Below are 144,179 nucleotides of genomic sequence, written 5' to 3'. Positions count from 1 at the left end.
TAGATATCTATCTCTATCGCGCTTGCGTATTGGCGCGACAGAGCCAGCGGCGTATCGCTTTCGTTTGGCGTCGGAGAAATGCCATTCGGCTACGTGGCCTGGATTCGAACCCAGGACCGCGGCTTAGCAGGCAGGGTCACTACCGGCTGAGCCAGACCGGTCGTCAAAGTCGGAGTGTACACGATTATAACTGAAAAACGATTTAAATTTGTAACAGTTAACGACTCAAAATAAAAATAAAACTGACCTGTCCCAATAAAGAAGAACTCTGGTCAAGCCACTTCAAAGGCTAGTTTTGTTACACCTCTGAATCCACCATATTCTTCTTGAAGATGTGCAATTTAAATAACAGTTGAAGTTATTTTTGTTAAAAACACAATTCGAATCAAACACTCTTTCAAAAGTAGGTATTTCAATATAACTGCGTCAGTAGACGTTTGACATTTCATGGAAAAGTATTACGTTTACAAGTTGGTATATCCTATCAAAACGAAACAGTAATAGTCATTTTTATCAAATATGATTTTTTATTTCATCAATATTAGCAGACAGTACATGTATCATACTATGGTGTGTCGATACGCTCGAAATAGGCATATTGACCAGTTATAACTAATACATTAGCTTATCGTATTTTGACGACTACCATTTTTATACGATCGGTTGCACCACTTTATTGCAGAAATCCAACGCATTGTATTTTAAAGGTATGCCCGAATTCATTACGGGTGTTTTTCCTGTGCATTAAAATGCAATTATGTCAGATAATTTTATACACCAGTCATATTTACTTGACATTATATGTTAAGGCAAAACCCACACCTGCAATTCAAACTGTCACTGACGGTGAACTGTACATTAAAAAAATAATGGAAGGGGAAAGTGAGTAATTATATTCTTTGAATTAAACATAATTTATAATAATAGGGTATTTATACTTATGCTTAAAATAAAATACTTAATTCAGCACCAGATAATTAGAAGAACAATGTGGACAGTAGTTATTTTTAAACATAATTCGTATTTAATATATCAGGTAGAAATATATAAGTTAACGAGTTGATCGTGACGTCACTAAGTTAGGTACCATATTAATTCCATAGGAGCAAATCGTTTTGACAGTTCTTAAATAGAAACTGATTTGACTAACTAGCCTATTATTAATCTTAATGCTTTATTTGTTTATACTGGTATTAGGTGAATAATATTTTAATTCCTCTACCTCTACTTTGACTTTGCTGCAACAACATGACTGCAGAAAAGGGTAATATATGACTCATCCTATGAAACTACTTACCAAAATGTATGTTTCTTTTCTGAATTATAAACTAGGTACCAGCTAGCATGTACAATAAATAGGATGATTATACAGAAATCAGGAAAGACAAAAAAAAACAATATCAGACTATTACATTGTTTTAGATGTTCGCGAGCTGCCTGGGTATCTTATGTTCACAGCTCCTAAAAAACTGACTAGTTGTGATACCAGTAAAGATAATCATTGCCAAACAAAGAATAATTCAGATGTCATGATGGCGTTTCCTATGTTCGTTGGGAATAACGAAAAAAATAGACAACATTACCGAAACATATACCCCAAGCAGAAAAAAGGACCATTTGTAACGCGTAGCACACGCTATACAACTACCAGCGAAAATTTCAAGATCTACAAACTAAAACACCATATAGGCATTTTAAAAAAACGTTTACGTCTGCTAACGAAAGAGCTCCGCTGTTGTATGCGGAAACTGGGAAAATCAGCTTGCGATCAACTGTGTGTCCCGAAAACATATTGTTCTGAGGTGAAAGCGCGTTAAAGTGCATTGCATTGGAATGCATTGCAACTTTATTTTATAAGAATGACTTCCCCTGTGCCTTATAAGTTATAAATATTTATAGGCACTACACCTTAAGACAGAAATGAGAGGTTTTCTATTTTGTATTATTTGATGTTAGAAGTAGGTATACGTAAAATTATGATATTACTATGTTGTAATTCTACGTTAAATGTAAAACAGATTTCAAAAATGTTTATGTTATAAGTGCTTATGCATACTCGTACGAGTGTTTGTACGTGAAAAGAAATAAAACTAATATTATAACAAATCATAGTAATAATAGGCCTTTGCATCTGATGACAGATGATTTAATCAGCATCCTTACGTCACTTGCGTTCGTGGCTGTATAGCCCAATTCGAGAGAGGATCCCTCGTCCGCACACACGGCAGGTGTGTTCTCCCCCAGGTGGGCGGGGGTTGGAGGCCTGCTCGTGAAGCCTCATGCGTTTATCATTCAAAAAGGAGAACCAGGCATTGTCATGCTTAGATTGACCATCATGGACGACACGACGCCACGTGGGAATATTCTTTTCTGTACTCTTAAAAGTTGCTTTTGGAGATGACCTACAGGGGATACACCTGTATACAAGAGCCAATGGTCAGATGTACAATATTGCGAGGCTTAAGTCCAAAGTTCTTTTAGTCCAGTTTATTCATATAAATAATATTATAACAAAAGTATTGTAATAGATAATAAGTCATGATTTTCCGCAGGATTAAAACGGCACTTAGAATCGAACGATAAAGATTTGTTTCTGACAAAAATAAGGAATTTGTCAGAGCCAGAAGAATTATTACGAAAAATGTATTATAATATTCTGAATGATAACTCCAAATATGCACCCCATTCAAGGAGAATCAAGAGATATGCCCAAGAACCCTGCCCAAAAATAAATTTTCTGGTACCTTCGTTCATAACCAACAAAAAATTGCAAGAAATGACTGAGTATTTTAAGCAAATAGCTAATAATCGTAAATCAATAAACAACAGGTAATTTTATAACAGAAACCATGACCAGTTAAAAATAAAGGCGTAAATGGATACGATACTTGATAGAAATGTTTTCATAAACCTTTTTGAAACCACTACCACCCCTTTACTAAACTTAACAAAACCAAACTTGGGTTGGGTAATCATCTAATCATTTACCATATCAAAAACATTAATAAATAGACCTAACAATGTTTTAGGAACACTATAATAATACATTAAGATACAAGCGCGTAAAAGAGGAAGTTCTAAACGAGTGGCAATAAATTAAAACACGGCCGAAGAGAGTGTTTTAAATCGACACGAGTTACGAATTTTCGAGTACTAGTTACGAATAGGCTACTTGACCCTTTTTAACCGTCGCCTCATATCTCTCAAGAAGGACGGTTATCAAGTCGTCTGTGTTTTTTTTTTTTTTTTTTTTTTTTTATGTTTGTTCCTCGTTATCTCCGTCGTTACTGGACCGATTTTTTTTTGATTGAATGTATATGTATACAGATTGGTCCCATTTTTCTCAGAACTCAGTTCTGATGATGGGATCCTGGAGAAATCGAGGGAACTCCTCGAATCTGAAAGGCATACATATGGTGATTTTTGTGTTTTTAAAGGAACAGCATGCATTTAGGTACGGAACAGTGACATTTGGAGCAGTGGAACTGCTGATGATGGCCAGAACGGAACTCTTCAAATCTGAACGGCACGCTTGTAGTGACTTTGGTATTTTTATAAGAACAGCATGCACTTTCGTCCAGAATAGTGACATTTGGTGCAGTGGAACTCCTGATGATGGTCAGAACCGAACTCCTCAAATCTGAACGGCACGCTTATAGTGACTTTGGTATTTTTATAAGAACAGTATGCACTTTCGTCCAGAACAGTGACATTTGGTGCAGTGGAACTGCTGATGATGGCCAGAACCAAACTCCTCAAATCTGAACGGCACGCTTATAGTGACTTTGCCATTTTTATAAGAACAGCATGCGCTTACGTCTAGAACAGTGACATTTGGTACAGTGGAACTGCTGATGATGGTCAGAACCGAACTCCTCAAATCTGAACGGCACGCTTATAGTGACTTTGGTATTTTTATAAGAACAGCATGCACTTACGTCCAGAACAGTGACATTTGGTGCAGTGGAACTGCTGATGATAGTCAGAACCGAACTCCTCAAATCTGAACGGCACACTCATAGTGACTTTGGTATTTTTGTAAGAAAAGCATGCATTTAAGTTCAGAACAGTGACATTTATTTAGTTATGTTTGTTAAGCATATTGAGTTTTCAAGTCAAAGTTTGTCAAGCTTCGATTTCTTATAATATAATCGGATTCATGAGGAATTGAGGAAACTCCTCAAACTTTAACGTTATACGTATATTCATTTGTGTTGTCATCTAATAATTAAAGCATTAAAAGCAGTTTTAAAAAATACTTACACATTTCTACATAATCCAACATTCGCAAGTAGCTTTCACCAGAACCCTAAAGGCGACGGTTTTTTTTTCTTAAAAATTATTTAAAGTCTATTTTATATTATTTATTACGGTCCAATTAACCGAAAAAAAATACTACCATATTTTATTACCACTTGAAAACCACAAAAAAAAAAAACATTTTTCTACTCCCGTACTGTTATTCGTGAGTTACAAGGTCGTGCATAGATCTTTAAAACCCTACATAAAAGATGTCAGGACAAGTCTATCTAGTCTATACCCTGAAAACATTTAGTAGCAGTAGCACGAAATAGCTGTTAAAGTTCTATAAAACATTGCTACCAACTTAACAAACCACTCACTTCAGCGTAGAAAATTAAAATAATGTATGAGAACTCGATTCGATGCGGCTCAATTCGTCTTAGTGGCCAGTATTCAGAGAACCATACCATAGACAGTTTTATTTTCATTTTTGCACTCAAACTGCATATTCAAAATGGTAGGTGGTGTGGCTGTGGTCCACTAGATAGCTAAGATGACTGAAAGTAGGTATTTGTTGAATTTATAATTTTCTTTCAAAGTGCTTGGTCGTAGAAAAAGTATTGTATGCAACGGTGTTTAACTGAGTCAAAAAATGCACGTGGCGTCTTTATTAACGCCACTCACCTTTTTTGACCTCTTTTAACCACCAGTTGCATAAAATACTATTATAAATAAAGTTTACTTTAACTTAATTAGGCAAAAACATCATTAGCCATGTTAATCTATAGATTGTCTGCGCATGACGTAAATCGAATTCAGCACAAAGTTTTCTGACATTTAAGTTATGAGGCATAAAGTTCATCATGTCAGTGATTGATTCGGCATGAAGTTAAGTTAGGTTCTATGACGTCACGACACGTCTGACAGCGTTTTCGTTGGCCAAAGTTAAAATAAATATTACACACATTTTTAATCGAAAATACGTAGCCACCATACACTTTTAATACCCAAAATCTATTAAAATTGGTTTCTTATGTCAAATACTACAGGAAACAATCATTTCTTGTGCCAAATTTGATAAGAGTCTAGTAGCTTATTATCAAGTACGACGTACGTCATTGTAATACTTAATTAAAAGCCGTTATTTGTTCATAGTCTTACTAATAACGGCGAAAATGTTATTGTAATTTATTAGTACAATATTTTCCGCGAAGTTAGTACGATTGTGAACTAGGATGACATAATTTATTATTTATTTAGGTAAATTGTGTACTTAGAGTTATGAAACTGTGCATTAAAACCAGTCATGAAGTTTTATAAAACAAAAGATTCGCAAAATTCTGGCCAAGCTGCCCAGTTCTCGAGTCGTGTAAATGGGCCCTTAAAATGGTGCTGGTCAGCACAGAGACATGAAACTTGCTTTACCGCCGTGTCTTGCGTGGGCGACGGTGGCGCGACCGTCGCCGTCGCGTCTCATACTTCCATATCGATAAGGTTTGATTTCGTATGCGTCGCATCGCCGTCGCGCGACCATCGCGCGACCGTCGCCCACGCAAGCTACAGCGTTATCTAATGACACAGAATAGGTAAAAATTGTGTTTTAGGAATATAACAATAATAATTGAACTCTTGAGCATAAGTATATTGACGACACTCTTTTATATTTGGAATCACATAACACGGGTAATATTGTACGTACATATTTATATTGCCAATGCTTTACAGGTCATACTTATTTATGTTTTCAATTTACATATAATTTTATTACTTACCTACTTCGGAAAACTCTTACAATATGCACATTCAAACCGTTTTGTTGTTATGTGGATTATTTTATTACTGCTCTGGTTTTAATATAACGGACTATTTTCTGGCAAAGAACGTAACAGGTCAGTATTTATCATTTATTAAAGAATATTATAAGATTTATAAATCACAACTTTTAGGTATATATTTTATGAATTCTCCTATATTTGGTAAAACAATATGTAACATTATATTTCTAGGGAATAAATGCGCCAAAAAACTACCACTAGTCTTTTTGCCGGTCGTCATAAAAGTGTATCGATGGCCAGAAATTAAATTAAATGAAACCAAACAACGAATTTTAAGGTAAGTTTGTTCATAGCAGCATCATCGATTTAGGTACGAGCACGTACGATTATGCTTCGGAAAACACGACACTGACCACCCAACGTGGTTCACGAATCAGCGCTGATTCGAAAGGTACAGATTCGTACCTACGCTTCACTAAAATGTACTCGTACTAAGAACTCGTTTGTAACTAAGTGATATTGAGGTGGTACAGAAAACTGGTTTTAGGATACCTAACATACAAATCCCTGAAGCAGCGTATCTGAAATGTTATTATTCTATATGGATTAAATATGGATCTTATGCATGAGGTGCAATTGACCCTTTTAATCATAAAATAAAATAACAAAAAACCCTTTATTCATTTGTTTTCATTACAGAAGTTTATATTTTCAGTTTAAGATTAATTATGACATGAATCTCTATGGTGGGTAAAGGCCTCCTCCATGACCCTTTTAATTAAAGAAATGTTAATATTCTTGACACCAGCAGATCAATATGCTGCTAAGGAGACAATCACTTGTACGATTGACATTAACGACATTAACGATTCGGGTTTTATATCTATCTTGTTCGCACTTATGCGATCCCGATAAGAACCGAAGTCGAAGGGTAAAAGCCGAATCGTTAACTGATTTTAATCGCACACAACAACGAAAGGGGTTAAATTGTGGCTTTCACTGCAATGTCACAGTTTCATTTTCTTTCATCCAAGAGTGGCACTGAGGCTTTAGTGAACGATTGGCATTTTATGTATGTTGCGCAACAACGAAAGGCTGGTCAAGCGTAACGATTGGCAACCTGGTCAGGTGTAATGCTAAAATCCGAATATGTAACACATTCTTACGTAATTTGGATTGAAGGGGGCAGGTGACGGAGCCGGGCGGTGCCACCGCAGGCGCGGGCGCGAGCGCGGGCGCGGGCGCAGCCCGGCACGGTCCGCATCAATCGCTTCGAGCCCGAGCCGCAGCCGGCGCCCGGCAACGGCAGCGGCCTGACGCTGCTGTTATGAAACAATTCCTCCACCGCCATCACTAGCACAGAACAAAGCCAACTTACAACACAGATATCAAACATTACTCCAAAAATATGACTGTAAGTATTTTTTATTCAGTCACTTACGACATTCACTGAATATTTTTATGAAGACAGTTTTCAGCTTAGTTTTCTTACATTTACATATATACTAGTTTATCTATTACTTACTAAGTTATTACATAACAATCATCAGAGAAAATTCTATGAAACTTTTCACTAATAATAGTATTTTTCCCCTCACTAGCTCGGAAACACGTGTTTTGTCCTTTAATACCAGCGGGTAAAAACGCATTTTATCCACTAGTGGGTAAAGTAATTTGACCTTGAATAAAGTCAAATTAACTGCTTTAAAATTGATAAAAGTAGGTGAATCTAGTAATAAAGATGGTATGCAACCGTTGTTTAAGGTAGGTAAAAACGACAAATGCCATTAATAACGATTTGAGCCAAAGCCGATAATTGTTAAAAACCACAAGTATTGATATGAAATTATAAATTTAACGAATATTTTTAGTTATCCAGTGGACTACCTACGGAATCTAGCTATTATAATAAAAATGACATTTAACATAAGGTTGGCAACAGTGTACTAGTATACCGTACAATAGCCGTACTGAGTCGAATTGTGAGAATTTAGTTATGTCATTTTAATTTCTACCCCAATTTCAAAGTTTTTGAAAGATTATTTATTATGTATCTTGAGCCTTATTCTTAATTCAGAACAAAGAGGACCACAGATGTCATATAAACCATAGATCAAGCAAACGTATCTACTTAGCGTGTCAAATGAACTCAGTGAAATCCACTGAGTTGTCCGTCTTTAATCGCAGCTTGCAGCTTTCGGGCGTCAATTTTTGTAAGTTGAAGTCAACAAAAACATTAAAAATGCCTCGTTACATGATATTTAATTGCAACAACATAAAACTTATTAACACTCAACGGCCTGAGACATATTTAAAATCACAGGCAAGTAACAACTTCAGTACAAAATCTGACACGCTCGGCCGCCATACAAATAAATGAACTCGTTTCTTCTATCTAAATCTAATTCTGTGAAGAGGACCTTATTGGTGGAATCTTGGAGAGCATGGAGAAACCATGGGCCCTTTCTAAATATTATACTTGGACCCTGTAGTAATTATATGTTACTGCAGTAATTTTGTATTTGAAATGTATTATTTATTCAGGTAGGTAGTCAAACTGTTGCTCACTTTGCACAGTAAATTGCATTAACTAACTTATTTTGCAGTACACATAGTGTTTTTTAGTTATCCAGTGGACTACCTACGGAATCTAGCTATTATAATAAAAATGACACTTAACATAAGGTTGGCAACAGTGTACTAGTATACCGTACAATAGCCGTACTGAGTCAAATTGTGAGAATTTAGTTATGTCATTTTAATTTCTACCCCAATTTCAAAGTTTTTGAAAGATTATTTATTATGTATCTTGTGCCTCATTCTTAATTCAGAACAAAGAGGACCTTATTGGTGGAATCTTGGAGAGCATGGAGAAACCATGGGCCCTTTCTAAATATTATACTTGGACCCTGTAGTAATTATATGTTACTGCAGTAATTTTGTATTTGAAATGTATTATTTATTCAGGTAGGTAGTCAAACTGTTGCTCACTTTGCACAGTAAATTGCATTAACTAACTTATTTTGCAGTACACATAGTGTTTTTTAGTTATCCAGTGGACTACCTACGGAATCTAGCTATTATAATAAAAATGACAGTTTACATAAGGTTGGCAACAGTGTACTAGTATACCGTACAATAGCCGTACTGAGTCGAATTGTGAGAATTTAGTTATGTCATTTTAATTTCTACCCCAATTTCAAAGTTTTTGAAAGATTATTTATTATAGATCTTGTGCCTCATTCTTAATTCAGAACAAAGAGGACCTTATTGGTGGAATCTTAGAGAGCATGGAGAAACCATGGGCCCTTTCTAAATATTATACTTGGACCCTGTAGTAATTATATGTTACTGCAGTAATTTAGTATTTGAAATGTATTATTTATTCAGGTAGGTAGTCAAACTGTTGCTCACTTTGCACAGTAAATTGCATTAACTAACTTATTTAACTTGTTACTGCAGTAATTTTGTATTTGAAATGTATTATTTATTCAGGTAGGTAGTCAAACTGTTGCTCACGTTGCACAGTAAAGCATTAACTAACTTATTTTGCAGTACACATAGTGCTTTTTTCCGCACTTATATTCAAAGTAGTATTTCTCTTGTCATGTCGAAACCTCAAAGGGCCATGTGTAATTTAAAAATAATACACATACGATGAGAGAATTTATAATAACCTGTGTCACTTTGAAACACTCCCTTTGGTTGTGTTTTAATTTATCGCCACTCGTTTCGCGTACTTGTACCAGAAATGTACTAATTAATAGCCTTATAAATCAAATCAAATCAAAAATGTACTAATTATAGCCTTATACACCTACATATATATACACATATATATATATATATATATATATATATATATATATATACCTACATATATATATATATATATATATATATATATATATATACGTGTTACAGTAGCCAACTTGACTTTCAGATCAAATTAATTTTCATCGGCGTTGCGTTAGCTGTGGCTTCGCACGGCGCTGGCGGGTCGGTGGTAGGGGTCACCTACCACGACGACTTCGACTTCGAGCAGCGCTACCGCCGCGTGCACGAGTGCGACCCCTTCTACTGGCACCCCCTACACCTGCCCGAGGAGTGCGCGGACATGTACGAGCAACTCATTCGCAACAGACTCCCTGTACGCATCCCCAAACCACCCGACCGCCTGTACCGACCCAGGCAACTCTCTCCTGTCATACAGAGCTACTCCTACAACCCGGTTTTCCAAACCGTAATCGAAAAGACAGCATCAGAAGAAGAAGAAAATCCTGTCTTCCAAGAGCTAACTCCGTATGAAGAAATGTTAGAATCCGTTCAAAAAGATGTCAACAACTTCCCTAGTGTTCCATCAGTGAGGAACATGCCCAACTTTGGTCCGGTAGCTGTGTATCAACAGCCTATTTCACAAATTAGCGCGGATATGATAAAGAAGGTTGCGATGACTTACATTCATTCAGCCGATGACAAGGATGATAATAAAAAAAAGAAACGCCACCGTAGCAGAAAGAGCGGGGGTAAGTGGAAAGAACTTGTAAGTAAAGTCCGCGCTCATGAACGAAAAGGTTGGAAGAAAATAAACAACGGGGAATTTGTTAGCATTGCAAAACCCTAATAACAGATCGTCTTAAGAGTTCGCCTAAGTTAACTCTTGGAGAGAACCAAGTGGAGAAGTGTCTTTGGTTTTACTATGGTGTTTATGTACTACGGTTGACATTCAGTCATTAAATAGAGTTCTCAGAAACATGGACAGCGTTCGAGGTAGCTACCTTGAAGATCCATGACGATCATGATATACTCGAATACACTGATATGACCAAAGGGCCTAGCGACGATGCCAAGCGAACGAAACGGTAATCTTTCTCTATCGCCCCTTCATTGTAGTAATAGAGAAACATCAGCGTTTACAGCGTGCGATTCGTTACAGACCAAACTATTGACTAGGCATTCAGTCCAACTCAGATGAGACAAGAAATCAATAAAATACTCGGACTCGGTCTCGCCTGTCGAGGGTTCTTAAAAAGTTAAAAGTCCTTGTATAAGTAAATAATAATATAGAAAAGTGACTTATTGGTAAGGAGTTTAACGCTGTTAGGGATTCTTCGACTATTAAAAAACAATATTGAATACGAAAGTAACTGCATACCTATTAAGTTATAAATTGTTATATTAATTTTGTGAGCATAGCCATTTTGTATTAATTTTCACTTTACACATTTATTTTTACTTTATAAGGTTATAATAAAAATATGTATTGTGCTATGTTAAGAAGTAGTATTTTAAGAAAATTATGTCAATGAAATAAACAATATTTTAATTTTGATGATCTTTTGTTTTTATATCGGTTATATTGTTTATAATATTACCTACAAAGGCTACAATAATATTATAGTAAATATAACGAAATAAGAAAACTTCCAAATCGTCATTTTATTAAATTATTTGCTTTATTTAGTTAATGCCTGTTTTACAACAGCGATCACGGTTTTTTTGTCTTACATCATCTCCAAAAATAAAACTTTAATGGAGATGAAGAGAAAATGTAAGAAAATAATTTTTAAGAAAAAAAACCGCCTTCCTTTGGGGTTCTGGTGATAAATACTTTCAAATGTTGGATTATGTTATCAATTCGTCTGTGTATTTTTTAATGTTTGTTATTTGATATCTCCGTCATTTCTGAACCAATTTTGAAATTTGGATGATTCTGAAGTACTTACAGATGAGAATGATTATCAGAACGGAACTCTAACCAGGGGCGGCTCACTTCTTCATCAGCAGTTCCACTGCACCAAATGTCACTGTTCTGGACGTAAGTGCATGCTGTTCTTATAAAAATACCAAAGTCACTATAAGTGTGCCGTTCAGATTTGAGGAGTTCCGTTCTGACCATCATCAGCCGTTCCACTGCACCAAATGTCACTGTTCTGGACGTAAGTGCATGCTGTTCTTATAAAAATACCAAAGTCACTATAAGTGTGCCGTTCAGATTTGAGGAGTTCCATTCTGACCATCATCAGGAGTTCCACTGTACCAAATGTCACTGTTCCGTACGTAAATGCATGCTGTTCCTTTAAAAACACAAAAATCACCATATGTATGCCTTTCAGATTTGAGGAGTTCCCTCAATTTCTCCAGGATCCCATTATCAGAACTGGGTTCTGAGAAAAATGGGACCAATCTGTATGCATATACATTCATAAAAAAAAATTCAAAATCGGTCCAGTAACGACGGAGATATCGAGGAACAAACATTAAAAAAAAATACAGACGAATTGAGAACCCCTTCCCTTGAGATTTGGAAGGCGGTTAAAAATGACATGTGGCTTGTTAACAAGTAACGGTGCAGAGACAGCACGATTCTATAATATTTATCAAATTATCACCCAAAACGTCATTTTTGACACAAATATAATATATACTTAGTGGTACAGTCGCCGGCATAAAGAAGTGATGATTTCTGTATACCTTGTCATATTAACGTCTTGTTTGAAATATCATACGAAATTGTCAAACGATTAAAAGCGACAAGGTACAGAAATCTGACTGTAGTCCTAGTGGAATCAGACCAAATTCAAATTGGAATGGAATCGAAATAATATTATGATAAAATAATCGGTAACAACGGTTTGAATGAATTAGTAAAGTGAATTTAACTTGATTGACTTGTCTGCATCAAATTTCATACGCTCCTTTATTTTGGCGACGACGATGCGACGAATTTAAAACATTGTAAATTACAACGATTATAGAGCTGAATAAAAACGAATACATGCTTTGTTTCCTTTGTTGCATAAGAACCTACTCGTTAGCTTTTTGATTTATGAATTTTGCTTTTCCATTGTTTGAATGATTGCAATAGTATTGTGCAATCTTGTAAATTTAAACATCTTTCTATAATTTGATGCGCTAAAACTGTGCCGGTAACGCCGTGGTTTCGGTGGGCGACGGTCGCGCGATGGTCGCGCGACGGCGATGCGACGCATACGAAATCAAACCTTATCGATATGGAAGTATGAGACGCGACGGGACGGTCGGGCGACGGTCGCGCGACCGTCGCCCACGCAAGACACGGCGTAAGTATGTAGTAGTAGTAGTAGTAGTAGTAGTAAACACTTTATTGTACAGAACAAATTACTTGTACAGAGAATAATTATAACGGTTATGTACAAAGGCGAGCTTATCCCTTTAAGGGATCTCTTCCAGCTAACCTTGTATGTTAGTGCAATGGAACTAAACTAAGTGATGGGAACCTAAGTAGCCGTATGATACACATACATAGTAACTCTCTTACATAGCAACACACTGACGTCAGTTAGAAGGGAAAAATATTTAAAAGGTCGCCTTATTAAAAATGGCTTTGGAGGCAATGGCAATGCCACACGTATTGCGTTGCCGTCCGGTGATTGACTGATATTTGACAGTGGGCATCTTGACAGCGCCATAATAGAACTGACAGTCCTTTCTCCAGCAAACTCATCGTCTGTGGGCGCCTTAAGTAACTGGCGACAGATGATCAGACTGATTATCGAATCATCAAATTCGATGACCGTTCTGCAGGGCGATTATGGCCGCAATTTTATCATTTATCGGCGTCGATAAAGCATCCGTCACGTTCTGGCAAGATGTCAATGTGAGAGTGACAGATTGGCCTTGGTAAGTGCTTAAAGGGTTAGGCACCCTTTTTAATTTGAATATAAGAAAAAGGGGAAACCCTAAGGCCTACGGCCTAAGGTTATTGTTTAGTGTGTTTCAGTATTAATTTTACAAATCCGTAGACACCACATTTTTTTGTAGCCGGAAAAGGTAACAACTTCTCAATATTTCATACATTTTAATCATTCTGTAATTCGTTTCCACAAAACAGCCTGTATAGTGTATATCTTTTAAAAACCAATAAAACAAAGCTTTGGTTACTGTTAAGGATAAAAAAAAATAAGTTGTCGATAGTTTCCAATCCATACTTCCATACTAATATTATAAATTGGAAAGTATGTGTCTGTTTGTTTGTCCTTCTTTCACGGCTTTCACTCTATTTAATAATGCAAACATTGTAAAACGTCAAAAAAATGGACCAGTTACATTTGGCCCTCAGTCGAGTTTTGTCCCGCTGTACCTTACAAAATTCTTGGCAATGCCTAAAGTTGCCTAAAGTAAGACAAAAGGGTTTATGTAACTATTTTGTACGTGTCTGGATATTGCCACTGTAATGGAATAATAGCAGACGCTGGATCGACATTAGTCATAGCTGTCCAATATCCGTATCTTTAAGTAATAAAAGAAACCTCTGTTTTTTAGAGCTACTTCTGTTTTCACTTTGTCCCTCATTCTTCTATTTTAAACGAGAAAACAAACCTACTCGGTCTAAGTGCACTGTGCATGTTTAAAAATAGTGCAAAAAGGGCTACCTTTACTCGTATTGTACTGCAGACGTGTTTTGTGGTGGTAGCGATAGCAATGGACCGTGTTGGCAAGGTGAGAAAATTTAGAAAGTACATGTCCGATAAGTAGCATTAATTAGATACACAACTTGGGGATTACGTATCAGGGAATACTTCGAGCTGCTGGGTAGTTTAAGTATGACTATCATCAAGGTAACTGTATCGAGAATGTCGGAATTCGTCAGCCAATGATTTAGACGTTTCTCTCTGTTTTATTATGTTTTCTGTTTCATAAACACTAAAAAGTTTTAATGTGACGAATTTGGGAAACGTTTTATTATAAAATCTATTCCCGCAACCTATAAATATTGGAAAACTTTCGTGATGACGCTATATGCCAGACAAAACATAATTCAATTCCTATAGTAGTTAAACGAAACTATTATCTACTTAAATATATTATGTATTTTGTTTTAAACGGATAAAATTCCTAAAAAATAAATAAATAAAATAAATAAATATTGGGGACACCTTACACAGATAACCTAGCCCCAAACTAAACAAAGCTTGTACTATGGGTGCTAAGCGACGATATACATACTTACATACATACATACATACAATCACGCCTGTATCCCATGAAGGGGTAGGCAGAGCACATGAAACTACTATTTCAGTGCCACTCTTGGCAAAAGGGGTTGACAGAAAACAAACTGTGACATTGCAGTGACAGGTTGCAGCCTCTCGCCTAACAATTTAACCCATATCCCAAGTCGCCACGGGAAGAAAGGGGTGATAATAACCCGTCACCAATAAAATAAATAATATACATACTTAAATAGATAAATACATACTTATATACATAGAAAACATCCATGACTCAGGAACAAACATAAATATAATACTAATAAAATAAATAATTTTGTTTTCGCAAAAAATACTGCTGATTGAATGTTTAAATGTAGCTCAAAAAGAATCCCGTATATCTTAGTAACTGGTTTTTTCTTTACTATTTTATTTTTTTAGATCGCAATATTCACTGTCTTAGTGGAACTAGTATCTTGTTTCGCTCCACCTGGACTTTCTCGACGCGATGGACTTTCTCCGCCCGGTGGTCTTACTCCACCCATTCCTCCACCTCCTATTCCTGTACCTCCAATGCCGTATTGCATGCCATATTACTGGAGTCCTGGACCAATGCCTCCATACTGCTATCCACCCCCTCCCCCGCCACCGCCGCCGTTACCTCCACCGAACCAAACAAATATGCCTTTTTATCCGGGAGCGTACCATCATCCGCCAATGTTTCCTATGCCAATGCCACTACCTATGCCAATGCCTATGCCAATGCCAATGCCAATGCCTATGCCTATGCCGATGCCTCCGCCTCCACCTCCGCCAATGCCGATTATTTTAACAATGCCGGCACCTCCACCTGTCGCTTTAGCGATGCCAGGGCTGCATCTTCCTCCACCAGCGTTTGTTGCTCCCGCGCCTTTGCCCATGGGACCTCTTGCATACCCAAATTTAATGCCGATGCCGGGACCACCTGTACCCGCAATGCACGGCCTTTTAGGCCCAGGTGAGAATATTATGTTCATGAGTAGTTTTGCTGCAATACAGCTAATTAGATATAAAACTACAAGACGGGAACAAAAGGAGGGATTCTCCCACTTTAGAAGTTGTTTCCTCTTATATTTTTTTACCTACTTAAGTTACGAAGGTACTACAAACCCAATTTCGGGTGTAAATTTTAACTTGAGTGCCGACATGAACAAAGGGGAAAAATGTAAAGAATTTTAACGATGCTCAGTGGTACTAATCAATGAAAGATATCAAAGATATGTAACAACTAACCTAGCTAGTACTCGGCTACATTATTAACACTTGAATTTATCTAAGTTTGTATTACAGCCAGATTGCACTATTTCTTCCGTTGGTTGTGCAGTATTTCATTCAGAAACATATGTTATTACATAACACACTACCTAATTGTGCCAATGCCGATGTATTTGTTCACACTGGTACATCCAGCCATGCCTGTACCGATGCCAGGACCAATGCCTCTTGGCCCGGCGTTCCCTGGACCCCTGCCTTTTCCCATGGGACCTCCTGCATACCCACCGCATTTACTACCGATGCCGGGACCACCAATACCCCCGATCCATGGCGGCTTAGGCCCAGGTGAGCATATTTTCTAAATGTAAACATAGTGCTTTTACTGGTGCAACTTGCGCTTTTGTTGCAAATCGGAACAAAAGAGGGGAAACCACCAATAAGACTAGTTTTTCTTTTTTACATAAGCTACATACTTACCTACAAATATTTTCCTAGTTTATTTTTTGGGTGGGACTACTGTTAAGTAAGTATGTTAATGGGCCGGTCTACATTTTATGTCATTTTTGACATAAATCTCAGTAAAAGGAGGTTTAGCACGTTAAACCACTGCCAGCGGCTACTTTTGTTTTATTAATATTACATTGATTAGGAATACAAAAACCAAACCCATTATGAACTATCCTTGATTGTCATTTATTGGCGTTACCCAGTTCCATACTGCTTACTACAATGGTATAAAGACTATAAAGTCATATACAGAATTGTGATACCTACTCGTACCTACACATGAAAGGCAAACAAGTTTTCATAGGGACATAATTTAAGAGAAAAAGAGCAGGAAGTATTTGCACAAATCGCTGAGTGTGTTTACACTGCTTACCTTACTCCAATAGCACTTATTATAATTTTCTAATAGACTGTTTGACACGATCCAGACTAAAAATTGCATTATTTCTTTTCTTGGTTGTGAAGTTTATGTATAAACTACCTACCTGCATGTACAAACTCAGATGTTTTACCAGTGCCGGGCCCCCCGGCGTTCGCTGCACCAGAGCCGATGCCTTTACCCGCGCCCATGGGCCCCCCGGCATACCCACCGGATATTATGCAGCCACAGGGAATGCAACAACGCTTAGTTCCGAGTGAGACATTTTCATTTTCATTCATAACCCGTTTCTGTTTATTTTACTAAATGAATAAATATTTGCTAAATACTTAGATCCAAATGTGAGTAAAGTAAGGAAAACACCCACTCGATGATATTATTTATATTACTTAATAGACGGTTAAAAGTCTGCAAAATGGGAACAAATGTGGACGAAGGGAAAAAATACCCAATCGCGTTATTTTTTTGTTTGGTAGTGCAGTGTTTTTTATCATAGTACTTATACACCGTGTTTTATTTTGTTTTCCCTTAAATTCGACACTTAGGTTCATCATCAGGAACCACTGTATATCGCTTTTTGTTAAATTCGAAAAAAAAACTTTTTTTTTTTCGTTTCCATACATAACAAATGGAATTGTCAAGTTTTTGACGGCACTTGTCAAAATAGATAACATTATGAAGTGGTAAGGGATGCCACACACGTGTTTACTGTTTAGTAATTTATACTTTTTAAAAAATTCGATAATTTCTTAGAGAAATTGATTATATTTAAACTAAAGAATCTTCCCTTAAATTTAACGGATTTCGATAAAAACAGGGTGTATACAGACAAAAATTGTCGATGTGGCTGGCCGCTTTCGGCCAAGCTAAAGTGGGATTGGGCTGGACACGTCTGCCGCATGCCGAGTGAACTGTGAGCTAAGATCGCCACAGAGTGGCAACCCGGCTTCACGCGAGAAAATTGCAGACCCCGCCGGCGATGGCGGGACGACTTAGATTGCTTCCCTGATAATTGGCCCGAAACTTCCCACGATCGGGAAGAATGGAAAAAGAGGAGGGAGGCCTTTGCCCAACAGTGGGACATAACAAGCTCCCAATAATAAAAAAAATAATAAAAACTAGTATATACCCGATTTTTACCAGTGCCGGGCCCTCCAGCATTTGCTCCACCAATACCAAAATCTGCGCCCAGGCCCATGGGACCTCCAGCATACCCACCGCTTTTACTCCAGCTACAGCAACCAAACCGCGGATTTCAACGCCGCTTAGTTCCAAGTAAGGGTTTTTCATTGCTTTCTAGTTTTTTTATGTAACATCTAGAATTTTTACTAATCGAATAAAACTGCAAAATGGGAGCATATGTGAGAAAAGAGGGGAAAACACCTAATTAATAATATCAGTTACTTACTAAAAGAATAAAAATCTGCAAAACAAAACAAACTTGGACAAATGGGGAAAATACGAAGGTGTGTGATATTTTCTTTGGTTGTGCAGATTTTTTTTTTCACACTAGTATATACCCGATTTTCACCAGTGCCAGGTCCTCCAGCCTTTGCTGCACCAGCACCAGAACCTGCGCCCAGGCCTATGGGACCTCCAGCATACCCACCGCTTTTACTCCAGCTACAGCAACCAAACCGCGGATTTCAACGCCGCTTAGTTCCAAGTAAGGGGTTATCAATGTTATCATTGCTTTCTAGTTTTTTATGTGACATCTAGAATTTCTACTAATCGAATAAAACTGCAAAATGGGAACATATGTGAGAAAAGAGGGAAAAACTCCTAATTGATAATATTACTTCTATTGCTTAGGTACTAAACGAATAAAAATCTGCAAAATGGGAACAAATGTGGACGAAAGGGGAAAATACCCAATTACGTTTTTTTTTGTTTGGTAGTGCAGTTTTTTTATACTAGTATATACCCGGTTTTCACCAGTGCCAGGTCCTCCAGCGTTTGCTGCACCAGCACCAGAACCTGCGCCCAGGCCCATGGAACCTCCAGCATACCCCCCACCGCTTTTACTCCAGCTACAGCAACCAAACCGCGGATTTCAACGCCGCTTAGTTCCAAGTAAGGGGTTATCATTGCTTTCTAGTTTTTAACCGCCTTCCAAATCTCAAAGGAAGGTGTTTTCAATTCGTCTGTATTTTTTTTTAATGTTTGTTCCTCGATATCTCCTTCGTTGGACCGATTTTGAAAAATTTTTTTTTGATTGAATGTATATGCATACAGATTGGTCCCATTTTTCTCAGAACCCATTTCTTTAAACTCATCAAATCTGAAAGGCATACATATCGTGATTTTTGTGTTTTTAAAGGAACAGCATGCATTTACGTACGGAACAGTGACATTTGGTGCAGTGGAACTCCTGATGATGGTCAGAATGGAACTCCTCAAATCTAAACGGCACACTTATAGTGACTTTGGTATTTTTATAAGAACAGCATGCACTTACGTCCAGAACAGTGACATTTGGTGCAGTGGAACTGCTGATGATGGTCAGAACGGAACTCCTCAAATCTGAACGGCACACTTATAGTGACTTTGGTATTTTTATAAGAACAGCATGCACTTACGTCCAGAACAGTGACATTTGGTGCAGTGGAACTGCTGATGAAGAGTGAGCCGCCCCTGGTTAGAGTTCCGTTTTGATAATCATTCTCATCTGTAAGTACTTCAGAATCATCCAGATTTCAAAATTGGTTCAGAAATGACGGAGATATCGAATAACAAACATTAAAAAATATACAGACGAATTGATAACATAATCCAACATTTGAAAGTATTTATCACCAGAACCCCAAAGGCAGGCGGTTTTTTTTTTCTTAAAAATTATTTATGTGACATCTAGAATTTTTACTAATCGAATAAAACTGCAAAATGGGCACATATGTGAGAAAAGAGGGAAAAACTCCTAATTGATAATATTACTTCTATTGCTTAGGTACTAAACGAATAAAAATCTGCAAAATGGGAACAAATGTGGACGAAAGGGGAAAATACCCAATTACGTTTTTTTTTGTTTGGTAGTGCAGTTTTTTTATACTAGTATATACCCGATTTTCACCAGTGCCAGCTCCTCCAGCATTTGCTGCACCAGCACCAGGACCTGCGCCCAGGCCCATGGGACCTCCAGCATACCCCCCACCGCTTTTACTCCAGCTACAGCAACCAAACCGCGGATTTCAACGCCGCTTAGTTCCAAGTAAGGGGTGATCATTGCTTTCTAGTTTTTTTAACCGTCGCCTCATATCTCAAGAAGGACGGTTATCAAGTCGTCTATATGTCTTTTTTTTTATGTTTGTTCCTCGATATCTCCGTCGTTACTGGACCGATTTTGAAAATTTTTTTTTTGATTGAATGTATATGCATACAGATTGGTCCCATTTTTCTCAGAACCCAGTTCTGATGATGGGATCCTGGAGAAATCGAGGGAACTCCTCAAATCTGAAAGGCATACATATGGTGATTTTTGTGTTTTTAAAGGAACAGCATGCATTTAGGTACGGAACAGTGACATTTGGTGCAGTGGAACTGCTGATGATGGCCAGAACGGAACTCTTCAAATCGGAACGGCACGCTTATAGTGACTTTAATATTTTTATAAGAACAACATGCACTTTGGTCCAGAACAGTGACATTTGGTGCAGTGAAATTGCTGATGATGGTCAGAACCGAACTCCTCAAATCTGAACGGCACGTTTATAGTGACTTTGGTGTTTTTATAAGAACAGCATGCACTTTCGTCCAGAACAGTGACATTTGGTGCAGTGGAACAGAACTGCTGATGATGGCCAGAACCAAACTCCTCAAATCTGAACGGCACGCTTATAGTGACTTTGCCATTTTTATAAGAACAGCATGCGCTTACGTCTAGAACAGTGACATTTGGTACAGTGGAACTGCTGATGATGGTCAGAACCGAACTCCTCAAATCTGAACGGCACGCTTATAGTGACTTTGGTATTTTTATAAGAACAGCATGCACTTACGTCCAGAACAGTGACATTTGGTGCAGTGGAACTGCTGATGATAGTCAGAACCGTACTCCTCAAATCTGCACGGCACACTCATAGTAACTTTGGTATTTTTGTAAGAAAAGCATGCATTTAAGTTCAGAACAGTGACATTTATTTAGTTATATTTGTTAAGCATATTGAGTTTTGAAGTCAAAGTTTGTCAAGCTTCGATTTCTTATAACAGTAATATAATCGGATTCATGAGGAAGTGAGGAAACTCCTCAAACCTTAACGTTATACGTATATTCATTTGTGTTGCCATCTAATAATTAAAGCATTAAAAGCAGTTTTAAAAAATACTTACACATTTCTTCATAATCCAACATTCGCAAGTAGCTTTCACCAGAACCCGAAAGGCGACGGTTTTTTTTTCTTAAAAATTATTTTATTAACCGTCGCCTCATATCTCTCAAGAAGGACGGTTATCAAGTCGTCTGTATGTTTTTTTATTTTTTATGTTTGTTCCTCGATATCTCCGTCGTTACTGGACCGATTTTGAAAACATTTTTTTGATGAATGTATATGCATACAGATTGGTCCCATTTTTCTCAGAACCCACTTCTGATGATGGGATCCTGGAGAAATCGAGGGAACTCCTCGAATCTGAAAGGCATACATATGGTGATTTTTGTGTTTTAAAGGAACAGCATGCATTTAGGTACGGAACAGTGACATTTGGTGCAGTGGAACTGCTGATGATGGCCTGAACGGAACTCTTCAAATCTGAACGGCACGCTTATAGTGACTTTGGTATTTTTATACGAACAGCATGCACTTTCGTCCAGAACAGTGACATTTGGTGCAGTGGAATTGCTGATGATGGTCAGAACCGAACTCCTCAAATCTGAACGGCACGCTTATAGTGACTTTGGTATTTTTATAAGAACAGCATGCACTTTCGTCCAGAACAGTGACATTTGGTGCAGTGGAACTGCTGATGATGGCCAGAACCAAACTCCTCAAATCTGAACGGCACGCTTATAGTGACTTTGCCATTTTTATAAGAACAGCATGCGCTTACGTCTAGAACAGTGACATTTGGTACAGTGGAACTGCTGATGATGGTCAGAACCGAACTCCTCAAATCTGAACGGCACGCTTATAGTGACTTTGGTATTTTTATAAAAACAGCATGCACTTACGTCCAGAACAGTGACATTTGGTGCAGTGGAACTGCTGATGATAGTCAGAACCAAACTCCTCAAACCTGAACGGCACACTCATAGTGACTTTGGTATTTTTGTAAGAAAAGCATGCATTTAAGTTCAGAACAGTGACATTTATTTAGTTATATTTGTTAAGCATATTGAGTTTTGAAGTCAAAGTTTGTCAAGCTTCGATTTCTTATAATATAATCGGATTCATGAGGAATTGAGGAAACTCCTCAAACCTTAACGTTATACGTATATTCATTTGTGTTGCCATCTAATAATTAAAGCATTAAAAGCAGTTTTAAAAAAAATACTTACACATTTCTACATAATCTAACATTTGCAAGTAGCTTTCACCAGAACCCGAAAGGCGACGATTTTTTTTCTTAAAAATTATTATGTGACATCTAGAATTTTTATTTCCGTTTAAAATATATAATATACATTTAATTTGTTTTATTTCAAGTATCAAAAGTACTATATTCTAGTACTTTTGATACTTGAAATAAAACAAATTAAATTTATTTTCTAAAAATCGTTTGATTTGTTATGTAGTTAGCTTTTTTATTTTTTTGTTCAATAAGCAATTCCACCTAGTCATTGTGTAATTTTTTGCTTTTATTGCTCATTGAAAATTTGCTTTCATTGAAAATTTTCAAAATAAAAACACATGTGAGAAAAAGGGGGATAAACACTAAACACCCGCTTGAAATTATTTGATATAGGGTGAAAATGTATGAGAAATTCAGGATTTTTAAAATATTAACATAATGTAATAGTTGACTTTTAAATGTATGACTTTTGATTGTGCTAAAAAAATGCAATTGGCTTATGTTACGGGTAACGATAATAATTTACAAATACTTATATACAGAAAAATATCCATATAACAGGCCTTTGCATCTATAACAGATGATTCAAGCAGCATCCTTGCGACACTTACGTTCGTGGCTATATAGCCCAATTCGAGAGAGGATCCCTCGTCCGCACACATGACAGGTGTATGCTCCCATTGCTCCCCCAGATGGGCGGGGGTTATCCATGACTCCGGGACAAATATCTGTGCTCATCACACCGGATTTCGAACCTGGGACCACGGCTTAGCAGGCAGGATCACTACGTGCCGGGTCAGACCGGTCGTCAAATAATATGAACGTTTTATTTCCAGGGTATACTCGTAAATGCGCCAAGAGACTGCCATTAGTCCTGATACCGGCAGCCGGACAAGTCTTTCAGGCACCACCACCGTTACCACCACCATTGCCACCACCATTGCCACTAATGGAACTAAGATTAAAAAACCAACCACCACCTGCAAGGTAGGTGACCACATGAATCACATCACATGATGTCCGGTTTACCAGTGTAGGTTCAACGTAACGAAATTTATTATCAATAGTTGGAATTACCTCGCCGAGGGGTTCCTGCCATCTCATATAAAAATCGCATTTTTCAAGTAAACAGAATCTATGTTTTTTTATAAGACTCAGAAAAAATAAAACCTTAATATCTAATCTACACTGTGAAGGCGATCAATTGTCAGTTTTACCGTTTTAGGCAGTCAAAGTTGTACTTTATATTTAAGTAGTCGGAATTGCTTCGCTTGACCTTGTACCTTTTTCGATGTGAGTAAATTAGTACTTTATACATATAATTATAGACTCGTTGGCAGTATTTGATTATTCATTTAAATAATATATAGTTACGTTTTCTTTCAACCCCTTAATTACTAATTAGGTCTCTAACTCTTGGCTCTTGGCACCGTAACTTGATCAGTTTCATGTGCTTGGTCCTCCTTTTCGGAAAACATACGTGATTTTATGTATGTATGTTTATTATGGTTTAAATGTGTATTATGAAAAATTCTTCACTCGCTTTCAGTGGAAAAAACAAATCCAACATACGACACAGAAGTCGGTCACTCTCAGTACACTCACTACACCAAAAAGAATATGACGGTAAGTATTTTTTTATTTATGCTAATACGACGTGCTCGTACATACTAACCACATACAATAACATTAGAAATTACTATACAAGTACGGAAAAGAGGAAATTCTAAACGAGTGGCAATAAGTTTTAATTCGACACAACTGGCCAATCTCTTCCCACGAATAATTATTTTACGTTTTACAGTACATTATGGCTCATTCAAGTTTTAAGACGATACGGTAGGGGTCGATTCTCCATACAAACGCCTTCGACTATTTCCTCCCTGGTTTTTGAAGATAGAGCAATGATTTTTTCAACACAGATTGTTATTATTTTTATCTGTGTCGGACCGTTTTGATTTTTTTGATATTCAACTTTTTAGAGACTCTAGAGCCAATCAAAAATTTCCAAAAATGGCCTTTTTCATTGTGGCGCAAAAAAAGGTGTGATACTCAAGATTGGTAACAATTAACCAAAAAAGCTAAACGGTCTGACATAGATTATTTCATTGTTATTCAGATTCTCAAATTTCGTTCCGATTGATTAAGTTTTGAAGGAGGAAAGAGTCAAGAGCGGAACCTCGATTTTAAGATTTTTTTTAAATATCTTTTGACTGAGTTGTTCTTAATGGACATTTTTTTTTCGATAAATCTAGTTAATAACAGTTGTATATTTAACTAAAATTCCCAAGTTGAAAGGGGGCTCCTTTCCATTTTAGCATTTTCGCTACCGTATCCTCTTAACGTGGGCAGTTGGGCACATATGTAAATAACTCATTTACGCACTCGTGCACCGTACGTAATGAAGTATTTCTGCCACTTTACTTTATTCATCACTAGTTTTTTAAATCATTTTAAATAGGTATGTAATGCCATTCTTTTACTTTAAAAAGGAAGAGATTCGGGTCTTTTTTGTACGATGACTGGAGCTCAATTGGGTTATTACCCGAAAAGAATTGGTTTTATATTCTTGAATACCTTCAAGCCTTCTTCTTGGAGAAGTCACGGAAATCCTCTAATATACTGTATGTTTTCCCGCTCTCGGAAAGCACTATTTGCTTGCAGTCCAATCTGTATCGGCCCTAATATAGCAACTTTGATTTCAGATTGAATTGAAAGCTCGGTGTGGGATTGAATGGCGCTGGCTCGGTGGTCAGGATCACATACAGACTTGTACTTCGAGCACCGATGAAATAGCGTGCACGGTTGGATAATTGAAGAAGACCGTGAATAGACCTTCCCTGGAGCTATTGCTGTGAAAATAATCCGTTCATAAAGATAATTCCATCAGTAAGAGACGACATACCTAACTTTGGGCCGGCAGACGTCACAAATCAACGCGGATATAAACAGTCATTAATAAATACCAAGGCTAAAAGAAAATGCAACATATCGTAACCTTTACAACACATTACCTCACAAAATTAGTGTGTAAAATATTTTGTTTTTCAAAATGTGTGTTTTTTCCTGCCTGACTACCAATTATGGGTACCAATATAAACCCTTTCCCAACCAAAGAGCCCCCTAACCCACGGGCCGACCTAATGTACTCACTCGTAAAAGTAAGTAAGTAAATAAAAAAAAAACAAGATAGCTACTTATAGCAATAACAACGGTGCAGTTCCAAATCTACTTTGTGAATTTCTGTGTTTGTATGTTATCGCCATGGCCCAAAGAGAGCCCAAAGAAAATGAACATTTTTAACCGTCGCCTCATATCTCTCAAGAAGGACGGTTATCAAGTCGTCTGTATGTTTTTTTTTTTTAATGTTTGTTCCTCGATATCTCCTTCGTTACTGGACCGATTTTGAATTTTTTTTTTTGATTAATTGTATATGCATACAGATTGGTCCCATTTTTCTCAGAACCCAGTTCTGATGATGGGATCCTGGAGAAATCGAGGGAACTCCTCGAATCTGAAAGGCATACATATGGTGATTTTTGTGTTTTCAAAGGAACAGCATGCATTTAGGTACGGAACAGTGACATTTGGTGCAGTGGAACTGCTGATGATCGCCAGAACGGAACTCTTCAAATCTGAACGGCACGCTTATAGTGACTTTGCTATTTTTATAAGAACAGAGTGCACTTTCGTCCAGAACAGTGACATTTGGTGCAGTGGAATTGCTGATGATGGTCAGAACCGAACTCCTCAAATCTGAACGGCACGCTTATACTGACTTTGCTATTTTTATAAGAACAGCATGCACTTACGTCCAGAACAGTGACATTTGGTGCAGTGGAACTGCTGATGATCCAAACTCCTCAAATCTGAACGGCACGCTTATAGTGACTTTGCCATTTTTATAAGAACAGCATGCGCTTACGTCTAGAACAGTGACATTTGGTACAGTGGAACTGCTGATGATAGTCAAATCTGAACCGAACTTCCAGCATGCACTCAAACAGTCTTTGGTGCAGTGGACTGCTGATGATAGTCACCGAACTCAAATCTGAACGTCATAGACTTTGGTATTTTTGTAAGAAAAGCATGCATTTAAGTTCAGAACAGTGACATTTAGTTATGTTTGTTAAGCATATTGAGTTTTCAAGTCAAAGTTTGTCAAGCTTCGATTTCTTATAATATAATCGGATTCATGAGGAATTGAGGAAACTCCTCAAACCTTAACGTTATACGTATATACATTTGTGTTGTCATCTAATAATTAAAGCATTAAAAGCAGTTTTAAAAAATACTTACACATTTCTACATAATCCAACATTCGCAAGTAGCTTTCACCAGAACCCGAAAGGCGACGGTTTTTTTTTCTTAAACATTATATAAAGTTAAATTTTCCTTAAAACGTACCGCAACCCCGTCCTATTCTTACTTAAACAGTTACAATGAGTTTTAACGTTTTAGATTAAGTTTCTACGTTACTCGTTAGCGTAAAACGTTAACACCAAGGAAAGTTTATATAATTTTTAACCGTCGCCTCATATCTCTCAAGAAGGACGGTTATCAAGTCGACTGTATGTTTTTTTTTTATGTTTGTTCCTCGATATATCCGTCGTTACTGGACCGATTTTGAATTTTTTTTTTGATTGAATGTATATGCATACAGATTGGTCCCATTTTTCTCAGAACCCAGTTCTGATGATGGGATCCTGGAGAAATCGAGGGAACTCCTCGAATCTGAAAGGCATACATATGGTGATTTTTGTGTTTTTAAAGGAACAGCATGCATTTAGGTACGGAACAGTGACATTTGGTGCAGTGGAACTGCTGATGAGATGGCCAGAACGGAACTCTTCAAATCTGAACGGCACGCTTATAGTGACTTTGGTGTTTTTATAAGAACAGCATGCACTTTCGTCCAGAACAGTGACATTTGGTGCAGTGGAACTGCTGATGATGGCCAGAACCAAACTCCTCAAATCTGAACGGCACGCTTATAGTGACTTTGCCATTTTTATAAGAACAGCATGCGCTTACGTCTAGAACAGTGACATTTGGTACAGTGCAACTGCTGATGATGGTCAGAACCGAACTCCTCAAATCTGAACGGCACGCTTATAGTGACTTTGGTATTTTTATAAGAAGAGCATGCACTTACGTCCAGAACAGTGACATTTGGTGCAGTGGAACTGCTGATGATAGTCAGAACCGTACTCCTCAAATCTGAAGGGCACACTCATAGTGACTTTGGTATTTTTGTAAGAAAAGCATGCATTTAAGTTCAGAACAGTGACATTTATTTAGTTATGTTTGTTAAGCATATTGAGTTTTCAAGTCAAAGTTTGTCAAGCTTCGATTTCTTATAATATAATCGGATTCATGAGGAATTGAGGAAACTCCTCAAACCTTAACGTTATACGTATACTCATTTGTGTTGCCATCTAATAATTAAAGCATTAAAAGCAGTTTTAAAAAAACTCATTTCTACATAATCCAACATTCGCAAGTAGCTTTCACCAGAACCCGAAAGGCGACGGTTTTTTTTTTCTTAAAAATTATGTAGTAAGTAAGTAACCGTTCGAGTTAAATGTATTCTAAAACGAAGGTAGAAGCTCCGATGTAAGTACTACATAAAGCATAATCTTTTTCTATCGCATTTTTCACGGAAAAGAATGTGTGAAAGATTACAGGCAGGCTCAATACAAAATATACGACGCTCCGTTAATTTCTATGATAAAATATATCTGATGTAGATGCAGTTGTGCAGTTGTCATCGTCAAGCGGTATTGAACATTGAAATAATTTAGAGGTTTTTCTTCCTTTTTTAGGGTTCCGTAGTCAACTAGGAACCCTTATAGTTTCGCCATGTCTGTCTGTCTGTCCGTCCGTCCGTCCGTCCGTCCGTCCGTCCGTCCGTCCGTCCGTCCGTCCGCCGCGGATAATCTCAGTAATGGTTAGCACTAGAAAGCTGAAATTTGGTACCAATATGTACATCAATCACGCCGACAAAGTGCAAAAATAAAAAATGGAAAAAAATGTTTTATTAGGGTACCCCCTACATGTAAAGTGGGGGCTGATATTTTTTTTCATTCCAACCCCAACGTGTGATATATTCTTGGATAGGTATTTAAAAATGAATAAGGGTTTACTAAGATCATATTTTGATATTATTAATATTTTCGGAAATAATCGCTCCTAAAGGAAAAAAAAGTGCGTCCCCCCCCTCTAACTTTTGAACCATATGTTTAAAAAATATGAAAAAAATCACAAAAGTAGAACTTTATAAATACTTTCTAGGAAAATTGTTTTGAACTTGATAGGTCCAGTAGTTTTTGAGAAAAATACGGAAAACTACGGAACCCTACACTGAGCGTGGCCCGACACGCTCTTGGCCGGTTTTTCCTCCTTTTACGAGTTCTACCGTACAATGGCCTGTGCTCTGAAGAACTGTTTTATATGATGCCATACGGAGGAAAAAAATCTTCTAGCAGATCGGTCGGGGTATTTCCGAGGTTCTACGGTTCTGAGTTTTTCAAAAAAGAATTGTACCTAGTTAAAAAATAATTGCAACGCGCAAGTAAATACCTACGGAGTTGAAAGCATCCATAGATTACGGTGACTGCTTATAGTGATTATTGTAAGGGTCCTTATGTGGGCTTCTTTGCCATCGACGTAGATATAGGTAAGTTACATATTGTAAATGTAAAGTGATTTTATATTCTCAAGAAGTTGAGGGTATTGTTGAGAAAATCCAATCCATCTTGTGAGACATTTCCCCGAAGTAGGAAAATATTTTATTTTTGATACATTTGTATTTATTATTGTATATGTGAATATAATATTGAGAAATATTCAATGACACACTACCAATACGAATAAATACCAAGAAATCAGGAACGCTTATTTATTTTGTAATATAAACATAAATAAATGATTTTACGAGGAATCGAATCCGGGCCCTCTTGCTTCGTTGGCAGGCAAGGCGTCATATAACACTCATAACGTCTGGTTTATTCGCCGTTTTCCTCATTCACCCATTTTGTAAAAGAGAAAAGAAACCTTTGTGCCTTCATTACATTGTGTATAGTTACAAAAAGTTAAAAACGAGCCTGCTTCCTTTGTAGTACTGCAGATGTGCTTCGCCGTGGTTTCGCAACAGCCATGGACCGTGCTGGGAAGGTGAGGAAACTTAAATACTATTGTGTCTATTCGAATAGTCATGAGCCTGTATTTCAGGGCCAGTATCGTTTACATATTTTTTGAACAGTGACGATTATTATAAAGTGAAATGGATGAATGACAAAAGCAAGTGTAATTTTATAATAGTCATAATGATTTTAATGATACACAACGTAGGTACGACGTAATTTACAAATTCCTAATTTTTCATACTATGCCTGTTTTATAGTACCTACTACAGTCGATTTAATTTACATCTACTTATAGAAGTCTTCATTTTTGGAATAATACACTGGTACATGCTCACATATAGTATTATACTCGTGTTCAGATATTTTTCTTCGAGTATAAATGTGCAAAAGTGAATGAACTCTAATCTACATTTTATAATTATTTCAATAATAATAATACAAGTACATCATTTTTAGATTGCCGCATTATATGTCCTGGTGAAAGTGGTATCATGTTCCATAGCTGGCTTAACTTACATGGACGCTCTCAATCTGCTTCCATCAAAGCCTTATTTGAAGGGCGAAGATCCCTGCAATCCACTTTACTGGTACCCTAGACATATTCCAGATTACTGTTATACTCCAAAATATACTCCCGCTGCGCCATCGCCAAAGCCCATCCCTGTACCACCCCCAGAGCCAATGCCATTGCCTTTACTACCGGCGCCCGCGCCTCAACCGCCAATGATGCTGCCTATGCCGATGCCCTTACCGGCGCCGCCAATGCCGCTCCCTGTGCCATTGCCGATGTATTTACCGATGCCTGCGGCACCCGCTATGCCTATGCCGATGCCAGGACTAATGCCTCTTCCATCGTACCCAGCACCCGCACCATTCCCCATGGGGCCTCCTGCATACCCACAAAATTATATGCAGGTACCCACGATTCAGAGAGGCTTAGTTCCTGGAGTGAATGGACTAGTGTCTCCTGATGGAGCAATAAACATCCTGCCGTTCTCGGACGTGTATTCAGAGCTACTGGAGAAACACAAACAGAAAATGATAAGGAGACGACTGCAAAAACTTCTCGACGAATACGAGAACAATCCAAAAAAGAAAAGCCCCCGAAAACAAGTCTGGATGGATTATGAGTAATAATAGGTACGGATATACATATTTTAGATTGAGATGATGTCATGTCATTAAAACAAAAATATAATAATTAAACATTTATTACAAGTATCTATTAGTTAATATTGTATAACTAAGTTTGCCTATAATAAAACTTGACTTAAACAAGATATGTATAAATTGTAAACTTACATATCAAGGACCATCAATAGACGTGATTGATCGTCATTAACCTTAATTATTGGACGGATTTCCTGAGGGCTACAAAATGTACAAATTATTATAAACACACAAAAATATGATTATAAATACACTTGTTTAATAAGTAGCTAATAATTACACTATCCTATTTATTTACCCTAAATTACATAAATATAAATAAGTTGCTAAATGTGAAATATATGATATGATATGAAAAATTCGTCGCTTTCTTCGGTGATGATGATCGTGATGTAGATTCAACCACAAAAACAAATTGAAGTATATGTCACTGTACAGTCACGGACTCAATTGTTGATCCATTTCTAGCTCTTATTATACTGGAACGTCATAGCTTAACTATGTGGATCAACAATTACTAAAGTCCGTGACCGTACCTAATTCGTTCGGTTAAAATATTTCAATTGATAATGATATCGTAAACATTGCATTACGAAATAGACTTATTGATATCACGTGTTAATATAAGATGATTTCTTATATTACTTACGGCTACATTATTACCAAAATTTAACTAATTTATTGTAAGTACATATTGCCACAAGAGTACAATGTCGAGTCAAAAATAACTAAACTACAACCGTAATAACATTAATATAACAACAGTTGAACCAAGCAAAACAGTTCCTTGCTTAATAATTAGAGTTATTAGTCAAGTACAAATTGGCAAAAAAGAGTAGAAATTAAAAAAGAGGCAACATTATAGGGTTGCCCCTTTGAAAACAAGAGGTGGGGGTACCACCCAACCCTACAATGTTGCCTCATTTTTGCCAGGCTGTAGACCCATCAGTACCTATGTCAAAAGGTCCTAAACATGTTATTGCCGATTACAAAAGTTGTAAGTTTATGGATAGCGGAATAATCTCATATCCCGGCCAATGCATTTACTGATATTTACTGACTCGCCGAAAGTGTTTTAATATTTTTTTGTGCATTATACCGTACACTATACTTAAAGCTATTCATTGCATGAGCCCTAATTGTAAATATTATACCATCATATATTGACATATCTGAACCAATAACATGAAGCCGAGCTATTTAACATCGAGCGAGGGAACTATCAATTTGTTGCCAAGATTCAACAAGCGGGGCGGGAGCAAAGGATTCGATCGGATTACCAAGTTAGCAAGAGGAAGCTAATAACATCGGCGTCCTATTCAAGAACACATTTAATACATTTATACAGGACATTAATCCGATCTTAATCTAGTACTCGCTTTACAAGATCGTGGGCATACATCATTAAACATGTTTTTAAATCTACAACATGGTTTGCCTAAACTAACTACTACCTACTCTAATGGAATGTAATGTATGGACGGTCCTTATTAAAACTTAAATTGACTACTTTACAAAACAAACACCTTTATAAGGCAACTCTTATAATAACTGTGTGTTGGATACGTCATACAATTAGGTATAAGTAAATGAATTCATACTCATATTACTAAAAACGTTCCATCGTTCAATTTAACACATTACCGGGCAGTTAATTTAATAATATTTATTTTGTGATGTTTTGTAGTTATACCTGAATGTTATTGGATTGTATAACAGTGTTATTGTGTTAACAAAGTAAGTGCAAGTTAAACGAGCTGGGAACAAGAAATGTTTTTAAATAATACATTCATAAAGACTTTTGGCATGCATAGTGAACCGCTCCGTTGCCTAAATGACGGTATTACTCAACCTTCAGTTTGGTGGATGGACCGACATTAAAACCGTCGCTCTGCTCGTTAGTCAAACAAATAGCTCGTGGCGCAGCAGATAGCGGTGGACAGCGTTTTCGTCCTGTGAACGATTTTTGTGACATGTCACTACCAATTTAGGATACGCATTGTTCCGGCGAATCTGGACCTGCCGGATATATAGACGTCGAAATTGCCTGCAATCTCAAATATTGGCACTCCAAACTCTAAATTGACATTTATTGGACCTCGAATAAATTGAATAAATCGTAGTTGTTAATGTTTTTCGCAAATCCTGCTAGACACGATATTCTGTGTCCCGATTTATATACTATTTATATATAACTATATACGATTTAAACACAAAATAAGTACATACATATAAGTATACTATTATAATGCGGCTATTTGAGCTGTGGCAAATGCCGGGATAAATGGAGAATATAATGGATAATGGAGAGTACCTATATACACGGTGTTTCCGGTATCACTCAAAACCTCAGACACCCCAACTGATTTTTATTTTTTTAAACTCATCTAGAGTATTCATCTTTTAATCTGATCGTTACTTTTTTTTAAATTGAATTTTTAATTTTCTGTACAGCTCTACTTGACTTTTAGCTCTACACTCAATAAAATAATTGCTAACTACCATCATAAACCATAAGACTATTTATTTGTGGACGTTACTGCAACGACATAAGGTTTACCAATAGACAGCTAAGATGTCACTGTAAAACACTTTAAAGCTTTGTCACAGTAAACTTCAAATTGGACAGGTAATCGCAGTAAGCAAATAAACTCAATATTCAAAATGACAAGGTTGTAATTAGGTACGAGTTCAATTTGTTATGACTTATGATAAACATTAAGATTAAACTGACAAACAACGTCAAACTAGTAGCGGAAAAAATAATCGTCCAAGTAACCGGCCAGTATTAATACCCCTAAATACTGAAAAAAGGTAAACAACCTCTAGCAATGCGATATACACAATGTTGTATTACGAGTACAATAGAATGGGCACGTAAAAAATAACTAATAATACTAATTTAAATAAAAATATTACCCCCATCAAGATATAGCTCAATCGATTCTACTCTCGATTCTGAACAAAGTGTTTTCAGGTTTTTAGTGTTAAGTGAAACACGGTGTATAGATAATTCTTGGATTATTTGTTAAATCTATAGAGTAATATAATAAACTAGCTTTTGCCCGCGGCTTCACTCGCGTTAGAAAGAGACAAAATGTAGCCTGTCACTTTCCATCCCTTCAACTATCTCCACTTAAAAAATCACGTCAATTCGTCGCTTCGTTTGGCCGTGAAAGACGGACAAACAAACAGACACACACACTTTCCCATTTATAATATCGGTATGAATTATTATACATATATTTAGCTTAGAGCGTCGGCTCGTGTGTTCTAGCCAGTCTGATGTTTCTTCAGGTGTCAAAATAAAATTAACAAAAAGTCTCAACGTCATTGTGTCGTACGTGCGACATTCGTAACTTTTTTTGTTGTAATTTTTCATGACTATTGGTGTAAAAAATGTAGCAGACACTTTCCATTACATAATTTTACAGTCGCAATGCCAAGTTGTCAATCATTATTAAAAATAATACTTTGGTGGTCTATCGGTCTTTTCATTCAACCTTTTTGCAAGAACAGATAGTTTCGTTAATTAAAACAAAATACATCTGAGTTACCTAATGTTTCGTATTTAATTGATTATTGTTTGTGAAAGTTGGGTGTGGGAGAAAAGACATCAAAGTCAAGTGAATGCCGTGGAAATGAGAGCGTTAAGAAGCATGGCTGGTGTGAAGTTGAGTGATAGGATCAGAAATAGCGTGATAAGAGAGAAGTGTGGAGTGGATGTAGATGTGGTGACAAAGATTGAGATGGGTATGTTAAGGTGGTTCGGGCATGTAGAGAGGATGGATGAGAGGAGAGTAACGAAGAAATTATATGAAAAAAGAGTGGAAGGGTCAGTTGGAAGTGGAAGACCTAGGCGAACTTTTCTTGTTCAAATCGGGGAAATATTGCAAAAAGGCCAGGTCAGAAGTACTCGAAACCGACGAGCGTGTATGAGAAACGTTATGAAAGTGTGTGAAGCGAAAGTGCCTACTACTGCCTACCCCTCTGGGAAACAGGCGTGATTGTATGTATGTATGTATGTTTTATTCATCTATAACTATTCAATTACGTACCACCTTTAAGGGAGTTATAATATGATAGGTACCTACCTACATAGATATATAATGAATACAATAAATTGATTATATACATATACGAGTACAATTTGACGCAAAGATAATGTAGTCCTATTCTTATTCCAATATTTACTACGAATCATACGCGTTTGAAAATTACATACATAATATAACTATACGTACTTACATAACTCTACAAATAAGACTGTGTCAGAAATGTTTGCGGCCTAAATTTTGTAGGGTGCATTGGGTTAATTTCGAAAGTCACATAAAAATCACCACTATTTCCATCATATCAAGTTTCTCCTTTCGAAATTACCAAAACAATGCATTATTTCAGATGACTAAGCTGTACATACCACAAGGACTATTACTGTCACGGTATTATTCAAGGATTAGTATTCAAAATTAAATTCATAAACTTGATAGGAAGAAGCAACTACTTATGAATAACGTTCCAACACACACAAACGTAACCCTACGCAAACCAGCCATGCTGAATGTTTAACCCGAGTCGAACTCGATCATACGCATTAAATAAATCAAAATAACTGAAATAGGTATTACAATCGAGAACGTAATTATAATCTGACAAAAAATAATAAAAAATTTAAAGTACCAACACTGTAAAGTCATCCCTTTCAATTCAATACATATATGTATAAAAACGGAGACGACACTACGATGTTGCCACTCTTTTCGTCGTTATTTGCTTAGAATCACTGCCTTACGCACTTTTGTGGAAGTGCCAATAGATTTCGAAGGAGATTTTGTTTAACTAACAGATAAAAGTATGGAATTAAAGTGCCACACTAGGTGCTACTCGTCGTTAACTAGTTACTTCAGAATCTAAAGATAATTCGTTAAGTAATCAGTAGAGTCTATTACTACATATACTACATGTACAAAAAAATATCTGAGAAGCACCATTGCATAATAGCTTTTATGCTGGGAGCGGGAGGGGTCCCCTTACTCTGCAGCTGACTGTACATGCAGACGGAAAATCGCTTTAGGTACCATTCACGGTTCACAATTACAAAGAGTATGAATTAAAAAGACATTTCCTCATTTCTTTTGGAAACGACATGCTTTATCCACCTATAACTCTTAAGTTTATCCCCCTCATCACCGAAGTACCTTATGGTAATAACTTTCTCCCAGAACAACCCGATTTTGAACACCTTAGCTAAATACTCCTGCATTACATTTATTATAATACCAAGATAAGCAATGACTTGAGCAAAGCGCATTCATTCCTAACCATAATACAAAATAACTTTAGGTAGGTAGGTATACATAATATATAAAACAACAATAAGTAGTTGTATAAACATTCTAACATTAAGTATAATGTGATTCTACTAGAGATTTACCGAGAATACTTGTGTTTGTCTAAGTACACAATTTTCCATTTACGATTGATACTAACTTGATTTTAATGCTCTTATATTCATAATTCCATCTGATTTGATCCTACTTATCATGTTTAAAATATTCTGACTGAAGCATTTCCATTTAAGCAGATATTCAAGGTATTTTCAAATTAATTTGACTTCTTCCATAATGATTAAGAATAAAACAAGATATGTAGTCCTCCTTCAGTCAATTATTCATATTTCATTTACTTATTTATCAAAAAAAAACGTTATATTTAATCTCGAAATCAATACTTGAGCTGCACAACGAAGGGCCGAGTACGAACTACGAACTCTTCGACTATTTATATAACTTATATAAATATAGGTGTTCCCTATAATAAATAGTATCTATCTACGCGCTAGATGCAAGTTACAACTATCGAATGAGTCTACGATATAAAGAGATGACTAAAGTCGCTCAGATTCGTGTCGTACGCTGATACAAGGAGATTCTTAATAGTTAGATTAAGTAGTCTTGAATCTGTGGACCGATTTTTGAAATTCGACCACCCATTTTTTCTACTAATAGAATTGAAAACAACTAGTCAATGCCACTAGATTCCCTAGCGCTTTATTTAGAAAATAGCATCTCACTTTGGAATGGTAAAATCGTGCGCTTAAAATTCAAAAAATCTGTCTCCTAGTGGCTACCGCCAGCATTAGAACTTGTGACTAGTGGCGGCGCGCTCAGGAGGAGTGACATTCATGCCCATGTTGTCATAGGAGAAGTCCAGGGTGGTGTCCTCCGCGGGGTGGCGGTTGCTGAGCGCCGTGCTCATCGTCTTGGGGGTCGTCGCCCCCTGGCTCTTGTCGGTGTGCGAGGTCCTGGTCTCCAGGTCCCGCGCGTTTAGCGGCTGCGGCCGCTTCAGTGGTTCGGGGTTCGGTATGTCTATTTTAAGATCGGGTTTCGGTTTCGGCATTTCCGCGTGAGGGTTGTGATGGGTGAGTCCCGTTGCAGGATACTGCTTTACGCGATTCTGAAATAAGTGTATAAATATTCATTAGTTTTGTTAACACCAAGAATTATTTATATAGGACTAGCTTTTGCCCGCGGCTTCGCTCGCGTTAGAAAGAAATAAAAAGTAGCCTATGTCACTCTCCATCCCTTCAATTATCTCCACTTAAAAAATCATGTCAATTCGTCGCCCCGTTTTGCCGCGAAAGATGGACAAACAAACGGACACACACACTTTCCCATTTATAATATTAATATAGATTAGTATAGATTTACATACATACTTCATACTAAGAATCGTACCTCGATTTTTTAGCGCCATCCTATTAAATACTGTCATACCTACTGATGTGATGATTTTTTTTTTCAAAATGTGTATTGACGTGATATCATGATTACAAAAAATTTAATTGGTTCTTATAAAAAATAAAAACACCCAAAAATATTTGGGGAAAATATGATTTTGGACAGTTTCAGGCTGCGAAACAGAGCCATCTAGTTTTAAGCCTAAAAGGCCCATACATTTCATGGGTACGCTTTTTGTGTAGGCTTCATCAGTCCAGTATTAAATCGTTCTTGGTTAACGCGATATAAAAAAAATACATACATACAACTAATATATATCGGAACTATTAATGGAAAATTGTATTACATTCTGCTGCGTATGATATGAGCTGTGCAACAATGCAAGTCGACAACGTACACAAACAAAAACCTACTATAGCATCCGCTTACACGCTCAAAAGAAAGGTAGGTAAATAATAATAATAACACATGGAAAGGTAAACTAGCAATTTACCTTAGTAGGCTGGAACTTCTGTTTGATATACCGCCAGGAGACCTTGGCGCGGCAAAGCAGCACCAGCGCCAGCAGCAGCACGGCCAGCGCCACACCGCTGAGGATCAGCGCCGCGCGCGCCTGACGCTCCACGCCTTCAAATAACATCCGTATATTAATAACGTCCCCGTAATGCCGTCATTTGCCGTGCAGAAGGAGAATTCTTTTTTCAAGTAATTTACCAACTTTTTTAGAATCACTCCGAGATAAGTTGCCAACATTTTTTTCAGTACAGATGGTGTTTTTTTACGCACTACTGCGAGAAGTGGTTCATTATATGCCAGTTGGAAACTTCGGAGGGTCATCTGTACTGAAAAACGTCGTACGACACACGTGCGAAAAGGAAATTCGTAACTCATGTCGATTTAAACGGTCGTGTTTTAATTTATCGCCACTCGTTTCGAACTTCCTCTTTTCCGCACTTGTATCGTAATGTACTATTATAGTCGGTGCAAGTGATATTTAAAAAGTCTTCCATAGAATTATGACGGTTAGGTACTCAACCCTTGCAATCGTTAGGTACCAACTTAAATATCTTGACCTGACTCTAAGCGTAAAAGGAGAATCGACCATGAATAAAAATTGACATAAACGCACATAATATTATATTGCATGTAATTCGCCAGGGCTATTAGGTAATTAAATCCGTATTAATAAATACAGTACACTTTACCTCAGTAGCAAAACAAAATCAATCGATCAATAAAGCTGAGCTGTTTATCATTCGAGTCACTATACAGTGTACCTACACTGTATACTGTGTATAGTGAATTAATATACACTTTCCACCAAATACTTGTATAGAAACAATTTAATAGGTATTTATTATCCAAAAAAATTGTTCCACTAAGTTTCTCTAACACACGGAACACGGCGAGGGATTTTCTATAAATAGCAACAAACCAGAACTTATTTAATAATAAAAATGGGATCATAACAATTTCAGTATGTAGGTAGGTTAATATTTCTTTAATTTCTTATTTACCTTAGCGTACACTTGTTATTTACTATAGTCAAAACAGTAAATACATACTACTAATCACGGTCACACATCATTACTAATTACGGTTGATACCTATTAAGTACTTACTTTGATTTAAATCGTAGGGGATCGCCAAAATTGCAATAACAAACACTACCCAGGTACCCATATACACGGTGTTTCCGGTATCACTCAAAACCTCAGACACCCCAACTGATTTTTATTTTTTTAAACTCATCTAGAGTATTCATCTTTTAATATGATCGTTACTTTTTTTTTAATTGAATTTTTAATTTTCTGTACAGCTCTACTTGACTTTTAGCTCTACACTCAATAAAATTATTGCTAACTACCATCATAAACCATAAGACTATTTATTTGTGTACGTTACTGCAACGACATAAGGTTTACCAATAGACAGCTAAGATGTCACTGTAAAACACTTTAAAGCTTTGTCACAGTAAACTTCAAATTGGACAGGTAATCGCAGTAAGCAAATAAACTCAATATTTAAAATGACAAGATTGTAATTAGGTACGAGTTCAATTTGATAAACATTAAGATTAAACTGACTAACAACGTCAAACTAGTAGCGGTAAAAATAATCGTCGAAGTAACCAGCCAGTATTAATACCCCTAAATACAGAAAAAAGGTAAACAACCTCTAGCAATGCGATATACGTTGTTGTATTACGAGTACAATAGAATGGGCACGTAAAAAATAACTAATATTATAATACTAATTTAAATAAAAATATTACCCCCATCAAGATATAGCTCAATCGATTCTACTCTCGATTCTGAACAAACTGTTTTCAGGTTTTTGTGTTAAGTGAAACACGGTGTATATTAAAACTAGCCTTTGCCCGCGGCTTCGCTCGCGTTAAATTCGAAAATTGCTGAATGCTCCATACAAACTTCCACCCCCCATTCTAAGGAAGTGGGGGATATATACAGAGTGGGGCCTGTAACAAAGGCGAAGAATTGAACTCTAGGCTATTCTCCTTATACTGATCAACATTTGTTCGGCGACTTTTAAAAATAACTTGTATTTTGATTTCTATCACCCTTGAAAGTTTTTTCTAAGAGGTAATGTATTGCGAATTCTGTTAAGTCTAAAGTGTGACAGACAACGTCAATGACAACAATAATGGCGTACATTGAAGCTAATATTATTTTGTATGAAAAATTAAAAATTTAAAGACTTCATAATTTTTAAAAGTCACTGAACAAATGTTGATCAGTATAAGGAGAATAGCCTACAGTTCAATTTTTCGCCTTTGTTACAGGCTCCACTCTGTAGAGACAAAAAGTAGCCTATGTCACTCTCCATCCCTTCAACTATCTCCACTTAAAAAATCACGTCAATACGTCGCTCCGTTTTGCCGTGAATGATGGACAAACAAACAGACACACACACTTTCCCATTTATAATATTAGTATGGATAGTATGAATTTCGCTTTGCGCAGAGAATAATGACAATTTTCCTAAAAAGGCATTGCATATAAATAACAGGGTGCGTAGCCGAATGGCATTTCTCCGACGCCAAACGAAAGCGATACGCCGCTGGCTCTGTCGCGACAATACGCAAGCGCGATAGAGATAGATATCTACTAGCGCTTCGTTTCGTGAGCATTTCGTGAGCGTTTGTGCCATTCGGCTAGCCACCCAGGGCAGACAATTAAAACAAGTAACGGCAAAGCAGCATAGCAATAGCAGTAATAAAAATAAGTTTAATAACTGTTCATCTGATTGGATAATGAAAGTTCACTCAAAAATAACCGATGAGTATTATATTACAAATTACGAAACTTTGCCGTGTTTTTTTTTAACATGGAAAACATACATAATGTATCTGCTGTCAGGTTGTTTGTACATACAATCCTTCCAATTATTACATTTCAATCCGATGCATTTTTGAATTTTATGATGGCAATTGCTAGTAGGTAGGTACCTATATGGCCATTAAAGTCTTACCAGGTCATAACCTGGCACGTGTGTAGAGTCCAAGGAAAGGGTATGTTATTTTAAGTATTTATATTGTAATTTTATGTACACTTACTGCCATAATCTGTAGTTGTCTCTGGCCCCTCAGACCGGCGCATGTACCGTAGATCCAACAGGTAACCTGAAATGAGTGCCAACGTCACTAATAACAATTTCTGTCAAGCTAATTGTAAACACAGTAAAGTGAGTAAAGTAAGACTAATATTTAAGTGGTAACTGATAATTTAGCCCGCGGCTTCGTTAAGTTCTGAAAATATATATATATGTATATAGTATGGATTTGATAACGATCCAGATCCGATATCGGACGTAGGACACATTGAAGCCGCTGTCTTTGATTTTTCCCTTTGAAATCCTTCCGACATCCGATATCGGATCGGATATTGTGAAAACGCACTAACATACAATGCTTACCTGCAAGCGATAAAGATGGAAAAAATAGGGGATGTTTTCAAAAGATACGAGTAAACATTGTCAGGTTAAATTATCAGAGAGCAGGGGGGTTACCATGATGTACTAAAGACGTTCAGTTTAGGTTGAGAGAAAGGACACAGCTATAGCAGTTACATAGCTCCGTCCCTCTCTCTCAACCTAAACTGAACGGCTTTAGCACATCATGGTAACCCCCCCAGTAACAGGTGCGCGGTCAACACCCTCGCGGGTAAGCAGATAACACAAAGCAAATCATATACACGGCATAACATGAGGAACCCGAATGTTTGTAACCGTGCATTCCTGAGGCCCACAGAACGAGACGTCTTAAGACGTCTGGGTAAACTTCTTATAAAATTTCTCAAAGTGAAAAAGATCATGACCTACAGGTTTTTGAACAGAACTACAAACTAATCCACGCCACCGAAGCGGGAAGAACCCGTACAACCGATCATGGGGAAATAAACTATTTACTTGGTCCATTATTAAAGTCAAAGTTGAATAAGTACCTGTTAGTCTAGAGCAGACACGCTTTGAGAGCTTTTATGGGAAAAACTTTGCTCTGTGTAAGGTTTCACAACGTTCGCTAGAGAAAAATGCAATAAGTAACTCAATTTATTTAGAACGAGTATTTTAGCTTGCATACTAGGAAAAAGATTGACAGTACCATATAGGTATAGGTACCTAGTACCGAAGGATTGCGCCAGTACCTACGTGTAACACACATGAATGCCGTGACCGCGTGTGTGTATGTGTGTCACGTGGGCAGGTACCTGTCGCAGTCAACGGGCCGTGACGGCTAGGGCATTGTAACGTTGCACCCTTTTATTACCAATGAAATACTTCTGAATTTGTAACTTGTTGCCGTGTGCGTTGACAATGTTGACATGTTAACTAGATCGGTCGCCCAACTCTTCCATATACTTACTATACGTATTCCAGTGTTACGGTATGAACTGCATTGCATTTTACAAAAATTCGAATTAAGACTCTACGACCAACGAAAGCCCCCAAATAACTGATAAGGTACAGCGGGGCAAATCTCGACTGGGGGGCCATTTTAACTGATCCATTTTTTCCATTATTACACTATGATGTTGAGTTCTACATGTATCCACTGAACACGCCTACCATACATAAACATAACCGGTGGACACTATATTTAATAATGCAAACATTGTAAAACATAAAAAACCGGCCAAGAGCGTGTCGGGCCACGCTCAGTGTAGGGTTCCGTAGTTTTTCGTATTTTTCTCAAAAACTACTGAACCTATCAAGATCAAAATAATTTTACTAGAAAGTGTTTACAAAGTTCTACTTGTGGTTTTTTTCATATTTTTTAAACTTATGGTTCAAAAGTTAGAGGGGGGGGGACGCACTTTTTTTTCCTTTAGGAGCGATTATTTCCGAAAATATTAATATTATCAAAAAACGATCTTAGTAAACCCTTATTCATTTTTAAATACCTATCCAACAATATATCACGCGTTGGGGTTAGAATGAAAAAAAATATCAGCCCCCACTTTACATGTAGGGGGGGTACCCTAATAAAACATTTTTTTCCATTTTTTATTTTTGCACTTTGTTGGCGTGATTGACATACATATTGGTACCAAATTTCAGCTTTCTAGTGCTTACGGTTACTGAGATTATCCGCGGACGGACGGACGGACGGACGGACGGACGGACGGACAGACAGACATGGCGAAACTATAAGGGTTCCTAGTTGACTACGGAACCCTAAAAAGAGACAGTCAAACGATATTTTTGTATGAAACCGGCAAAAAGAAAGTGAAATTTTTAACTTGGTACTCAAACACTTGCATTGTAGTAAAGAAAAAATTACATCATATATTCGATTAAGTATATCGAAAACAGTTCACAGAAGTACAATTCATCCATTGAATTACTATGTACTAACATACTAGAAATTACACCCCAAACAAAGTCTGTGCTCCGGCCGGAAGCGCGCGGCGCATGCGTGGGGAGGTACCGTGTCATAGAGTAAGACTTGACCAATGACCACCTAGACGCGACACTCTTAGTGTAGACCTTTTTTTATACTTTTTGTAAAATACTAACCCCCTTATTCATAAACGCACACTAAAGTTATCAAGCCGATAAAGTTCGTTTGTCCCTTTTCGGCGTATTGGTTTTTTTTTTTTTTTTTTTTATGGGATAGGAGGCAAACGAGCAGACAGGTCGCCTGATGGTAAGCGATCACCGCCGCCCATGGACACCCGAAACACCAGAGGTGTTGGAGGTGCGTTGCCGGCCTTTAAGATGGGTGTACGCTCTTTTCTTGAAGATTTGAAGGTCGTATCGGTCCGGAAATACCGCAGGCGACAATTCATTCCACAGTTTAGCTGTGCGGGGCAGGAAGTTTCTGGAGAAACGCACAGTTGAGGACTGCCAGCCATCTAGATGATGACGATGGAAATGTTGTCGCGTAGGGCGATGGCGGAAAGAAGCGGTAGGGATTAATCCGAACAATTCCTCGGAGCACTCCCCGTTATACATGCGATAGAAAATGCAGAGCGAGGCCACATCTCTACGCAGCGCCAAGGGGTCAAGCCGATCGGAGATATGCTGGCAGTTGACAATTCGAGTCGCTCGTCGTTGGATGCGGTCCAGAGGAGAAGCTGGTACTGAGGTGCCCCTGCCCATAGATGAGAACAGTACTCCATGTGTGGGCGAACCTGCGCCTTATAGAGCTGAAGGCGGTGGGCTGGAGTGAAATACTGTCTCGATCTATTGAGCACACCCAGCTTTTTTGAGGCCAGTTTGGCCTTACCTTCTAAATGACCGCGAAACTGGACTGCACTCGAAATGTCAACGCCTAGAATTCCTATACTGGCTGTGGCAGTGAGGGGAGTGCTCTCAAAAAAGGGTGATGCGACAAACTCTAACTTTTTTGCGGTAAACGCGCAAACCTGTGTCTTGGTAGGGTTAAATCGGACTAAGTTAAGTCGACCCCATTCAGAGACTTCTTTCAAGGAAGTCTCAATTTCAGACACAAGTTTGTTCCGGCTCTCGATGACGTTTTCCCGAGAGATATTGGTGCGGCCGGTGTAAGTAGCATCAACCGTACTATCATCCGCATAACAATGAATGCCGCTGGTTTGCAGCATGTCATTGATATGCAAGAGGAATAGCGTAGGTGATAGCACACAGCCTTGGGGAACACCAGCATTCACAGGCATGGAGTCAGAGCATTTACCGTCAACTAAGACCTTTATGCTTCTGTCTGCCAGGAAGCTACCCACCCAAACACATAATCTCTCGGGAAGCCCGTAGGATGGTAACTTCGAAAGAAGTGCTTTATGCCAAACGCGATCAAACGCTTTCGCGATGTCCAAACTAACGGCCAATGCCTCACCCTTCATCTCGATTGCCTGTGCCCAACGATGTGTCAGGTTAACTAGAAGATCACCAGCCGAGCGGCCTCTACGGAAACCATATTGTTGGTCACTAAGCAGCTGGTGATCCTCTAGGTACCGTAAGAGCTGGCAGTTGATGATGGATTCCATTATCTTCGAGAAGAGGGAAGTTATAGCTATTGGCCTATAGTTGGACGGATTTGAGCGGTCGCCTTTTTTAGTTGGTGTGATAGAAAGGGACAAACGAACTTTATCGGCTTGATAACTTTAGTGAACGTTTATGAATAAGGGGGTAAGTAGTTTAATTTTAGCACTATCATATTACATTGTGCTATGTTTAAGTTCTACTAAGTGAAACAAAAATACATTATTGATTTTTTTCATATACCTACTTTAATTGCCCTTGAAGAAAATCATAGGTTATTATTGTATGAAAATATCGATTACAACTCGTGTTAGAACTGTGTAGTATTCATAAGTATAACGTGAAATAAATTTAACATTTCTCTTTTATATATTACAAACAGAATATAATCACAATTACTATACTTCATTACCTACATGTCAAGTCTGTGCGATTATGATGCGATTAATCTATGATTTCGTTCAACAAAATGGCAGCGATAGCTTCGCGTTTGAGGAGCGCGTCCCTTCATTGAAATAATTACTTTTTCTACTCCCGTGTTGTTATTCGTCATTTACCGTGTCGTGCATAGATCGTTAAAACCCTACATAAAAGATGCCCGCCCCCGGCCGGCGCCCCGCGCACCCACGCATACGATATAGCTCTTACAGCATTGTTAGGTAGCCGTTAAGGGATATAGCGGGCCGCGGGGCGCCGGCCGGGGGCGGGCGGCGGCGCGGGGGAGTGCGAGCGACAGGGTGAGTGCAGAAACATTGCAGAGGACAAGTCAAAATACTTGTAGGAAACAGTGCGGATTTCACGAAAGTTATTCTAGAAAACTATTCAAAAGTAAGTGCATGGTCGTAGAAAAAGTATTGTATGCAACGGTGTTTAACTGAGTCAAAAAATACTCGTGGCGTCTTAATAACAATTTTCGGCTTCGCCTCAAATTGTTACCCACGCCACTCGTCTTTTTTGACCTCCTTTAAACGCCTGTTGCATAAAATACTATAAATAAAGATCGATTAACATAGCGTGTATACTAACCGATGAAATGTGACACGTCAGTTTTATTCGATTTTCTCGTATGGCTTAAACAGCATCTTGTTGCGCAGGAAGGCATTTTTACATTTTATTTGTGTGCAGGCAGAAACATAAGTCCAATGGACTTATGTTTGTAGCGCAAACGTTTTGCTCGCTCTAGTATTACCTCAATGAGTTCATCATTATCTTTAGTGAAGTCAGTCATTTTCCATATCAAGACGCCACCCGCCGTCCGTTGCTATTGTACAAAACGAATACAGACCGTCGCGTGCGGCGTGTGACCTTCGCCCGTCGAACCACCCGCCGCCGGCGACGTTTCAAAGAAACCACCCTCAAACATTTCCGAACAAAACATTCGAACGTCGTCAGTCGCGGACCCGCGTAAAAAACCACAACACATTCTATGAACATTGGTCAAGTGCGAGTCGGTTTTCGACTTTTCCATACAAAGAACTCATGAGCGCCTGAACGACTGTGATGGCAAAGTTAACTTTTCGCACTTTCAAGACTTTACGTATATATCTCGGAAACGATAAGAGATAGAGCAAAATGGACTTCAGATTTGGGCTGTCGTTGGCACAAATTCTATGTTTTCGTCAACAGAGACCTTTTTTTGGACCGATTTGAACAAAATTTTGCTCAGTCCACTTACAAACGGTCTTAAGCGCCTCCTTTTTAGTAGAAACTTAAGTCGTTTTGGCAAATGAAAAAAAAATTGAACAATTTCTAAAAAGAAAAAGACAGAAATGAATTTCTTTCTACCTGTCCATCACGCTTACAAAATTTTAAGACGTTTAGTACTGCTTGCAGCGTCAGTGAGTGAAAATCTTAATTTGAGTTTTTTTCTCGTAAGTCCGACTTACGCTTGACTGTAGATTTCTAATAGGTTTTCCTGTAATCTACAGGTAGAGGGCTATCTCGTGTATTTTTTTGAAAATTTTACGCTAAGTAGTTTCGGAGATAAGGGGGGGGGAATGGTCATTTTTTGTCTATTTTCTTAAATTACTTCTAAAGTACCAAAATTAAAAATAAAATAAAAATGCTCATAAAATGCTCTTTCATTTGATATATAACACAATATAGTTTTAATAACTTCGATTTTTAATTTTTAAGTTTACCCCCCAAAAGTGACCCCTATGATTAAATTTCATTTAATTAAATTACATGTCCGTCTTTGGGCCACAGGTTTACATATGTGTACCAAATTTCAAGTAAATCGGTCCAGTAGTTTCGGAGAAATCGGCTGTAACAGAGGGACAGACAGACACACGAGTGATCCTATAAGGGTTCCGTTTTTCCTCTTTGAGGTACGGAACCCTAAAAATGGACCAGTTACATTTGCCCCCCAGTCGAGATTTGCCCTGCTGTACCTTACTTATTTATTTATTGTTTTGGATTTAATAAACAACAACAAAAAAAAACAATCCGACTCAGCAAGTTCTGTTTTAGTTATTACCAAATTACATATTAACGTTGCATATTAATTATAACATAGATACGAGTATGTGGTCATAGTGTAGCCTGTGCCGGTCATAAAAAGTGTTGAACTTTTTTCTGTCAGGCCAGCCGTTCAACCTGAAACTCCAATATGCGCCAAATGACGCCAAATGAGTGAATGCGACGCGTTGAGTTAGAACAGTACATACAGCAGTAGGCGGGCTGCGGTCACAAACTGGTTCTACGGGTCGTCAACGAGCGACGACAACCAACTTTAAGTCTAGCGCGCTTGAGTCTACCATCTATTGCCTCAGAGCCAGATGGCCCTATTATTATTGTTTGAAGATATTAGTCATCACTACTCGACTCGAGGATTTTCATCGCACACAATAAGTCACCGTGGAAAATGGTATCGTTCTCGGAATTTTGTTTACACCTGACGTTATCTAATTACTCTGCGGCTGACTGACACGCTGATGAGCGTTGATGATTTTGTAAGTAGATAATATAATTATACGATGCATGGTGATTTTCAAAACCTACCTGTTTATTTCGCAAGGATCATACTGAATCGTACCTACTAGATTATGTATCAACAAACTTAGTTTTACTATTAGGATCAACATTCTTATAACCATGGACCTAATATTACTACTCTGTGCTTAAAACAGTAATTTTCTCGACTTTGCTTGATTATGCTACTATGCACACAGATCGTTATTGAAGTGTTCGTGCACCTTGACGGGCTGTCATACAGAATATTTCGCAGTCATAAGTCCATAATGTTTTTTATTACTTCAATCTATACATATATGTGCAACATATCTAATCGGTAAGTATATAAAGATCCTTAGTGGCCCATATATGTAGCATGGACTTGTGGAGCTTGTTTGTTCTGATCCAAATAGGGGCACTGGACTCAACGTATTCAATCAACCTCGCTATTTCATATTTCCAGTGTCTTCAAGATGATCAAGTTCCTATTCAGACATATTTAAGCCGACGGTGACTGCAAGTTCTTGGACCGCTTTGCTAAGTACGTAATACTCCGAATACTCGTAATCTTCTAATTTTAACTAAGAAGATATAGGTACATACGTTTCGAATGGCAGAAAGACAGTCAGCCAAACAATACGCACTGGCGTTATTGCGAATACCACAACACAACATCGTAGGCACATCACATCACCTTGACACTTTCTTGAGTATCCTAGAAACCTAGTCATGTAGGCGGATGAAACTCACCTTGGCACTCCTTGACGCAGAGTCCCGCGTCGTAGTTGTGATGCGTGGTGTTGCAGATGAGGCCGCAGGGCGCGCAGCGGTTGGTCTCGGGCGAGCAGTACTGGTCCTGCTGGCACAGCAGCTGCCCGCAGCGCACGCCGTCCAGGGTAAGCTGCGCGGAGGCGCTCGCCACCACCAGCGCTAGCATCAGCCGCGACATCCTCGCTCGGGGACACCCTGTGTAGTTAGACAGTTTAGTAGATTTCGTAGAGTTCATTCATCAATTATAATATGATCTGCTTAAAACCTCAATCAATTTATTAGTTTTGTCAAGCCGTCGTAACGTCTTGGATAATTTGGTAAGCAATAATTTAAATAATACGTAACGAGCAGCCAACAGTCGTTCATTTCTCGATATGATTGTGACTAATCACAAAAGACAAAAACACAAATGATTATGATGTTAGAATAACATTTAGAAAATGTCAGAATGAATTAAATAATAATAGTATGTTCGCAAAATCACTAACTACAAGTCTAATATTTTCTTCATTGTTTAAAAAAAGTAAGAATTATGATTGTGATTAGACGTCATTAATTTATTATAATTTACAAACTGAATACCTAGGTGTCAATCGTTTTTTAACCGACTTCAAAAAAAGGAGGAGGTTCTCAATTCGCCTGAATTTTTTTTTTGTAAAATGATGCAAATACAGAAAAGCTCCACGTCACATGTTAGTAATCGGTTTAAGTCGAATGCAAGCATCAACCGTATAGTTGTACTGGAGAGTTTACCTAATGAGTGAGACCATGAATAAATAATACTTTCGCTACACGGCACACGGTGACTCATCCCTACCTGCGCGGCGCTGTGCGGATCTAGTGACGGATACCCGGTAAGGGACAATTGCCACCTGTTTCTTTTCTATAAGTATTTCTTGGAACTATTATTTTACTTTTTTGATGAAAAAATTGTCAAAGACAACCGCTTATATGGCAATTGTTGCTTTGTGAAAAGCGGTTAACATGGCTAATAAATGCAATGAATCAATGATATTGAAGGTACTTAGCTGATAGGTTTTAATAATTAATTAAACATCATTTAATAATAAGCAGGTACCTACCTACACGTCCATACTAATATTATAAATGGGAAAGTGTGTGTGTCTTTTTGTTTGTCCGTCTTTCACGGCAAAACGGAGCGACGTATTGACATGATTCTTTAAGTGGAGATAGTTGAAGGGATGGAGAGTGACCCCCCACTTCCCTAAAATAGGTGTTGGAAGTTTGTATGGAGCATTCAGTAATTTTCAAATTTAACGCGAGCGCAGCCGCGGGCAAACGCTAGTAAATAAGTAAGTATGAATTTTAATAAACGACTTGACATTCCAAACTGGCGGTTGTTTTGATTTGATGTTACATTGTTGTTAGTACCTATTTAAAATTTAAAAGTGCTTATTGTAATCCTATTTGTATAAAGAATATTTTGAATTTTAATTTTAATATACTTAAACATTTTTTCCATGATGGACAAAAATTAGCACCTGTAATATTATACATATCAATACTAAATTTTGTTAAGATAAGCCAGTTAATTAATAATTATGTCTGGCCTACTTTACAGGCTCATCCGATACAACTCATTTTATATTTATTCTCTTGGAGTAAGTACTTACCTACTAATTTCTTGAAAATCTCGAAATAAATATAGTCTTTCTTTTTTATTTGATTTTATTACATAAAAACGCGCAGAAAGATCTGCAATTTATGTAAAGAGATGCGATAAGCGCGCTGACGGTCCTGTTTCAAATAAGATTCTTGACAAATATGAGAAAGCAAGTTACCTTGGGATAGCCGAGTCGAGAATCCGATCACATGCCTACACATTGCACTTCTCACGGAGGATATATGGGCTCAAGTATTTCGAACAGTTTAGTCATGGCTGCGACGAGCATTGTACGAGCAAGTACCTTCTGAACGACCGGCTCGGCTCGAGTTGTTGCCAGCGTTGCTAGGAGACCGAATAACTCTACAAACGTTTCTAATTTCGTTTCTGTTTCATTTCAATTGAAATTTTCCTCGAATTGTGAATAAATGAAGAGTTGATTACTTATCTTTATAATATTCAGTTTAATAAATAATTTAATAAAGGTAATTCTGTGGTATACACTGAGATATAATGAAATCCAAATGGAGGACGCCAGCCTCTCGTCGACCTCAGGGCGACCTAGTTTAATTAAGAAGTTAATATTCTTTTATCAAATACCAAGTAAAAATAAGCCAAAATAGGACAGGACTTGCTTATTATTAGAGGCTTTGCGGAGACATAATTCAAAGAATCAAATTAAAAGTTTAAAATTTGATAATAAGAACGGACGCGTGTAAGTAGTTAGATATTAAGTACCTATACTCTGTCAAACAAGTTTGTCAGTAAATAAGAACAAAGAAAAGTATCTATAGGTATCCTTTTCTCTAGCACCCTAAAGAAAAGGATGCATATAGTTTTCTTTGTTCTTATTTACTGACAGACTTGTTTGACAGAGTATAGGATGAAATTACTTTGCCATATTGTCATGGCTGATGGTGTGGCGAAAAATAAAGTCTGTGGTAGAGTTCCATTTTGTCCTTCATGAGTAATAATTACATTTTCTCAAAATAGGTTTTGAAATAAAATGTAGTAAGTAGGGTGCGTCGGGGTCATTTCGAAAGTCACATAAAAGTCACCATTATTTTCATCATATTAAGATTCCCCTTTCGAAATTACCCGAGCATTTCTGTGCTTCAAAATTACCCCACTGCACCGTAATTGCTAACGATTCCTTAAGGATTTCATCATCATATCAGTGATTCAGAACAATCGGAGAAATACGGTTAAGTAGTGCGTTTTCACATTATCCGATCCGATATCGGATGTCGGACCGATATCCTATATATTCACGCTGCCATCTTTGATTTTTTCCTTTAAAATCCTTCCTACATCTGATATCGGATCGGATAATGTAAAAACGCACTTACATGCATATTATATTATGTCGCATAACTTCCATCAAAGATATTTTGTAAATATTTAGGTATAGGTAATTGAGAACACCTTCTCGAAATCTAAAAGTCGGTTAAATATGTCATGGCATCTACAAATGGCACTAAGTAGAAGACAGCTCATTGTTGTAATCAATATAAGATAAAGAAAGAATTAGCCGAAACGTGAGCAAATGCGCGCGCGGTGATCTCAGATCAGGCCTGATCACCTTGAGCGCGCGCAGCCCGCTCACGTAGGGCAAGTGTAGGTAGGTACTGCGCATCCTTATTATTGATCTCACTTCGACAAAACTCATTTAACGTGTATTTTTATTTTATTTTAACACATATATAATGGTTATTACTTATTATTTTATGGTAAAATTAATTACTAAGTCCTTCTTTGTCGGGACAGTCTGTCCCAGGTTGTCTCAGAAGTGACATCAAATTTTATGTCCTTGCTTGGAGGGAAATATTATGGTAGAAATCCATGTTTAGCTGAATGACGACAGGTAGGCTCAGTCAGTAGTGACCCTGCCTGCTGAGCCGCGGTCCTGGGTTCGAATCCCGTTAAGGGCATTTATTTGTGATGAGCACAGATATTTGTTCCTGAGTCATGGATGTTTGTAAGTCTGTATATCGTTGCTTAACACCCATTATAGTACAAGCTTTGCTTAGTTTGGGGCTAAGTTCATCTGTGTAAGGTATTTATTATAATCTCACCATGTCTCCACAACTACTCTGTCAAGATTTTAAGAATGAAATACGAGGAGGATGGCCGCAGGACACCGTGCTCAATAGCCTTGCATTCAAAATTTCATTGATTACGTTACAAACGTTGTCACCTTTACTAAAGTTATCGTTAAAAAATCAAGGAAAGCGCAACCGTCGCAAAAGGCAATGGGAGGAATGACAATTGCATTATATTATTGTCTTTGTACCATTAGTATGCAAGAAAAGTCGTCATGAGTAACTGTGCGCCGAGGTGCCTCGACTCCGCTTCTCTTTAGCCCCCCTCCACCAATACTTTAGGCAAACCAGTGGCCTGTTTCACCAGTCACAATTGAGGAGTGTCTTTTCAAAAGGGCTTATTTCCATTTTTTCTTTTTTAAACTATGAATGCAGTTCTTTTTAGTATGGAAAATTACGTGTTGTTTTGAGATTAAAGCTCAAAAAGTCTCGCTTTGATCTTTAAAAAAAGAGTAACATCAAAGTTTAGAACACATTTTGAAAAATGTGTAATGATTATTTATGTGGATAAACCAATGTATGTAGTACAACAACATTGATATCAACTAACTTAACACAAAATCCAAAAATAAAATAAAACTTTTTTAAAATAATAACATTTACGCTACAAGGCCACAACAAAAGGGCTTAATTCCCAAAAGTTCGCATCAAAAGTGCTTAATTCTCAAAAACATATGGTAATTACATATTTATTTAGGTACACATGTTACGTTTGGTGTAATCATAGCATTAACGTCAACTTACAATATTAAAATTTTGCAAATTAAATATTCATTTCAAAATCAATACCGTTGAATTATATTTTTCTCGATTTCCCAAAAAAAGTACAAAGTGGAAATAAGCCCTTTTGAAAAGACACTCCTCAATTGTCGCCCGTCAGCGACTCCATTGCCTGAGTAATCCATACTTCCATACTAATATTATAAATGGGAAAGTGTGTATGTCTGTTTGTTTGTCCGTCTTTCACGGCAAAACGGAGCGACGAATTGTCGTGATTTTTTAAGTGAATTAAGATAGTTGAAGGGATGGAAAGTGACATAGGCTACTTTTTGTCTCTTTCTAACGCGAGCGAAGCCGCGGGCAAAAGCTAGTAAATAATAATTTTACTTATCAACCCAGAAATAGGCACAGAATTGTCAGTGTCAAGTGTCAAAGTCACTGTGGTGAAATAGCCTACCTGTTAAATGTATCTAGTAGCCAAATAATTCCAGGAACTCACTGACGCCGTGGCTTGCGTGGGCGACGGTCGCGCGATGGTCGCGCGACGGCGATGCGACGCATACGAAATCAAACCTTATCGATATGGAAGTATGAGACGCGACGGCGACGGCGAGAGACGAGTTTGTTCTTTTTATTTATTTTCTCTCTGCGCCAATATTTATAACCCTAGCCTAGCCGATAAATAAATACAAAATTCAGTATATAACCACACCTATATATACGTTTTAACCCTTAAATGCATGAATTTTTCTTTTAACGAGATATTAATATATGTGATGACAATGGTTTTCTGACTCTGGGAAAAATAATAAAAAAAATATTTAAGATCGATTTTTTATACTAAATCAGTGTTAGAAGTTAAATAGGCCAAATCTTATTTATATAAATACAGTATGTAAACTAACGAAAACCATTTACTGTAACCCGTAAATGTCCAGGTGATACTGAGAAACTTTTACTATGGGATCAACCCCGAAATCACGAAAATATCTTCTGACAGTCTCATAGGTAGTTTTATTTTATAGTAAGTATTTCCTATGGGAGAGTAAATTTTTATTTCGCGTTTTGGGTGTTGGTCCCATAGTAAAAGTTTCTCAGTATCACCTGGACATTTACGGGTTACAGTAAATGGTTTTCGTTAGTTTACATACTGTATATCGTAATTGGTAAGTTTTATTTAAAAAAGTTACTACTATTAAAAAGGTACACTATTTGTGAAACCTTTATGATAAAATGTTTAAATATAAACTGATTACTAACTCCGAAAAAATCAGCCTAAATCACATACTAAAAATCGCCATCGTCCTGTTTTTTCACACTTTTCCGCCATTTCATCTTAATCCTTAAATAATAAATAGTAATTCATTATATTATTTAATATATTTACTTGTATATTAAATAATAATAAATAATGAATAATAATTAAGAAATAAATGTGATTTTGGATAGCTACATATCGAGCCACGGGCCATCAAAGATATGATGCATATATACATCACCATGCATTTAAGGGTTAAATTGGTACGTTTTACGTGATTGGGTTATTCACGCTAGTTACCAGTACTATACTACGACCTAGTTGTTAGTAGTGGGAGTCTTACTTTGAAAATTATTCTTAGTAGAGCCTGACAACTTGACAAGTTTTTATTTGACCCTCGCCACGTTGCGGATTTTCAGCTGAACTAATTTCTTTTACTGGCAAGGATTACTATTTGATACCCGTCATCGAAGGTCATCGAATGTCAGTGATGTAAACAAGAAGTAAATATTTTAAATTTTCTAACGGTTTCATCGCAAATATGCCCAAAATTATATTTTAAAAAGTGAAAATAATTATACTTGTCGTGATAAATTACTTACAACAAAAAAGGATGAAGGATTTCACAGCATTTCGATAACTCCGGTACTGACAGTTTATAGTGTGGTTCTCCTGTATTGATTAGTTGGTTTCGATTCAGTTAATATTTTCATTTTTAGGGTTCCGTAGTCAACTAGGAACCCTTATAGTTTCGCCATGTCTGTCTGTCCGTCCGTCCGTCCGTCCGTCCGTCCGTCCGTCCGTCCGTCCGTCCGTCCGTCCGTCCGTCCGTCCGTCCGTCCGCGGATAATCTCAGTAACCGTAAGCACTAGAAAGCTGAAATTTGGTACCAATATGTATATCAATCACGCCAACAAAGTGCAAAAATAAAAAATGGAAAAAAATGTTTTATTAGGGTACCCCCCCTACATGTAAAGTGGGGGCTGATATTTTTTTTCATTCCAACCCCAATGTGTGATATATTGTTGGATAGGTATTTAAAAATGAATAAGGATTTACTAAGATCGTTTTTTGATAATATTAATATTTTCGGAAATAATCGCTCCTAAAGGAAAAAAAAGTGCGTCCCCCCCTCTAACTTTTGAACCATATGTTTAAAAAATATGAAAAAAATCATAAAAGTAGAAATTTATAAAGACTTTCTAGGAAAATTGTTTTGAACTTGATAGGTTCAGTAGTTTTTGAGAAAAATACGAAAAACTACGGAACCCTACACTGAGCGTGGCCCGACACGCTCTTGGCCGGTTTTTTTGTTCTTATTTAAGGTGTCTGTAGCTCTGCCGTCATTGCCACCAGTACGAAACAAGGTCCCACGCAAAAAGAATATAAACATGTACGACTTCAAGGCACAAGATTCATGTATTTTAGGCTGAGCAAAAACAAGTAGCGAGTATCAAAACCTGGCTTATTAAATTTTAATTCTCTAAAACCATGTTTTAATTTTCTACAAATATTAACGCCAAACCAGTACACGCTGTCCCCATTATATGTATATGTTATGGACCAAGTGATTAATAAGGGCATTATGTATAATGCCCGGGCATTATGAATAATGCCTAGCTGGCAAAATTCAGCTATTCGGTACGTTATTATCACTTTGCCCAACAGAGGATGGGCATTATGTATAATGCCCGGGCAAAATTCAGCTATTCGGTGTGGTATTATTACTTTGCCCAACAGAGGATGGGCATTATGTATAATTCCCGGGCAAAATTCAGCTATTCGATATGTTATTATCACTTTGCCCAACAGAGGATGGGCATTATCTATAATGCCCGGACAAAATTCAGCTATTCGATGTGTTATTATTACTTTGCCCAAGAGAGGATGGGCATTATGTATAATGCCCGGGCAATTTAATTATTTGAATAGTTATTATCAAACTGCCCACTCACAATGGGCATTATTCATAATGCCCGGGCATTATGTATAGTGCCCGATTTATCACTTGGTCCATAACATAATATAACGTCCGCACATTATTGCCATTTGAAAGCGGTTTGTAGCGACACTCTTTCAGGGTCAAATAAAATCTTGTCAGGCTATAGTTTTAAACTGCAATTAGGTACTATGTAATTTTCAAAATGTCAAAACCATGAAGGCACCTCACAAGACTAACAAAATTATAGGCATATAGGTGAGTTAGTCCCGGCTAACAAGTTTATACAACGTAGCTGCATGCACGGTCCACTCGCCATTTCACGGGACGTGTACGGAAGCGATCGAGGTACAATGCTGCGCCGGATATTACGTCGACCCAAATCAAATACTATGTCGCACGGTTTTCTCACCTACCGGAAAAGCCATTCCAAAAGAGCCTTTAAATTACTCTAGCGAAATACTCGTGCGAAAAATGCTTCTACAGGTATATTTTGGACGAGGCAGGCGGTCTCTAAAACAAAATAGATTCGACGACCGGTATGGCCTAGCGGGTAGTGACCCTGATCCCGATTCCTGGTTCGGATCCCGATATAATATGCGGCTAATAATAGTATTTTATGCAACTGGTGGTTAAAAGAGGTCAAAAAAGGTGAGTGGCGTGGGTAACAATTTGAGGCGAAGCCGAAAATTGTTAATAAAGACGCCACGAGCATTTTTTGACTCAGTTAAACACCGTTGCATACAATACTTTTTCTACGACCAAGCACTTATTTTGAAAGAAAATTATAAATCAACAAATACCTACTTTCAGTCATCTTAGTTATCTAGTGGACCGCCTACCATTTTTAATATGCAGTTTGAGTGCAAACATGAAAATAAAACTGTCTATGGTATGGTTCTTTGAAGCCTGGCCACTAAGACGAATCGAGCCGAGTTGAATCGAGTTCTCATACATTTGAATGCGATTCGACGCGTCGCCAATGAACGCAGCAGAAAACGAAGGAGTCTCGACTCTGCGAATTGGTTTGTTAAGTTGGTAGCAATGTATTTACTGAACTGTAACAGCTATATCGTGCTACTGCTACTAAATGTTTTCAGGGTATAGACTAGATAGACTTGTCCTGACATCTTTTATGTAGGGTTTTAAAGTTCTATGCACGACCTTGTAACTCACGAATAACAGTACGGGAGTAGAAAAAAGCATTTTTCTCAAAGTATCGCTTTTTGGGCGCAACAACTCGAGATGACTGTAAAGGGATTTCATATTATTTTTTAGGCCTAGGCCTGCAAAGTAACTTTTTTTTATAAAATATTGTCCTTTAGAGCATTTTTTTTTATTTCATTGTATGTTTGAGAAAAGCACTATACATGCCTCGGCGTGAAAACGGATTCCCGGCCTCGTATCCCTATCCCCACCCATATATACCCACTTGGCCGGAAATCCTCATTTTCCCGGCCTCTGATGTAATGTACTATATTTGTGTGATGAGCACAGAAGCCTTCCAAATTTAAGTGGTACTTGCCTTAAAATAAACAAAAATAATTTGCTGTTTAGGTAGAGGGACGGTAAGGTGTCGCGCACCTTCTGGTATTCAAAACACAGCAATGGGATGTTTTAAATGCACTGTCTGTATGTTTTCCCAAAACATCCAGTTAAAGGCGATTACAAAACAATCGTAAGAAAAGACATTTGATCTGACGTTCTCAAGCTAAACGTAAATGAATTGTCTATTGACAAAAGTACGTCTCTTCATACCTACATGGACCCTGTTGGACATCCTTATGATAAAGTAGGTAATTTTGCATGATAGTACCACTAGGCCTTAGCAGGTGGGCAAAAGACTTGACGGGCTGACACTTGCGCCGTGGGAAAAGGGGTCTACTTTTTGGGACGCTACGTGTGTCAGCACTTTTGCCGCCTCGCACATTGCTCGGACAGTCTGGACTGCTGGAGCAGCGACAAGTACTCGGCGATGCTATCGAGAAATTTGTCTGTCCCTTTGGCGGTGGAGACGTCGGAGTGTTGATGTGACAAGGCTAGTCTTCTTGGGCTGGAATTGGGACGGCGACTCAGGGAGACAGGACATGACCTTCGTTCCGAATCTTTTCTGATGCAGAGGCTGTCTATCGCAATTCAGAGTGGGAACGTATCGAGTGTGATGGGCACCTTTTGCATATGGAAGGCCCAGAACGAGTCTTGTACATAGTTTCAGGCTAAGTAAATGAGTAGGTAAAGTGGTCATTAAGATTAGGTAATATTAAGTTAAATTTAATTTAGCCAATTTTACAGAATAGTAAGTACTGATAATTTTCTGTTAACTACTCAAACTCGATGAAGTTCATGAGACATGCGTTGCTAGATGTAACTAAGCAGCTTGAAGTTGCTTTAACTTAATAGGCACTTGCCTGCCCAGTCCTTACCTAGGAGAGTAGCCGTGATAAAGTTACCTACTGGGCATTTAGCGTTTTTATTCAGGAAGTTAAATATGTAGCTTCCTAGCTAAATATGTACTACTGTTTTTACATTTTTCTTGACAAACATTAATATTAGGTACCTATTATATGTAGGTACATGTAAGTATTAGATATAACGATGCATGGTAATTTTGATGTACCTAATTTTAAATTATATGGGACAATTCTATTATATTAATTAAGTTAGTAAATAAATAACATAGGTATCCTATATTGTATGCCCTAACAGGGTATCATGTACCTACTAAGATTTCTGTTGGACCTTTGTACTGATGGACATGATAAGTTGATAACAATGGATTAAATTAATATGAATATGAATATATCCAATGGAAGTTTTTTCACGGGTTCGGGCTTGGCCACATAGACTTTTTTTTACGGTGAGGGAGAAAATACTCATGTATACCGCCGTCCCGTACCGACGGTTATGTCCGAGGTCCGACTCAGCTGGGAATGGTGCCCAGCCCAGCCGCCTACGGACTGGTCACATAGACTCGTACCGTAATATAAGTATCCTGGATGAACATTCATATTCGCGAAAGTATTAGAATAGGTACGGTACAGTCAGCAACAGAAAAAAATTGAGATGGTCAAAATGATCGCTCCGCAGTGTTTATTACCTTGTTTACTAACTAGGTATGTAGTCTCTCACTAAAGCTAGGTTACTAGGTACACGACAAACATACTTTAGGAGTATGAACCCCTCTCGTCCACTTCGCTATATATCCACTACTGACTGTACAAATACGTAAGTGTCATCGAAAATAAGATGTAACTAGTAGTCAACGTAACTTTGACAAGATTATAAACACTAATAACTTAATGGTAAAACTTGTATATTTGCGCATTAACTAAGCACCTATCAGATGAGTCACTTCCGAAGAACGCAAAGAAAAACTTAACTTTTAAAATCACGTGAGATTGACAGCAGCGCGATTAAGTTATAACAGAGTGTCACTGGCAATGAGTACTCCGTAACACACGAATACAGGTGCCTGCATTCGTATCTTAACAGGTGCGTAAATCGTCAGCCACTTAAAATTTAATATCCAACGTAATTTTACTACGATTCAGGACACGATAAGAAAATGGGCTTAATGGTTTTTCCTTCGCGCCGAGGTCACTAAAGATTATTTCTAATTGCTTTAAACAAAACAGTAGTAAATGTTTCCCTTACCTTTATAAATTAGCCATCCCAAAGAGTAACACAATCCACAACGTATAACTGACTTTCTAAATATAAAATTTCAACTTGGAAGGCTTCGTGCCTACGGCCAATCGCGGAGGTGGGCAACGGAATGCGGCTCAACTCCGGCGCAGGTAACAGCGCGCTGTCGTTGTCTGTGTGTATATACGTATATAATACACAAACGCTACTATTGTTGTGCGCGTGTAAAGTCAACTTAACTGGAACCAACATAAACCTTTTGTTACCCGATACGAAGACTGCACTTTATGAGATGCTGTCATTAATTATACTGAAATATCACCTGATTTTATTAGAATAGTTCTTGGACAACTGGACTGGACTCACTTATTACTTAGATGTACATACATAGAGCTATCTATGTAGAGGTTATTTAAAATGAATGGCACCATTTGTGCAAAGCGCCAATGTTTGTTCTCGGGCTTTAACAAGAGAAGACAATATTTGGTCACTGCTTTTGGGCTCGTATCTTGAACATCCATAGGCAATTAACTGTCATTATAGAATAGTAATCTATTTGTAGAATAATATTCTTTGATTTGTACTTTGTCTATAGGTACCTCAATTATTTGCATATTATTTATGCATATTATACTTACCTATTAGAATCTCGTAAATTTAACATAGCGGTTAAAAAATTGAACCTAAGTATTTAAGTATTGATTTATTTTATTCATTTGCGTTAACTTTTAAGGTAAAGTTCTTTACGTCTAATATAATTAATTTCCCTAAGAAACTATCATCTCTTGCTGTAGAGTTATTCTAAAAATAAATTTAATTCTGTAGTCAATTGCAACCTTTTGGTACTTCCTAGCAATGCACGGACGAGAAGTTTCCTTTTTTGCAGAACTCTGATGAGAATTTTCGGTAACTTCTGAGAATGCACATGTTCTCGAGAACGAGAATTTATCATAATACTTAGTAACTTCGTAGTTTATACCATGATTTCGTCGAACTCAGCGAGTCAAGACGTAGTCCCGTGGTAGTGCGCTGGCTTCGTATTCCGATGTTCTCAGGTTCGATCCTGACAGCGATCTTTTTGTTTTTTTTATATATTTTGACATGACCAAAGACAGGCATCAAGAAATAATAGTTCGGTACCTAATTTAAAAAAGTCAGGACTAAAACTGTGAAGTCTGAAAGTCGAAATGTTCCCTGAAGTATAGTGAGAATTTAAGCAACTTATTGGTAACTTATCACTTATCAACAAAATACCTAACTGTAATAGACAATATTATATGTATAATAACATATTATGCCCATTCAAACTTTATTTCAAGTATATTCTCTCGTTTAAACAATCACTTTCATGTTGCAGGAATGTTCTGCGAACATTCTCAAGAATGTTTCCGCTTTTTGGGAATGTTCTGCAATTTCTACATTACTAGTACTTCCTAATAGTGGTATCTTATCTAATTTTACTTATGCCGTCCGATACTTGACACCAACTGTTGTGTTCATCATAAATAACTTCTTAATTTTAGTTTAGTATAAAAAAGAAAGAAATATTTTTCAGTACAGATTTTTTTTACGCACTAGTGCGAGATGTCGTTCATTATATGTCAGGTCGAAACTTCGGAGGGCCATCTGTACTAAAAAACGTCGTACCGTACGATACACGTGCGAAAAAAGGAAGTTCGAAACGAGTGGCGATAAATTAAAACACGACCGAATTTCCCATGGTGATTTTTTTACGCACTAGTGCGAGAAGTGGGTCACTTCTTGTCAGGTCGAAATTTCGAGGGGCATCTGATAGAGATAGAGATATTTCGTCATCATCATCATCATTTCAGCCGTTAATTGCCCACTGGTGAGCATAGGCCTCCCTTCGTGTACGCCACTTATCCCGGTCCTGGGCTTAGACTCGTCCAGGGATATTTATTTGCTTCCAAGTACACATACAATTTACATTAAAATGGTAACATGGATCCTAGTAGGGTACTTCAATGAGTTAAACTAGGTTACAGCATAATTCTAGTTCAGTTAGATGTCGTAACAGTTTGGTCTTATAATACTGTACTGAAAAACGTCGTACGATAAACGTGCGAAAAGGAAATTCTTAGCTTTCCTTTTTTCCGGTTTTTAGGTGGTTCCTGTTAATGAGCCAAACATCGTGTCCAATTTAACGGAAAACAATAATCAGGATGTATAGTTACAAAAACAGGTGTATTAAAGTTACATTGCCAGACTGTTGACGTAAACATCCAATTCAGGCGATCGATCAAATTCCACGTTGTAATTAAACTTGCATGAGAGATCTCGCACTGTGTAAATAAGCCCTGAAGGTGCAAATGCACTGTACTGGTGAAATGTCTGAGCTGTTAGCCCGAAACCCAATTAATTACCTTTTCATCACAGTCGCTCGTAAACGGTGTTATTGCATGCCTGCATTGATACGTAATGAGTTATTTTACCGCCCTAGGGCGGTAAAGTGAATACCTGGGTGGGGCCTTCCACGACCTGTCAAAAATTACAAGATGGCGGACGAATGTTCTAAATGTCAGCGTAGGTATTTCAATTTTAGTTTAAAATTTGGTTATTACTTCGGGAGTGTGATAAAAAACATTACCTATGTATATCACGGGCGGTTGATGGATTACAAACTCGATTACCTTCGCCTTTGGGCTTCGAACAGCCCCTCGTTCGTAATCCTTCACTTTCCGCCCTTAACACACAATGTGCTATTGTGGCTACCATGCCCAACATTATGGAAAATGACATCCATTGTACGGACAAAGTAAACAGACGGTTACTTATTAGAACCAAAAAACAAATACATGTAGGTTTGTACGGTCACGGAGTTCAATTGTTAATCCGCTTCCAGGTCATTTTATACTGGACATTCGTAGTTAAGCTATGAGGTTCCAGTATAAAATGAGCTACACGTGGATCAACAATTAAAGTCCGTGACTGCACATAACGTTTACGCTACTCGTAACCTGCCTGGCCCCGTAGCCGAATGGCATTTCTGCGACGCCAAACGCCGCAGAAATGCAGTCTGGCTCTGTCGCGGCAGTACGCAAGAGCGATATATTGCATTTCTGTGGCGCAGGCGCCGCAGGCTACGGGCCCTGTTATTACAGTAACGTGTTCTAAAATGTCACAACTCATGGACCTCGTCGTACAGGTACTGATTAACACTTTCGCTACCAAGAACCCGACTGTCGGGTACACCGCTCGTAGAAGCGTAGCCGATTACATGGGTTTCCCCGTATGTAGCGAAAATGTCGTAGCGCCGCGTAGAGCCCGGTTTCGAAAGTGTTAAGAGGATCTAGTATTGTAGAGAGTTACTGTCAAAGTAAAATGTGTAGGTACACAGTGCATAGACTGCCATCTCTCGACACAAGCTTTGAACCTCATTAAATTTGTCAAAAAATGCCTACTTTACAGTTACCTACACTATAAAGGCGAAACTTTAAAGGCCATTATGTACTGTAAAACAATATACGTGCGAAACGTGGACCTTAGCTAATCCTTTTGTCCGTAAATTTATTGTTTGTCATGCAGAAACGTTTGTTTTAACTATATGAAAAAAATGGAAAAATTAATTAACTTCGTCAGGACTAGGGTATGCAAACCGGTTAACCGGTTAACCGAAAAACCGGTTAACCGAGACTTTTTAGCCTCGGTTAAAAACCGGTTTTCATAGTCTCTAACCGGTTAATAACCGAAACTATATTTATGTCCCAAAATTACCAAATTAGGCATAAAAAAGGGTCAAAAGTACGTAATTATTCAATGTTTTGTAACAATAAAGATTTATTTATCACTTTTCATTGACAACATTACGCACCTGCACTGAATTTCTTAAAGAAGTCACAGTATAATCATGATTTTATAATCTAACTAAACGTGAAGATTAAACAATAGTCCCGAGTCCATTCAAATATACATTTTATACAGTAGAGTCCGGTTAGTATTACGACTCAGCATATACCTAACGTCCAACCGCTTACAATAACCGACTAACGGAAGCACAGGTATTTTTTTGGTTTTCATATGTGATATTATGAAAGTACATCCGTTAATTACGACTCCGGTTTTAACGACCAACCGCATTTTACGACGTAATTTTACGCAAAATCCGTCCGTCAAGTCCGGTTACAACGACGAGTGACAACGTTTTTACTAGTAAATTGAGGAAACAAAGCTATTTCCGCCCCAAGCATGGCCCCCTGTCTTGCCTACAAGTAGCGAGATGAGATTGTGGCCATGTGACAATTGGTTCGCCTCGGGTCTAATCTATAAGCTAAACAGAACCCACTTTTTATTTTTCGATTGCGTATAAACTATAGTTTTACTTAATAAAAAAATCGATTGTCATATTAATTACGTAAATCGAGGTTCAAGGAATGCGACTATTTATTATTACGATATACGACAGTAATTTGCCGGTGATGAACAAGCACGCATACTAAAAAATGACATATCTTTAAACCGAAATGAAACTCGTTTTGTACGGCGTCCAGTTAGTACGACCAAAGACATATGAAACTCCGTATAGACGGATAAAGTCTAAGAAAAAAACGTACCTCAAAGCCCTAGAAAAAGGTACGGTGGCCTAGATGGCGTTACACCTTTGGGGAACGCTCGGCTAGATAGTGCTAATATTAATATTTGACATTTTAACACATATCAAGCTAACAATATGGGCCAAATTGTCAAAACTGAGGTTCAAAAGTTTTAAGCTTGGGTCCAGAAATGGCAATCTATGCATTATCTGTGATTACACATTTTACTTTGACAGTAACTCTCTATAATACTCGATCCTCTTTGGTACGATGTAATATCAGCGGTCCCTTGGGCGTCGTTATAACCGGACTCTACTGTATATTTCAAATTATATATTTAAAATAAAGGGAAAATGAAGATCTTGGTTTTCTTACGTAATTCCTTGTATTACTAGTGTCTCTGGGAGCTATAGACCTCCGCGACATGCTTAGAAAACGCAGTACAACAAACACAGTAAAGTCACGACAGTTTTAAGCGCCATATACACTATTGGCACTCAAGTCCTTTATGGCAACTTCTGCATTTTACAAAATTTCCAAAAACTGGATAAAAACGATCTTCAATATCTTCATCGTGCAAGTAATACCTGCTACGATATCATAAACAACAGAATTCTTGAAGGCAATGGTAAAATTATTGCGTAGTACGGTAATTTACTAAAAATCCGCAAAACCGGTTAAAAACCGGTTAACCGGTTTTGAAGGTATAGGTTCGGTTATTAACCGGTTTTTAAAGTTAACCGGTTTTTGCAAACCCTAGTCAGGACTTGAACCTGCAAGTCCTGCAACCTTCTGGATTGCCGGTCCACCACAGGTCTGACAAATTGTTATCAGGGGCATACGATAGTACGTACTCTTTATTATACTGTGTCAGGGGGCCGATTTTTGAATCTCGGCCATTCGATTTCGTGAAATTCGTTTAATATCTCCACTACTTACTGGCGATTTATCAGTCATTAGCATTACCACTAAATTAGTTTTAAAATTACTAGCTGTCCTTTTTCAAAAATAGCATTACGTCGTTTTCCACAAACTTTCGAACGGCCCCGTAGCCGAATGGCATTTCTACGACGCCAAACGAAAACGAAACGCCGCGAAAGGTAGTCTGGCTCTGTCGCGCAAATACGCAAGAGCGATAGAGACAGATAGCTACGAAAGAGATATTATCGTGAGCGTTTGTGCATTCGGCTACGCACACTAGCTGGGGCCTATTTCTCGAAAGGTACAAGTCTTGTATTACCAGTGTGTTTCCATGGAATATGATTTGACAGTTCGCGCACTTGTAATACAAGGCTTGTACGTTATGAGAAACGGGCCCCTGGTCTCCGTGGGCTCTGCAGTTGGTTATAGTATATTTATGTAAACAATACGTGTATGACGGACATAGTTTTTACCAATTTATTATTTCAGTATCTTGCATTAAATTGAAAGGATATAACTTCCTTGTTGTATAAGATAAGAGGAAGCTTTTTGTAAACACACATAGACACACACATTAATATACGAGTATAATTTTATAGACGAAGCCTGTGAAAGTATAAATTTCATTAATAACTCGCTTTTGAAAAGATGATTGCTAAAGCCCTACTGCTACCCGACACGCGACATAAACTTCTGCACACATACAGCTTGGCTAAAACAAAAGAGTAATAATAATTTTTAAGAAAAAAAATCCGCCGCCTTTGGGGTTCTGGTGAAAGCTACTTGCGAATGTTGGATTATGTAGAAATGTGTAGGTATTTTTTTAACTGCTTTTAATGCTTTAATCATTTGATGGCAACAAAAATCAATATACGTATACCGTTAAGGTTTAAGGAGTTTCCTCAATTCCTCATGAATCCGATTATAAGAAAACGAAGCTTGACAAAATTTGACTTGAAAAGTCAATATGCTTAACAAATATAACTAAATAAATGTTACTGTTCTGAACTTAAATGCATGCTGTTCTTATAAAAATACCAAAGTCACTATAAGTGTGCCGTTCAGATTTGAGGAGTTGGGTTCTGACCATCATCTGCAGTTCCACTGCACCAAATGTCACTATTCTGGACGTAAGTGCATGCTGTTCTTATAAAAATACCAAAGTCACTATAAGCGTGCCATTCAGATTTGAGGAGTTCCGTTCTGACCATCATCAGGAGTTCCACTGCACCAAATGTCACTGTTCTGGACGTAAGTGCATGCTGTTCTTATAAAAATACCAAAGTCACTATTAAGCGTGCCGTTCAGATTTGAGGAGTTCCGTTCTGACCATCATCAGCAGTTCCACTGCACCAAATGTCACTGTTCCGTACGTAAATACATGCTGTTCCTTTAAAAACACAAAAATCGCCATATGTATGCCTTTCAGATTTGAGGAGTTCCCTCGATTTCTCCAGGATCCCATCATCAGAACTGGGTTCTGAGAAAAATTGGACCAATCTGTATGCATATACATTCAATCAAAAAAAAAATCAAAATCGGTCCAGTAACGACGGAGATATCGAGGAACAAACATTTAAAAAAATACAGACGAATAGAGAACCACCTTCTTTTGAGAGATTTGAGGCGGCGGTAAAAAAATTAAAAGTGGCAAATCGTTAGTGTAGTCTTGTAATGCTTGGCAGAAATCAGGACGACACAACAATGTTGCCCCTTTTTAGTTTCTACTCTTTTTTCCCAGTGTACTTTTACTTTAATTTTAAATATAAACCACGATGCCTAAAATAAATGATATAACCATAGAGACAATTTTACGTGCCAACGTATTGAATAAATCGTGGTGTTCTCGGAAACTTAAGTATGTACTTAAATTGTAAACTACAACAAAATAAAGAATATGAGATTAATGCATTTTATTAATTTTAGACATGTTTCATAGTAAAATTGACTGTTCAAAGTGTTCAAGGACCTACAGTCCTACACGATTGATATCTAAGTACCTATATTTTTCAAAAAGTGCGGGTTCGATTTCCAAGCTGAGGAGTTTCATTTTTTTTGTATTGTATGCATGAATGCAGCTGTTTTTGGCATAAAACCGATGGCATGGATGCTAAGAACAGATTTAGTACTTATGTCTATTAAATAAATAAATATTATAGGACATTCTTACACAGATTGACTGAGTCCCACGGTAAGCTTAAGAAGGCTTGTGTTGTGGGTACTCAGACAACGATGTATATAATATACAAATACTTATATACATAGAAAACATCCTAACTCAGGAACAAATATCTGTGCTCGTCACACAAATAAATGCCCTTACCGGAATTCAAACCCGGGACCGCGGCTTAGCAGGCAGGGTCACTACTCGCTAGGCCAGTAGGCCTAGCACATGATGGCCGCGAGAGTATGTCGCCGCGAGATAGACTACCCGTCCTTATGTCATTAATACAGTTAGAAGAAGACGTGTCATCTATCTCGCGGCGATATACTCTCACGGCCATCATGTGCTAGGCCTACAGACCGGTCGTCTAATAGTTCCGAACTTTCCCATACTTACCGATATAAATGGGTCAACCTGTATATTTACTCACATAGTTAATAGGAGTAGGTACTGTACTTCCTACGAATAAAAGACTGACGTAATTATAGTATTCATTTTTATTTTCAATAACTTACTTAATTATCACTATCAGTGCATAAATCAACTATATTTGATAATAATTTTTTCTTATTTCATTCTCTTGTGCAACATATGTAAGTATACATACGCGAAAGCACAATAAGTAAATAATGAATATACATTGTTCAAAATTAATATTTAATGGAAAAGGTTAAAAACGGAGTAGTGGCAAGTTATCTCTGCCAGTCCCACAGTCAGAGCTTTATTTCAATTACATAATAAGGGCAGAGTTTCGTTCGCACAATAACAACGTAGCGTAAGTTCATAATAACTAACGTAAATAAGGGCACCAGTATTATGGTCATTTCTTTCACCAATCAGATAAAGAAAAAATAATAGAGACGACTTAAGATTATATCGCGTGTAAGTAAAGTGGTGCTTAAATAACGGAATTTAGGCAGTAAACTTGAAAAGCTTTTGTCGTTCAGAAAAAACAGAATAAATGAAGGTAGCTCTGAAATTATACAACAATCATATTTAAATGCCTAGGAATATACCTATAGGAAAGATGAGATTATGTTTGAGTCAAGGATAACCCAACTTACTACGGCATCTATCGCATTTTTTAATTAATTTTTTCTTCATAATACCTTACGTGTTCAAACCCCTGTATAGCAGAATATAAAAATATACCCACACAAATAATTATTTCTATAAATATAGTGATTCATGTATTAGGACTGTTCTTTTAAAAATATACATACATTTACAAATGTTAATTTTTTGGACATATTTCTATGGCACCAAATAGACATTACTATTTCTTATATTACGTCTTCAGTTTCTTGGACCCATCAAAATCCCGACAGATGGCGTGGTCACTTAGAGTAACTTATGACGGGTAACGAACAACCATTTTCATAAACGCACTATGAGCCTCTGTGATATAAATCGTTTGTCTTTTCTTTAAAAAGGTGCTTTTTGCTAATTAACTCTTTCAACGATTTTTGGTTTGATTTTTTTTGAGATATGGCGATGGTTATGTAGGACATACTTAACATTTTTATTTCCTATGGGTTCAACCCTAAAAACGCGAAAAAATCTGCCGTTTCATACATTTTGGAGAATCACATGTAATTTTTGCTTCCTACAGAATTGAACAACAGACTTTTTCGAAATTTGGTAACAAGGGTCAACCTTGCTAAAACTTGTTCAGTATGACCTACATATCCACTCAGAATTATATAATAAAAAAACCCTGTGTAAGAAAAGCTCAAAGCCTATCATTGAGGCTTTTAGTGCGTACAAGATTAGGAGCTACAGGTACTTATTTTAATAAAATATTTTGACTTTTTCGACATTTCTTGGATGGACATATTTTACATCAGTCTTAACAAGTAGGTAGTCATTATAACTAACGTACAAGCTAGAGCTTTACATTGTAGTTATTGTGTCAAGTGTTAATATAGAATAATATAGAACTTTTGTAGGAAAACATAATTCTTTAGTCATATAAAGTCAACAATACACCTAAAGCATTAACATTTACGGACAAAGACCAACAATGGCTTCGAGAAAATTAGAGTTGTTTTTTTTTAACAATCTTAAGCGTACCAAGTATTTGCAACTACAATTACTATGAGGGCTGTCGGAACCTCTCAAACAAGTTACAGTCAGACCAAGCTAAGTTAGCATCGATTATGATAAGCTACACATAAGTAAATCGTCCTAATTCCGTGGGTTGACATTGCATGAGGTCTCATGTTGTAACAGTCGCGATAAAATATCGTGAGTACAGCCGTTTAATTAAATAGTTGAATAACACTTTCTATTCTATCATTTCTGCCCACACAGCTTATTCTGACTATGCCCGATAACCAACTAACGTTCTCGAAATATACACCGTGTTTTTTGTTTTCCGTTACATTCGACACGTAGCAAGGTTCATTATCAGGAACCACCCTGTATATCACTTTTAGTTAAATTCGCAAAAAAAAATTTTCATCATTTTCATACATAATAAATTAATTTATTAGTGTGAGAGACCCTTAAGAATAACATTCAAGTTAGTGTCAAGTGATTGACGGCACATATCAAAACAAATAACATTAGAAATTGGTAAAGGCTGTCACACACGTGTTCAGCAATTATCTTTTCTTTTTTAATAACTCGATAACCGTAAGGTAAGAGTTAAGACGCTAGTTTTTTAGAGAAATTAATTGTACTTGATCTAAAGAACCTTCCCTTAAGGTTACCGGAATCCAATAAAAACAGGTTGTATATTTCTCCTCCAACGCTAAAATGATTGAAATGTCAAAATTCACTGTCCTGTAAACGGTTTTCGAAACATAAGTTAAAAAAATAATAAATACTTTTTGTACTTTGACTGACCATATAGAATAGGGAAGTCGGATTAGTAACACAGAAATAATGAAACAGTGAATACATACTAGTTTTGGTCTATTTACGCAGAGCAGTAATAATAATGACATACAATCAGGGTTGGAGAAAAACCAACCGTGATGGGGTGTGAACCAAGTGAACGGATGTTCATGAATATGTACACCTTAACGCCATAATCATCCAAACGTTAATTACAAATACTTAATCTAAAAGTTTTGCATCAATAGTGAACAAATTTTCCTTATGCCACAGTGCGGATCCGAGCGACGTTCATTTTCCCTTATAGGTACTTTTTTTTTTTATTATAAATGGGCTTACTCTTGACCACAGACTAGCCAAAGGCAAAGACGTGGCCTACGATGGAGTGAGCTCGCCCAGAAGATGCCGTATACAAGATTTTATTGAATACGACAATAGGGCAGCCGTGGCAGGAAACTTTGTATGACAACTTTCAATTATATCGTTCACGTGACGTATTGTGGTTGAATCTCATATTCAATGTCAAAGATGTTGAAAATGGCCTTACAAAGTTCTCTATTTGACATAGAGGAATAAATAAGGGAAGAGTTAACTCCATACATCAGTTAATGCGAGTTATTTGTATAGGCATAGCATAGTTAAGTGATATATAGCGACAATCACGCGTCAACAAGCGTAAATTATCAGTACTGCTACTTGTCAATAGATGTCGTGACGAACGAAGAGTCTAATGCTCATCAATTTTTAGCTAATATTACAATAGTATTAATCAGTATTCTATTTTCAATTCCTTCTGCTTGTAATATAAGTTGTAAACTGTTCTAATATTCCATTTTTGGCAGACGAGACACTGTCGACACCTACTATCGAGTAATGGTACTGATAATTCACGCTATTTGACGCGTGATTGTCGCTAGATGTCACTTAACTATGCCTATACAAATAACTCGCATTTACTGATGTATGAAGTTAATTCTTCCCTTACTTATTCCTTTATGCTATTTGATTAACTGTCCTGATACGGTATACAGAAAAAATGAACGCCGTGTGAACGGTGGCAACGGCACCCGTGTGCTTCGCTAATACTATTTACATTGATATAATCATGTACTTGAACATCAATTTTCACAGCCGTTCGCAGTAACATTATTTTCATCTATGATTACTTTGACAACAATTTTCATTTTTTATATTCAAAATGTATACTTACCATTGTTTCAGCAATTCCCGTCAACTTTGTACAAAAATTAAGGGAAAAGTTAAATTTGTTTTTATTAATTCCTATTTTGTTACCAAGATTTTGTTGATGAATTGAGATTTTATTAAGTTTTATTTCGTCATTAAGGTTCTCTAGTATCTATATTTTCTTAATTATAACAATTATCCTTTATATATCTTACGAAAGTCGAATTATATTACTAAATGTTGGTAACAAAATAGGATCAATTAAAATTTGCTGACGTGGCATTGTACAAAGTTGACGGGAATTGCTGGTTTAATAGTTTTATGTTCTACAACTATATACATTATAAAACTGTACACTATTGTTGTTCTTTTTTTTATTTTTAGAAGTAGGTATTGCGTCAAGATACGATAGAAAAAAGGCGCTTGACATTTTTAACCAAGACCACAGTATAATAAAGAGTGCTATCATACAGTACATAATGTAGTTTTTTTTTAGGTTTGAGCACGTTAGCCATCTCATCTTTTTTGGGTATTACACATTAAAGTAAAAGACGTATTTCCAGTATCGTTATAAAATAATCTTATAGACCCTATTGATAGATATTTAGTATTGTTTGTGTTATAGTACGTAGTTTGAATATACATTTATATATGTAGGTAATAATATTAATATTTAAATAAAAATAGGATCTCTATAAAATCTCCCGACAGGCAGTTAACAACATTTAAATTCGTTTTGTGAGAAGTCTCGCCTACACAAGGTCGATATGAATCGAATATTGTGAATACTACTCTCTCATTTTAACACGAATATTTCATCTCAAACAAAAGAATAAACTCTAGAATTAAAAAATAATTATCATACTAACGAGAACTAAAATAAAACATTTCTTATAACGACAAATCAAGTAAATTGCACATGAGTCCTCGAAAAGAGACGTTGGTACCCAAAACATAAAACCTAACTATAGATATTTAACTAATTTTACATCATAAAAAGCGTGTATAACGCCGGAGCATTGCTCTACTTACACTCAAATAAAAAATCAGTATTTACATCACTTTGAAAACATACACCACATTAAAACAATTGTTTATCATTACGTAGAATGTCACAGGGGCGTTGCAAATGAAATCGTAAGGATTCTCTTACCGAAGAATAGTGAAACGCACGTTCTAAGCGCGCACGCTCGACGCTCACGCCGAAGCCATACATTTGTTTCAACCAATCTATTCTCCTGGACTAGCAACGAAAGCTAAAATGAATATAAGAGAAATGTCGTCATTTCTTTTTACCGGAGACCCAGGCTTATTTTTTGTTCAAAGTTGAACTACACGGTTTAAAACAGTGTGCACTGGTATGACGGTCGGCGTCAGCGCTCGTGAACTCGGAACGTACGTATCCTTACGACTCAGCCACGACATTGGCCTAAGCGCGACAACGGTGAGCGGCGGCCATACATTGGAGCAAGACACAGCGATTGGACTTTTCATTCGCACGTATGCCTGCCGCTCACCGCTGTCGCGCTTAGACCAATGTCGTGGCCGGGCCGTTACGCCGTTAGAGATGTTTTACGTTTTCATGTGAGACCCTCGTAGTAGATTGTAAGTGCGTAGAGCGTGTTGCGACAGGACTAGGCCACCGACGTGGAGGGCTCGGGCTCGGGTTCTTCCTCCGGCGATGGCAGCGGGGCATCCTCTTCGTATATCATCACTAGTTTATTATATTTCCTTTTTCTCCTGGCGCGCTGAAATTATAATGATGAATGTTATGCGAAACTGAATAAGTAAATAATTTCCTGTATGATCGTTTCATTATGCTTAGTGTCTATAAAGATACGCCATTTTGCTTGCAGGTACGGTGTTTCCATTACCGTGCTCTTTTTGATTTCCGTTAAATTCGGCTCATTAACCGATGATAAGACGGTACCAATGATCGGAACTATGTGAGTAAAACTTTAACAAAACTTGCTAATACTAAGTGAAGTGACCATTATTGAGTGTTTACAACCATAAAATATTAATATCCTTGTAGTAATGTATTGGAAATCTTGGATTCAGGTATAGAATCAAATTTAACACTGATCTTAAAATAATAATCTTGGTTTTATTTCAAACTAGCTTTTGCCCGCGGCTTCGCTCGCGTTAGAAAGAGACAAAAAGTAGCCTATGTCACTCTCCATCCCTTCAACTATCTCCACTTAAAAAATCACGTCAATTCGTCGCTCCGTTTTGCCGTGAAAGACGGACAAACAAACAGACACACACACTTTCCCATTTATAATAATTGTTATATATTACTATTATTAGTATGGATTAAGGTTTTGTTAATGTTTTACTCCCATAGTTCCGATCACTGGATGGTACATATGTATATATTTTTTTGAGGAAACATTTTTTCCCTTACATAGAAAATAAATAAATGAATAAGTATGAGAAAATTTTAAGCATTATCATAAAAGTAAATGTCAAGTATCTGACGGCACATGTCAAGCCTGAGTGAGCGCTCAGAGTGTAAATAGCGTTCGGCGGGGCGGACTCAGGAAACTTGTACAAGCTTCAATAGGGATGACGACTACATAAAAAAATGGCATTCTGTTTAGCCCGTCAGTTAGATCGTCCAAAAATACTGAACACATATTTTTCGCTTTATCTAATGAATGAAAAAATACAAAGGTACAGGGCATCAAAGTTCAGGAGTGGGGGCTTGTAACGTCACTGTTAGGTAAAAATTGTACCTAGGCGTGACGTTACGCGAAACTTCAACGCACTGTACCGTCATTTTTCGTTTACGAGAAAAAATAAAAAATACGTGTCTAAAATTCTTTGATAATCTAACTGACGGACTAATTAGTTTTTTTTTAGTCGTCTCGCCTATGCTTGGTTGACATGCACGCCGCACGCCCAGCCCACAGCACGCCCAATACGAGTATGCACTCAGGCCTCACTAATACCACATCTCGGACACTGGCGATCAAATATATGAAAGAGGTGCGTTCCTAGCACACATTCTAAGCTCGTGTAGGTGAACGCGTACCATGCTTGTATGAGTGAGATATGACAGGTCGACTGTTCGCGTTTTTGACAGGCGGTAACTGTGAGGTAACCGAGAGGGGGTGGGCGGCACTTTCAGCGGGGAGCGGGAGTGGCCATACTGTACGATAGTACTCTTTATTATACTGTGCTAATACACGGTGTAACATGAGGGAACCGAAAGATTCTAACTATGCATATCAGAGGGCAAAATAAAGATAAAATTTTATACATAGTCAAGCAAATTTCGCCAAAAAATTTTTTTTGTGTAATTTTTTTGACATATTTTCACATAAAAAGTAAAATTCTTTTTTTTTGTAAAAAAATACTTTTTTACAAAGTGTTACTACTTATTTTTTGACATCTATCAACGAGGATAGTTAGATTATGTCCGACAACGGCATCATCGCCATCAAAATAGCGTTTTGTTCTGAGAAATAATAAGTACCTAATTGTTATTTTTTTAATGCTTATTACTCTGAAAGTAGGCGAAATCCAGAAGTTGTACAAACTTTTTGAGAACTGCTGAAAGTTGGTTGGTTACCTTGGCGAGCGCGTCGAGCGACAGCCTGTGGCCCTCCTCGCTGGAGCTGCCGGAGCTGGTGATGCCCTCCTCGAGCGTGAGCCGCGCGGCCACGCCCTCCAGCTGCAGGTCCATGTACAGCTGGCCCAGCTGCTCGTCTACCAAGGACGGCTGCAACAACATTTTTACTATATGTATATCAACGCCAAGAATGGCAACACAACCCAGGACGGCCAACATAACAGACCTGCAGTAAACCAATGAGCGGCGCGCGGCCCTCGCGACCAATCGGAAAGGAGACAGCTGCGCCAGAGTTTCCCCTACGCATCATTTCAATAGGCAGAAACGCTGGCGATGCTCTCTTTCCGTCTTACTACCGCATCCCGCGCGCGTGTCCTCTGACAGTTAAAGAAGCTAACGTAGTTGTAATACAAAACCTATTGTAAAAATAAAGCCAATATACATACTCGTACCATAATGGCAGGTATATTGACATAAATATAAGACAGAAAATATTCTTACCTGTTCGAGAGTGACCAACTTCTTCTTATCTGATATTAAAACTTCATCTAAACTCTTCGTTAACACCTGATACTTGTATATCAACTCCGATGTTACGCATACCTGAAATTAAACGATGAAATTATAGTCATAGAACCTCATTGAAACGATTCTAGAACTTACATGCTAAATAATCTATCATATTTTTTCGGACACATTTCATTAATTTTTAAAACGACTATTGCGATGTCGATGAAATTTACAATATAGGTGGATATGAAAAAGACTATTTGGTCAACTTAAGGGTCCTTTTTAAAAGAACTCGTATTCCCGAGTTATGCATGGTAGCCCTGTGGGCCTCAAAAATGGTGGTTGTGTAATTTTCATACCAACGACTTCTGAGATCGATAAATCCATCCATCTATAATTCTATATTATAACAATATAGATGGATGGATTATATTATAACAATAAGTAGAAAATTCTTAAAATTAGACTTTTATCTACTTATTGTTTTCCTTATAAGGTGTAGAGGAGCACTAAGAAAGGTTTTTTCCAAATTCGCCTTCTAAAGGAGTGAAATGGGGGTCCAAAGTTTGTATGGGTAAACAAGATTAGTACGCGGTAATAAATATACTTTTAGTACGCGGTCGCAGCCGCGGGAGAAAGCTAGTTATATATAGAAACGAACACATAATGTTTGCAATCAGTCTTACTTGTTCCATCCAAGGTAGTTCCTTTTTTCTCCTCTGCATCTGTTTATTGCGTGGGCTATCCTTTCCTATGGCCGTGGATGCGCCAGACTGAAAACACAGATTTACCCTTAGAACAGAGTTTTATCCTTTACAAACTATAAGAGAAAATGGTCTTGTTGATATTAAAGCTATTTAAAAAGAAAACATTCAGTGACCGATTTTTATGATAAAAATAAAACCGCCTTCAAAAAAAGCGTGTTACAAAACACGGAGAAACTAAAAAGCCAAAAATAATAAACCTTCGAATTCAGATTTCTTATCAGATTGCAATGATCTAAACATCCAAATTATAAACAAATCAATTATTTTTGTAGTCGGTACCAGACCTGTTCGTCGCCTTGCTATTTCCTGTTTGCCCCACCCAACCATACGCAGGCTGGCCCCGACTCCAAAAATAATTGATTTGTTTATAATTTGGATGTTTAGATCATTGCAATCCGATAAGAAATCTGAATTCGAAGGTTTATTATTTTTGGCTTTTTAGTTTCTCCGTGTTTTGTAACACGCTTTTTTTGAAGGCGGTTTTTTGTTAAAAAGTTAATTTATTTGTTGATTTTTAGTGGTTCCTAGTGATATTATATGTTTCAGTCCGAATATATGTACAGTAGTGAAAGAATTATCCTTTAACTCCTAACCATTGAGGAGTTGACCTTCCATCATCAGCTCAGCCACATAAAATTATTACCATCAGGCGTAAATACTGGTGTACCTTTGAAAAATACACTAAAAACAATACATGTGCCTATAACATTTGAAGAGTTCCCTCGATTTCTCCAAGATCCCATCTTCAGACCCCGACTTGGTGCCAATGGGACCATCTCGGGGTTATACCCGTTCGATCAAAAAAAAATTTTGAAAATCGGTCCACGATTCTCGGAGATATCGAGTAACACACATACAAAAAAAAAAAAAACATTCAGTCGAATTGAGAACCTCCTCCTTTTTTGAAGTCGGTTAAAAATAGGGAACTTGACTGTACTTAAAATAAAATATTTTATACCATGCACGAAATAAGGCATCAAAATCAAACATCAAAACATGGACAGTAGTTATTATAAATCCAATTTCTATTTAATAAGTCAAGTTGAAATATATAAAGTAACTGAGTTGACCGTGACGTCACTCAATTCGATTTCATATTAATTCCATATTAGCAAGTCGTTGAAATTAGTTTTGACAGTTCTTAAAAAGAATCTTATTTGACTAGGAGGCAAGTAGCCTTTACTAGTATGAAATGATGATCACCATTCTAATTGATGTAAGGTACAGCGGGGCAAATCTTGACTGGGGGGCAAATGTAACTGGCCCATTTCCCAGTCGAGATTTGCCCCGCTGTACCTTAGGTACTTTTGTACATTCATGATAACGCGCAAATTCGTCAAACTACTAAATATCTTTCTAGTAAAATTAACTTCATATCTTTCTATCAGGCTTATTAAATATAAAAATTAAGTACTCACTGTCCATTTTCTTATAATTATGTGATACTGCACGGTGATTTCGTGCACGGTATATAATAATTTATTTTAAGTATAGGCAAATTCCCTATTGAACCATAAACTATTGAGACAATAGGACTCAAGGCATGTATCATTGTGACACGATCCATACTACCCGTTATTTATGGTAAGCCATGTAGCCATCCCGGCCACCCGTACGGTCCAGGGCAGAGACCATCAAGCCTAGCGTTCCAATCCGGCAGACACCTACGATTAAGCCCGCGGGGACTTTGAGCGAAGGAACTCGGTCCAGAAAAAAAAAGATAACACGTAACATTCTGAGCAATATGGCCCTGAGACAAATAAGCTTTAGAGACCCCTGCTCTAGTCAGTCAGAGGATTCCGGATCTTTACAACCAAATTTTATAATACCATATTCCTAAAACGTCGCAATGCCAAAATAGATTAGTCTCATAATGTCTAAAACTTGAAATGACTTAAAGTCACTTCTCAAATTACGTTACTCCCAAAATGTCTAAGAGTCAAATTAACTTAAAACTAGGGATGTACCGACTAGTCGCCGACTAGTCGGGAAAGCCGACTATCCGGCCACATTTGTAGTCGGCGATTAGTCGGCGACTAGTCGGCAAAAAAGGCCGATTAGTCGGCCCCTTATAAGTGATAGAAAAATAGGACGAAAATAAATTAACAGCCGATATATTTGTATTATGTACCTATTGATTAGTCCTTTCTTAGTCAAAACAACGAATATCTTTAATCATCACAGAAATAAGTGGCCCTCATTGAAATTCGAATCTAGGACTATCGGTTTCATAGTCAGGATCAGTGCCCACTAAGCCACACCAGTTGTCAAAAAAATAAAATTTTCTCACAGAACTTTGAGCCTGTAAAAATAATGAAAATTGCGATTGAATGACTAAAAATTTTGGTGATTTTAGTTGAAATTTATGTTCCGGCCGACTAGCAGACTAGTCGGCCGACTAATCGGCCATCCAACCGCCGACTAGTCGGTAGTCGGCCTAGTCGGCCAAATCAATAGTCGGTACATCCCTACTTAAAACCAAAACTTCACTTTCTCAAAATGCCTAAAATGCAGTATCCATGAAAACTGTATTTTTACAGTTTTTCATAAATAGTTAGCATTAATTAACTAAATGAATACTAAAGTTAATAATAAAACACAGTGCAAGGAATATAATGCAGTGTAAATAAAATTAGGTATTCTGAGAAAGTGTTGTTTTGAATTTTGGTTATTGTGAAACTAATACATTTCGGATATTGGATGTAATAGGCCAATGTTATTTTGGCATTTTGATGTACAGAAAATTGGTATAAGGTACAGCGGGGCAAATCTCAACTGGGGGGCAATTGTAACTAACCATTTTTTTCCATTATTACACTATGATATTGAGTTCTACATGTATCCACTGAACACGCCTACCATATATAACCGGTGGCCACTCTATTTCATAATGCAAACATTGTAAAACATGGAAAAAATGGACCAGTTACATTTGTCGTTTGTTTAGGGTCATGCCAAAAGAAGTTAGATACTCCATGGTCATTTGATTGATACTGGCCAGTTATACACCAATGTAATGGCCGCTGTACACATATGGCCAACGGTTCCACCAGCCCTTTGTGAAACCCCTTGGCCAAGATAAGAGCCGCTGTTTACACATTGGCGAACCAATCGCTTGACATTGGCTCTTCATGAAAGATGGACGTGGAATGGAAAAGTCTAGGAAATTCTAGGTCATAGACGTTGACAGAAAAATTTGATTAAAAAATAATAACCCCGTAGTAAAATTAAATTATTTGAAATATTAACAATTTTTTGAATATTTTGATAAGAACATTTATCTTTTTTAGGAAATACATTAAACATTTGCAAGGTTATTTTATTTCCTAAAATCTACATTATTATTGGCATAGATAAACTTATTATTTTCGTAAATATTTCACTACTGTCCTCTCTGAGGGCTGACGACCAACTGAATGAAGCGCCAACGTGTAAACGCAGTTGGCCATTGGCGCCAAGATCCTTTGATGTGTGGACAAAAAACCGACACCAATCGGTTGGCCGGCAAGCGCAAGCGCCAACTGCCAACTTACGGCCAAGTAGCCCTCTACACGCTTGGCCAAGGGGGTTGGTGGAACCGTTGGCCATATGTGTACAGCGGCCATAAAGGTAGGTTATCTGCTTATAAATTTAAAAATGGAACACTTGGAAATTCTTAGGATTCCTTTTTTAATTATTTTTTTTCTAAATAATTTTGGCGGGAATTTTCCGCAACAATGGAGCTTACTCGACGTGATTTTCGTGTTATGATATATTATGACTTTAAAAAAGGTTTAACACCTCAAGAGTGTTTTGAACTTTTAGTCTCGACTTTTGGAGAGTCTGCGTGTTCACGTGCAACTGTTTTCAATTGGTTTGCTGAATTTAAAAGAGGACGGGAGAGCTTTGAAGATGAGGCGAAGACCGGACGGCCGCCAACCGCAGTCACTGAAGAAAATGTAAAGACTGTGGAAAAAAATATTCGTGCGAACCGACGAATTACATATGTAGAGCTCGAGCGTGAACTGGGCATTGGATCAGCAGCATTGCAAACTATAATTCATAGTAAACTGTCTCTTCATAAGCGTTGTTCAAGATGGGTGCCGCACAAGCTCACCGATTTACAGAAAGACCGTCGCGTGGATTGGTGCAAATTTATGATAGATAAATTCGACGCAGGCGAGAACAAAAACGTATATGATATACTTACTGGTGACGAAACATGGCTATATAACTACGATCCCGAAACAAAGCGACAGTCCACAGTATGGTGTTTTGAAGATGAGCCGACGCCAACAAAATGTCGCCGAACCCGAAGCACACAAAAACAAATGGTTGCCTCATTTTTCTGCAAGACGGGACATATTGCTACAATAGTGCTAGAAGATCAAAAGACAGTTAATTCAGAATGGTATGTGACAGTTTGTGCCCCAAGAGTACTGTCAGCTTGGTGTGACAAGCGGCCGAAGTCAGGAACCCGGCACCTGCTCTGGCACCACGACAACGCTGCCCCGCACACTTCCGCTAGAACACTTGACTATTTCAGCTCAAAAAACGTGACTATTCTGCCCCACCCCCCATATTCCCCTGACCTAGCCCCCTGTGATTTTTATCTTTTTCCTAAAATTAAAGAAAAATTAAAAGGAAGGCGATTTGAGAACAAAGAAGATGCGTTGGCTGCGTATAATTACGAAATTTCTGAGGTGTCTAAAGAAGAGTGGTCATCGGTATTTTCTAAGTGGTTTAGACGGATGAAAACGTGTATACGTGTTCACGGTGAATACTTCGAAAAAATAGATAGCTGTAATAAAGAATAAAGTATGTAAATTTTGAGTATCTAATTTCTTTTGGCATGACCCTCGTATATGTAATTTGAGACATTTTACCACTAATCCGTTTTAACATTGCGACATTATAAGAACATGGTACATATTATAAGATTTGGTTGTAACGAACCGTAATCCTCTAGAGACGTATTAAATAAACACTTACACTGTTGGCATTGTTCTGTTTGTTCTTGGCGTCGCCGCTGTCCTCCGCGCTACCAGACTCGGTCTTGAAGAAGGAGGAATAGAAGGAGGAGTAGTTGGACTCTCCGTCCGTGCGGTCGACCGCTTCCTCGCTCTTCATCTTGCTGTCTCGCGACGCTGACGACTCTGGGACGGCTTCGTTACTCTGAGGGACGGCATATTGAAACAAATAAATCAATATTATAGGACATTCTTACACAGATTGACTAAGTCCCGCGGTAAGCTTAATAAGGCTTGCGTTGTGGGTACTCAGACAACGATATATATTATCCATACTATTATTATAAATGGGAAAGGGTGTGTGTCTGTTTGTCCGTCTTTCACGGCAAAACGGAGCGACGAATTGTCGTGATTTTTTAAGTGGAGATACTTGAAGGGTTGGAGAGTGACATAGGCTACTTTTTGTCTCTTTCTAACGCGAGCGAAGCCGCGGGCAAAAGCTAGTATAATATACAAATACTTATATAGAAAACATCCATGACTCAGGAACAAATATCTGTGCTCATCACACAAATAAATGCCCTTTCCGGGATATGTTATTAATCGTTTACATGCATAAATCAAGCCTTACACTGGCACGAGGCACGAGGGTGCTCTTTTAGGCAATCCGTTGAGCATCGTGATAGAATATTTATTATTGAACTCATGATACTCCGCTATAACGGTAGAGAGGGTAACGCCGCAGGGGAATTCAGTGGGTAAGAGTATTCTCCTCCCCTCTCTCTAGCTAGCAGAGAGGATTACAGGAGGGGGCGAGTCCCACATATCACCCCATTCTCAACGGTCTACCGCAGCTCAGGGGTGAGATGCGCAGGCTTGTAGACCTGTCGCCATGGTTACAGTAACCATGGACCTTTAATAGGCACTGAGCTCCCACTTTTTTGCCACTTTTTGCAATCAATCAATCAATCAATCAATCAAAATATTCTTTATTCAAATAGGCTTACAATAAGCACTTTTAAATTGTCAACAGTGTACAATATTCATCTTATTCTAAATATCAGAGCAATTTATTGGTGCAATAAACAATATTGTTTTAAAACTACATTGATTTAATAAAATGATATCAATCTAAATTGTATAAAAAAATACTAGTATAAAAACTTCTAGAATAAATTCTAAATGTCAAAAAAATTGTGTAAAAATACATTGAATTATCAATATCATCATTAATAAGCTATATAATTAATGGTTTTCAGCAATACTTGTATCCCACAGTGTTTCATCAGTGTTGCCACACAATTTAACCTTATCACCGGTCCAGAAAGGCGTTCGTGTCAGTCTGGCAAGTGTGTCCACACGAGAGGGTCAAAGTTGGGGCTGGTGTCCCTCTCGCACGTGTGACCAGTGTTAAAGAGACCACTATAGTGGTAGTATTTTTACCTGTATGATAACTAAGTTTATAAACCTCTTAAAATATTTTTGTATTATATCGAGGGAAGGGTATTAATACCTTGTAACGAATAGGTAGTCATTATTCTGAAGCCATTAAACCAAAGATTTGCATAATTAAATAAAACCTTCAATTGGATATTAGTAGATTTGGTAGTAACTTTGAATATTGACTGGTATCCCCAAATTATGACAGTTATGACGTCATTCAAATGATTTTGACAGTGGCAATAAGTGCGAGAGGGACACCAGCCCCAACTTTACCTTCTCATGTGGACACACTTTTTGGCCAATCAACTCCATCAAGGTTATCTATACACCGTGTTTTTTTTTGTTTTCCGTTAAATTCGACACGTAGCTCATTATCAGGTACCTGTATATCACTTTTAGTTCAATTCTCAAAAAAAAAACCTCATTTTCATACATAATAAATGAATTTAGCGTGAGAGACCCTTAAGAATTAAGAATAACATTCAAGTTAGTGTCAAGTGATTGACGGCACATGTCAAAAGAAATAACATTAGGAATTGGTAAAGGCTGTCACACACGTGTTCAGTAATTATCTTTATTTTTTTAATAACTCGATAACCGTAAGAGTTAAGACGCTAGTTTCTTAGAGAAATTAATTGTGTTTGATCTAAAGAACCTTCACTTAAAGTTAACGGAATTCAATAAAAACAGGGTGTATATGTATGAGAGTAACACATACCCTGTTGAGCGCGTTAGTGGCGGAGCAGATGCTGGTGTTGATGCTGCGGGACGAGGCTGGCGGCGACGGCGCGGTGGCGGCGGCGCGCTTCTCCTCGCGCCACGCCGCCAGCTGAGACTTGCCCAGCGGCTTCAGCGGCAGACCGGGCTTACAGGCCTGCCGATACGTGACAATTCATCACTTATGCATAGAAAGAATCATAACAAGTATTACTGGCCGAGCCTTGAAAATGTGACAGTGCTTTTTGTGACTATGGGAGGAAGGAGTTCATCTGTAGTTTTTCCTTATAACTAAATTACAACGCATGTTAAAATAATAGACATACTGACTATACACGAAAAATAATATATTATACCTTTAAACGAGCAATTCTTGTATATTTATTTATTTATATATATATGTTATGTATACACGAATTTTCGAGTTTTCATGCGTTTTTATTTCACGTTAGTAAACACAAAATATGTTCGTTAATTTCGCCGACCACGCATCGTAAGAGGTCGGTCTAATGTTCGCATAGCACGTCAATAGAGTCAGGACGATTTCTAATCCGGCCAGAAATAAAGTTTTGGTGGCTTTTTTTTATTTATAAGAGTTTTTGGGTTCCGTAGTCAACTAGGAACTTCTTTATAGTTTTCGCCATGTTTGTCTGTCCGTCCGTCCGTCCGTCCGTCCGTCTCGCTTGGATAATCTTAGTAACTGTTAGCACTATTTTTGTAAGCTGAAATTTGGTTGTTCACCAATATGTATATCAATCACGCCAACAAATTGCAAAAATATAAATATGGAAAAAATGTTTTATTCTACAAAGTATGGCTTGCAACTGTCATGTCGATGTGGGGATGAATTTTTTTTGAATCCAATCTTAACGTGTTGCGTATATTGTAATACCGTATTTTAAACTAGAATAGGCATTTGCGTAAAGGCATCGTTTTTAGGTCGATATTTTAATATTTTCGGGCGTTCTAAATAATCGCTCCTAAAGGAAAAATTACAAATCTAGTGCGGCTCCTCTCGCCATTGGGCTATGTGTGCGCCCACGCAATGACGATTTTGGCGCCCCCTTACCATTCGGCGCCTAGAGCGGCCGCTCCACTCGCTCTACCCTTAATCCGGCCCTGTCTGTAGTTTTTGCACGCATGTTAAAATGATGACTGACTATACACGAAAAATAATATATTATACCTTTAAACGAGCAATTCTTGTATATTTATTTATTTATATATATATATATGTTATGTATACACGAATTTTCGAGTTTTCATGCGTTTTTATTTCACGTTAGTAAACACAAAATATGTTCGTTAATTTCGCCGACCACGCATCGGCTGGGCGTAGCTCAGTCGTAAGAGGTCGGTCTAATGTTCGCAAGCACATCGTAGGTGTCAGGGTTTCGAATCCCGGCCAGAAATAAAGTTTTTTTTTTTCTAAAGACGTGACATAATAAAATAGAACCGAGCGAAGCTCGGTCTCCCAGATATTTAAGTTCTAAAACAACATTGTATAAGTGCTAAATAAAGCCTACCTCTTCATAGTTCCGTGTCGCTAGCGTCAGGTTGTGCTGTGGGTTGGAAAACTGGTTCCGTATCACGTTTTGCTGCACCGCAAAAGGCGCTTGATGGTTGATCGGCGACATCACGATCGGAGACCCGAACACAGCTTGTCCGTACATCATGTATTGCACTATAAGAGAGATTAAAAGAACTGTATGATTAGTAGAAAAAGACAGCAAAACCTTTACCTACACCAGTTGATTTTCCAAAGAAAATTATAACAACACGCTTCTTTCTGTCCACCTCAGCGATACAAAATTAAACAACATCTCATGCACTAAAAAATAGTCGGCTATTTCAACTTTCATAAAGTCAACCTCTAAGGTATGTCAGGCAAAGACAGTACCTACTGACATGTTGGTTGAGTTTCAATACGGTGATTTTATAAGTACAGTCAACCAATTGGAACCCTAGGCCACTCTACAATCATTTCAAAATGACAAGCAGTAAGAGATTTCTTACAGTCTCGTTTTCAACGTCACTATGACATAGTTCTACAGTGGCCTAGGGTTCCAATTGGTTGACTGTACTTATAAAATCACCGCACGACAGACTTTTGAGGTTATAATGAACAACTTATCATGAGACCAATATATTGTGCAACAAGGGAGGTAAGGGGGATTTTGTCGACGAGTGTTAATAACTCGCGACAGCCGCAGGCTGGAGAGAGTTATAGACACGAGTTTACAAAATCCTTACCTCCTGAGTTACACACAATATTTTTCATCACATTTGAGAGGAAAACACAGAAAAAAAACATAAGGCAAAACCTTCAATGAATGGCGGTGTTGTACTGCCCGTTGCTATGGCAACGCGATCAAGCGCAAATCGAGATGGCCGTCACAATTTCTTGCCAGATTGCAAATTATAACGATTTATCTACGTGAAATTTACAAAATAAATGTAAAATACACTGAAATAAAACATAAATAAAAAAAAATGCATTTTTCATACCGTAAAATATTTTTTTATAGTTTAATAGTCAAATTATAGTTGTGCAAAAAAATTCCTTGGCTGACTGAAACATCCTTTGCCTGAGGTATTGTACCGATTGTATTCATTTTTAAAACTAAATCCATTACTCCCTTGGGAATAAAATAGTACATTATTCTTCAGTACACGTAGACTCAATGAGACCTTTAAACAGCAAATGTGATGAAAAATTGATTGTTTCATATATTTCGACTAACGTGTTGCCGCTCATTTCTACGGAAGAGTACTCACCAGCCGGCGCTTGGAATTGCATTTGTGAACTCGTCTTGGTAGGGTCATGCGCGCTCATTGCCGACGTACACGGCATCGTAGAGGGGGTCGTTGGTAGATAGTACATGGGCATGAAACCTGTAAGAATACAAATGTTCTACACTCCAATCTTGACACTGACAAAGAGGATCGAGTATATCTTAGGGAGTAACTGTCAAAGTAAAATGTGTATCGCAGTTTGCACAGACTGCCATCTCTTGACACAGGATTAAGACTTTTGAAGCTCAGTTTTGACAATTTGAACCAATTTGGCACCATCTAGCCGAGAGTAAACCAAAGATGTAGCGCCATCTAGTCGACCGTACATTATTCTTGATGGTTCCGAGATACGTTTTTTTCTTAGACTTTATCTGTCTATATGGAGTTATAAATACGACGCAACGGAGCCACCCTGTTACGTCGTCGCTTATAGCAATTCTTGGAATCGTATTTATCCGTTCTTAGCATCGTTGGACAAAATCAAAACTCATACACAAGTTTTTGAACTTTTTTTACATGTGTGTTGGCCAACATTCCACGTAAAATCTATTTTGCGTCATTATTTTTTATACCCTTATACGGATATCAGCTATTTTAAAATGGAAAGATGTGTGTTTATCTTACCTGGCACAGCGGTGATGGGACTGACTAGCGGCATTTGCTGCGGCATGAACGTGTTCATTCCATTCATGAAGTTCTGGGGCCACATGGACGCTGATGTAGCTGCGGAATAAAACAAAATAATATACGTTTTCTAGAGAAAATTAGCACTGAAAATAACAACTCTTCGGCACAAAAGCGGTGACGATTTGTTGAGATTCACAGTACCGCTGCTTTTGACATGTACTCAGCAGTTTAGGAATGAAAACAAGGGAATATATCGGTAGAAACGATCGTCAACCATGTACCGAAAACATATGTATTTGCTGGTATTTGTTAAAAAATGTATGAATATCCAACTGCTTAGTCATTACGTCACAGTCATCGGTCGGTCAGTATAAACCAGAATCATGATAAACAGAATCTACCCTGAAAGTGCGTTACTATGGATGCGGGTTTCGACATGTAAAACCTCAATAAGTAGTTAAGTACTTACAGACGGTAGCGACGATGTGCTGCTTGTGCGTGCTAGCTTCTGCCTCCTGTGGCTTCAAGCGTGCGGCTCACAATAGTAGTATAACAGGCCCCGTAGCCGAATGGCACAAACGCTCACGAAACGAAACGCTCATAGATATCTATCTCTATCGCTCTTGCGTATTGGCGCGACAGAGCCAGACTACTTTTCGCGGCCTTTCGTTTTCGTTTCGCGGTCAGGTCTATATGTGTGGCAGTCTATACATTATGTATTGTGAGAACTCACAGACGGTGGCGACGGAGGCGGAGGGCGGTGCGGGCGCGGAGCTGGACGGCTGCCGCCGGCGCATCTGCCTCGACGAGGCACAGTGCTGCTTGTGCGTGCTGGCTTCTGCCTCTTGGGGCTTCGAGGCGCGCTTCAGGCCATGCGGCTGTCAAGGTTTGGGTTAGATTAGTATAAATGCTAAAGGACATAAGAAGATATTACATATTCAATACTGAAAATCGTGCAAACGTGCAAAAGGAAAAAAAAAACATAGTTCGAAATAATTAAACCAAAGATTATATAGTTTGAGGACTGTCTTTCAAACAAAAAACGTAGGTATTGAAATTCATACAAAAATAAGCCCTTGGTCAAATCCCATTGAAAACATCTATTTGACAGCGTCTACCTCCTAGTCAAACAAGTGTGTGTCCCCGGCAGCGATTGAGTATATCCTAAGCTTACAGGAAGTCCTAGCCCAGGATCCATAGGCGTGTATTATGTACACCTTGCACTGACCTGGTCTGCCACGACCGAATTCACCGTGGTTGGTACAAACGACGCGTTGCACCGAACGAGGTGGTCCCTTTTCTTTTGCTTGCTCTCGTTGCTCAACTTTTCCCGCTCCTCTTTATTAGCTGGTCGACTTTCGCGATGTGTCTTCACAAATTTCTTTTCCATTTCGTTATTGTGCCTGTGCAACAAATAAATAATCGATAACATGTGCGCTTCTCAATTATTATTTATCTTAATTTTGAAAGACAGATTATTATTATTACAGGGGCAACTGAACGAGATTAAGACGATACAAGAGGGGACAATTTTCCATACAAACGCTCTCGACTATTTCCTCCCCGGTTTTTGAAGATAGAGCAATGATTTTTTCAACACAGATTATTATTATTTTTATCTGTGTCGGAACGTTTTTATTTTTTTGATATTCTTATTTTTAAAGACGTTAGAGCCCATCAAAAATTTCCAAAAACGCCTTTGTTGATTATGGCGCATAAAACGGTGTGGTATTCAAAATTGGTAACAATTAGCCAAAAGAACTAAACGGTCCGACACAGATTATTTCATTGCTATTCAGATTCTCAAATTTCGTTACGATTGATTAAGTTTTGAAGGAGGAAACAGTCAAGAGCGGAAGCTCGATTTTAAAGATTTTTTCGCAATATCTTTTAACTGAGTTGTTCTGAATGTAGAATTTTTTTCGATAAATCTAGTTAAAAACTGTATTATATTTAACTGAAATTCCCAAATTGAAAGGAGGGCTCCTTTCCATTTTAGCATTTTCGCTCCTGTAGCATCTTAACACTTTCACTACCAGACAAGAAATGGCGCACTACGTCAGAAACCGACGTAAATACGTGGGTGCGTCCCACGAGATATAACTGTAATATATATAATTTCATGTTACTAACATTCAGCAGCAATAATGAATGTTAGATATAACTCCAACATCAATACTTTTGTAAGAAATAACGCTGAATTGCAATAATATTAGTTTTACATAACGTTTTTTAGGGTTCCGTAGTCAACTAGGAACCCTTATAGTTTCGCCATGTCTGTCTGTCCGTCCGTCCGTCCGTCCGTCCGTCCGTCCGTCCGTCCGCGGATAATCTCAGTAACCGTAAGCACTAGAAAGCTGAAATTTGGTACCAATATGTATATCAATCACGCCAACAAAGTGCAAAAATAAAAAATGGAAAAAAATGTTTTATTAGGGTACCCCCCCTACATGTAAAGTGGGGGCTGATATTTTTTTTTATTCCAACCCCAACGTGTGATATATTGTTGGATAGGTATTTAAAAATGAATAAGGGTTTACTCAGATCGTTTTTTGATATTATTAATATTTTCGGAAATAATCGCTCCTAAAGGAAAAAAAAGTGCGTCCCCCCCTCTAACTTTTGAACCATATGTTTAAAAAATATGAAAAAAATCACAAAAGTAGAACTTTATAAAGACTTTCTAGGAAAATTGTTTTGAACTTGATAGGTTCAGTAGTTTTTGAGAAAAATACGGAAAACTACGGAACCCTACACTGAGCGTGGCCCGACACACTCTTGGCCGGTTTTTTAATATAACGTTTACATTACTTAATTTCAATTTATATACCATACACTACGTATACCGTTCACCATGCATAACATTTCTTAATATAACGTTTACATTAGCTAATTTCAGTTTATATACCATACACTAAGTATACCGTCCACCATAAATAATAACAGTTTATATACCATACCGTTCTCCATATATAACATTTAACTATTGCTAAGAAAGTAGGTTTAGGCACAGAATATATAATAGTACAAGTACAGAAGGCTCACTGCTTTGATGTTTACGAAATGCCGCCTTTTTAAATACCTACAAAATTCTTACAAAGAAACGAGCCGCACGTGCGCGGCGTCCGGCGATAGGGTTACCTATGGATTAAAACGAATTAATACTCACATAAAATGTTATACTTATACTATTATATTCAAGTCTTGGGTACTTTATAAGTATATATACTGTATTTATATATTTTTGTTCAAGTTCCAACATTACAAGCCTTATTGAAGTTTTTCGTGGGACTTAATTAGTAGTAGATCTGTGTAAGAATGTCCTATGGTATTTATTTTATTCATGATGTCTATTTAACTAAGTATTATTAGCCATTCGACACGCGGACATCGCATATGAACCTTAAAAAAACTCGCGACGTAAAGTAACAATAGAAAGTGCGAACGTGCATTCCGTGAGAACGCGCGCCACCCCTGAGTAGGCCGCGAACTCGCGGCCGCCAGGATGTACTTGTAGCGCGGCGATAGAATCGCGGAGTGAGCCGCCCCTGGTTTAGGTTAGGTTAGAACTGTGACCCCCACACAAAACTGTTGCTAAGAAAGTAGGTTTAGGTTAGGTTAGAACTGCGACCCCCACACAAAACTGTTGCTAAGAAAGTAGGTTTAGGTAAGGTTAGAACTGCGACCCCCATACAAAACTGTTTCTAAGAAAGTAGGTTTAGGTTAGGTTAGAACTGCGACTCCCACACAAAACTGTTGCTAAGAAAGTAGGTTTAGGTTAGGTTAGAACTGCGACCCCCACACAAAACTGTTGCTAAGAAAGTAGGTTTAGGTTAGGTTAGAACTGCGACCCTCACACAAAACTGTTGCTAAGAAAGTAGGTTTAGGTAAGGTTAGAACTGCGACCCCCACACAACACTGTTGCTAAGAAAGTAGGTTTAGGTTAGGTTAGAACTGCGACCCCCACACAAAACTGTAGCTAATAAAGTAGGTTTAGGTTAGGTTAGAACTGCGACCCCAACACAAAACTGTTGCTAACAAAGTAGGTTTTGGTTAGGTTAGAACTGCGACCCCCATACAAAACTGTTGCTGAGAAAGTAGGTTTAGGTTAGGTTAGAAATGCGACCCCCACACAAAACTCTTGCTAAGAAAGTAGGTTTAGGTTAGGTTAGAACTGTGACCCCCACACAAAATTGTTGCTAAGAAAGTAGGTTTAGGTTAGGTTAGATCTGCGACCCCCCCACAAAACTGTTGCTAAGAAAGTGGGTTAGGTTATGTTATTATGCATTTCAAATCTTAGACACAGACTGAACATTTCTTATGTTAGCCTTTTGATGTTAGATTAATTGAAAAACCATACATATATTTAGTATGTTTCAGTCATTGAAAAATATATGTTATTAATATTAGATATCCTAAACGTTATAAACATAGATCTTAGATATTAACAACATTACACCTTTTGATGTTAGAATAATTGATTAATATATGATATAAATATTAGGTATCCCGAACGTTATATACATTAATCTTTATATACAATGATATTATAGAGAATAAACATTATTCACTTCGAAATTAGATGATTTGCTATTATCGATTCTGAGCATTATGTCCAGTGAACGTTATGCTGAACAAGCTTATACAAAGTGAGCGTATATGTTATAAGTAATATACAATACGTTCTTATATCTCGTATTACTTACCCACGTACGTACGTACGTATTCTACAACCCGTGCAGCGGGTTCTCCATCTGAGCACGTTCACAAGTGCCCTCCAGGCGAGTTCTTGGTTGCGAAAGTGTTAAGTCCCATTCATTAATGTTAAGTATTAGCAAAGAGGATCGAGTATTATAGAGAGTTACTCTCAAAGTAAAATGTGTAATCACAATGCGTAGACTGCCATCTCTCGACACAGGCTTAAAACTTTTGAACCTCAATTTTGACAATTTGGCCCATATTCTTAGCTTGATATGTGTTAAAATGTCAAATATTAATATTAGCACCATCTAGCCGAGCGTCTCCCAAAGGTGTAACGCCATCTAGGCCACCGTACCTTTTTCTTGATGGTTGTGAGGTACGTTTTTTTCTTAGACTTTATCTGTCTATACGGAGTTACATATGTCTTTGGTATTAGAATAGAATAGAAATATTTTTATTCGTAAGCACTTAACAACAATTACTACTACTACTACTGTATTAGTTACTTGTTCAAGATGGACTCGGTGAGTCTTATGGGCTGGTACTCGTGGGGCAGCGCCACGGGGCTGTCCTCGTAGGTGAGGCACGCTGACTCAACCGATGTTATGTCCACTGAGTCCGCGGAGTACTGGGCCATGGGCGACATACATTCCCTGTAGGCAACACATTTACATATAGGACGTAACAAGACCTAGGTACATGTTACTACGTCGAGTACAGTCGCGTTCAGTGCAGTACAGTCGCGTGGAGTCGAGTTCAGCGCCAGAAGGCGAAAAAAGTAGATAGTACAAACAAAATGCGTCATCCCTGCGCCAATGACCTTCGATTTGAATCCATTGATATTATGATAGCTTCTTAAGCCTATCTATCATATTAACAGCACCGACTCCAAACAAAATTGTACCTCATAATTAGTTCACACTCATTGTTTCTTTGATATTTGCCATCAAAAATGGACAATTTTAGGGTTAAATTTTAGGGTTAAAAACTGGTTTTTTGGTCATAACTTTTGTTTTAATTACTTTAAAAATAAAATTTCTCTTGCATTTCGTCACTACTTTTAAAAAAACTTGTATCTTCGTCTGACAATGAAAAGAAAAATGTAGTAAGTATGTATGGAATGCAAATAGACTTACTGCGTTTTAACTTTGAGGAACAGCGTGAGATACGAGATTTTTTAAAAGTAGTGACGATTTTTAGAAAAGTCAAAGGTAAAGCCAAACGTGTCGATTTCATGCATGTAACACTCTTCACTAAAATCAAATTTCGATAATAGAGTTTTTTTAGACTATGTTTTAATTATGGCTCTTACGAATAGAGTGCAAATTTAGAAGTTTCAACTCAAAACTTGTCAAACATCGATGGAAAACGTGTAGATTTACAGCTCGAACGTAACACTACAGCTTCAACAAGTACCTAATCGATGGCAAAAAGGCATTTTTAGTGGCACCATCTAATTTTTGCACGTTCTTAGGCGGTCGCGATATTTTTATTCGTGTAACTGTAACTGAACTTGAATGTACTGGACCATATGCAACATACAGGTAACAGATTTACATACATGTAGGACGAGATAACAATATAATAAATAACAGCTAAATTAATTAATAGGGATGACTACATAAAAATATGGCATTCTGTTTAGTCCGTCAGTTAGATCGTCCAAAAATACTGAACACATATTTTTCGCTTTTTCTAATTAATGAAAAAAAAAACAAAGATAAGAGCATCAAAGTTCCGAAGTGGGGGCTTGTGACGTCACTTCTAAGTAAAAATTGTACCTATCGTCACGCACTGTACGAGTTTTCGTTTACGAGAAAAAAGAAAAAATACGTGTCTAAAATTCTTTGATAATCTAACTGACAGACTAATTAGTTTTTTTTTTTGTCGTCTCGCCTATGCTTGGTTGACTTTGTACGCAAAATGGCCACTAAACCCACAGTAATAATAAAAGGGTATTTTTCTGCAGTTAAAAAGAGAGAGAAGAGGAGCTCCTAGTTTTTTATGACGCAAAAAAGGACCTTAACTCGTGAAAGAGAAACTTACCCACTGTACTGTCCTTTAATTGGTACTAAAGTTCCTTCTGTAACTGTTACTCCGTCTTCGTCGAAACCATCCTGATGGCTGTCAAAATACCTGTCAAATTAAAAAAAGTAATACAAAAACTGGCCACATAGTCACCTATTAATGTCTAATTTCATACACACATGAATATCGTCACTACTTTGAAAAAAATCTAGTATCTCACTATCTCACACTGCTCCTCAAAGTTAAAACGCAGTAAGTCTATATGCATTGCATACATACTTATTACATTTTTCTTTTCATTGACAGAAGAAGATACAAGTTTTTTTCAAAGAAGTGACGATATTTCCATTCATAAAATACAGATACGTCGCTCATTGACAACGCACGATAGTAGCAGATTTTTAGTTTTTCACACATTTCAACATAGGTACTTTATACCATATTGTTTGATGCTGATTATGCAAACATACCTCAATATAAGTTCTTACCGTTTCAAGTTGATGTTATAATTCAACTTGTTGTAACTCAAAGGCGTCCCCGTGCTGGACTTGCTGTCATTGTAGTCGTGGTGCGGCGATATTCCCCCTAACATTACCGAATCCCGTTCCTAAAACAATACAGTGAAACCAGTGCCGTTATGCTACACTACTAATCCATACATGGATGCCTTATTATACAACATTTTTACACAGATTGCCTGTCCCGCGGTAAGCTCAAGAAGCCTCGTATTGTCGGTACATAGAAAACATCCATGACTCAGGAACAAAGACCTGTGCTCATCGCACAAATAAATGCCCTTACCGGGATTCGAACCCAGGACCGCGGCTTAGCAGGCAGGGTCGCTACCTGGCAGACCGGTCGACAAAAGTATGGTATATTATATAAGCAACAATATCATCATCATTCACTTGCCATTTTCCCATTATTTGGGGTTGGCGCAGATCTTCCTCAGATTCTTAATACCTTTCACTCTCATATCATTCTTCAGTCCATTCTTTCTTAGGCCTTCCACTACCGTTGTATCAATGTAATATTATGCAAAGCAACAATAAAATATTATGAGTAAATAAGCCACGGGAACTTACAAAGTAGCTGTTATCATTCTCTTGTATTTCTAGGCGCAGTTCGTCCTCCACCTTAGGTTGATTCTCGATGAGGCTTTCCATGAAAGACGCTAGATCCTGGCAGCGTTTCGTCATCTGTTGCTTGACAAGCTCTGCCGGTCTCGTGGGTACCTAAAAGAATACGTTGATTGATTAAAGACAGACTTAGGGCCAGTTGCATCAACCACATTTGACAGACACATCATCGTCACGCAGCAGACGTCTATGGAACTTGCCATACAATAAAATTTTACGAACGCTTTAACGGTGACAGAAATTCAGGTTGATGCAACCGGCCCTTAAACTCACCAAATTAAAAGGAACTATTTTACGGTACTTCAGTCGATCGCTCGCGTTTTAATGTTTCACCTCAAAAACGTTTAAGGTGAGAGTACTAGTGCTCGACACTGAACTAGTATTCGACATGGTCACTTTACGAGTATGTCAATGTCATAAAAGTTTTTGAACAACGCATATTTTTTATATTCAAATTTAAACCTTGTCACTTTGACATAAAGTTCAGTGTCACTAGTTCAGCGTCGAGCACTAGTACTTTCAGCTTACTTAAAGTTTGTCATTTTGATAAAAATAAAACTTTTAACCTTGCATATAAAGTAGGTATTTAATTTTAAAATAAAAATAAAATATTGAAACACGTAAATAATTGGAAGCTTTACCACAACCGGTTATTTACCTCATTTAGAATCCTGACAATACTATCTTTAAGACCTTCTATTTCGACATTATCATCCTCGGAAACCTTTATGGGCGATGGTGGCGCTTCAAAAACATCTGGATTTGCAGGACCCTGGAAACATTACACATTAGTTTTATTAATAATATCTTTTCATGCGTAAATCAGTAATAAATAAATAAATGGACAGGCTTTAAATGATTGCGTATATAATTGTTCCAACAGACATCGACAGTCGACACTGAAAAGCGGTAGATAAATAACGAATATATAGCAGTAGAAACAAATATCTGTATACATCGGCCACACAAATATCCTTACCAGGATTCGAACCCACTAGGCCAGACCGATCGTCAAAGGCCTGTTATTATTATGACGAGATTAAATTTTGTTTTACATCTTGCAACTTATTGCTTGCCATTTAAATAATATATTTAAATATTTACATATATCTATTATTGCATACCTCAGTAACGTAATGTTTTCCTATAACAAACTCAAGTTTACGCGACCACGGGTTTATGAAGGAAGACCACTCCGTTTCCAGCTTCAGGTAGTGCCCGTTCTGGGCTAGCATTCTGAAAAAGAAAAGTTCATATAATAAGGGGATAATACATGAGTTACATGACCTAACATAACGAAGCTGACATTCCTTCTTCCTTTCTCTCTTTACCAATGGAGTGATTGAGTTTAAACAAATTTGCCAAAAACGTGTACGTGACGTTTTCATTAACGCTTTCGCAATTAGGCAAAATGTTGAACAATACCACAGAAACCAATAGAACTCGCTTGACGAGCTCCGATGTACAACGCAGTGCCGCACGCCGAGTGCGCGCTCGGCGGTTACTGGGCGGACGCTCGAGGCTGTGACGGTATACTTACGAAATATTTGTAACAAGTTAGGTTTTACGATTTACGAAAACTTTCATTTCTATTGCTTATACTAGCCATCACACAGTATTAGGTGTTGTAAACACCTGATACTGTGTATGCTATTTAATGTAACCAACTAATACGTTTTTTATATATACAGAGTGGGGTCTGTAACAAAGGCGAAGAATTGAACTGTAGGCTATTCTCCTTATACTGATCAACATTTGTTCAGTGACTTTTAAAAATTATGAAATCTTTAAATTTTTTATTTTTCATACAAAATAAATATTAGCTTCAATGTACGCCATTATTGTTGTCATTGACGTTGTCTGTCACACTTTAGACTTAACAGAATTCGCAATACATTACCTCTTAGAAAAAACTTTCAAGGGTGATAAAAATCAAAATACAAGTTATTTTTAAAAGTCGCCGAACAAATGTTGATCAGTATAAGGAGAATAGCCTAGAGTTCAATTTTTCGCCTTTGTTACAGGCCCCACTCTGTATTTTTACCGCATTAAGTGAAGTAAAAACACACTGCCTGTGTATCTAAGTCAACTGTACCTATTTTTGACCACATACATAGTAACCAAAAGTATTGAAACCTTTTTGTTAGTGTCAGGCCCAGTGGTGACGATGATGCAATGTGTGCCAGGCGGGCTCTTTGGTGTGGCGTGTAGGTTTATAGCTACTGCCAGCCTGGTTGACTTTGTCGGCATCGAAGCGGGTGATGTAAACTTGTAAAGCATATTTTTAGGGTTTTTAGACATCTTGGCAACGTGAAACTCTTGCCAAGTCAAACTATTCTTGTTTTCTAGTAGTATAATTAATAGTCGCTCGACAGCCACGTGACGCACTGGTGAATTTATCCTGCTGGAATGTGTTGAGTAGTATACCTGTAAGGCTTGGAGTGTGGCATCCTCCCCTGCTTTAAGATAGTCTCATGGGCGTGGCGCTCGTCAGGTGAGGCGCTCCAAGTGAGAAAGCTTGATCACGTTTTGTCCTGTCAAGTCTTACGGCATGTACCCGAGGAGCGGGACCGCCTCGTTGTCGATATACTCCACGTTCCCGTTCGCCACGTGACACAAAGGAAATGATCCTACTGTATAGGGGAAGCGGGGATAGTGTACCTGTAAGGCTTGGAGCGCGGGGCCCTCCCCTGCTTGACGATCGTCTCGTAGACGTGGCGCACGTACGGCAGGTCCTCGGGGTGGTACAGCTTGAGCACGTCCTGTCCCGTCACGTCCTGCGGCAGGTACCCGAGGAGCGGGACCGCCTCGTTGTCGATGTACTCCACGTTCCCGTTCGCCACGTGACGCATCACGAATGGCACTGCGTCTTCAATAACCTCGTTGGGAGCTGGAGAACACGATCAACAATAATAAATTAAAATAATACGTGAATTAGTTAACAAACTACCATTACTAATCATTAGGCCACAGAGGCACTTTTATACGTCATAATTATATACAAAACATTAAAAAACTTAATTGAAATTACAATCGATAATACTAATTCTAAGTTCTAACTTAGACTTACATTAATAATAATATGTAGAGCGTAACTAGAATGGCAAAGATAGAAGAATTAGAATAAAGTGTGTTTGTCATGGGTTACTTTTTACCCTTAAATCGCTGAAGCGATTTAGTTGAAATTTGGTTCAGAGATAGTTTGAGTCCCGAGCAAGGATACAGAATTATGTTCTACCTCGGAAAAAAATTTAAGAAATTATTAATTAATAGCACTTACTGTTATACACCGACGACAATTGCGTAGCTTGTATGACCAAGTAAATGACGGATCCCTTCTCTTCATACACTTTCTTGAAGGACAACTTCAGCAGGAAGGGTGTGAAGGTGACACTCCGATCCTTGACGCTGAAGCCAGTCGCTAGCGACCTGTACCTTCTGATGCGACAGAACATGGTCGACACGGCGTTGCCTGGCGATTGAACTGAGTGAGGACAAGGGGACACGATTGAAGTAGACCTCTCCCCTTAACTAGTAACAGCGATTGCTACGTCCGTGTTGGCATACGTAACGAGCCTAGCCCAATATAGGTATACCCGAAGCGTTATGAAAACTATAGAAATAGCTCTATTTCAAAACTCATGGTCTAATTTATGTATTTATTGCTATTGTAACATACAACATTTATTACATAAAAAATATTAACGAACAGAAAATCTGGTACTCCTAGAGCATAAGAGAGGTGCATCAGAATCTCGCCCGATAGTAGAAAATAATACAACACACTAGAAAAAAATGCTTGTCATAGTTGTCATAGTTCTAAGGGGAAGTTATCATTTTAAGGTAGTCAACCAGTAATAGTGACCTCGAAGGAGAGATACTATCGTATTGTGGCTAGGCTTCGTACAACACACACATACTTAGTCTAATGTGATTGTACTGTTGCTATTAAGAATATGATCATAATCGGGAGATTTCAAATCATAAAAAAGATAGACACAATGTAATTTATAGTGACTTTTTTTGGCTAGTAAGTAATTTAAACAACATATTTTAATGAAAGTATTAATATTTGCTAATCGTCATATTGCGTTTACCTCAATTGAAACCAACTAACCAGATTACATGGCAATTAGTACATTACGATACAAGAACGGAAAAGAGGAAATTCGAAACGAGTAGCGATGTATTAAAACACGACCGAAGAGTACGTGATTTAAATCGCGACGAGTTACAAAATTCCCTCTTCGCACGGGTGTCGTCCGACGTTTTTCAGTACAGATGGTGTTTTTTTACGCATTAGTTGCGATAAGTGGTTCATTATATGCTAGGTCGAAACTTCGGTGGGTCATCTGTACTAAAAAACGTCCTAAGATACACGTGCGAAAAGGAAATTCGTAAACTTCCTCTTTTCGCACTAGTATCGTAATGTACTATTTCGTGTAACAATCATAGCTGACATTTAATGGAGAAGAAATAGCAGAAGAATAAAAAATCAAGCTAAAAACAGAGTTAGGACGATTATCATATATTACGTGGTTAGTAGTAGGATTTACCTGCGTTTTGCATACCATTGGCTTCCTTCGGAACAGCGAGCCCATCGGTTATTTGCGACGCGAACGTGTTGTGATCCTGCGAGACATATTCTTGGTTCAGTACAAATGGCTAGGGACTGCAGATTGCAACTACATGGACGGGACCAAATACTAAAAATAATAAAAGTGGTAAATTGGAACTCTGATATGGAAACAAAATTGATTCCTATTATAATTCAATAAGGTAAAACTTGTATTTTGTTACAGAAATGAGGATCACGATTATACAACATATACACCATGTTTTTATAGAATTCCGTTAACTACATCAAATACAATTAATTTCTTTTAAGAATTGCTTAGAAACTAGCTTTTACTGTATAAGACCCAATGAGAAAGCTCTTGATTACTTGATTACAATTAATTTCTCTTAAAAACTAGCGCCTGAGCTCTTGCGGTTATCGAATTATTAAAAAAATAAAGATAATCGCTGAACACGTGTATCACAGCCTTGACCAATTCCTAATGTTATTTGTTTTGACATGTGCCGTCAATCACTAGAATGTTATTCTTAAGGGTCTCTCACACTAATAAATTCATTTATTTTGTATGAAAATATCGATTTTTTTTGTGAATGTAACTAAAAGTGATAATATACAGGGTGGTACCTGATAATGAACCTAACGACGTGTCAAATTTAACGGAAAACAAAAAAAACACATTGTATGTATAGGTATGTTAATTAATTATGATGTAAATATTGAATTATATCGTTATTCCAGGTTTTATGTAGATAACATTCACTCTCGAATGTGTCTAATAATTAAATACAACTTTACTTTCAGCCGGCCTAATCGAAATGACAATCCTTCACGTTCCGTAGTAAATAAAACGCAACTTACTCATCTCTCCTACTTGCCCTGTACTGTGTACTCACCAAAGGATGCACGAAGTCTATAAAGGACCTCCCAATCCACATGTCCTTGGGGAAGTCGAGCGTGGCCGTCAGCGTTGACGACATATACAGCACCACTCCGTCGTGCATCGATATGACGCAGGAGAACCCCTCCTGTACAAAAAACGTCGTAAGTACTGTACTTGCGCTATGACATGGGGTTCTTCAAGAAGCAGGTATTTAGGGTTCTCAAAGGTCGGCAACGCATAAGTGGCTCCCCTGATGTTGCTTATGTCCATGGGCGGCGATGACTGCTCCATCAGGCGTCGATTTTCATAAAAAAAAAAAAAAAAAAAAAAAAAAAAAAAAGTGTAGGCTCAGCGACAATCTGTCTAGCGTCGACTCAGGACACTTGAATAATCTTCAATAGGCGAGACGACTAAAAAAACTAATTAGTCCGTCAGTTAGATTATCAAAAAATTTTAGACACGTATTTTTTTCTTTTTTCTCGTAAACGAAAAATGACGACGGTACAGTGCGTTGAAGTTTCGCGTGACGTCACGCCTAGGTACAATTTTCACTTAGAAGTGACGTCACAAGCCCCACTCCGGAAGTTTGTTGTTGATCTTTGTATTTTTTCATTAATTAGAAAAAGCGAAAAACAGTATTTTTGGACGATCTAACTGACGGACTAAACAGAATGCCATTTTTTTTTTATGTAGTCGTCATTCCTATTGTTTGATATGCACACCGCACGCCGAATATGAGCGTACACTCAAGCCTTACACTTATACAGTAAAGTAAAAGTAAAGTAAAGTAAAAAAGTATTTATTGTACACACTAAAAAACTTAAACAGAAATTGAGTTATCTGGTCTTACAACTAAGTGACTTGATTTGCTGGTTCCTACACTAGGCAAAGCCTGTCTCGTAGGTAACCGTTTCAGACATGATATTCCATTGACATGATTTGTGCGAACGCCAATAAGACACTAATGAATGAGGGAGGGAGAACTTATACAGTTATACACAATAATCATATTTATGCCATGTAAGGCATCTTATAGTCTGCAAGTACCTATACACTGACGTGTAACGCGGCATCGTCTACAACCGTATGCAATATGTAAGCGTCGTCAGTGTTCCGTTCCGGTGGTCCTTAATAGTCTACCCTTCATCAAATGGCACTTTTTGAACACGAACTAGACAAGAACTCTAAATTGTCTTATGTACGAGTAAATGTCTCATGGTTACCATTGACAAAAACGTCTGTAGAAAATTCATTTACTTTTGAACAAACATATGATGTTGCAAGTCTGTTCAGAAACAGATACCGCCTAGGGTTGTAAAAAAACGGTTTTTTTTCTGGCTTGAAAAAAAACATGAAAAAAAACCGTGAAAAAAAACAGTTTTTTTTCTGGAGTATGTTTTTTTTCTAAAGTACGAAATCTCAAAATTTGCAAAGTAGTTAATACTTTTATACGGTTTTTTAATACCGCCTAACGGCCCAGCCACGACATTGGTCTAAGCGCGACAGCGGTGAGCGGCGGCCATACGTGCGAATGAAAAGTCCCATCGCTGTGTCTCGCTCCAATGTATGGCCGCCGCTCACCGCTGTCGCGCTTAGACCAATGTCGTGGCTGAGCCGTAAAAACGGTTGACACAAAATATAGGTACAGTCAACCAATTGGAACCCTCAGTCACTGTAGAACTATGTCGTAGTGATGTTATAAATCAGATTGTAAGAAATCTCTTACTGCTTGTCATTTTGACGTGGTTGTAGAGTGGCCTAGGGTTCCGATTGGTTGAATGTACTAATAAAGTGCTTAAAATTTACGTTAAGTTCATACTCACAGAATACACAGGTTTACTCGTGAGAATATGCATGGCGGGCTGGAGCGTATTACAGACATCAGGCTGAAAATTCAAATAATTATGTACATTAAAATATGTAAGATTTATGAGGAAAGTTGCCAATTTATACAAATACTCCTTATTTTCTCGTTTTGAAATTAAGAATCATAAATAAAATATGATTAATTGATTATACAATTTGATGTATATTTACCGGCTTAACCTGGATTATACCGATTCCGATTGGTAAAAGCGTGGCCTTGGTATTCAATAAAATTAAACAATAATTATTAACAAAGCTATTTTAAGATAGAGCCTTGAAAGGTTTTTCTAGTAATTGGACAGGGAAATAAAATAACATTCAACAAAAAAATCCTTACTTTTTCAGTAATATCTTCCTTGATTGACTCCGAGCTCCTCTGAACTGCTTTTTGTACCTGTTCTGTTGCTGGCGGCGGTGAAGCTATGTAACAAAAAAGAGGAACCGGAAAGATAACAGGAATAAACATATAGAAAAGAATATTATAAGAATCTGAAAAAAATACCCTCTAGTAACTATACACTCTAGTAAAGATATCTACAAAGCTAAATTCTTGTATTTGTACAATTTATAGCAAAAGATGAATATAAAGGAGAAGATACGTACCAGCCCTCTCCGTATTACGGATACATACCGTCTTACGCTGTGTCTAACACTGTCTAAGTGAGTAATGAACCGAGTGCATGCGTTTACGAAGCTATCAAAGATTGGACCGGGTAGTGCAATTGACTTCATCTGAATCAAAGAGGATCGAGTATTATAGAGAGTTACTGTCAAGGTAAAATGTGTAATGACAGTGCATACATCGGCATCGGCCTTGTCGTCACTTTCCATCAGGTGCCACTAAGGTCAATCACTGGCCAGTTTATAATTAAAAAAAAATAATAGACTGCCATCTCTTGACACAGACTTAAAACTTTTGAACTTCAGTTTTGACAATTTGGTCCATATTCTTAGCTTGATATGTGTTAAAATGTCAAATATTAATATTAGCGCCATCTAGCCGAGCGTCCCCCAAAGGTGTATCACCATCTAGGTCACCGTACCTTTTTCTGTATGGTTTTCAGGTACGTTTTTTTCTTAGACTTTATCTGTCTATACGGAGTTACATATGTCTTTGATCTGAATAGGTATGAGTATGAAGATTAATTAGAATGCTCATTCTTTCAGACTCACTGACTGATTAAGGATTACCAATATTTATGAATTGTCCTCTATTAAAATATATTTTAATCAATCCTTTATTCATAATATTCTTACTAATGCTTACCTAATACGATAACTTAGTAATACATTTAGATTTTTGGATGAATAAAAACCTAGAATGCCTGATAAAATATACCTACGGGTATTCAATAGGTTAAAATATGTTGTGCGTCATTGAAAAAGAAACTCCTCAGTTCTTAAAGTCAAACCATCAAAGTACCTTTGACCAGCGAAGTAAAACAAGTATTACGAGATTTTCATAGAAGTTACAACAAGGCCGGTCGATAAAAGTCTTATAACTCATTTAATGACGTTTCTTGTAGTGATGCCGAAATTTAAACGACGTCACTACGCGAGTTCATATCGGATTATTTGAACAAAGGCCATGGCTAGGATAAGCTAAGTGAAATTGCCCCCAGCGAGTTTTGGGTTGTATTTTTTTTATTTATTTGTCTATGTTTTGTATATTATTATTTATGTATTTGTCTTTGTTTTTATTGATTTGTCTTTGTTTTGTCTATGCGGTATTTTTTTTCACATTTTCCTTCAAAATTCTTTTTTTTTCCACAACAAAAAAATTATAAAAAATAGTTTTGATAGGTATGTACAATTTGAGCTCTTTCTAACGATACCCCACTTGACCTAGTAACTTGACATTTACAGTTTGCCCCCCACAGATGTCATATATATATACCATAGATCAAGCAAACGTATCTACTTAGCGTGTCAAATGAACTCAGTGAAATCCACTGAGTTGTCCGTCTTTAATCGCAGCTTGCAGCTTTCGTCAATTTTTGTAATTTGAAGTCAATCAAAACATAAAAAATGCCTCGTTACGTGATATTCAATTGCAACAACACAAAAATTATGAACAATCGAGCCTGAGATATATTTAAAATTACAGGCAAGAAACAACTTCAGTACAAAATTTGACACGCTCGGCCCCTATACAAATAGATGAACTTGTTTCTTCTATATAAATAAAGTTCTGTGTTGCCCCCCTTAAATTTTTGCCATTTTCTATATTTAATATTAATAAATTTAAAAAAATTATACATTCAATTTGTAGAGGTTAACGATGTTCATAACTATTCCAAATTTCAAATCGATAGCATAAGTAGTTCTCGAGATATTTAGCAGTGACAGACGGACAGACGGACAGAGCAGCTCCATAAGGGTTCCTTTTGTACCTTTTTGGTACGGAACCCTAAAAATACAAGCCAAAACTCGCTGGAGGCAGATTCACTTAGCTTATCCTGGCATGGCCTTTTAAGTAAAACTACATACATCATATGCTATTAATATATATTTTTAGGCCTATAATCGTGTTGGAGTAGTGTGACTGTGTGACAAGACCTCTTTACATTATATAAGGTGTACTCCGCTCCTGGAGTATATTTATGTATGAAACATCATAGGTTTTGTTATGTTTTTATGGAGAAAACTAGGAAACAAATTTGCTATGTTAAAACACCCTGTTAATATCTAAATGAGACCTCTCTAGACACTGTTAACGTGACATGACAGACAGTGTTAAACACGGAAGTATAACTAAAGGTGTTAAACATCCTGACAGGCAACATTAAATGGGGTGGTTATTTAGAAAATAAATTATATTTTTTTTTTCGGTAAATGAAACAAAATAAATGAATATTTTGTTTTAATTTCTAGTGAAAGTTAATTGTTTCGATGTTTATATAACGTCCCTAAAAATATATCGTGACTAATTTGGTAACACCTTATAAAACCTTACGTTAACAAAAATGTGTCACATGACCCATGAATGACCGGCCCTGGTATAATTACCAAATCTCAAATCGATATGACCTTCCAATTGGTTGCTTTCACATAATGTCCTAGCGCAGAAGTAAAAAAGCTTCCCTAAAATTGCACTACCAATTCCCATCATTGAAATTTAACGCAATATTAGAGCAAAGGAACGAGTGCATCGTTCGCGACGTCACATCCTATAGCTGTCCCTGTAATGATTAATAGTTTTAGAAAATATATGCACCCATTAACTATTGGTCATATTAATAAATAATTCAATGATGATTAAACATATTTTCAGCTGCATAGAAGATATTTTGAATACATTCATAGCCTACACGGGTTCTTACTTGTCCACAAGAAATTGGCTTAAAAGTTTATCTAATAAGTCCGTCTGTCAAATTGAGTTTGGTTATTTATACTCGTATGATTACTCATATCATAAGCTTACGAGGGTTGTTCCGAAAGTTGTTAGCTGTTCAGGCTCTACTCATGCGATTTGAATAAATGTTATACTATTCGGTGGGATATTTCAATACAGATCATATCCAAAAGAAATTATGAGACTAATGCACAGAACACCCCACTAGAAGCCTATTGCAAGCGATATTGTTCGAGACACAAATCACCAATCCTTGCGGGGTGAGGCAGGAGCGCCCGGTGCTGCCATTGGTCGTTTCAAATAAAGGCGCGCCTTTACGCTTAGCCGTAGGGATGGGAATAGGACATGTCTATTACAGACAATGGTACCGGTACCAGTACTGTGGTGAATTTGTTTTGCAACAAATTATAATATTATAGCAGTTTTTCTAACTGATTTATATTTCTTTAGTTATAAAGTATTATTTCTACAAGTAATGGTAAGAAATGCGCAAGTTAGGCGTTTTTGCAAGCTTTTATTTAACTTTCAATGTTAGTATATTCGGGTTAAATCATGAAACTTTTAAAGCAAATATTTTTGAACGATTGAGCTGAAATTTTGCACACATAATTGTATAAATCATGTGACGATGCAATATTATGGTATCATGGAGCTGATCTGCTGATGGACCAGAAACGTGGCCATAGATTCAATTTCATATCTGATTATGATGTTGACCTCAATTCCAATAAGGCCTAGTTACCCTTCGGTTTGGAAGGTCAGATGGCAGTCGCTTTCATAAAACTAGTGCCTACGCCAAATCCCGGGACTAGTTTCCAAAGCGGACCCCATGCTCCCATGAGCCGTGGCGAATGCTGATGCCGGTATAACGCAAGGAGGATGACGATTGTGATAGCACCTCAATAAAAATCATTCTACTAACTAATAACTAAACTGTGCATTTTTAATTACGTTTACTAAGTTAAATTACCAACTAAATATTCTAAACTAATCAATCAACTAAATAACACTACAAACTCTACAGATTCTAGATAATTTCACAATTACAAATCTGCTTTCTTTTATATTTCATAAAATGGTAGCACATGGTACGAACGGTAGTACGAAGTTCCCGCAACAGACATAAACTAACATGGCCCCATCCCTAGTCGTATACGTGAAAGGGATAGCATATCGCATTGTTAACTAGGCAAAAAGGGATGGACGCGCCTCGGCGCCGCTCACTACAACCATATTGACCAGTATAAATGAACTCCGCGGATAATAAACAATATTCAACGAAATAATTAATTTGACAACTGTGGAATGTTATTCCATCTTTTTTATATGTGGAAGTGTTAGAAGACTTGCCACACCACTTTATACTGCAAGAGACCATTGTTTGCAACCAAATTTAATTATTTAAGATTTTTTCCCGAGCGGACACGAACACTGTTAGCGGGTCGTATACTTGGGCGCTACTGATCGGTGTCGCGCGCGTTCAATCTTTTTTTATACACCTGATTTTTCGTATGCTTGGTGACCGCGAGTCGCCCTGTAAGGGCCGTCTTGTTGTATTGGTATGTGGACTAATGCGAATAATTTTTTTTTTTTACCAAAAGTTGTTTTGTATAGAATTTCTGACTTCTTAGAAAAAAAATTTTTTTTCTATAATTTATCGAATTTGGTATCCAAATAGTTCTATAACATGTTTGGATCCCCCGGGGATTGATCAATTGTGTCTTTCTGCTATTTTCCATACATGAATTACTGGACGTTGGAAAGGAAGGGTTTATTTGATGTACTTATTTGTAAACATTTGATATTCAAGGTTTTAGAACATGGCTCATTTGTCACCCTCCACTAAACCACTATTATATTTACGTAATCAAGCGCAATTATACATAAATAAACAGTAAAGATTCACAATTTGTACCACCTATAAATATAATAACTCTTGCAATGAAAAATAATGTTAAATCACAGTACGAACGAGCCTGAAGAATTGATCATAAATGTTCACGTTGTTTAGGCGTCGACGCGTTCTAGTTAAATAAATATAAAAAATAAACCAATCTCTTTCTAAACCCAAATCTACATCACCTTAGTCAATAATGAAAAATCCGTCAAAACAGTATAAGCAAAATACAAATTGCATGAATACAACCGGAGCACCTCAAAACTTTCGGAACAGTCCTCAGTCCCGATTTGCAGACCAATGAAGTAGTTTCTGGCGCATCTCCAGTGGAAAATGAACTGAATCTTATCCACTGCGGGTACAATACATCTCATGTGTGTTAGGCGGTAAAACGTCACTACTTTATTTTACGAAATAATCTCATTTCCCATCCCGTACATTAGCTTTTAATTGACAGAACAAATAAAACTTATTTTATATTACTCAAAAGGAGTGACGAAATACTACCGGTCTTATTCTCTCAATTAGTATACAGTAAAAAATATTTAACTAAGAAAGTGAATAACTACGATACATAGCAGCGATTTACTAGACGCGTTGGGCGTTCCCAATAAAATTATTTTGTAGGTTCTCTCGTTACCGTCTACGTTATCAAATATTTTGTGATTACAAAGAAATGATTAGGTTACATAAAGTACCTAAACATGAACTCTTGAAAACAGTACTCTCGTTTATTGAGCAATTTTATTTTATTGGTACCTATTGCGTATTTCAAGAATCTGTAGGAATCACGTAATAGGAAAATTATATCCCAAAAGAGTTTCTAAAAATACATAACATATAAAAAACACAATGTTGACAAAGTGCGTCATCTATTTCTTAAACTAAAACAACGGTAAGGTTTCTGCGCGTACTCTGTATTTGTTCGGTTTCTTTTGTTTTCATTTTCTGGTATTTTACATGACCCTAAAAACTTTTCATTACAGAAAACTGATTCCGACAGTCGAGTACACAATACAGTCACCCGACCTGTGAAATCATAACATACCCGATAGTCGAGTTGGCACTATACTTTGTACTTTTAGGTATTTAAAAGACCGTAAACAAATAATTCGTACTTTTTCGGGTAGTTAACAACATTTGTCGGTTAACCAACCAAATACAAAATCCAAGCGGGTCTGTCACTGATCCACATATCTTTAGGGCATTTTCAGAATTTGAGTCCCCCAAATAGCGTAAGTTAACAAAAATTAACTCGCTGTCAGTTTTGTGACGACAATTAAGAATAAAATTTATCTAAAAATTTACTTTTTTTAGATTATCGTAGTAGATTATCGCTTAAAGTTTATGTCATTAATACAAAAACAATATTTTTATTGAAATTTCATGCTTTATTATCGTCACAAAACTGACAGAGTTAATAATTATACCTCGTGTGTTCATAAGTTTTGAGACACGAAAAAAACTGACACTAAAAAACTGAAACAATTTATTGTAATATGTCAAACATAGGACTATCGATATACAATAAATAATTAATAAATAAATAAAATTTACTCGAAATGACCGCCTCGTTTTTTTATACAGGCCTTTAAGCGGGCTGGCCACTCGTCAATAGCGGCACGCACCTTTTCTATGGGGATTCGTTTCGATTCTCTCACTAGCGTGCGTTTTAGGGACTGAAGGTTCGGATGTGTTTTTCGGCATGCTCTTAGCTCCAACTCTGTCCACAAAGCATAATCCAACGGGTTTAAATCGGGGCTTGACGAAGGCCATTCGTCAGTCCTAATAAAGCTGGGTAAATTGTCTTTTAGCCACTTCTGGGTAGATTTCGCTTTATGAGACGGAGGACGGGGCAGAATCTTGTTGGAAAATCCTGTCTTTTCCAGTGAATAAGGTGGTAGATAAGGGTTTTACAACTTTCTCTAGTATGTCATTCTGATAATTTTGTGCCTTGACTTTGACCCCCTGTTGACAGAAATGTAGCGGAGTAACACCTTCATACGAAATGCCCCACCATACCATGACGCTAGCAGGGTGATGGGTACGTTGGACGTTTCGCACGTTAGCCGGGATGTCCTTCGAGCTTTTTGCATAGATTTTGTTATTTTGTCTGTTAAATTTTTCTTCAACTGTTAACTGTAAATATTTTTTCATCAGTGAATACATTTTTTTTAGGATCGTGTGTCCTTAGCAGCATCCGACATCGAACACGCCGCATTTTTCGAAGGCGATCATTTAAATAATGAACTTTTCTCCGACTGTAGGCCTTTACTTTAAGATCATATTTAAGAATTCTGTTTACCGATATACGTGAAATATTAGTTTGAAGAGCCATTTTCTTCTGTGTGCGGCACGGATTACGACGGAGTGGTTCCCTGATCAATTTAATATTTGCTGGAGTAGAGAGAGCTTTACCGATCGCGGACGGCCGGTTCTTGGTCGATCAGCAATTGATTGGTTGTCCCTGTACCTCTTCAAGGTATAATATACAAAATTGCGACTAGCTCCAATACCTTTAATCTGATTGAAAATCTACATAGGTTTTGCACCGGCTTCATACAACGAAATCACCGTTGACCGTAACTGTTTCTTTCCCGCCATCTCGATAAAGAATGACAAATAATCGAATAAAATATCCTTTTTAAAATTAAAAGGTTCCAAATTCAAAATTTGAAACACTGGATGTAAGCTGCGGGCATGTTCTTATTTCAAATTCAACTTTTTAAATTCGTCTCAAAACTTATGAACACACGAGGTATACATTAATTGGGGGGTCTCAAACTCCGAAAATGCCCTTTAATTTTCTTATTTGGTCGTGTAATATTTTCATTTACCCTCAACTGGCATAAGGAGCGTTTTGGGGGTAGATTTTGTTTACATTTATTGAAATACCTAAAGATACAGACTTTATAAATGTGTTGAATAAAAAAGAAAGTAATTGGGAACCACCACAGTAAGATTATTGTACAAGAAACAAATGTCACTCACCATCTTCGAGCTCTTCTTCCACCTCTGTGACGGGCGCGGGGTCGGGCAGCCTGAACTCCACATCATCTGGGATTTGGACCAGTTCTGTTTGCCCTTGCTGCTTCTTTTTCTTTCCTTCTTTATCTTTTGTTCTCTTCTCTGGTTGCTGACTGCTTAATGTTTTACTGCAAAGTAAAGTTAATTAGTCTCAGCCAAAGAGGATCAAGTATTATAGAGAGTTACTGTCAAAGTAAAATATGAAATCACAGAGCATAGACTCCCATCTCTCGACACAAGCTTAAAACTTTTAAACCTCAGTTTTGACAATTTGGCCCATATTATTAGCGTGATATGTGTTAAAATGTCAAATATTAATATTAGCGCCATCTAGCCGAGCGTTCCCCAAAGGTGTAACGCCATCTAGGCCACCGTACCTTTTTCTCTAGGGCTTTGAGGAACGTTTTTTTCTTAGACTTTATCCGTCTATACGGAGTTAAATATGTCTTTGGTCTCAGTAGAAATATATGGCTACCACGGGCCATGTTGAGGAATTTCATTAGAACTATTTTTCTTCATACTAAGTATACTAAACTAACACCGCATACATCAGGGTAACAGCACCATCTTGACAATAGTCATCCCATCAAAAACATAAAGGTAAAATGAGAGCCAAGTTCAATAATATGATACCTATATGTTGTTGACTTCAACGAAAAAAGAAGTGAAATCTAAATGGGTGCCAAGTTCAATGGTCCGTCCTGAAATTTATTTATAACAACATAAAATATAATTTCTTCTTATTACTTAAGTGACGCTCATTCTTCTCAGAATCACGAGCTGGTTCGATCCTGACGACAAAAAAATGTGTCCTATTTTTTTTTTCCTTTACGTCACGATTTTAGTATGAACTTACTATGAGCGTGAAGTATTGGAAACTCGAATTTTGTATAGAAAATTTGGGACGCATTTTTTATCGTCGGGATCGAATCAGCTTGTGATTCTGAGAATAAAGAACCCAAATCCGTCCAGATCTGGTGAAATTCGATATTCGAGATTTATTTTGAAAAATACCACAGTACTAAAGTGTATTTTTTGTACTAATAGAAAGTTCAACTAACCTGCTACCAGACGTGGATTGTTTTCCACCGTATCCACTGCTGCCACTGGAATGGCTCCCAGAGTGTGTCGACTTTGAGCTGTGACTGTAAACAAATCACACTGTTATTACTGTTACATAGCAACATTAGCATAAATATGCCGTGCCCAACAACATAATATGTTATCGCGGAAAATAGCTCGAGGACACAGAAACTTCGCTATTGCTTAGGCAGTTGAGCGCTACAGATAGTACATTTTGCAACGTGGGGTGGAAGTTCAATATTGCTAACGAAAGTTCGCGACGGCTTGCCGGAGCGATTTAAAGACTCGAGTTTGCAATATTCTTACGCCCCGAGTTACACACAATGTTTTTCATCACGCATACAATATAAACAATATGTAAACGATTAATTAATACACATTACGATACAAGTGCGTAAAAAAGGAAGTTCGAAACGAGTGGCGATAAATTAAAACACGACCGAAGGGAGTGTTTTAAATCGACACGAGTTACGAATTTCCTTTTTGCACGTGTATCGTACGACGTTTTTCAGTACAGATAAGCCTTCAAAGTTTCGACCTGGCATATAATGAACCACTTCTCGCACTAGTACGTATAAAAGACACCATCTGTACTGAAAAATTAAATACGGTACTAGAAATTTCATAACTCCCTAGGGAGAAAATTTTTCTTATAACTCCACCTGCGCGCAATGAGGAGGCACACTCAAAGGTTATGACAGATGTCGCCACCTTATTAGTCCATTGCACAGATAAATAATTTCATACGTGAGAGCGAGAAAATGATATTTCGTTCTCTCTTTCACATATGAATGACAGTGACATGCCTAGGCACTTGCGCAAGCGCCGCCTGGCGGGATAAAATGTCAGTCATTGCACATCATTTACTGTGGAACTGTGACTAAAATATACTCTTGGATAGAAAAGGCCACGCAGCAGTACCTAAGCAGCTGAGCGAAATAAAAATTTAAAATTATAAGACTATCACAAGCTTCACCAATAAATTAAGATTTTCTAACATTATAGTATGTTCAGTACAATTGATCATAAATGTTAACATAAGGATCATCAACTTAGGGGTTATTTAGCGTTGCCGTTAGTATGTACCTAAGGTAAAACTTCTAATGATCCACACGCTGATGCCTAATAGATGACACCTTTTTATCACATTAATATTGGCAATGACTGGATTGAAAGTGGCATCTGCTGGGCCTCTGTCGAGCACTGGTACATTTACCTTACTAAAATTCGTGTAGGTAACGAGTTGATGAAAATATTTTCCGCTACCGATTGAACTCATCAACATTTCATTTCCATTCACTAGGACAACGTTCTTGATTATACATATTTGTGAGTCATAATTACTAAAACATGAAAAGGAACCTGATCATGTAAATAAAAAATATTATTTCGCATTGCAATGTAACATAGTAATCGTGTTAAAACATATTTCAGCGTGCGTAGCCGAATGCACAAACGCTCACGAAACGCTCGTAGATATCTATTATCTCTATCGCTCTTGCGTATTGGCGCGACAGAGCCAGACTTATTACCTTTCGCGGCGTTTCGTTTTCGTTTCGCGTCGTAGAAATGCCATTCGGCTACGGAGCCTGGTAGGTTTAGGGACCATTCGTCCGCGTCATTCCATTCCTAGACACATTTTTTTAATGTCTATCTCCTAGGGCCTTATGTATTGAATTTCAATAAATCCTTTCATCTTTTTAGGTACCTACAGTAGGCTTAGAGAACGGAGTTTTTGAATAGGTGTAGCGCTTTATTTAGCAAACTTGAGTTCTCTAGAGTCTAGGGACTTATGACTCGAACGCTGAATTTTTGAATTTTGCTCGTTTAATTTTAAACTCAAGATAACTAGTTTAAAAAAAATTGCACAGCATATTATAAAAAATATTGTAGGGTACTTGTAGGGAATTCTCATACTGTTATTGTTGCCCGAGTTAATAGTTATTTGTTTTACAAGGGGGCAAAGTTGTTGTTTAACCGCACGTGTCAATATTGATACCCGAGCAAGCGAAAAATTCCAATATTGAACCGCGAGCGTAGCGAGAGGTTCAAAAAGTGGAATCTTGAGCGTTGCGAGGGTTTCAAGGCACGAAGGTTAAACAAACTTTGCCCCCGAGTGAAACACAAAATTTTTCACCACACCAACACGAACAAAATACAGACTATAAAACATCAAACTAAATCAAATCCATCAATTTATTCAATATTTAGAATTCAAAATCATTATTTTCAAGTAAATTCTAACAGCCAGCGCAAGATATCAAGTTAAAATTTGTATGAAATTACTTTGCACTCTTGTGGATAAAATGCAATTTTGCTATCTGTTTTCGAATAGCAAAGAGAGCCTTTACCAGTTGGTGTGGTGAAAAATAAATTATGCTATTCAAAAAGGAGATGGCGGGACGACCTGGACGCATTCTACCCAAAATGGTGGGAAAATGCCGACAACAGGGTCGAGTGGAGAAAGCGAGGGGAGGTTTTTGCCCAGCAAAGGGACACAAAAGAGGCTAATTAAAAAAAAAAATTACCCCACCTCTTAAAATTCGCAATCACCGAAAACACACACATTCATCTCGATCTCGCTTCCGCTCAGTGCTGCAGTGCTCGCCACACTAAATTCGACGATACCATGAACTCCCAACTACTTAGGTTTTCGTACTTAGTTAGGAGTTCATGGCACTTCATCATCGTAATGCCCAATAAAATTGATAATTATATCTATTGATACACTGTCGGCCACTGGTACTTTTACCTTAGTTGAGATAACAACGTATAGGCTGTGCGTAATCGTACTAATCGTCGTTATACACGTCACGAATGTACTTTATAAAAATATACAAGCCTTACTATAATGAAGTGAAGGCTTAACAACGTGAGGTATCATTCGCGTAAGCAAAACGTGCAAAGCCATGCGAGCTATTGGACTATTTCTATAGAATGCCACCGACAGACACCGTGTCGAGACTGTCGAGGTTTCTTGTGACATAACAAACGGGGTGTATTTAGAACTGCTTTTCCTGCGGATCGCTTTAGGTTAGACGAACGGCAAAACACTTTAATTTCCAGACAAGTAAAATAATGTGTGTCACAGGGGAGCAAAATTAAATATTTACGGCGAGGACGTATGTACAAATCCCGAACGAAGCTATTTCAATTCTGACTCTGACTGTAGTGAAAAATGTTAACGCCTAAGGTGGAAATTATTTTATTACCATGTGCCACACATTACGTTTACACCACCCATGAATCCAGAATATTATTTAACCTAAAAAATGCGTAGGTACAAAAAATAAAAAATACTAGTATGTCCTAAAACAGAGCTCACTGTATTCATCTTCGAAGGGAAGAAATGACAGTTCGATCCCTCCAAGCGAGGAAGAAAGTTCGATCTCTCTCCAAGGTATGAAAAATAAAATAACTTTACCTTCGACGTGACTGGCTGTTGCTGCAGCTGTTAGAATAAGCAGAATCCGAGACCTTGGCATTGTTCTCGGAGTCATCCAAGTTGTCCATAATAAGTTCGGTTGTGTATCTGCCGTCAGAAAATACATTTTTTAATTAATTCAAAAATAAAATAACATTTTGGAAGGGTTAAAGATACAAGAATAAACAGCGGTTATTGAAAGTGATCTGGAAAATATAATACACACTATTTTTGGCTTTCAGAACCTAATCCTTTTGGGTAAAGAATTCGGTTGCTGTCTAACGATGCACATCATGTTGATTTCAATTGTTTGAGAAAGTAATAAATACTTAGAACAAAAGAAATGCTAGCTTTGTTGCTAGGGTTATGAAAGTTTATACTTTATAAGTAGTTGGAACGAAGTGTAGTAAGCCTGCGCCTGTTTACGAGTAGCTGCAGTGTTCATGTAATTGTAATGCACAGTGGGTCTTACGAGAACAAAACAAAGTAGCACCAAAATTTCAGTCCCTTTTGCAAGAAATACATATTTGTGTATTTCAAAAGAGCTATGAAATGAAGCTCCTGCGGTTACATGACGCTGACGTCATAACGTCATAAACTTTACGGTACGGGATGGGGATTGCGAGCTAAGCAAACGGGTGCGTAGCCGAATGGCATTTCTCCGACGCCAAACGAAAACGAAACGAAACGAAGCGCCAGTTAGTCTGGCTCTGTCACGCCAATCCGCACGAGCGATAGAGATAGATATCTACTAGCGTTTCGTTTCGTGAGCGTTTCGTGAGCATTTGTGCCATTCGGCTACGCACCCTGGGTAAGATTTTTCCTTCACGGACCTTCCTTAAGAACTGAAGCTGCAATGCTCAAATCGCAAGAAGCCCCTGTAATAAATTAAAATATATCCTTCAAAATGACGACAGACACGCGTAACGTAACCGTAACTTCCGTAAGGTTACCGAGATGAAAAAAAAAATCAATTGATGGTAATAATCTGTGTTCAAAAATATTGGTTTAGCTCTAGCCTCATAAACCGGCCAAGAGCGTGTCGGGCCACACTCAGTGTAGGGTTTCGTAGTTTCCCATATATATATTTTTTTTTCATTTTTTTTTAAACTTATGGTTGTAAAGTTAGAGGGGGGGGGGGGTACGAAAATAATAATATCAAAAACAGATTTTCGAAAACCCCTATTCATTTTTCACTTATCCAACAATATAAATGTATCACACGTTACGTTAGGGTTGAAATGAAAAAAAAAACACTCCCCACTTTGTGTGTAGGGGGGGTACACTAATAAGACATTTTTTCCGCTTTTTATTTTACCACTTTGTCGGCGTGACAATAAGTAGGAGTACTTACTTATACAGTACAAGTATGTAAGAGTATATATATGTATGTAGTAAAGCTCATATTTATTTTGAAAATGGTTGCCTCATACTCATAGCATAGGTATGTGATGTGAAAAACAGATTGCGTCACATAATAGCAAAATTACATATTTCGCCACTAGAATTCTTTAGGAAGTCAGGACCGTTTCTTACCATGTTCCACGAGACACACAAGCATTTTTTTTACCATGCTTCTTATAAAAAATATTAGAGCTCATGTAAGATTTTTGTTTTCATTTATTAATTTATCCTTAGTGCTATAAAATTTTTAGTTGATATCACTCTTAAAATTGACTTGCAATTCTGAACTCAGTAAGAGGACAGCTAAACCAGATCAATTTCAGCCGAGATCTTGTTTATTTAATATTAATTGCAGTGACCACGTGTTAATCCACGCTAATACTGTACCTACTAATATTATAAATAAAGCTAAAGCTAGTTTAACATAAAGTGAAACCGACTGATTAATAACTTTAATAAGTAGTTAACATAGCAACTCGTTACGCAGTGCCGCCGATATTGAAGACCCCTCAATCCCTGTAGTCACGTTGTCCTGACACATGCGACCCGCGACCTTTACGGTGAACGAGGGCTCAAGAACACGTAACTGCGATAAAGCCTTATTGGCTATGCTATAGACTTTTACGAAGTGGCGATTTTTGCGAATTAGTATGCACCGCCGTATTTTTATTATATTATAAAATCTTCCTATTACGAGTATAATACCTTTTTGTTACATGCCGAATAAAAATCCTCCTTTCCGCACTTGTCGGATCGTAGTGTAGAGGAAGAGAAGCCTTTTTTTTGTGTGGAGCGGGAATGCAGTTACGCACGATATGTGGGACTCGCCGTTTCTTTCCCCTCCCCTAGCGAGAGGGAGGAAACATGGCCCCACCCACTAAACCCACTCCGGCGTTTCATCCTCTTTGCCGTTCGTGAGGGCGCCGTGGTGAATGACATACATCGATCCCAGAGAAAGAGAAGCCTGCCTGTCCTCTAAAATTTCTTCAAGTTTTGGCCCCTCATGAAAAATGTTTACTCACCACTGCCTACAATGAGTTTGACTCAATACTCTGTGACACACGTCACAGTAAATATATGTAATTTCTGTTTTTAGTAGGTAACCGTTAGCACAGTATCTAAAATTTCTTCAAGTTTTGGCCCCTCATGAAAAATGTTTACTCACCACTGCCTACAATGAGTTTGACTCAATACTCTGTGACACACGTCACAGTAAATATATGTAATTTCTGTTTTTAGTAGGTAACCGTTAGCACAGTATCTAAAATTTCTTCAAGTTTTGGCCCCTCATGAAAAATGTTTACTCACCACTGCCTACAATGAGTTTGACTCAATACTCTGTGACACACGTCACAGTAAATATATGTAATTTCTGTTTTTAGTAGGTAACCGTTAGCACAGTATGATAAACTACTAGTCCCCAAAAAAATTAAAAACATGTGTAAAAACGACTACCGAAAACTATTTAAAATATGTAAAATACTCCCGATTAGTTTAAAACACAAGTACCTATTAGCCATCAACAACCATGACAGTCAGGAGCACGACCTGTGTGGGGCTCCACACGCATATGGCACCAGATCGGTGTCCACGGGTAAATATGAAGTGCCTAGAGTTAACAACTATTACGGTGACAGAACTCTAAAAAAGCGTTTACCATACACTCTCAATAGTCTACCTGTGGACATCCGTCTCGAACCAAACAAGCATAAATTTAAGAGAAAATTTAAAAAGTATTTATTAAATAGCCTGCCATAGTAACTTGTTCAGTCCTAATTTTAAATGTTTTTTAGATATTACTTCCTGTAACTATTCTTAATAAGATACTCTTATCCTGCAGTCAAACTGTTAAACAGTTTTGCAGGGCCTGTGATAAATTGTAATATTTGTCGACTGTATAGTAATTCAATAAATAAAAAAAAATAAAAATAAAAATGAGTACTATCGTACAGTATGGCCACTCCCGCTCCCCGCTGAAAGTGCCGCCTACCCCCTCTCGGTTACCTCACATGGCAGTTACCGCCTGTCAAAAACGCGAACTGTCGACCTGTCATATCTCACTCATACAAACATGGTACGCGTTCACCTACACGAGCTTAGAATGTGTGCTAGGAACGCGCCTCTTTCATATATTTGATCGCCAGTGTCCGAGGTGTGCCGTTAGGGACGGTAACTCATCAAACTCATGGACCACATGTGACCTCTAACTGTAAGGGTCGGCTCGTACCGGAATGGCAGCGGTCGGCAGCGGTCGGCAGCGGTCGGTAGCGGTCGGCAGCGGTAATTTTATATAAAATTGTAGATAAAGTTTAAAATAATTATAATTATAATGAAATATATTTCACACTAAAAGTGCTCGCTGCTTCGCTGCCGGCCGCTGTCATTCCAGTGTGAGCCGACCCTTAACTACCATGAGTTTATAGAAGAAGAAAGAAAGAAAGTTTATTATCAGAGTTAGGTTTCTACATTTCCAGGGGTCTCCGCACTAGGCAGTGCCTGTGTCGTGGGGAACCATTTACATTTTGTTATATTATACTTGCATGAAATAAAAGGCTTTTATTTTATTTTATATTATTATATTTCATCATTATTTAGATTCTCAAATTTCGTTCCCATTGGTTAAGTTTTGGAGGAGGAAACAGCCGACCTCGATTTTAAAGATTCTTTTTAATTCATCTGAGTTGTCCTAAAAGCATATTTTTAACTTCTAATATGGTCAGGAATATGACGTTAAATTGTTTCCCTTTACTCATGGGCACCGTGTATAAAAACAAAGTAGGGCGAAATGGTATCTCTATTTTTTAAGGAAAACTTACTATAAGGTACAGCGGGGCAAATCTCGACTGGGGGGCCATTGTAACTGATCCATCCCCGGTCGAGATTTGCCCTGCTGTACCTTACTCCTATAAGTAGAGCGTGTGAAGCCGGGGCGCGTAGCTAGTAATTTCTACATGTCATATTTTACACAACATCACTCTCGCACTAATATGTCAATGCGAGCAAGTTATACAGGAATTTACTTTGCATAATCAATTGAGGGAAGTAAATATATCTGAAGTACCACTGTTTCTAGGGCCATAACAGATATTTACGCCTTTTTGTGGCATGTGATTGACATCTACCACTTCCCTTAATAGGACAGAGCAATAAAATTATACACCGTGTTTTTTTTTCGTTAAATTCGACACGTCGTTAGGTTCATTATCAGGAACAATCCTGTATGTATATCACTTTTAGTTAAATTCGCAAAAAATATTTTTTATCGTTTTCATACATAATAAATTTATTCGTGTGAGGGACCCTTAATAATAACATTCAAGTTAGTATCAAGTGATTGACGGCACATGTCATAACCTAACCACAAAATTAAAATTTTGAAAAAGCCCCCGACTGCGACATAGTAGACCGGTTTTCATGAAACATGGCTAAGAACACTCCCGACTAACTCAGCTTTCAGACAAAAAAAACTAAATTTAAATCGGTTTATCCGTTCGGGAGCTACGATGCCACAGACAGACACACACACAGACAGACAGACAAACAGACAGACAGACAGACAGACAGACAGACAGATACGTCAAACTTATAACACCCCGTCGTTTTTGCGTCGGGGGTTAAAAACAAATAACATTAGGAATTGCTAAAGGCTGTGTGTTCGGTAATTACACACGTGTTCAGTAATTATATTATTTTTTTGAATAACTCGATAACCGTAAAAAAGGTTAAGACGCTTGTTTCTTAGAGAAATTAATTGTATTTGATCTAGAGAACCTTCCCTTAAAGTTAACGGAATTCAATAAAAACACGGTGTATAGTCTGTTCGGAAAGATAAGAGTCGTGAAATGTATGGGGTCCAATACGTTCGACTCTTCTCTTTCCGGACAGACTCTACTTAAGAAATAAAATTTAAAAAAGTTTGGATGGTTCAACTTCAACTATTTCTTGTTGCCATCCTATACTATGATCCTTGAGTACCAAGTTGTTGCACCCATAGGCAAGTTAGTTGAAAACAGAAAAACCTATGATGTAGGCACATAGGAACTATAATAGTGTGTGTGTGGATTGAGTGAGCACCTTCCGAAAATAAAAAAAAATATGCTGATCATTTAGTAAAAGTTCTAAAACAATTGTAAAACGAATCTCTGAATTTGTAAAAAGATAAATCAAAAGATACAGCCATTAACATGTGCTCACTCAGTTCTCACAAACTACCAACGAAAACAGTGAATATATTCATTTAACATATAATATTTATATACTAACATTTAGTAAAAAATAGGCCAAACTACCTCTATAAATATTAGATCACCTAGTGACGTATTAAATTTTTTACAAATAGTTTCTTATGCTCACTCAATCCACACACTTTTGAAAAGCCGAATTTTGATGAAAAACATAAGATTTAGACCGCTATTATATGTGTATAGTTTAGTAAAAGTGAAATGGGAATTTGTAAAATACAAAACGAACCACTAACGTGTCAGGTTTTTTTATAATAAATTTTTGTAAGTGCTCACTCAGTCCACACGTTTTGAGAAAGTTAAAAATGTAAATATCTTACGATTTGTAGCACCTAAGACACTCGAAAGTACTTCAACATTTAGTAAAAATTTTTACTAAATATCCACCATCTAATATTTTATATTCGTTGTCTGGTTTTAAAGATATTCAGACATAACTTTTCTCATACAAATGTATCAAGTAGGGTGACCACACTATGTCGGCTCCTGATTTTCCCCACCTTCCCATTGTCATATTGAGATTGGGGAGTTTCGTTCAATTTTGATAATAGTTCACCGGATTTGTAAGTGGGAGCGAGAAAAGAATAACTATTTCTCGCTCCCACTTACAAATCCGGTACGCTCATCTGTTAGCGCGATTAGATTACCAGGTTCTGGTTTCTTACTAGTGAAGTATTATATTCTTTGTTTCTTACCAATTATCATTCATGTCCTTTTTAATGCATGCATGTCGATATGGTTATTATCCTGACGTCGATAAAAATTACACAATACACATCATCACTAGGCCAAGAACATAACCTAAAAACAGTTTGCAGATGGATAATTAATATGATATTAGTTTAATATTATCAAAATTGAACGAACGAAACTACCCAATCTCAATATCACAATGGGAAGGTGGGGAAAATCAGGAGCCGACATAGTGTAGTCACCCTACTTGATACATTTGTATGAGAAAAGTTATGTCTGAATATCTTTAAAACCAGACAACGAATATAAAATATTAGATGGTGGATATTTAGTAAAAATTTTTACTAAATGTTGAAGTACTTTCGAGTGTCTTAGGTGCTACAAATCGTAAGATATTTACATTTTTAACTTTCTCAAAACGTGTGGACTGAGTGAGCACTTACAAAAATTTATTATAAAAAAACCTGACACGTTAGTGGTTCGTTTTGTATTTTACAAATTCCCATTTCACTTTTACTAAACTATACACATATAATAGCGGTATAAATCTTATGTTTTTCATCAAAATTCGGCTTTTCAAAAGTGTGTGGATTGAGTGAGCATAAGAAACTATTTGTAAAAAATTTAATACGTCACTAGGTGATCTAATATTTATAGAGGTAGGTTGGCCTATTTTTTACTAAATGTTAGTATATAAATATTATATGTTAAATGAATATATTCACTGTTTTCGTTGGTAGTTTGTGAGAACTGAGTGAGCACATGTTAATGGCTGTATCTTTTGATTTATCATTTTACAAATTCAGAGATTCGTTTTACAATTGTTTTAGAACTTTTACTAAATGATCAGCATATTTTTTTTTATTTTCGGAAGGTGCTCACTCAGTCCACACACACACCTATAATATGTGGTTGTTTTAATTTTAAGTTTAGTTTTAACTATGGGTGCCCTGTAAATCAGTGCCTCTTAGACACGGTCTACGCTAAGTGGCATCCTATTTAGTATACTGGTTAGCTTGTTTTTTTATACATACACGGTGTTTCCGGTATCACTCAAAACCTCAGACACTCCAACTGATTTTTATTTTTTTAAACTCACCTAGAGTATTCACCTTTTAATCTGATCGTTACTTTTTTTTTATTGAATTTTTAATTTTCTGTACTTTCTGTAAGTAATTGCTAACTACCATCATAAACCATAACACTATTTATTTGTGTACGTTACTGCAACGACATAAGGTTTACCAATAGACAGCTAAGATGTCACTGTAAAACACTTTAAAGCTTTGTCACAGTAAACTTCAAATTGGACAGGTAATCGCAGTAAGCAAATAAACTCAATATTCAAAATGACAAGGTTGTAATTAGCAGGGATGTAACGGAGCTCTGCTTCTGCTTCCGTTTCTGCGGAACTTCCGTTTTGTTTTACACATCCGCTTCGGTTCCGGTTCTGTTATTTTTCAAACGGAAGTTATAGCGGATGTTTAAACCTAGCGCGACGATGGGACATGAGCGGCGTACATCAAAGACCACCAAGGTTTATGCCTGTCATTCGCTCATCTCTCCGCTGCCACGTGTTGCCATACTAAATATCAATCGCTTCATTCGATTTTCGCGCCAATATTTTGTCCTGTCCACCTAGTTCTGTAGCTAGTGAACAACTATTCAGTGGTGCAGGGCTTATATCTACGATCCCCTTAGAAGCAGACTGCAGGAGGATGAAGCTGCCAAGCTTTTGTTTATTAAATACAATTTGCCTACTTCTTTTAGAATCACTTCATTTAATTTAAAAATTTAATTGTGTGCTAACAATCACACATATAACTTTAACTGATTAGTTTTGGATTTTATTATACCTAACGGGTAACTTTTCTTTCCGTTTCTAAAACCTTTTACGGCAAAAAAAAAGGTTGATTATTCTTATGTGATTTTTAGTGAGTAAACAACTAAGGTGATTTTAATTTTTGGATTGTATAAGTAATATTCCAAGCCAATTCTTAGTTCATAAACACCTAAAAGTTCTAGGTAATTTAGTTATTTTTGGTTTATGTAAAACCTATGTGGTATTTTTCTTTTCATTTTTAAGATCTATAAGTTCCGCTTCTGGTTCCGGTTCCGCTTCTGCTTCCGTTAAACTAAATTCAAAACTTCTGCTTCCGCTTCCGTTAAAAGCACTTCCGTCACATCCCTGGTAATTAGGTACGAGTTCAATTTGTTATGACTTATGATAAACATTAAGATTAAACTGACAAACAACGTCAAACTAGTAGCGGAAAAAAAATCGTCCAAGTAACCAGCCAGTATTAATACCCCTAAATACTGAAAAAAGGTAAACAACCTCTTAGCAATGCGATATATATACACAATGTTGTATTACGAGTACAATAGAATGGGCACGTAAAAAATAATTAATAATACTAATTTAAATAAAAATATTACCCCCATCAAGATATAGCTCAATCGATTCTACTCTCGATTCTGAACAAACTGTTATCAGGTTTTTAGTGTTAAGTGAAACACGGTGATATATAGCGTTGTATGTTTTTTTTTATACCAAATAAATATTTTTTCTTTCTTTCTTTCTTTGGTCCATGGATGTAGGGATAAGTTTAAATAAAATAATTCTGCTTATTACCTCTCTTATATTTCCTCTCTCTGTCTCTATTCTTTGCTGCATTAACCATAGATATAAGAAATGGGGTCAGTGATATATTTATAACTAGCTTCACTAGCTTGTGCCAGCAGCTTCGCTCGCTTTAAATTTGAAAATTGCGGAATGCTCCATTTAAACTTCCACCCCCTATTCTAGGGAAGTGGGTGGTTAGAAAGAGACAAAAAGTAGCCTATGTCACTCTCCGTCCCTTCAACTATCTCCAATTAAAAAATCACGTCAATACGTCGCTCCGTTTTGCCGTGAAAGACGGACAAACAAACAGACACACACACACTTTCCCATTTATAATATTAATATGAATTTATTTATGCATTTGGCACATATTAAGTTCCAATAGGAAAGAGCACCTACAGTAGAAATACATAAGAAGCAGTTGCATCAACAGTTAAAAGATTTTTCCTTTGAAATCCTTTGTACATCCCATATCGGATCGGATAATGTGAAAACGCACTTACGCAGCAGGTGTCCATGGAAGTTCCCAGCATAAAATGTAGCAAACACAAAATTCGGTGACAGGTTTGATGCGTTGGTGGCAGCATAAAATACCATGCTGGCAGCAAGCAAAATATGATTACTCCAGTAGGTAATCATATGTGGATTTAATTTAGTTTGAGTCGTAGTAAGGTCATTTATTTGTATATGATGAATACATAAATATTTTATATACAAATTGCTTCCTTAATATTACATATACATATCTAAATATATGAAAGAAGAAGCTGACTGACTGACTGACTGACTGACTGACTGACTGACTGACTGACATATCAACGCACAGCCGAAACCGCTGGTCCTAGAGATTTCAAATTTGGCACGTAGGTTCCTTATATAGTGTAGAGGAGCACTAAGAAAGGATTTTCCAAAATTCACCTCCTAAGGGGGTCAAATGGGGGTTCAAAGTTTGTATGGGGAAACAAGATTAGTTTGACTATTTTATTCGAAACTTCACAGGAAGATTCCTTACGACATATGACTGAATACGTGTTTCAGGTTTTTTGAAAATTTAACCCCTAAAAGGGTGAAAAGGGGGTGATAAAGTCAAAAAATCAATATGGGTATCGTTTTTATGGTTTGTCGGGTCGCTGATCACGATAAATACAACGTTTTTGAAATCTAACGAGGCGGAAGTGAAATACCTTCTTCCCTGTTGTAGTGCAATGGGGTTTAAATATCAAAAAATATATAAAAGAAGAAACTGACTGACTGACTAACTGACATATCAACACACAGCCGAAACCGCTGGTCCTAGAGATTTCAAATTTGGCACATAGGTTCCTTATATAGCGTAGAGGAGCACTAAGAAAGGATTTTTCAAAATTCTCCTCTTAGGAAATAGGGGGTTCAAAGTTTGTATGGGGAAACTAGATTAGTTTGACTATTTTATTCGAAACTTCACAGGAGGATTCCTAAAGACATATGACTAAATACATGTTTCAGGTTTTTTGAAAATTTGACCCCTAAAGGGGTGCAAAGGGGGTACAGTCAAAAACACAATATGGGTATCGTTTTTATGGTTTATCGGGTCGCTGATCACGATAAATACAACGATTATAAAATCTAATGAGGCGGAAGTGAAATACCTTCTTCCCTGTTGTAGTGCAATGGGGTTTAAATATCAAAAAATATATAAAAGAAGAAACTGACTGACTGACTAACTGACATATCAACACACAGCCGAAACCGCTGGTCCTAGAGATTTCAAATTTGGCACATAGGTTCCTTATATAGCGTAGAGGAGCACTAAGAAAGGATTTTTCAAAATTCTCCTCTTAGGAAATAGGGGGTTCAAAGTTTGTATGGGGAAACTAGATTAGTTTGACTATTTTATTCGAAACTTCACAGGAGGATTCCTAAAGACATATGACTAAATACATGTTTCAGGTTTTTTGAAAATTTTACCCCTAAAGGGGTGCAAAGGGGGTACAGTCAAAAACACAATATGGGTATCGTTTTTATGGTTTATCGGGTCGCTGATCACGATAAATACAACGATTATAAAATCTAATGAGGTGGAAAAGAAATTTTCTCCCCTGTTGTTGTGCAATGGGGTTAAAATATCCAAAATAGCCATAAGTATAAGTTTAGTTTTTAACTTTACTTCTGAATTTGTTTTTTATCATGCAGAAACGTCTGCGAGCGATATTACATAATTTTAAATTGAAGGAAAAATGGAAAAATTCACATTTCCGGCAGGACTCGAACCTGCGACCTCTGGCCTTGCCGGGGCCATCGCGCTTCCAACTGCGCCACGGAGGCAGGTTCGAGTCCTGCCGGAGGTGTGAATTTTTCCATTTTTCCTTCAATTTAAAATTAACTTTACTTCTGGTTCAAGAGATTTCAAATTAACACGGAAGTTCCTTAGAGGAGCACTAAGAAAGGATTTTTCAAAGTTCACCTCCTAGCATGATAATTTGACAGGGGCAAGGACAGGGACAGGGACAGGGACAGGGACAGGGACAGGGACAGGGACACGGACAGGGACAGGCACAGGGACAGGGACAGGGACAGGGACAGGGACAGGGACAGGGACAGGGACAGGGACAGGGACAGGGACAGGGACAGGGACAGGGACAGGGACAGGGACAGGGACAGGGACAGGGACAGGGACAGGGACAGGGACAGGGACAGGGACAGGGACAGGGACAGGGACAGGGACAGGGACAGGGACAGGGACAGGGACAGGGGGACAGGGACAGGGACAGGGACAGGGACAGGGACAGGGACAGGGACAGGGACAGGGACAGGGACAGGGACAGGGACAGGGACAGGGACAGGGACAGGGACAGGGACATGGACAGGGACAGGGACAGGGACAGGGACAGGGACAGGGACAGGGACAGGGACAGGGACAGGGACAGGGACAGGGACAGGGACAGGGACAGGGACAGGGACAGGGACAGGGGTAGGGACAGGGGAAGGGACAAGGGAAGGGATAGGGAAGGGATAGGGAAGGGATAGGGAAGGGATAGGGAAGGGATAGGGAAGGGATGGGATAGGGATAGGGATAGGGATAGGGATAGGGATAGGGATAGGGATAGGGATAGGGATAGGGGTAGGGATAGGGATAGGGATAGAAATAGGGATAGGGACGGGGGACGGGGACGGGCATAGGGATAGGGGAGGGACGGGAACAGGGACGGGACGGGGACGGAACAAGGATAGAGATAGGGACGGGGATTGGGGTCGGAATAATCGGTCGGCAATCGATATCTAGATTCTAGGCAGTGTAAAATGCAGGTGGCTCAGTGGGAAGGGATTAAGTAGGCATCGGCGAGTATCCTGCATCCGTAGTAACTATTACATTCAATGTGCTGTAAGAAGATCGTTGTTTGCTTGCCTTTTATATGTTTACGTTTGCATTATAACATAGACCTTCTTGAGTTTACTGTGGAACTTATACATACATTACAAGAATATCCTACAATTTTTTTTATAGGATAGATAGACAGATACACAGACAGACAGATAGACAGTCTGTCCAAAAAGTCCATAAAGGATGAACTACATTTTCATTGACATACTTCAAACGGGTTAAATTATCTTAAAATATTCCCTGTCATGTGAGGGCTAAACACATATTTTGATGATACCTAATGTAATTTGACAACACTGCTTAGAAAAACACTATCGGCTTAAGATGCTACAGGAGCGAAAATGCTAAAATGGAAAGGAACCCCCATTTCAATTTGAGAATTCTAGTTTAATATATTAGTGTTATCGACTTTGATAGAATTTATCCAAATTGACTATTAGGAATAGAACAACTCAGTTAAAAGATATTGGAAAAAAATCTTTAAAATCAAGGTTCCACTCTTGACTGTTTCCTCCTTCAAAACTTAATCAATCGTAACGAAATTAGAGAATCTGAATAACAATGAAATAATCTGTGTCCAACCGTTTAGTTTTTTGGCTAATTGTCACCAATGTTGAATACCACACCTTTTTTTTACGCCATAATCAATAACGCCGTTTTGGAAATTTTTGATGGTATCTAACATCTTTCAAAATAATAATATCAAAAAAATCAAAACTGTCTGACACAGATAAAAATATTAATAACGCACGGGTAGCATGGTCGCGCGATAGACGATAAAATATCAGGCCGTCCCTATCGCACTATTAGTAAGTGCGATAGGGACGGCCAGATGTTTTATCATTTATCGCGCGACCATAATTGCCTGCCTGTTGTTAAAAAAAAAAAATCATCAAAAACCAGGGATGAAATAGTTGAGAGTGTTTGTATGGAGAATTGACCCATCTTGTGGCATCTTAAATCTAATATCAATGCATGGATGTATTTATATAAGTATGAATATTGACTCAAAGTACCCATTACAAGCTATACTTAGTTGGGGCTAGGTCAAGGGTGATCTGTGTAATATTAATTTATTTTAAAAACATGTTTCATAGTTAAAAGTTGGAATAAATTGAATAAAAAGATAATAATTAATTGTTTGCCTAATGTAAGTTTATCAATAGTGGTTTTGGATATTGTTATTATTCCAGGAAAGTAATAATATATATATAAATTATTTACTTAGAAATAGTATGGTTAAGTAGGTTAATTAGAATTTGTTTACCTCAGTTGTCCACCAAAACAATTTCTCAGACCTAAATAAATTAATGTACTTCATGCAAATTAAACTAAGATTTTTTACTTGGCCGTTGCGGGTTCCAACTTAAAAAGTAAGTTTTATTTGCATTACATTAATCAGATCCGCATTATTTTAAGAACAACAGTTTGAAAAGTACGTACCTTTGCTCATTAATTTATACACTCCACAATTTGATTATTTATAGTTAACAAGTTATAACAGAGTTTTGCTATGGTTCACTTTATTCACTAATATGCATTCCATAATTTTCTTGATCAGAATAAAACACAAAAGTAGTAAATTCTACGCTCAATTCCGAATTATGACTAACGAAATCCAAACGCGAATCGACATCGCGCCAACGTATTTGTTGCTATTGGTATATCTATATTAGCTACCTTAACTTTTGTAGTGATGGGCCATCCTTTATAAAGAAATAAAATTATCGATAGAAGGGTGAATTGCAGAAAATATGTACCTTTTGGATTTAGTAACTAAACTGAGAAAAAACGAAACTGATAGTTGCTGTAACGAAACTGATAACTTAAGGCAGGGGCGGCTCACTCCGCGATTCCATCGCCGCGCTACAAGTACATGCGGGCGGCCGCGAGTTCGCGGCCTGATCAGGGGTGGCTCGCATTCTCACGAAACGCACGTTCGCACTTTCTATTGTTACTATACGTTGCGAGTTTTTTTTAAGGTTCATATGCGATATCCGCGTGTGGAATGGCTAATAATGCTTAGTTAAATAAACATCATGAATAAAATAGGACAATCTTACACAGATCTACTATTGATTATGTCATTTATGCCCCACAGAAACGTTCAGTCAGGGTTGTGACGTAGGGACTTAAACAAAAATATATAAATACTGTATATATACCCAGAAAGTACCCAAGACTTGAATATAACAGCATAAAATTTTATCTGAGTATTAATTTTTTTTAATCCATGGGCAACCCTAGCGTCCGACGCTGCGCACGTGCGGCTCGTTTCTTTGTAATCATTTTGTAGGCATTTAAAAAGGCGGCATTTCGTGAACTTCAAAGCAGTGGGCCTTCTGTACTTGTACTATTATATATTCTGTGCTTAAGGCGTGGAACACATGGGAATAAAAATGTTGCCCGGTTCTATATAAAACAGAATTATCAATGAAACATTATAATTCTAATCAACAATATTTATTATAAATTTTTGACATACATAATCGCAGTGAAAATAGTTTCGTTACGTAACGAAAAATAACGAAACTGAGAAAGATATATGAGAAATCATAACCTCAAAAAATATTTATCGTCAAACATGTCACATATTGCTTTAAAATCTTGTAAATTTGTAAAAAACATTGTAAAAACAATCATTTATGAATAAAACTGTGTACGATAATCAAACTATTTGCCTTGGAAACTCACCGTTAATCACCCTGAGATTTTATAGCAATAAACACCACGCGTCCATCCATGAGCCACTACGTTGAAAAACAAAATGGATGCCGCTGTGTTCAACAATTTGACAGTTGTTCCCTCTGTGTAATAATAATAATGAGAAGTAATTCTACTAATATTTTTAGGCTCCCCACAGACAGTCTTAAAAATTCATAATCTTAAAAAAAACTTGTATGCAATCTGACAGTTCAAACTGACACTGACAAGACACTGACAGTTCTGAACTGTCAGATTGCATACAAGTTTTTTTTAAGATTATGAATTTTTAAGACTGTCTGTGGGGAGCCTTAAACTAATCTTTGGGATATTCCTCCGTAACTAACCCTGAGTAACGAAAGTTCTATAAGTTGGGACAATATGTAATATTACCAAAATAATATATTATTCCTAATTTAAGTAAATATTTTCGTACTGAACATAAAGAAGAACATGTAAAGACTGAATAATTTACAATTAAACTTTTAAGAAACTAATATGAGTCGTAACAACCTTCCTCGATAGAAGTACGGTCAACAATGGGACATGATTATACTGCTGTGAAGTTACTGCATGCATCACCAAAAAAATAAAATAAAAAAAATAAAAGCTACAATTGTCTTAAGAGGGCTTTCGTGTTAAAAATAGTGAAATCGCAACCGAGCGCGCGATCATACCGTGTGTGGTATCAAATTAAAGGGCTTTGCGAGTAGTTTATAAATATATATCACATTATAGGACTTTTTCTACTTGGTCTAACAAAATATGAGAAAATGTCCAAAAGTGGTAATAATTGTACCGGTGAAGGCTCGTTTTCAAAAAATTGGCAAAAATCAATAATAGCAATTTATAATCACTAAGACATAACAGCAATTTAAGTAAACGTTGCTGATTAATTAAGTACAAAACTTACTTCGATGTGATGTAGATTTTCAAAGAAATTGTCACTTAATTTTAGGTAATTTCTGAAAACAATTGAATTCGCCTTAGGCTAGTTTACTCTTTTTCAAAAACTTAAAATAAAAATATAGTCTGAAATGATTGTGGTACAGGATATACGAATTATAAATTTACCCGTTTTAATATTCAAAATTGTCCAAATTTTACAAATAAGATCGACTGATTCAGCTCTATACGTGCGTTTTTCTAAACGTGCATTAGAGAAAAATTCATAATTAATTTAGTAAATTAGTTTTCAAAAATCCAGTCTTATAAAAATCAAGATAATAAAATGCTCTAACTGGAACTTGAATTAAATAAATCTATTGGATAACGGAAAGTGTAGTATTTCACCGACTAAAACTATCAATTTTACATTCTTTTGACGTTTTTTTTGAAAGCAGCCTTAAGATTAATTTCTAAATGAATCAAAAGATTCGCTTTTATTAAATTAACGTAACTCCGGTGTGCCTTATTTCTCAAAATATATTTTTAAACCCTCCTTGTTTTCACGGGACACTAAATTAGCTAAAAGGTACACATTTTCTGCAATTCACCCAGAAATAATCTCGGACAGATAAAAAAAATAATAGTAGAACATTATGCACACTAACGGTTTACCAATTTCCGCAAAGACCTTTACAGGGGACAGCATAATCACATTTTTTGCCGTACTAAATTGAACCTTATCACTGAGATAGAAAGGTGATCGTATCAAACTAGCGAAAACGGTCCACATGAGAGGGCATTGTTTGGGCTGGCGTCCCTCTCGCACGTGTGGCCAGTGTTCATGAGGTTAAATACCATAGTAGTAGTATTTTTATCTATATATTACCTGACTTTATAACTTCTTATATTATTTTAGTGCTATATTCAAACTAGGGTTTCGATATATTTTAAAGAATTGGCAAATAATTATAATATAATTATTTTGATGCCAATAAATCAAAGATTTGTATAATTAAAAAATAACTTCAATTGGGTATTAGTGGATTTAGAAGTAACTTTGAAAATTGACTGGTATCCCCAATTTATGACAGTGATGACGCCACTGAATAATGTTGACATTGTCAGTAAGTGCGAGAGGGACACCAGCCCAAACAATGCCCTCTCATGTGGACACACTTTTTGACCTAACTAGTCTAACTACTCATTCTGGTTTAACTATAATTCTGTGATTTTCCGTTAATAATTCCCTACCTAGATCCTTTAAGCGATATATCAGCGTATTCACTTAAATTACTTACTTGCATTATACCAAGGTACCTAGCCAACGGATCTCAACACGGAAAAGCGATAGAGAAAGCTATCTATGGTCAAGCTTTACTTACAGAAAATGGTACTTGTAAGTACATAAATATTTTATTTCATTTGTCTGTTTTTTTTGGACCTGAAATATCGTATGCCACGTGGAAGCAAATAAAATGTGGCACAGAGTGAAATAGAGATACCTATAGAAGGTTAAGTAAAAAGTGAGCAAAATTATATCAAATATACTTATACCTATAAAGAGGGTGTACACTGTACAGCCGTATTAAAGCCTAAAATAAGCCAACATTTCTATCTTCTATGGATTCTGAAATAGAAATCTGAGTGTAGTGACGGATTCTAGTGTTAACGCCGATTGTGTAAATGATCTTGCTACCATGTGACACATACTGCTTTCCATGTCAAATATTTAGTTATATTTACTTTTCACATCACATGATAATACTACTTCGTTAGTCGACAAGTAACCCACGATAACGATAGTATTTTTCCACTAACCGCATTTCATCGACAAATTCTTGACATCACTGTGGTTCACGCTTAAAAACACGTGAGCCGGCTGGGTAGCGTGTCCAATGAGAGAGATGGACTATATAATTGTATCACTTGTGGGAGTGAGAGGATTCATGACAAATGGACGTCAGTCATTTAGGGTTGCCAGGTCGAATTACCCCAATATCGGGACAATTTTTTTTTTTTCTGGGATTTCGGGAGTTTTATCGAGAAATGTGCAATAAAATCGAATAAAAAAATTTTATGTGCAATAAAAGCCTTTACGTGTGTCCGAGATTAAAATTGACATTTTCGTTAACAACATTATCAACGAATAAAAGTTAAATACAAAAGAAACGATTTTTTTTTTCATTTGCATCAACGTTTTTTGACTTATTCGAGGTTTTCTGGGAAATTTTTAATTTCGTCGAGAGTCGGGAGGACATGCAATACCTAAATCGGAAGAATGTCGTAAATTCCCGACCACCTGGCAACCCGAAGTTCAAGAAGAAATGGTAATTAAAGTCAGTAGAATAGGTACCATAATCATATTATGCATGACTTAAGGCTGCTTTCAAAAAAAACGTCAAAAGAATGTAAAATTGATAGTTTTAGTCGGTGAAATACTACACTTTCCGTTATCCAATAGATTTATTTAATTCAAGTTCCAGTTAGAGCATTTTATTATCTTGATTTTTATAAGACTGGATTTTTGAAAACTAATTTACTAAATTAATTATGAATTTTTCTCTAATGCACGTTTAGAAAAACGCACGTATAGAGCTGAATCAGTCGATCTTATTTGTAAAATTTGGACAATTTTGAATATTAAAACGGGTAAATTTATAATTCGTATATCCTGTACCACAATCATTTCAGACTAGATTTTTATTTTAAGTTTTTGAAAAAGAGTAAACTAGCCTAAGGCGAATTCAATTTTTTTCAGAAATTACCTAAAATTAAGTGACAATTTCTTTGAAAATCTACATCACATCGAAGTAAGTTTTGTACTTAATTAATCAGCAACGTTTACTTAAATTGCTGTTATGTCTTAGTGATTATAAATTGCTATTATTGATTTTTGCCAATTTTTTGAAAACGAGCCTTCACCGGTACAATTATTACCACTTTTGGACATTTTCTCATATTTTGTTAGACCAAGTAGAAAAAGTCCTATAATGTCCTATTTTTAACACGAAAGCCCTCAAATGAAATACCGACCTAATGCCTGCCTTGTAACTATGAGACCCTATTACTAAATTAGAGAACTGGTTTGGACATCCACGCATTTTAAGGGAATATTTAATCATGAACGTTTTATATCTTAATACTCATTAAGAAGAAGTGAGAAGTGGTGGTTTCCGTCCACTTACTTTAGTCCAAATATGGAATACCAAATATTTTATTGCTTACATTTTTACATGCAATTGCGAATATCATTTTTTCTATGTAAGCGAATTAGACAAAATAAGGTTTACATTTAAATTTCGTGTAATGGACAATATCAATAGCTGATTATGACGTTCAATATCAAACCTAATTTGGAAACCTGCATCACAAATCCATACAAATAAAACGAAAATTGTGATATTGTTAGTCTATTCACTCAGTCGACTTCTACGACACCCACGGGAGAAAAAGGGGTGGTGAAATTCTTAACCCGTCATGACACGGGTAAAGAACTAGGTAGGGTCAGCAAAAAACATAACGGAACCCTAAATACTAGTTATATAATTTTTACGCGTTTTGTTATATAAGGTAGCAAAACTTTTATATAGGTACGTCTCGTGTCGTGATTTTATTTTTAGAACCCTGAGGTTCTTAAATTAGCTACCCATTTGTTTAAAGTTTAACTTTGAACGTTATATGATTTTCTGGGCACGAGTCAGCAAACAACTTTATGGTCTAAGGGTTTCTCCAAACCTATCGACGCGGAATCGGCTGTACCCGACCAAAAATATATTCCATGAACTACAATTATATTATTAACTAGCTTTTGCCCGCAGCTTCGCTCGCGTTAGGAAGAGACAAAAAGTGTCCTATGTCACTCTCCATCCCTTCAACTATCTACCTACTTAAAAAACCACGTCAATTCGTCGCTCTGTCTTGCCGTGAAAGACGGACAAACAAACAGACACACACACTTTCCCATTTATAATATTAGTATAGAAGTAAGTATAGATATAGATTATGGATTACGAATAAAACTTCTAAATGTAATATTTTTAATAACCTTTTAGTTACACTATTATATATTTTTTAACATGAGGATGTATGTATTCTTATGATATACATATTTACATATTGATAATATTCATATGTATGTATGTTAATGACAGTAATTAAAAAAAATAACATTGTATCGCAACTTATCCCACAGCGATTAACATAAGAGTGGCGATATCGTCTCGCGGGGAGCGCACAGCCAGCTGCATAGTGACGGTGCCTTGGGCGGCGACCAGGCGGGCCCTTATTAGCGCCGGGGTGCCCTCCCTCCACAACCCACCGCCTCGGATTTCTTTCATGGCGTCTGATCCTCCAACTACAGCCGCTTTAGGTAAACCTAAATGAGTACACACGGCCAGTGCAGCTTCGGCCACGTTTCGCTGAGGCAACTCAAATGTGTCGCAGGCTTCCGCAGCGCTCGACGCCCTCTCCCACGACGCTTCCCACTCGTCGGATGCCGCTTTGGTTCTGAACTGATCCGCACACCCAATCTCCACCTCTTCTAGAGGATATGTATCTGCATACCCTTCTCCAGAATCCGGCAGTCCGGTTGTGGGGTCACAATCGCGCACTACGAACTCGAGAGTAGCTCCAAACGTACCAAGCGTCTCGATAGGGCTTAGTGGAAACTCCAAAATACAGAATACGTTTCCCTGTTTGTCATAAGGAAGCTGTTCGCAGGCGACTTCTACAAGAATTTTGTAACCGGGTGCAGGCTCTAGGCGTATATGCACGTTCTCTAAAATCTGGTCACTGAGTGTGTTAAGGCATTCGAACTGAAGTACCAAGTGGCGAGCGTAAACGTGTTTGACACATCTGACCCTGTACTCTGTCTCGGGCTCAGTTAAATCGACTGCCTCGGATGTCTTAAACAATGGCCCAAATACTTCTACGCCAGGTATCACCTTTAACTGGTCAGCATACTGCTCTTCTCGAGAAACCGTGATAAGTTTGCGAGGTTCTATTTCTACAGGGGATTCCGTAACTTTCTGAGGTTCTTCTTCAGTAGGTACAGAATCAATATTAAATGGCTCTCCAGGCATAGTGGCTAGATGGTCACGCAGTGCTCTTTCCAAAAGCACTACGTTTGGTACCGGTACATTTGTTATGAATTCATCAATAAGCTGACGGTCATCAGAGTCCAATATGGCGCTGTAATATATTGCTCGGTCGCGTACTTCATCGTCATCGTCTAATTGACAACGAGCTAGAAGTACTCTTACATTAGGAAGTAATTCTGAGCGTGCCGCCCCGAACCTCGCGACGGCAGAAACTGCCGCGGCGCGCACCGGTCCCGACTCCAAAATCACACGGTTATAAATATATCTGATGTACCTGGATGGTTGCCTAGCCTTTGGGCCTTCACGTCCTAATACATGCAATATGCGAACGGCCAAAGAGACGTGTTCACAGTCCTCAATAAATTCACACAAGTGCGCCAAACCAGTTTCTTTAGCATCAGGATTTTCCTCAACTAGCGCAATGATCGCATCAGCTATAGCTGTCTTATATTGAACCCCACCTTCATCACGAAGCATTCCTGCCAGAAAGGCTGCTAGGGATTGATGTTTTCGTGGGTATTTTGAACATAATTGGCGAATTGCGCGAACCACTACGATCTTGAACTCATCAGATATTTCAGACATGAAGCTCGAAATTTGTTTCATCAGGCGGTCAATAGAGCTCTCGGCGCCCGTGGCAAGGAGAGTCGTAACGGCCAAGGTGGCGACGGATCGATTGGGGTCTGTTATCAAATTTTCTAAATCAAGTGCACAGGTGGTAACAGCAGTAGGATGTTTGGCTGTAAGTTTAGCCAACGTCCGAGCGCCGGCCAGCCGTAGTGCAGCCTTCGAGGAGCCACAGAAGCTTTGCAGTACAGATACAGCCTGCGCGAGGTCTCTGGGAGACTGCCTCAGATTCACAAGCGCATGAGCAGCTTCATACACTACTATTTCAGAAGGATGACGTAAACATGATTCGATAAATTCCAAATGTTGTTCAGTATTGTCAGTTTGATCTTCTTCTGCGAGTTTAGCGGCTTGGCGAATCAAAAGAGACAGTGCATATGGCGAAGTAAGATGGGAGTGGGACAGTTTCGTGACCAGCTTCACGGTAGACAAGCGATCGTTGCGACGAGCACCCGCAACAACTGCCAGGGCATGGTAGGACACCATTACGTTGTTAGATGATATTGCCTCCTGTCAAAACAAAAAATATATATATAACAGTGAGTATAATTCATTTCTTTGCTACAAGTGCCTTGTAACAGGCAAAAGCCTGTCCCCAAGTACTCAATTAATGCATGAAGGTTCAAAGTTTGATTTATTTAATGCCTAACTACTTTAAAAAGAAAGCAACTAGAAATAGTGAGGGATTAACATAGATAGATCTTACTCCCCAATTATTATGTACATACTGAAGATTTAGTACAGATACAGTCTGATGGAGTTGCACAATTTTTATATTAAAATGAAGTTAAGTGATACAAGACAAGTTACGTTAAGGACAAGTTCAGTGGATGTTGCACTGCAGTAACTTTATCAAGTTGATGTGTTAACATTAAGGGCCAGTTGCATCAACCACATTTGACCGACACATCATCGTCATGCAGCAGATGTCTATGGAACTTCCCATACAGTAAAATTTAACGAATGCTTTAATGGTGACAAACGGTTTGGTGCAACCAAATGTAAATAAATAAAGATTTAAATATTGTGGAACTTCATATTATGACTCCCCACACTGACCAATTGCTTAATATAACATAATTACAGTATTGTTTTCATATAAAATTTGTTCTAACATGACCTAACTTATTACAATTACATTAACAAATTTTTATGGTTTCTGTAGGTATTATTAAAATTTTTAAGAAAGTATAAATTCACTAAAATTTAAAATTAGTCACCACTCTTCTCTCCCTAGAGAGAAGTTAGACACAGTTGTCACTACCAATTTGTAGTAAGCTTTTGTGCATAGTACTTGGACAGACAATGTAACACATGATAGTAATGCAAGCTTTTTATTCTAGCAATTTATGTTAACTTGCCTTGCCGTAAAAGTTGCACAACATTGCTGCCATACATTGAATATAAACACATGATCAATCAAATGAAAGCTGATCAAAGTCATGTAAAAAATTGTAATTTGGGTTTTACAACTAATTGTTAGATTTGTTGAGTCAAGGCACCCCTTGCTGACGCTCCCAAGGACCCAGTCGGGCTGAATGAATTCAACAAGTGATCGAGAGCCGCCTGCTTCCGGCCAGGCATCCCTACTCTACATCTGACCCAAGCCAAGCAAGATACATATTAATACATTTAACTTCTATAACAAAATAAATTAGGTATTTACTTATGAGCATCAGTATGAGTATAAGAATAATGAATACCTGAGCTTCGTTGACCCATCTGCGAACAAGGTCTGGGACGGTCCCAGACAAGTGTAAAGCTGACACAAGCGCCGCAGAACTCACTGCTGGATTCTTATCTACTATGGCTTGCTTCATGTAGCGCTCAATGGCTTGCAGCATTGTACTGTCTGTTATACTGCACAGGGCTCTGATTGCAGCTGCCCGGTACAAGTCTTCTTTGCCCGTCATATCCTTGGTAAGTGATGATGTCACTATAATTACGTCTTGCGCCATGGAACTAAGTTCTTTGATGCATAGATATACTAGCCGGCGGAGCACCACATCCTTGGATTGGAAGAGTTTAGTTGTTGCGAAGAACATGTCCGTTGCTTCTTGAGTGGTTAGTTTCTCGCCTTGATTCAGCAAATATATAATTTTGGACAAGATCAAAATGCATTTTCTTGGGTTAACTGGCGTTGAGTTAAAATATCTGGCCTCTTGAATGAGCGTAGTTTTGTCCAAGTTTTGAAATAGATTCCCGGCTCCTTCTTCCTCCTCTTTCTTATCTCGACGGAAAGAACTCATGTTTATGTCGTACAACTGTTTTTGTAGAATAATCAACACAACTCAGAAAATATAATCATATGCTAAAGAAAATCAAAATTTTAATCCATAAACAACACTGAATTCATTTTAAACCAAGTGTCAAATGTCAACACGTCAACATAAACCAAAGATAATGGAATTTCATGACTTAGGGTGCGCACCCACTGGCGACAAAGTTGCTCGGCGACTTTTTTGTCACTCACATCTAGTCTATAGAATAGTATGAAAGTGGACAAAGTGGACAGACCAGCAAGTATGCACACTCTCATACTAGCCTAGACTAAAATAGATGTGAGCGACAAAAAAGTCGCCGAGCAACTTTGTCGCCCGTGGGCGCACCCTCTAATGGCCCCTGTACACACATGGCCAACGGTTCCACCAGCCCTTTGTGAAACCTTGGCCATAAGAGCCGCTACACATTGGCTTATTTTTTTTTAGGAAATACAAAACATTTGCAAGGTTATTTTATTTCAAATATTTCACTACCGAACCAATTGGCGCCAAATGTGTGGACAAAAAACCGACTGCCTTCAAAGATTTTACTGGCTTAAAACTCCAAAACTGTTCAAAGTTTTCTCTCGGTTGTCTCACTAAAATAATATTTCTCTTTCGTACTTGAAATATGTCTGACCAAAAATTGGCAACATTGTAGTGTCATACCTTTCAAATCAATAAGTGTGAGAAAACGGGACAGCACTAAGATACGATGTTGCCACTTTTGAATTTCAACTCTTTTGGTCAGACTGTTGTACATACGAATATAATACGAATCATATCGTCACTACTTTTAAAAAATCTCGTATCTCACGCTGTTCCTCAAAGTTAAAACGCAGTAAGTCTATATGCATTCCATACATACTTACTACAATTTTCTTTTCATTGACATACGAAGATACAAGTTTTTAGGGTTCCGTAATACCAAAAAGGTACAAAAGGAACCCTTATTTTAAAAGTAATGACGATATACGAAACGAACATTGCCCTCTTTATCCTCTGCGGATATTGACATAATGGAATAGTACATTAAGATACAAGTGCGAAAAAAAGGAAGTTCGAAACGAGTGGCGATAAATTAAAACTGAAATCGACAAGAGTTACGAATTTCCTTTTCGCACGTGTATCGTACGACGTTTTACAGTGCAGATGGCCATCCGAAGTTTCGACCTGGCATATAATGAACCACTTCTCGCACTAGTGCGTAAAAACACCATCTGTACTATGCCATTGCCAGGTCGAAACTTGGATTAATAACTGACCCATGGTTAAATAACTATTACGTAAGGATGGAAGCATAAAATAAAAATCAATATTTCAATTACTTTTTATTGTGTACCGTTCTACAAATACAATTTTGTACACGGGTAGTTCAAAACTTTTTGGCGAAATTTTTGCCCTAACACTCATTATACATCTGTTGGTTTTTAAATTTATGTACTAAATACCTATCTATATCTCGAACAAAGTTTTTATTAAAAATTTTAACAGAATAAACTAAAATTATGCGGCATCGCATACCCAGACAATAATTTTAATATTAAGGTACAGCGGGGCAATTTAGACTAGTAAAATATAAAATACAACTTTGATTTGATTGCCGAAAACTACTAACACTTATCCAAAAATGTTGATTCCGTATACCTACATACCTACTTTAAATTAAGCGACATACAAATTCAAATAAAATAGTCTATGAATATATAAATTATTCTAAAAACAGTAAAACCAGAACCAGATTTTTTAAAGAATATTTTTGAGAGGCCATTTCTCACGCACATTCATTGTTAAATTTTTTTGTCAAAAACTAAACGGTCGTGTAATTCAAACATCATTCAGTCTATATTAACAATTAAACACTGTATACAGTGAAATGATGAAAGAGCTTTTACTCTATCTGGACACATATGGCACGATGATAGTAAGCGCCACTTGCACCAACGAAAATGGAGGGTTAACCCACCATTTTATATGGAATTTGACAGATGACATCCCACTAACCCTGAGTTAAGTGGTTGGTGCAAGTGGGCCTAAATAACGTAAAATATGAAAGTTGCACTTTCCCGCAGTTATAAATGCCCCACTGTACCTTAAACTAGTTTTAAAACAATTTATTAGTTAGTAACAATAAATAGCAATATTATTTTAAAATAAAAACAGTAAACATTGCTAAACATGCACAATTTCTCATAACTAATACTTTTACAACGTAAAATTTGGCATAAGGACGACCTCAGTTCAAATACTAAGGTCGGGATTACCTACAAGTATTTATTTACCTACTAGCTGTACCCACTTTCACGCCAAATCAGTTCAAATATAATATTTACGTAAGTACCTAATACGAGGCGCTTACGCCATGTCTTGCGTGGGCGATGGTCGCGCGACCATCACCGTCACGTCTCATACTTCCATATCGATAAGGTTTGATTTCGTATGCGTCGCATCGCCGTCGCGTGACCATCGCGCGACCGTCGCCCACGCAAGCCACGGCGTTAGTGTAACACGGGCAAATAAATGAAACACAGAATGTAGGTACTCCTTAAACGATGGTACTTTTAAAAATGATCATTCTGTAATTGACTGGCTTGTTACGCTGCCTGTTCAACATAAGAAAATTTGCAACATTATTGCTTCGTTGAATAACATTTTAAGTGTTTTAAAAGTAAAATAGCTGAATAAATGTTGGTCAAGTGGTGGTTTGAGGAGTACAGCATACAGTTTCATTTATTGCTCTTGTTGTTTAATTAAAGGACACAACGTGTGTAAACTGATAGGCAAGATAAAACGAAAATGAAATAATGATAGTTAATAATAAATAACGAATAATACTAATTACGACCGAAGTTACTAGAATAAAAAAGATCTCGTCTGAAGCCGTAGTTTTCTTGTACTATCAGCTGCAAAAGTGCATGGAGAAATTATGAATGAATTCATTGATAAATTCGCCATGCACTTTTGGCCTAGGTACACACACTAGTATTACCAGTTACTTTTATACCTATGCAGTCACTGTCCAGAAACATCAAAAACATTTAATGGACTAAACTTGAATCGTTACCACCGTGTAGTTTACGAGTACAAAGCAATTAACTAACTTAGGCATTAACTGCGAGTAGGTAGGTACTATGTCACCGTCGGCACGAATTCATTTCATATTTATTTGCGTACTATAAGTAGTTCACGGGTAGTTCATGCTATTAAATTGAGTAAGATATTGACCTACTCTATATTTAACTCGCAAGACCATAAGTGCCTTATGAGCCATTCTGTTCTTTCATGTATTGCATTTACATGTAGGTAGATCCTTCAAAACACGTAGGTAATAAGTTTTGCTAATAATACTCAAATATTAGAGAAAATTCTTAATCACTGAACATCGAATTAGAGCGCTATAATTAGATATGAGATCTACTAAAATATTATCTTTAACAATGAATCGCTTCGCAAATATCGCCGCACCACCAGGGCGTCCGGCGGTGGCGAACCACCGCACCGGGCCGGGCAGCGAGTCGCGCGCAGGCAGGGTGAGCACTCCTCACAGCTGAGGGAGGTGGAAATGGTGCGGAAGGAGCTTTTATACCAGTAGTAGCGACCCGCCAAAAGAAAGGTATTCGCTCCGTTCCGCTGTCTCGAACGGTCCTAACTCCTAACCCCTCACAGCTCTGCTGGATGCTCACCTCATTAATCAGACTAAACTTTTTGAAAGTTACTTTTTAAATGGATAAAGTTAATTTAATATTACACCCATTTGTAGTCGTAGCAACGTCATACATCACCAGAGCTTGTGATTTATATTTCTCTCGTCACATTCCTTATGTGATTAAATTATATTAGATATTTGGTAAGTAGGTACATATATAAAATTACATACGGTAAGACTATAAACTTTGAGATTTGTATAATACAGAAAGAACATTGGTTCTCTTAAGAAGTTTTTCCAATACGTCTACTCACAACAGCCCCTGTTCTCATGTCTTAAGGTAGCGAAAATTTATTAACCATTTAATTTATAATTTTACAATTTTTACACATTACTATATCTCAAAAATCGGTTCAGAATACGCAACTTAATTTACTTTCCATGTGTTTATTTCCAAATATTTAAAATTTTCGTTTATAACTTCAGGTACGTCTGCCACAGGGTTTAGGTACGTCACGCACAATATGGCTGAACACCTTAGTATCTTCGTAAAAGAAGGATCGATACAATTTAGTTTTTCAAAAAGGTGGAATAAAATAAAAGCTGCATTTCTTACGGTGTAACATTACCACTAACCTTACAAACGCTACCCTATTTTTATTAACAACAAATATACATTATTGACCTATTACTAACTACGCAAACTGAATCTTGAGGCATGAGATCCTGCTAGCAGTACACAGTCTCGCGTCTTTGGCGAAGAAAATCATGTTGCTACTTATTTCTATCCATTGTTAACATAACACTTAGTAATTAACTTACATAACATCTACATGGTAATGAGTTACCTTTGTTTAACAAAAAATAACACATCTCGACATTTTATTTAACCATTTCAGGCATCATTCAGCTTTGGAAATATAAATTTCAACAATTATATACATGTACTATATATACCGGGCGTGGCTTGTAAAATAGCAAATAATCAATATTTCCGAAACACATTTTACATGAAAAATCAACACTTAACTAAATATGTCATTAAATTGTATATAGGTACGTAATATTTTTTTAAATACTAATAACGATTAGACATACATATATAGACTTTTTATTATTCATACATATTAAAAATAAAAACCATCTACACATGTAGTGCGAAAAGCTGTTCCTTCGTATTTTTCCGGAAAGTTCGTATATGTCAAGCTAGTTCAAACTGTGTCAGCACGTCTTGTACTGAGAGTGACTGAAATAGCATAACATGTTCGTATGTTTCCGTAACAATACGAAGGAAAATCTTTTCGGACTGGATCTGTAAATATGGATCAGTTGCAATTACTCCCCAGTCGAAATTGCCCCGCTGTCCCTTGCCAATCATTTTTACAAAGGTTGAAAAGTGTTGGAAAGGGAGCCACACCC

The 144,179-nt window shown here is 37.4% G+C and overlaps 7 protein-coding genes and 2 long non-coding RNA genes across 14 annotated transcripts; 6 read left to right on the top strand and 3 right to left on the bottom strand.

The window, feature by feature from the left end:
- Positions 1-5,622: 5,622 nt before the first annotated feature.
- LOC125241718 lies at positions 5,623-7,374 on the top strand. Its single transcript, XM_048150323.1, has 3 exons — positions 5,623-6,131; positions 6,249-6,354; positions 7,200-7,374. Exons 1-3 carry the CDS (start codon positions 6,038-6,040, stop codon positions 7,372-7,374), a joined length of 375 nt encoding a protein of 124 aa, XP_048006280.1. The 5' UTR covers positions 5,623-6,037.
- LOC125241717 lies at positions 7,246-11,352 on the top strand. The gene is made up of 2 exons (XM_048150322.1): positions 7,246-7,431; positions 9,961-11,352. The coding sequence occupies exons 1-2, from the start codon at positions 7,426-7,428 to the stop codon at positions 10,639-10,641; spliced, it is 687 nt and encodes a 228-aa protein (XP_048006279.1). The 5' UTR covers positions 7,246-7,425; the 3' UTR covers positions 10,642-11,352.
- Positions 11,353-16,206: 4,854 nt separating this feature from the next.
- On the top strand, positions 16,207-23,625 carry LOC125240475 (vegetative cell wall protein gp1-like). The gene is made up of 7 exons (XM_048148367.1): positions 16,207-16,588; positions 17,266-17,385; positions 18,273-18,404; positions 18,664-18,795; positions 19,068-19,202; positions 20,203-20,337; positions 23,471-23,625. The coding sequence occupies exons 1-7, from the start codon at positions 16,405-16,407 to the stop codon at positions 23,623-23,625; spliced, it is 993 nt and encodes a 330-aa protein (XP_048004324.1). The 5' UTR covers positions 16,207-16,404.
- A 556-nt stretch (positions 23,626-24,181) lies between these two features.
- On the top strand, positions 24,182-25,616 carry LOC125240603. The gene is made up of 2 exons (XR_007178646.1): positions 24,182-24,260; positions 25,340-25,616. It is a non-coding gene; the product is annotated as an uncharacterized LOC125240603 (long non-coding RNA).
- A 4,061-nt stretch (positions 25,617-29,677) lies between these two features.
- Positions 29,678-33,056, top strand: LOC125241465 (nematocyst expressed protein 4-like). The gene is made up of 2 exons (XM_048149972.1): positions 29,678-29,810; positions 30,239-33,056. The coding sequence occupies exons 1-2, from the start codon at positions 29,793-29,795 to the stop codon at positions 30,914-30,916; spliced, it is 696 nt and encodes a 231-aa protein (XP_048005929.1). The 5' UTR covers positions 29,678-29,792; the 3' UTR covers positions 30,917-33,056.
- Positions 33,057-36,599: 3,543 nt separating this feature from the next.
- On the bottom strand, positions 36,600-60,229 carry LOC125240684 (protein grindelwald). 3 transcript variants are annotated; one of them, XM_048148698.1, is made up of 5 exons: positions 60,195-60,229; positions 48,877-49,092; positions 41,270-41,335; positions 38,186-38,319; positions 36,600-37,408 (listed from the first exon to the last, which is right to left on the bottom strand). In XM_048148698.1, the coding sequence occupies exons 2-5, from the start codon at positions 49,073-49,075 to the stop codon at positions 37,091-37,093; spliced, it is 717 nt and encodes a 238-aa protein (XP_048004655.1). In that variant the 5' UTR covers positions 49,076-49,092; positions 60,195-60,229; the 3' UTR covers positions 36,600-37,090. The 3 variants fall into 3 exon arrangements, with proteins under 3 accessions (XP_048004655.1, XP_048004654.1, XP_048004656.1); XM_048148697.1 differs by lacking the exon at positions 60,195-60,229 and adding an exon at positions 50,700-50,757; XM_048148699.1 differs by lacking the exon at positions 60,195-60,229 and adding an exon at positions 49,480-50,002.
- On the top strand, positions 47,875-49,022 carry LOC125240685. Its single transcript, XR_007178653.1, has 3 exons — positions 47,875-48,125; positions 48,590-48,667; positions 48,897-49,022. It is a non-coding gene; the product is annotated as an uncharacterized LOC125240685 (long non-coding RNA).
- Positions 60,230-72,044: 11,815 nt separating the features above from the next.
- LOC125240683 (period circadian protein) lies at positions 72,045-129,165 on the bottom strand. 4 transcript variants are annotated; one of them, XM_048148693.1, is made up of 27 exons: positions 128,980-129,165; positions 115,212-115,319; positions 111,766-111,849; positions 110,669-110,832; positions 102,763-102,845; positions 102,383-102,445; positions 100,573-100,704; positions 99,657-99,732; positions 98,381-98,584; positions 97,762-97,990; positions 96,225-96,336; positions 95,759-95,872; positions 95,047-95,196; positions 94,450-94,568; positions 93,980-94,069; positions 92,440-92,586; positions 88,461-88,635; positions 87,966-88,110; positions 87,230-87,328; positions 86,588-86,704; positions 85,336-85,493; positions 83,811-83,966; positions 81,672-81,854; positions 76,620-76,706; positions 75,925-76,026; positions 75,424-75,573; positions 72,045-73,594 (listed from the first exon to the last, which is right to left on the bottom strand). In XM_048148693.1, the coding sequence occupies exons 2-27, from the start codon at positions 115,298-115,300 to the stop codon at positions 73,481-73,483; spliced, it is 3,342 nt and encodes a 1,113-aa protein (XP_048004650.1). In that variant the 5' UTR covers positions 115,301-115,319; positions 128,980-129,165; the 3' UTR covers positions 72,045-73,480. The 4 variants fall into 4 exon arrangements, with proteins under 4 accessions (XP_048004650.1, XP_048004651.1, XP_048004652.1 ...); XM_048148694.1 differs by having other exon boundaries at positions 98,381-98,572; XM_048148695.1 differs by having other exon boundaries at positions 99,672-99,732.
- A 6,014-nt stretch (positions 129,166-135,179) lies between these two features.
- LOC125241526 (coatomer subunit gamma) lies at positions 135,180-139,204 on the bottom strand. Its single transcript, XM_048150054.1, has 2 exons — positions 138,557-139,204; positions 135,180-137,363 (listed from the first exon to the last, which is right to left on the bottom strand). The coding sequence occupies exons 1-2, from the start codon at positions 139,100-139,102 to the stop codon at positions 135,309-135,311; spliced, it is 2,601 nt and encodes an 866-aa protein (XP_048006011.1). The 5' UTR covers positions 139,103-139,204; the 3' UTR covers positions 135,180-135,308.
- Between the last annotated feature and the right edge of the window lie 4,975 nt (positions 139,205-144,179).

This window comes from Leguminivora glycinivorella, chromosome Z (assembly GCF_023078275.1).
Source record: "Leguminivora glycinivorella isolate SPB_JAAS2020 chromosome Z, LegGlyc_1.1, whole genome shotgun sequence".
NCBI lineage: Eukaryota > Metazoa > Arthropoda > Insecta > Lepidoptera > Tortricidae > Leguminivora > Leguminivora glycinivorella.
Note: the sequence above shows the minus strand (reverse complement) of the source record. Positions and strands in the feature narration are given on the sequence as shown.

Coding starts and splice junctions, on each gene's coding strand:
- LOC125241718 (XM_048150323.1), top strand. CDS start 6,038: ATGCACATTCAAACCGTTTTGTTGTTATGTGGATTATTTTATTACTGC. Junction 6,132..6,248: donor TCTGGCAAAGAACGTAACAG/GTCAGTATTTAT, acceptor TTATATTTCTAG/GGAATAAATGCGCCAAAAAA. Junction 6,355..7,199: donor ACCAAACAACGAATTTTAAG/GTAAGTTTGTTC, acceptor TTTGGATTGAAG/GGGGCAGGTGACGGAGCCGG.
- LOC125240684 (XM_048148697.1), bottom strand. CDS start 50,742: ATGTGTAGGCATGTGATCGGATTCTCGACTCGGCTATCCCAAG. Junction 38,320..41,269: donor GACAACTACAGATTATGGCA/GTAAGTGTACAT, acceptor TGTTATTTGAAG/GCGTGGAGCGTCAGGCGCGC. Junction 37,409..38,185: donor AGAAGTTCCAGCCTACTAAG/GTAAATTGCTAG, acceptor CACTTATTTCAG/AATCGCGTAAAGCAGTATCC.
- LOC125240475 (XM_048148367.1), top strand. CDS start 16,405: ATGCCGATGTATTTGTTCACACTGGTACATCCAGCCATGCCTGTACCG. Junction 17,386..18,272: donor GCAACAACGCTTAGTTCCGA/GTGAGACATTTT, acceptor GATTTTTACCAG/TGCCGGGCCCTCCAGCATTT. Junction 18,796..19,067: donor TCAACGCCGCTTAGTTCCAA/GTAAGGGGTTAT, acceptor GGTTTTCACCAG/TGCCAGGTCCTCCAGCGTTT.
- LOC125240683 (XM_048148693.1), bottom strand. CDS start 115,300: ATGGACAACTTGGATGACTCCGAGAACAATGCCAAGGTCTCGGATTCT. Junction 110,833..111,765: donor CAATCCACGTCTGGTAGCAG/GTTAGTTGAACT, acceptor TTTACTTTGCAG/TAAAACATTAAGCAGTCAGC. Junction 75,574..75,924: donor AGTTGGTCACTCTCGAACAG/GTAAGAATATTT, acceptor ATGTTGTTGCAG/CCGTCCTTGGTAGACGAGCA.
- LOC125241526 (XM_048150054.1), bottom strand. CDS start 139,102: ATGAGTTCTTTCCGTCGAGATAAGAAAGAGGAGGAAGAAGGAGCCGGG. Junction 137,364..138,556: donor GATGGGTCAACGAAGCTCAG/GTATTCATTATT, acceptor TTGTTTTGACAG/GAGGCAATATCATCTAACAA.